At 39.6% G+C, this 141,803-nt stretch overlaps 13 protein-coding genes, 1 non-coding gene and 3 pseudogenes across 28 annotated transcripts; 13 read left to right on the forward strand and 4 right to left on the reverse strand.

The window, feature by feature from the left end:
• The first annotated feature begins 3,938 nt into the window (after positions 1-3,938).
• TRNAR-UCG (transfer RNA arginine (anticodon UCG)) lies at positions 3,939-4,012 on the forward strand. The gene has a single exon. It is a non-coding gene; the product is annotated as a tRNA-Arg (tRNA).
• A 4,340-nt stretch (positions 4,013-8,352) lies between these two features.
• LOC115694626 (cleavage and polyadenylation specificity factor subunit 3-I-like) lies at positions 8,353-15,203 on the forward strand. Of its 3 annotated transcripts, none has more exons than XM_056317408.1 (8): positions 8,353-8,845; positions 10,695-10,857; positions 11,041-11,245; positions 11,352-11,449; positions 11,801-11,846; positions 11,935-12,084; positions 12,898-14,538; positions 14,843-15,203. In XM_056317408.1, the coding sequence occupies exons 3-7, from the start codon at positions 11,096-11,098 to the stop codon at positions 14,536-14,538; spliced, it is 2,085 nt and encodes a 694-aa protein (XP_056173383.1). In that variant the 5' UTR covers positions 8,353-8,845; positions 10,695-10,857; positions 11,041-11,095; the 3' UTR covers positions 14,843-15,203. The 3 variants fall into 3 exon arrangements, with proteins under 3 accessions (XP_056173383.1, XP_056173386.1, XP_056173384.1); XM_056317411.1 differs by having other exon boundaries at positions 10,695-10,778; XM_056317409.1 differs by lacking the exon at positions 10,695-10,857.
• A 5,168-nt stretch (positions 15,204-20,371) lies between these two features.
• On the forward strand, positions 20,372-24,682 carry LOC115663472 (cleavage and polyadenylation specificity factor subunit 3-I-like). Of its 3 annotated transcripts, none has more exons than XM_056317412.1 (7): positions 20,858-20,874; positions 20,982-21,079; positions 21,155-21,298; positions 21,431-21,476; positions 21,566-21,715; positions 21,992-22,142; positions 22,573-24,682. In XM_056317412.1, the coding sequence occupies exons 5-7, from the start codon at positions 21,590-21,592 to the stop codon at positions 24,153-24,155; spliced, it is 1,860 nt and encodes a 619-aa protein (XP_056173387.1). In that variant the 5' UTR covers positions 20,858-20,874; positions 20,982-21,079; positions 21,155-21,298; positions 21,431-21,476; positions 21,566-21,589; the 3' UTR covers positions 24,156-24,682. The 3 variants fall into 3 exon arrangements, with proteins under 3 accessions (XP_030441332.1, XP_056173387.1, XP_056173388.1); XM_056317413.1 differs by having other exon boundaries at positions 21,155-21,242; XM_030585472.2 differs by lacking the exons at positions 21,155-21,298; positions 21,992-22,142 and adding an exon at positions 20,372-20,511 and having other exon boundaries at positions 20,670-20,874; positions 22,515-24,682.
• On the forward strand, positions 20,481-33,156 carry LOC115663506 (cleavage and polyadenylation specificity factor subunit 3-I). 6 transcript variants are annotated; one of them, XM_056317406.1, is made up of 6 exons: positions 20,481-20,511; positions 29,447-29,652; positions 29,758-29,855; positions 30,209-30,254; positions 30,342-30,491; positions 31,235-33,156. In XM_056317406.1, exons 2-6 carry the CDS (start codon positions 29,503-29,505, stop codon positions 32,873-32,875), a joined length of 2,085 nt encoding a protein of 694 aa, XP_056173381.1. In that variant the 5' UTR covers positions 20,481-20,511; positions 29,447-29,502; the 3' UTR covers positions 32,876-33,156. The 6 variants fall into 6 exon arrangements, with proteins under 6 accessions (XP_056173381.1, XP_056173379.1, XP_056173382.1 ...); XM_056317404.1 differs by lacking the exon at positions 20,481-20,511 and adding an exon at positions 28,977-29,062; XM_056317407.1 differs by lacking the exon at positions 20,481-20,511 and adding an exon at positions 29,044-29,062 and having other exon boundaries at positions 29,452-29,652.
• Positions 33,157-35,560: 2,404 nt separating this feature from the next.
• On the forward strand, positions 35,561-45,839 carry LOC115694625 (uncharacterized protein At4g06598-like). Of its 6 annotated transcripts, XM_056317001.1 has the most exons (7): positions 35,561-35,897; positions 36,038-36,129; positions 39,599-39,800; positions 42,178-42,919; positions 44,096-44,171; positions 44,324-44,450; positions 44,941-45,839. In XM_056317001.1, exons 4-7 carry the CDS (start codon positions 42,204-42,206, stop codon positions 45,150-45,152), a joined length of 1,131 nt encoding a protein of 376 aa, XP_056172976.1. In that variant the 5' UTR covers positions 35,561-35,897; positions 36,038-36,129; positions 39,599-39,800; positions 42,178-42,203; the 3' UTR covers positions 45,153-45,839. The 6 variants fall into 6 exon arrangements, with proteins under 6 accessions (XP_056172976.1, XP_056172974.1, XP_056172975.1 ...); XM_056316999.1 differs by lacking the exon at positions 36,038-36,129 and having other exon boundaries at positions 35,561-35,972; XM_056317000.1 differs by lacking the exon at positions 36,038-36,129.
• Positions 45,840-46,994: 1,155 nt separating this feature from the next.
• LOC115694627 (ubiquitin-like domain-containing CTD phosphatase) lies at positions 46,995-51,865 on the reverse strand. The gene is made up of 7 exons (XM_030621718.2): positions 51,551-51,865; positions 50,606-50,750; positions 49,762-49,876; positions 49,623-49,686; positions 48,846-49,011; positions 47,747-48,044; positions 46,995-47,507 (listed from the first exon to the last, which is right to left on the reverse strand). Exons 1-6 carry the CDS (start codon positions 51,838-51,840, stop codon positions 47,799-47,801), a joined length of 1,026 nt encoding a protein of 341 aa, XP_030477578.2. The 5' UTR covers positions 51,841-51,865; the 3' UTR covers positions 46,995-47,507; positions 47,747-47,798.
• A 4,851-nt stretch (positions 51,866-56,716) lies between these two features.
• LOC115694633 (ethylene-responsive transcription factor 13-like) lies at positions 56,717-57,614 on the forward strand. The gene has a single exon (XM_030621722.2). The coding sequence runs from the start codon at positions 56,776-56,778 to the stop codon at positions 57,544-57,546; it is 771 nt and encodes a 256-aa protein (XP_030477582.1). The 5' UTR covers positions 56,717-56,775; the 3' UTR covers positions 57,547-57,614.
• A 4,072-nt stretch (positions 57,615-61,686) lies between these two features.
• Positions 61,687-63,127, forward strand: LOC115694637 (ethylene-responsive transcription factor 13-like). The gene has a single exon (XM_030621725.2). It carries the CDS (start codon positions 61,929-61,931, stop codon positions 62,694-62,696), a length of 768 nt encoding a protein of 255 aa, XP_030477585.2. The 5' UTR covers positions 61,687-61,928; the 3' UTR covers positions 62,697-63,127.
• Positions 63,128-64,237: 1,110 nt separating this feature from the next.
• Positions 64,238-65,366, forward strand: LOC115694635 (ethylene-responsive transcription factor 2-like). Its single transcript, XM_030621723.2, has one exon. The coding sequence runs from the start codon at positions 64,442-64,444 to the stop codon at positions 65,297-65,299; it is 858 nt and encodes a 285-aa protein (XP_030477583.2). The 5' UTR covers positions 64,238-64,441; the 3' UTR covers positions 65,300-65,366.
• A 2,516-nt stretch (positions 65,367-67,882) lies between these two features.
• LOC115694636 (ethylene-responsive transcription factor 13-like) lies at positions 67,883-68,686 on the forward strand. The gene has a single exon (XM_030621724.2). It carries the CDS (start codon positions 67,883-67,885, stop codon positions 68,684-68,686), a length of 804 nt encoding a protein of 267 aa, XP_030477584.2.
• Positions 68,687-79,132: 10,446 nt separating this feature from the next.
• Positions 79,133-89,096, reverse strand: LOC115663725 (omega-amidase, chloroplastic-like; annotated as a pseudogene).
• Positions 89,097-89,179: 83 nt separating this feature from the next.
• LOC115663726 (ethylene-responsive transcription factor 13-like) lies at positions 89,180-93,304 on the forward strand. Its single transcript, XM_056317495.1, has 3 exons — positions 89,180-89,235; positions 89,345-89,429; positions 92,631-93,304. The coding sequence occupies exons 1-3, from the start codon at positions 89,180-89,182 to the stop codon at positions 93,258-93,260; spliced, it is 771 nt and encodes a 256-aa protein (XP_056173470.1). The 3' UTR covers positions 93,261-93,304.
• A 12,699-nt stretch (positions 93,305-106,003) lies between these two features.
• Positions 106,004-107,029, forward strand: LOC115694629 (ethylene-responsive transcription factor 13-like). Its single transcript, XM_030621719.2, has one exon. The coding sequence runs from the start codon at positions 106,111-106,113 to the stop codon at positions 106,957-106,959; it is 849 nt and encodes a 282-aa protein (XP_030477579.2). The 5' UTR covers positions 106,004-106,110; the 3' UTR covers positions 106,960-107,029.
• Positions 107,030-112,042: 5,013 nt separating this feature from the next.
• On the reverse strand, positions 112,043-112,977 carry LOC115694630 (ethylene-responsive transcription factor 13-like). Its single transcript, XM_030621720.2, has one exon. The coding sequence runs from the start codon at positions 112,947-112,949 to the stop codon at positions 112,236-112,238; it is 714 nt and encodes a 237-aa protein (XP_030477580.2). The 5' UTR covers positions 112,950-112,977; the 3' UTR covers positions 112,043-112,235.
• Positions 112,978-116,302: 3,325 nt separating this feature from the next.
• Positions 116,303-122,516, reverse strand: LOC115694631 (disease resistance protein RPV1-like; annotated as a pseudogene).
• A 4,338-nt stretch (positions 122,517-126,854) lies between these two features.
• On the forward strand, positions 126,855-127,753 carry LOC115694632 (ethylene-responsive transcription factor 13-like). Its single transcript, XM_056317015.1, has 2 exons — positions 126,855-127,188; positions 127,249-127,753. Exons 1-2 carry the CDS (start codon positions 126,855-126,857, stop codon positions 127,707-127,709), a joined length of 795 nt encoding a protein of 264 aa, XP_056172990.1. The 3' UTR covers positions 127,710-127,753.
• Positions 127,754-140,675: 12,922 nt separating this feature from the next.
• On the forward strand, positions 140,676-141,473 carry LOC115692999 (ethylene-responsive transcription factor 13-like; annotated as a pseudogene).
• The last annotated feature ends 330 nt before the right edge of the window (positions 141,474-141,803 follow it).

The raw sequence follows: 141,803 nt of genomic DNA on the forward strand, positions 1-141,803 counted from the left end.
ATATTGAATATTTCCCAATAGATCAGAGACCACATTAAATAAATTAAAAGTTTAGGGACAACAATGCACATTAGGCCAAAGTCCAATGATCATTTGTGTTATTTTCCCTTCCTTCTGCGAGGCGAGTTCCTTGATTGCCTATTGCGTATCGCTGCCTTCACAAAAACTATTGAGAGGCACGATGGAGCCCCATCATTGCTTTTGGACTTTTTGCTCGCCTTTCGAGCATGCCATTGGAAAAAGCTATTGACCGCAAAAACTATTGGAAGCTCAATACCTTCACTTAGAAATATTGCCAAGGAGATCCCAAATCCAAGCACCTCAACATATTTAGTTATGGGTCAATTAGAATATATTAGCTACCACCCCAATTCTCTAATGTAAGATTTTTCTAACACAACTCACATGTGCATCTCATCAATCTCCCCTTCACTTAGGTGTGAGTTCAATATAAGGTCTGTTCTACCTTAATTCACGTATGAATCTCTACTTTGTTGTGTGTGATGGTTGCAACAACAACAATGCCCACCTTCATCCCGAACTACCACTGAGACTGCAGTGCTATGCCATAACACTAGGCTACCTGAAAATCGTTGGTCACGAGATTTCTTTCTTGAGATATTCACCAACCAATACACATTGGGTTTCTTGAGATATTTACCAAACACCAATACACATTAGGAGCCTAGGGAGATCACCATGAGAGAGTCTAAGTCTGAGCCTATCAACATATATAGTTGGACCTAAAAAACTTAAGCCAGTGAGTTATAAACTAACAAGGATATATTTATTACTTGAACCACATCAATTCTCCGATGTTGGCCTTTTCTAACACAACTCACACGTGCATCTCGACAAATGTCTAACCTAACCTACAAATGACATATAGAAAAATAATTGACAAATAGTCATTATGCATAGCAAGAAGAAACTAGTAGATTTCTCCATGAGGTGCAACCGTGACAACAGATGACATAACTCAAGACCGAATCCTGTTATCACCGATTGTGAAAATAGTTGGCCAGGGACCAAAAAAAGGGAATCACTAACAAGGCCACTAAGGCTGCGCATGACAACTTGCCAAACAGTGTTTGATTCTGTTCTTTTGTTCCCAGAATCAGTTTGGGAACAGAAATGCGTTTGTTTAATTTTTTGATTCTGGGCACAATTTTGTCAAAAATTGTTCCCAGAATCAGTTTTGGAGCAGAATCAAGAATAAAAAAAAAGTAGCTTCTTGATTCTGGGAACAATTTTGAGAATCAATTTTTTTTTCTTCTTCCTTTTCTTGGTTTTTAATTTAGCTTCTAATGTCCGGCCCGAGGACCGCCCTCGCCGGATCTGACAAGAATAAAATATTTTAATAAAAAATATTATTAATAAAAAATATTTTACCGGCCATGGCCATAAAAAAGAAAAAATATATATTTTTAATAAAAAATATTATTAATAAAAAAAATATTTTACCATCCATGGCCGGTGACCAGGCCATGGCAAAAAAAGAAAAAATATATATTTTTAATAAAAATATTTTAATAAAAAATATTATTAATAAAAAAAATATTTTACCGGCCATGGCCAGCGATCAGGCCATGGCAAAAAAAAATGTATATTTATAATAAAAATATTTTAATAAAAAAATTATTAATAAAAAAAATATTTTACAGGCCATGGCCGGCGATCAGGCCATCGCAAAAAAAAAAGAAAAAAATATATTTTTAATAAAAATATTTTAATAAAAAATATTATTAATAAAAAAAATATTTTACCGGCCATGGCTGGCGACCAGGCCATGGCCCAAAAAAATAAAAATATATATTTTTAAAAAAAAATTATTAATAAAAAAAATATTTTACCTGCCATAGCCGGCGACCAGGCCATGGCCCAAAAAAATAAAAATGTATATTTTTAATAAAATATTTTAATAAAAAATATTATTAATAAAAAAAATATTTTACCGGCCATGGCCGGCAACCAGGCCATGGCCAAAAAAAATAAAAATATATATTTTTAATAAAAATATTTTAATAAAAAATATTATTAATAAAAAAATATTTTACGGTCATGGCCGACGACCAGGCCATGGCAAAAAAAATAAAAAATACTTTTAATAAAAATATTATTAATAAAAAATATTTTACCGGTCATGGCCGGAAAGGTGCTATGGCCAAGAAGGAGGAAAAGAAAAAAAGAAAGAAATATTAAAATATTTAAAAATATTATTAATAAAAAGAAATTTTGTGGCGTTACCAAACGCATTTCTGTTCTTTTTCTTTTCCAGGGATGGAATTTTGGGCCGTTAACAAACGCCTTAAAATGTTCAGAATCAATTCCGGACACAAAATCAAAAAGAATCATTTCTGAGCAGAATCTGTTCCCGGGCACAGAATCGTTGTCATGCGCAGCCTAATTTACCCCTACTTTAGTCAAACTCATTCTTTAAAAGAAATACCTGCCCTCAGAGAGGAACTACACCTGAGAATAATTATGATCTATGAATATGCATCAAAATATCTACGAAGGTTTCAGTAGATTTGGTCGGTAAACCTCGAGCCAAATATGCTTGAGATCAGTTGTCTCTGCAATCGCACTAGGCCATGCCATTGTGATGTGTTGATTATGACTCGAAGTTAATCCGGATTGATTTATAATCGGACCCATGATTTAATAGCAATCCGAGCACATATTAGGAAAGTCGGGATTGAACTCTTGCCAACAGGACTGTGGGTAATGCAAAAAGGAAAAGCTATTTCCCACAAGAGTTCTTTTCCTTATTGAAGATTAGTCTTGTGCGCATAGTGAGTGTGCTTAATATTTGTTTAAACTGGGGAGTGATGCCGAGAGCATTGAGAGCCGTCATTTAAGAGAATTGAGAGTATAATAAAACTCTTTTCTGTGATTGGTTCTTGTGGATGATGGATGTTGTCAAAATTTTTGCCACAATTGAACATGTCATGAAATGTTCAGTATCTTGTTATTTAAAATATACTGTCTTTGCCCACCCAATTAACGTCGAGGAAAATCGGAAAAGAAGCTAAGATTGAAGAGACCTCCATCTTCGCAAACTAAAATGAAGGCCAATGATCATCATACATATGTTCAACTCTCACATTTGAGAAAATCCTAGTACGTGTTATTGAGTATATCGTAATCCTTTATCGGCTTGTTCTAATCTTTTGTCAAAATGATGTTATGTTTCATCAAAAGCTTGGTAAGTCTTACCTTAACTGCATTTTTTGCATGGACTCTAGGAACCTGGGCTCGGTTACGTACTTTTATCGATGCTTGCAAACTACCCGCATTTTACATGTATCGAGTAGGGCTCCATCTATTATATGACAGAGGTGGCCTCTAAGTTGTTCTAAGTAAAAGACGCTGAGATTTGAATGTAAAATCCGTCATATATAGACACTTGTTCGCTAATCACTAACACAACTGTAGAGGATGCTATATGCGATAACACGTGTGTATTAGTAAAAAAGAAATTCAAGAACCAAACATAGATATATATTGCCTGAATATTCTAATATGAATAATTGGCTCTAGTTATATATCTCACGTGATAGGAGATGATTAGACAGGATTAGGTGAAAAGAGCGTACAAGCGTTCATATGGAGAAAAAAGAAACACATCACTTTAGAAAAGAAAGTTAGATGATTGTAAGACGAAAAAAATTTTAGAATCAATTTTTGAAAGTAAGAAATTCAAATAGATTTTCCAATACTTATTTTCATTATTTTTAAATTATTGCGAAATTGTCCTTTTTGTCATACCGTGTTACTATGATATACCTTGACAAAATACATGAGCATTTAATCCAATTTTCCAACAAAAATTTGAGATTAAAAGTGTAAATAGTTTTTATGTCTATATAGTGGAGACGGCCTTTATGCAGAGAACTTGGTTTTAATATGTTGAAATGGAATTGTAGGCACGCCATGACCGCATAGCGCAGTGGATTAGCGCGTCTGACTTCGGATCAGAAGGTCGTGGGTTCGACTCCCACTGTGGTCGCTTTTTGTCTGCTTCTTCTTTTGCCCCCTTTTATCTATTTCGTTACCATGCTGCTATTTAATTTATTTTTTTTTAATTTATCTATTTTACTTTTACAAATTTCCACACATCTATCAACAATTCGACATGGATTCTCCTTTTATTTAGCTGCAAAATCTGTAGTTAGAGAGTCATGAGAAAGACTTTTCCCTCCAAAACTACAGCACTACCCTAACTATTTGAATATCCATGTCAAATACTGATCTTCTATATTTGATTCAGAAAACTAACAAGGCTAAAGAGTGCTTCGACGCCAAGTAAAGAAAAAATTTTCGTTTTGAGAGCGCTCTCTCTTGTGTTACGCATAATAGGTGGATTGAAATGTAAATCTTCTTTTATTAGGTACGATTAAAAAGTGTCCTACGGGCATCAATTAATAAGATTCGTTCAGATTGCTTGGCATAAGTGTTATTGCGAGATAAACCCTTTTGGACTCTTCCCATGATAATTGGGTCCTCTTCCATATGGAGGGGAAACTGTTAAAAGCCTCTTGATGCTGGGCCCATATGAAGCACCTTCTTGGAGATGGGATAACTACTTATCTCTGGCATGAGGATTGGCATGTCTTAGGACCTCAGCTAAGAATGTTGACAAGCAGGGTGGTTTAAGATTCTGCTATGTCCTACCATTCAAAGGTTGCAGATGTCCTACCATTAAAGAGTGCTTCGACGCCAAGTAAAGACAAATTCTCATTTTGGAAGCACTCTTTTTTCTCACAATAGATGCATTGAAATGTAAATCTTCCTTTATTAGGTACGATTAACAAGTGTTGCATGGGCATCGATTAACAAGATTCGTTCGGATTGCTTGGCGTACGTGTTATTCCGAGATACACCCTTTTGGACTCTTCCTGTGATACTTAGTTCCTCTTCTATTCGGAGGAAATTTGTTAAAAGCTTCCTGATGCCGGCCTCATATGAAGCACCCTTCTTGGAGATGGGATAACTACTTATCTTTGGTATGAGAATTGGCGTATCTTAGGACCTCAGCTAAGAATGTTGACAAGCAGGGTGGTTTAAGATTCTGCTATGTCCTACCATTCAAAGGTTGCAGATGTCCTACCATTAAAGAGTGCTTCGACGCCAAGTAAAGACAAATTCTCATTTTGGAAGCACTCTTTTTTCTCACGATAGATGCATTGAAATGTAAATCTTCCTTTATTAGGTACGATTAACAAGTGTTGCATGGGCATCGATTAACAAGATTCGTTCGGATTGCTTGGCGTACGTGTTATTCCGAGATACACCCTTTTGGACTCTTCCTGTGATACTTAGTTCCTCTTCTATTCGGAGGAAATTTGTTAAAAGCTTCCTGATGCCGGCCTCATATGAAGCACCCTTCTTGGAGATGGGATAACTACTTATCTTTGGTATGAGAATTGGCATATCTTAGGACCTCAGCTAAGAATGTTGACAAGCAGGGTGGTTTAAGATTCTGCTATGTCCTACCATTCAAAGGTTGCAGATGTCCTACCATTAAAGAGTGCTTCGACGCCAAGTAAAGACAAATTCTCATTTTGGAAGCACTTTTTTTCTCACGATAGATGCATTGAAATGTAAATCTTCCTTTATTAGGTACGATTAACAAGTGTTGCATGGGCATCGATTAACATGATTCGTTCGGATTGCTTGGCGTACGTGTTATTCCGAGATACACCCTTTTGGACTCTTTCTGTGATACTTAGTTCCTCTTATATTCGGAGGAAATTTGTTAAAAGCTTCCTGATGCCGGCCTCATATGAAGCACCCTTCTTGGAGATGGGATAACTACTTATCTTTGGTATGAGAATTGGCGTATCTTAGGACCTCAGCTAAGAATGTTGACAAGCAGGGTGGTTTAAGATTCTGCTATGTCCTACCATTCAAAGGTTGCAGATGTCCTACCATTAAAGAGTGCTTCGACGCCAAGTAAAGACAAATTCTCATTTTGGAAGCACTCTTTTTTCTCACGATAGATGCATTGAAATGTAAATCTTCCTTTATTAGGTACGATTAACAAGTGTTGCATGGGCATCGATTAACAAGATTCGTTCGGATTGCTTGGCGTACGTGTTATTCCGAGATACACCTTTTTGGACTCTTCCTGTGATACTTAGTTCCTCTTCTATTTAGAGGAAATTTGTTAAAAGCTTCCTGATGCCGGCCTCATATGAAGCACCCTTCTTGGAGATGGGATAACTACTTATCTTTGGTATGAGAATTGGCGTATCTTAGGACCTCAGCTAAGAATGTTGACAAGCAGGGTGGTTTAAGATTCTGCTATGTCCTACCATTCAAAGGTTGTAGATGTCCTACCATTAAAGAGTGCTTCGACGCCAAGTAAAGACAAATTCTCATTTTGGAAGCACTCTTTTTTCTCACGATAGATGCATTGAAATATAAATCTTCCTTTATTAGGTACGATTAACAAGTGTTCCATGGGCATCGATTAACAAGATTCGTTCGGATTGCTTGGCGTACGTGTTATTCCGAGATACACCCTTTTGGACTCTTCCTGTGATACTTAGTTCCTCTTCTATTCGGAGGAAATTTGTTAAAAGTTTCCTAATGTGGGCCCATATGAAGCACCTTCTTTGAGACGAGATAACTACTTATCTCTGACATAACGATTGGCATGTCTGAGGACCTCAGCTAAGAATATTGACAAGTAGGGTGGTTTTAAGATTCTGCTATGTCTTCCCATTCAAAGGTTGCAGATGTTATTGAAGGCCAAAGTCGGCATTAGCATGTATGAGATTTTGTGATTCAATTGTCAACTGTTCTAAAAGTTTAAACTGTTAGATAAAAGCGTGATTTAATATTTAAATATTCTATCATTCCGCCCACAGTTAGTCTAGTCTTTTTTCTTTTTTACTTTGTACTAAGCGTGAACATATTTAATTGGAGAGGCAAATAGGAATTGGAAAGATTTGAACTCAGGACCTCATACTCTAATACCATGTGAGATTTTGTAAAACCACCACCAACTGTACTAAAATCTTGAACTATTAGATGAAGCAGTAATTTAATATTTAAATATTCTATCAACTTGCGGCTAGATCTGAGGATTTAGTTGAAATTCCAAGCTAATATTTGTGGTTCTCGGGTTCCTGATCCTTCCATATGCCTAATTGAGTTATTTAGAGGCCGACTACTTCAGTTATTTTCGCAGTTGGGAGTGCTAGGAATGAGCTGAGGCCTGTAAGGTTTGCGAGCTGCGGGGTACGAACGGAGTTGGTTCAATCCAACCATTCCAAAACATTGCTTCATTGCATGGTTAGCTATGCATGATAGGCTGGTTATTTCTCCTCTGTCCTGCTTTTGCCATTTTGCTGATGAAGATAGGAGCCATTTGTTCTATGCTTGTCCTGTTTAGTCCAGAGTCAGGACTGCCGTTCTGGAGCCGCATCTCATCCCTCCAATTCCTGATGGCTGGGATGATGAAGTTGCTCGGGCAGTTCCTGGTTTTAAGGGGATGCCATATCCAAAATTTGCCTTTTAAACTCACTTGGCTGGGAATGAATGTTGGCATATACAAAATTTGCCTTTTAAACTCACTTGGCTGGGAATGAATGCTGGCATGATCTCTTCTTGATCTGACAATGTGGATTGGATTGTGTAAAAGATAAAAGGGAAGTTCTCAGGGATAAAGATTCTTACTTGTGCTTATGTTCGGAGGAAAATAAACGTGGACACCCCCTAGAACACTTTACTCTAAATGGAACCTTCATTAGCTTTTGTGAGTCTTGAGCATGAAGCAGGATTTTGCTCTCCTGCTTTTGGTCCTTTACAACAACAACATCAACAATTCCTCTTTACAAAAGAAGTGACTATTTTTTATTTTTATTGTTAGTGAATAGCTAATTGCGAGCTCTCATCCACAACTTACCTTTTTTTTTTTTCACATTTACAGGTACCTCCCCTATCTATTTGTCCTCCTTTTTTTCTCCGTCTTTTTATGAAAGCGATGCGTGCAATGGTAAAAGAAAACCGCCCCCTCCATCTCGCGTATCATAAATTACGATTTTACTTCAGCCTTACAAGAGAATATTATTGTCGGCACCTGAATTTTAGTCGATACATCAAATGGGCATTTAGATAATGAAAATTTAATACAAAGAGAGAAAAAAAAAGTAAAAAAGAAAAGAAAAAGCTGGGCCAATCAATTCATATTGGCCCAATTCGCGCAACTCTGCCCCATCTATAAAATTAGCCCATGTCATTTTTTTAATGGGCTTTGGTACATGAAGCCCAAAGGAAGGGAAGGGAAGGCCCAGCCCAGTCTTTCTAGGTTACCCGTGAGCAAGAGGAGGACACAGCAGCAAAACGGGGTTGGCTCCATCTCTCCGATCATCTTCTTCAGAAACTTTCGCCTTAGAGCTTGGCCGCCGCCGTTAGCCTCCGCCGCTGACCACCGCGAATTCCGACTTCATTGCTCCTCAGTCGCCACCGTCCTTTCTCCCCCTTCGCCAACGTTCTTCTTCGTGAGAAATGCACGCCGTACACGACACGAGAGAGAGACAGAGAGAGATGAGGAAACTCGAGGGTGAACGCTTTGTGGGGAGTTGATTCTTGGAATCCGCTCGTCGTCCCCGAAGTCGCTAACCATCGTTCGCTGCTGCTGTGCTGACTAGCGATTCGGGAGGAGAACCTGGACTTGCTCTGTTCTGCTTTGCTCAGCGACCCAGGAATATCGAGGTGGGAAAATCGCGCTGGGGACACGCTCGATACCCGTGACTCCGATCACTGGAGATAAGCCAAACTCCCATCGTTGATCTAGTCGCCCATCGTAGCTCTGTTTCCACACATCGCCCAGGTAGCGCTGATGTCCTGACCTACTCTGTTTTGACAAAGGAGGGAACCTAGACGTCATTATCTCCGTTAGGATAGGAGTCGGTTTTACTCATGTATGCCTTCCTGATTCTGAATGTCTGTCTCACCATGCTCGGCACACTTGATGACTCGAACAAACGCACGTCACCTGTTCGATGAAATGTCTATGAGAATTCAGTGCCGGTTATTTTCGTTTCTGTCTAATCCGAAAGTACATTTTGACCTGGATTAAATGATGTTAATTGATTTTTAAGTCATTCGAGTATGAGTTTAGCCATTTCATCATGACCCAAGTATCCCTGCTTTTCTCTACTGGATGTTCTATGCCCCCACTGGCGTTAAATCCGTGATTGGTTGCGAGAACACGGCCGGAGTTGATGTCCGCGTCGTCGGCGACTCGGTGGAGGACGGTGCGGTAATTGTTGGTGGCATTTGGTGAAGCTGTCGCAGGTGGTGGTGTTGATTTTGCCTGTGGTTTGTCCTGGGAATGACTTGATGAATATGCGAATGGGGGGGTATTGAGTAGTCTAGGAACGATGGATCTTTGAGGAAAATATAAAAATATATAAAAAAAATGGGGAAGAATGATAACAAAATGGGCTTAATTTGTTTGGTAACATTTGGGCTTAATTCTAGCTATAGGGTTTGTGAGTGTTGGGCTTAAGTTGAAATTTTGGTAAGTTGGGCTTGGTTTAGGTTCAATGAGTTCGGGCTTAATTCAGTTTGGGATAATTAAAATTTAAAAATTTTAAAAAATCGAAAAATATTAATTTAAAAAATCAGGAAATGGCTAGAAATAAAATCCTGTTAATTCTTAGTAATAGATTTGTTTTAGTTTCAATTGGATAATATAACCTTGAGTTTAGGAGTATTTAGTGTTTACCTTGGATATAGCTTATGGTTTAGATAGATTAATCCTTTATTTGAATTAAGGTGATAAGGTTGCTATCTTGGAGCTTAATAACGAGGCCGAGTTATATTGTTTGCCCAACTTGTATCGTCCAACTTGTATCGGGTTATTATACTACACTTCACCATTTTATTCACTTTTCATTGCAATTATTGATTTGTTTGTTTGTTGTGATTGCTTTTTACGTAGTTTTTATGTTGTAATTCGTGGTTAGGTTACATTATAAGGCCGTAATAAATACAAAAACATTGTATGAACACTTAGCGGATGTGGACCTTAGGATTCATAATTTTTGTTATAAAGACTGCATGGACATCTTAATTGACAAATAATCAAATTTAGGTAACGAAAGGACACTAATTAGATAATTAGTGTAATCAAATCTCATACCTTACATTTTTTATTACGTAGGAAGTGAGGTATACTATCACACTTCGCTCACTTTCTAACAAATCCTAATAGGTTAATAGCGATTCATTATACAAAATTTTCATAGAGTTAATCGAAATTTAAATGAAAATCCCAATATCACATAAGGTAAGGACCATTGTTCTCTAATTTGGCATTACCAGTCCTTTCCTCGACACTGTGTTGGGAGGGTCGCGAAATTATATGTCAAGAATATATTAGATATTTTGAGGGTGGATACCAAATTCAAAAGTTGATTTTATGGATAGAGTATATAATGATAATAATAATAATAATAACAACGCCAAGCGCGAAAATGTTTGATGGCTCTAACAAAATTGATATTGGTAGGAAAAATATTTTGAAAAAATATATGAAAGAATAAGTGCACAAAATGGCGGAAGTTAATAAGAAATGGAAGTTTAATTAAAGTTATAGTGAGAAAATGGGTGATTATTTCTCAAATTTCTTAGGTAATAATTAATAATTATAGTTTCATTTGGCGGAGTTGTAGGCGGGCAAGCGGCTGGGGATTCTAGGGCTGTAGCTCAACTTTGCTCTCCCTCCCGCTCTGCATTCTGGCGGTCTCTGGAGTTCTGTGAGTGTCTCTTGTCTACACTCCAATCTGCTTCTCTCGGCGTTAGGTTTTCTTGTCATATGGTGGCGGAAATTTGAATGTGGGTGCTTGTTATTATTCGTTGATTCCTTCTCTTTTGTTCGTCTTCGTGTTGTGCATTCTTGGGTTTGGTTTTCTTTTTCGTCTCTTGGTCGTTCTTGGGTTCGATTTCGTGTGTTGGGTTCTTGCCTGTTGTTTGAAGCAGCTTCGAACGTGTTGCTTTTTTCTTCCCCTTTGTCCACAGGGCAGTACATTCCTGGTGAAGCTGAAGGGCCTGTTGCGAATACTTCTTGCCATATATGGCTTCCGCAGGACAGGCGCCGTCTCTGAAGAGGCGGGATCCGCCGGCCGGGAGAGTAGGCGACCAGCTGATCATTACTCCCCTCGGTGCGGGCAATGAAGTGGGTCGGTCCTGCGTCTACATGTCTTTCAAAGGGAAGACTGTGTTGGTACTGCTTCTTGCTTGGTTTTCATGAGTTCTTCGGTTTGGAGTTTTAGCCAACATGGGTTGGTGTCTCTCGTGATCTTTTCGTAATTGTTGTATGTCGATGACAGTTTGATTGTGGAATTCATCCTGCTTACTATGGAATGGCTGCTCTTCCGTACTTCGATGAGATTGACCCTTCGACAATTGACGTCCTTCTAATTACTCAGTACGTGTTGTCTGCCTTCTCTATTAGCATTAACTTAGCTTTGGTGAGGAGGTCCACTCCTCCCATTATGTGCAGTTGCCTTTCCTGGTGTTTGCTCTTAATTTGCTTCAACAATGGTTCTTTCTTCCTACGACTTGCCAAAGGAATTCGTCATTGCCCCTCAGTAGGATCCCATCCTAGTTCAATCCATTGGGCTGTTATCAAATTATCAGCACCAATGTCTGTAAAGTTTGGGATGGGCTTCTCACTAGCTTGCATTATTGCTGATTTATATTTCTACCCCTCACTTTGATATTTAGCTTCCACAGTAAAGGTCTCTGGTCTTTATCAGTCGATGTTGACTGCTTGCAGCTTCCACTTGGATCACGCAGCTTCCTTACCATACTTTTTGGAAAAGGTCAGCGGCTATATTAGAGTAAAAACATACTTTTAATTATTGAATTTTACTCTGATTCCGATAACCTGAATTGCTCTCATTTTTCCAGACTACATTTAAAGGACGTGTCTTCATGACTCATGCTACAAAGGCTATATACAAGCTGCTTTTGTCAGATTATGTAAAAGTGAGCAAGGTCTCAGTTGATGATATGCTTTATGATGAACAAGATATATTGCGTTCAATGGATAAGATTGAGGTATTTCCTTCATTCGTTGAGCCCATTCTTCATGCCACACAAATTTGCTTGCTAATGTTTGCCTTGGGGATTCCTCCTTGGTGACCAATTTGTTGAATTTTGCTGATTCTAGAAGGGATAATATATTTGATGAAGAAGCAGAATAATCTTGGTTTTCACACAGTCATGGATGGATTGCTTGTGTATACCATTTACATGTCAGAAGCATGTGCAGGCTTTAGCTATACCTCGGGCTCAGTAGGATTCAATTGTTTTTTTTTTTAGGTGAATTGAAGATTCCCTATATGCTTGAACCCACCATTACTCGTATGTTACCTTTCAACGAATAATTGTTCAGCATCAAGCTGATATGAGTTTTGTTTCTTTTAAGATGAAGCACAGGATCCTTCTTCTGTTGCAACTCAAGCTGTCTCCGGCCGCTTTTATTGACAATATAGTTTATTTATCCCCAGTTGTGGAATATGTATGAAACTGGATAAACTAGTGCTCTCAATGGATAAACTAGTTGTCTCAATAGTTATGTGTCATACAGTTGCTATATGTGTCGTACACTTGTAGTATCTATTCTACGGGATATTCGCCTAGGATTATGACTCGATGTTGTCTAGTCTACCAGACATTGGCGATTAACTTATCATGGATATGTTGGGTTGTGTTTCGTGTGACAATGTCTTCTGATGGAATGTTAATTATTCAATGTAAATGAACGGGCAATCATCTTACTTTTGCTGTTCTTTGAACTTCCTTGGATGCATATTGTCTTAACTAACGATCCCAATGCATGTAAATTACGTTAGCTATTTTTAATTGTAGGTAATTGATTTCCACCAAACAGTTGAAGTGAATGGGATTCGATTTTGGTGTTATACTGCTGGCCATGTTCTCGGTGCTGCAATGTTCATGGTCGATATTGCTAGTGTACGAGTCCTTTACACTGGTGATTATTCCCGTGAAGAAGATAGGCATCTCCGAGCTGCAGAGATTCCTCAGTTCTCACCTGATATCTGCATAATTGAGTCCACTTTTGGAGTGCAGCTTCATCAACCTCGTCATATTCGGGAGAAACGGTTCACTGATGTCATCCATTCTACTGTTTCTCAAGGAGGTAGAGTCCTTATCCCTGCATTTGCTCTTGGTCGTGCTCAAGAACTTCTGTTGATCCTTGACGAGTTCTGGTCCAACCACCCTGAGCTCCATAATATTCCTATATATTATGCTTCCCCCCTTGCAAAGAAGTGTATGGCTGTTTATCAAACATATATCAATTCCATGAATGAGAGGATCCGTAGCCAATTTGCAACAGCAAATCCTTTTGACTTCAAGCATATTTCGCCGCTAAAGAGTATTGAGAATTTTAATGACGTCGGGCCATCAGTTGTTATGGCTAGTCCCGGCGGGCTTCAAAGTGGGTTATCGCGTCAACTATTTGACATGTGGTGCTCTGACAAGAAAAATGCTTGTGTCATTCCTGGATATGTCGTGGAAGGGACTCTAGCAAAGACCATCATCAATGAACCGAAGGAAGTCACTCTGATGAATGGTCTCACTGCTCCTCTTAACATGCAAGTTCATTATATTTCCTTCGCTGCCCATGCTGATTTTGCTCAGACAAGCGCGTTTTTGGATGAGATAATGCCTCCAAACATCGTTCTTGTTCATGGAGAAGTAAATGAGATGGGAAGGCTCAAACAGAAGCTAGTTACTCAGTTTGCTGATCGCAACACCAAAATCATGATGCCAAAGAATTGTCAATCAGTTGAAATGTACTTCAATTCAATGAAAATGGCAAAAACTATTGGGAGGCTGGCTGAGAAGACCCCAGAAGTGGGTGAGACTGTTAGTGGCCTTCTGGTAAAGAAAGGCTTCACTTATCAAATAATGGCACCTGAAGATCTTCACGTTTTCTCTCAGTTGTCTACAGCAACTACTAATCAGAGGATCACAATTCCTTATACAGGTGCGTTTGGTGTAATAAGCCACCGGCTGAAGCAGATATATGAAAGTGTGGAATCTTCAGTAGATGAGGAATCTGGCATTCCCATGTTACGTGTGCATGATCGAGTAACAGTGAAGCAGGAATCTGATAAACATATTTCACTGCACTGGAATTCGGATCCTATAAGTGACATGGTTTCAGATTCCGTTGTTGCTCTTGTCTTGAACATAAGCCGTGAATTTCCCAAGGTCGTGGTTGAAACAGAGGCTATGAAAACTGAAGAAGAAAGTGAGAAAAAGGTAGAGAAGATCTTTCATGCACTTCTAGTTTCTCTCTTTGGGGATGTGAAATTTGGTGAGAATGGAAAGCTGGTGATAAATGTGGATGGGAATGTAGCGCATCTGGACAAGCAGAGTGGGGATGTGGAGAGTGAAAATGAAGGCCTTAAGGAAAGGGTAAGGACTGCATTTCAGCTAATCCAGAGTGCTGTAAAGCCAATATCCTTGCCAGGTTCTTAGGTATCTTTCATGTTTCTTGTAGCTTTCTTGTTTCAGGTCATTCTCTAACCATAGATTGTAGCATCAAGCTCATGGTATGTATATCCTCAACTCACAATCTAAGTTCAGCCCAAGTTTTAAGCATCTAAAGTTGGATCTCAGCTCTCAGAACAAGTTTCAACAGTTGCGCTTGGATTACTTATTTTTTTGTACTTTTACGTATTTAATTTTGGTGTCTGAAGGCTGGCTAGGCACGAGTGTCACCTTGCAGAAGAGACTTGCCATTTCTTTTCCTGAATGCAAATTTTCTAATTCATGCGAGCAGGTTTGTGAAGACAGCCTGTGTGCTACATGGGAAGGTGCATCCATGCGGTTATGCCGAGGCTTTGTGATGTCTAGCTTTCACGTACCAAGGAACGGCCAAATCACGAACTTTGTCATCATTGCTTTACTCGTGACGAGTTGATGGGGAATTGATGAGTAATTGGGTAAAAATTTTGTGCTTGGGTCATACTTAGCTGAGATGACAAGTGGGGCGATATGGTCCTTTTTACCCGAGTTTGGGTTTGTCTCACTAATCTGTACCCTTTTGATTACAATTCTGTCGGTTAAACCAAACGATGGTGTATCGGTATGTCCCAAATCCTCGGCATTTAAAAGAGTTTGGAAATTATGAGATCCCAAAAGTATGTTGTGGTCGAAATTAAAGTGCAGTCATCGGCTACTAACTTGTGTAGTTCCCTCCCATACTGAAACGACAAGTATACAACCCGAGCTTGGGGATCGCAAATGCTTTAGAAATCGATCTATTTGTTGAATGGACAATTATACCACCAGATCATGATCATCTTTTGTAGCATTTGCCAACATTTGACCAGAAAGTTTCGTGAATTAGGCCTTTGAAGATCATGACCAACTTGTACTAATGTCAATGATACAACACGATGATTAACGGGTGAGGCTTTTCTCTTACCTACGTTCTCCACTAATTTTCTTTCAACGTTCTTGTCACTGAACCCACAGCTCTCACTGCACAAACCAATGGTGGCGGGGCCGCTTTGGGACTATACTAGAAACCCAAACTCGACAAGTACCGTATACACCTTCGATGTCAAACCCAAAGGACAACTTTTGGAATGAAGTTCTAAAGACATCCTCCGTATATGAGAACCTTAAACACATGGGAATCGGCACGATTGGTGATTAGATTTCACTAGTAACTTAGCCCACGCTTTGCACAAACATGTGTATTTACATAATTTTGAATTGGCAACGAGTCAATAATATGAGATGTGATGTAAGAGTTAAGATGAAATTTGTTTAATGATTATATACAGTGTTCTGGAAGAATCTCATGCTTTACGGAGGCGTAAGATTAAGACTTTGCGAAAAGACTGTTTCCTAAGCACAAAGAATATGAATTGAAAAAATGATTATTAGCGTACAATGATAGAAGCTATACTAGAAATAAGTTTATTCAAAAAGTAGATAAAATCTTAATATATATTTTAATTCCTTTTTACAAGTTTAGACTCAATAAGAGATAAAATCTCGATATACTTTTGTTTAATCCGTCGGTCGCTTGATCTAGCCTATTCACTGTTGTAATGAAAAATATTGGTCTTCCAAGGTTGTCAGTACGCGATCTGACTTAGGATCGATGAAGGTGTCTACAAGGACTAGATCGTAACATCCTAAAAATTACACCAACAATGCAAAAATCTTGGATAGTCATATGGAATTTATTTGCTATGAACAATGTGTGTTGTTGAAACTCCAAAATAGCGTGAATTTAAATTTTATGCCATATTCATATTATATGTACCGGTAAATTTGACTTTTCTAGTACCTAAATATGAGGATACAAGAGATATCTGAATATACGTATTTCAAGGTTAAAGAATGTAAAAATAGCATCTATAGGACCGGTAGGATCATATTGATCCTATGTTCCTTTTTTTTTTAGTTTAGGATCGTGACCATGTAAAGATCCTTGCAAATTAAGATCTTACTATAGATCCGACTCATTTCTTAAGTTTTGAATGGTAGGATCCTACTTATGCAATTCCATCTTCTTGGCCTGGGAAGATATGACTCGGTTTCATTTTGCATGCATGACGGCGAGTATTGAAATGATTTTATCGATTGGTCATGTCGTATAGGCCCGAGTTGTACATATAATCGCTTCCATACATGATGTCATATTGGGGAAAGTTTTTTGCGGTTAGGATGACGGGAACGGCAGAGGGTGCAATATGTTTGTTTTTCCACTATAGCTTGGCCATTACCTTTGTAGGGGAATAGTCAGGAGGACTCCAGCATCACGAAGGTAAATTTTGGTGTATCGCGAACTAATTTCTATTCTTGAGGCCTTGTATTAGTCGGGGTTTCGTTACAGAGTCCTCTGGCTACAGGTTGTGAGGAAAAATGGGGAAGGCCTGATGCAATTTCTTATTGAAAGGTGGATTTTAGTGCATTAGCAGTGTTGGGGAATGGTCGCGTGCTCGATGCTTAGCGTGTAGATCTGTCAAAATGGGTCATAGGTTATATTTAATGGGCCAAGTTGTTATGTAGATTAATATATATTCACTAAATGGGTTTAGAATGGTAAAGCTCAAAATAATAAGGGTATTAAATAGATTCACGGCTTACTTAGACCCAACTCACTTTTATAACTCTTTTTTCACTCTTGCTCGCCCTCATCAGATCTCGCGCTTACTCACTCCTCGTTCTCATCTTAGTTTTGGTATGAGTTTTCCTAGATGCAGTTAGATATGGAAGTGTTTTAATAATATGGGTCTGGTAAATGCTAGATTTGAGTTGGGTTGGGTAAGCATCACTAGATTTGCTTTGTATGGAAATGGGTTAATTTGAGTCGGACTATTTTTAACCTAACCTAATCCACCCGCTTGACGGGTCTATTGGCGTGTAATGGCATGTGGCTTTGCTTTGCTTGTCCTGGCGTCGGCATGAGAATTGCATGAATTACCTGAGGGGCATTCATTCACAAAATTAGGATCACATAGTTCCCTGGAGCTGTTCGGTTCTGCCTAGTAATCATTCTCCCAATTTTTGCTCCCTCTTGTATTTTTTGTTCCAGACGCTGTACCAGAAGTTCCAGAAACCTTCTTGTGGCTTGGCAGGACTGGAGGACCTGTTTGCCAGCAAGATCAGAAGAAGTTTTCATTCCGTTTGCTTCAGAAAATGAATTCCATTTTTGAAGTGCTTGGGCTCTCATTTGATTGCTGAAAATAGCTTGTGATTAAAATTTGTTTAAACCTTTGCAGGAAGAGTTGGTAGTATGCGAATGCGGGTTCAATAGTCGTCGACGCCTAAATTTTACCCAAAGGTATTTCTCGCATTGCCGAAAAAAGGGAAAAAAACGCGAAAACCGGGATTTAGTTCCCTACCAAAATGTCTCTTTACTATGCATTGGAACCTTGCATTTCATGTTTAAGTGTTGGATAGTTTTTTGTTGTTTTTTCTGGTCGAAAGTGTTGGATAGTTATATTATATATTAGTTGTTCTATTTCTGGACAGAAAAGAGAATGGGTGGAGAGATACAACATGGTCACTAGGTGTTATATTAGTAATTTTTTTTTATCTCTCAATTAATTTAGTTCTATTTTAGCTAGTCATCCTTATTCTAAAATATTGGGAATTTGGAACCCAAGACTCGTTTTCCGCCAAAAAAAAGATAATTTACATTATAAATATATTTATGGAAAGAATCAATGAAAACAAATATATATTTTATAAGTTAAAGTGGTTGGTAAGAATAACGAGACTCCAATGCGCGCTGCGCGTAAATGTTTGATGGCTGTAACATCAATTTATATCGGTAAGAAAAGGAATAAGTATATCAGAAGTGCTAAAACGTCTTATCATGGGAGTACGATTAAGTTCTAAAACTTTCAAAAAGTGCAATCAAACCCTTAAATTTGTCGATTTGGTCTAACTAAGTCATTCCGTAAACTCTGTTAATTCATCTAACGAAAAATGATGAGGTGTCATTTTTTTAATTATTTTCTCTCTTATACATGATGATTACTTTAACTAAAGCATGAAGTATAATACCCAAACAACGTAGTTTTGGACCAAATCTTTAGTTTTACAATCTCAAATCTGGTCGTTTTGGACCAAATCTTAGTTTGATAATCTCAAATCTTACTTAAATTAGATTAAAAAAAGGAAAAGACTAACATTTATTAAAAACAAGAAACTATGCAAAAGAGAGCGAGAGAGAGATCTAGGCTTATTAAATTAGGGAATTTCGCGAGGTTTCCGAATGAGGGGATTAATGGGAGTGCTCCTTGCTCTCTTTTTCTTTCCCCTGTTTTTCTCTCATGTTGCATGCATAGCAAGCAGGATGCCAGGCCTATTTTGGTTAAGGCACATGAAGCATTACTTGGAGCTACTGATGTGAGGCCTTTCATGTTGAAGATGAAGGGCGAAATCGATCCCGTGGAAGGCCCGAAGCCGGCGTCGCCTCGTGTTCCGCCGCCGTCGATTGAACCGGGTGGCTCTAGCAAGCTCCTTTGTACAAGATAACACTCGACTTCTTGCAAGAAAAGTTGATCGGAGATGGAGGTCTGTTTGATATCTCTCAAATCCTAGGCTGGTGAGGGTTGCCGGACATTTCCGGTGATGGGCTGTGGTCGCGGCCCACCGGCGAGGGCCTTGTGACTTTTCTTTTTAGTTTGGGTTTTTTTTTTCCAATAAATTTTAGCCTTTTCATTTTTTAATCTAATTTACGTAAGATTTAGGGAAGAAGATCAACAAAAATGCCTCATAGGAGAGAGAATATAATGAAAAAAATGATAGGTTAGCATTTTAGGCAAAGTTAACAAAAAAACTTGATTGCATTGATTTGACAAGTTTTAGAATTTGATTGCACTTTTTTAAAGTTTTAAGACCTAATCACACTTTTACGGTAAGTTTTACGACTTTTGATGCACTTATTCCAAATTTAGAATATTGTTAATACCACACGAAAAACTCCGAACTAGTACACTTGTGACAAATTTACTATAAACTAATTTTTTGACCATAAAAAATCCCAAACTGGTACATATGTGACAAATTTATCTAAAACTAATTTTTTAACCACCAAAAACCCCAAACCAGTATACTCATGACAAATTTACCCTTCGTTAAATTGAATTATACCATAAATAACCACAAACGAGTAAATCTGTGACAAACAGAGGGGGTAAAACCCTAAATTAGTAAACTCGTCAACTGTTACGTGTCATCCACCTCAGCAATTTTACAATACAATTTAACGTAAACTAATAAAGGGTAAACTTATCACTAGTGTATCAGTTAAGGGTTTTTGATAGTTAAAAAATTAATTTTGAATAAATTTATTAACCGTGTACCAGTTTGGGGTTTTTGTAATATTAACCCTTTAGAATAATAAGTTCGCAAAATAGTGGAGGTTAAGTAGCAATGAAATTTCAACTGCCGGGGGTTGCTTAGTAACCACTCTTCTCAAGTGGGAAGGGATAGATGCGGAGTTCGATTCCTCACATTTTCAGAGGGTTGGGGTGGGGACGTTTAGTTCAAGTGTAGGTTTAACTCCTATGTTTTGTAAAGAGACAAAGCAGAAGTTTGAAAGTGAGATAAGAATTAGAGTGAGGCAGAAAAAAAAAACGTAGAAATGAAATTTCGATTAAGTTCTAATTTTTGGTAATATAGTCAATTGGCTGTAGCTTAATTTTCCTCTCTTTGACATTTGGCAGTCTCCGTAGCTCTGCAAGTCTCTCTCGTCTTCATTTCAATCTGCTTTTCGTTCTTGTTATGCCTGGAGAAAGGAAAAACAAGGACACGTTACTTGAATTTGGATCTTTCGATCTGATGCATGTAAACTCCAAGCTACTCGCTTGAGTTTAAAGCATCTGCACGAGCTTAACTGTCAACTTCGTTGCACCCCCTCCCCCCCAAAGTTCAGAAACTCGAGATGGGCAATTTCCTCCCAGTTGGGTTTTCTTGGTAGGTGGTGGCAGTGATTTGAATTTTGATGCATGTTATTTGTTAATGGTTTCTTTTTGTTCATCTTGAGGTTGTACATCTTCGGGTTTGACTTCGAGTGTTGTGTTCTTGCCTGTTGTTTGAGCAGCTTCGAACATGTTGTTTTTTTCCCCCCACAGGGCAGTACGTTTTTGGTGAATTTGAAGGGCCTGTTGCGAATATTTCTTGCCATATATGGCTTCCACAGGACAGGCGCCGTCTCTGAAGAGGCGGGATCCGCCGGCCGGGAGAGAAGACGACCAGCTGATCATTACTCCCCTCGGTGCTGGCAATGAAGTGGGTCGGTCCTGCGTCTACATGTCTTTCAAAGGGAAGACTGTGTTGGTACTGCTTCTTTCTTGGTTTTCATGAGTTCTTCGGTTTAGAGTTGTTAGCCAACATGGGTTGGTGTCTCTCGTGATCTTTTCGTAATTGTTGTATGTGGATGACAGTTCGATTGTGGAATTCATCCTGCTTACTCTGGCATGGCTGCTCTTCCGTACTTTGATGAGATTGACCCTTCGACAATTGACGTCCTCCTAATTACTCAGTACGTGTGATCTGCTTTCTTTATTAGCATCAACTTAGCTTTGGTGAGGAGGGCCACTCATTCCATTATGTGCAGTTGCCATTGCTGGTGTTTGCTCGTAATTTGCATGAAGAAAGGATCTTTCTTCCTATGACTTGCCAAAGGAATTCGCCATTGCCCCTCAGTAGGATCCCATTCTACTTGAATCCATTGGGCTGTTATCGAATTATCAGCACCGATGTCTGTAAAGTTTAGAATGGGCTTCTCACTAGCTTGCATTATCGCTGATTTATATTTCTACCCCTCACTTTGATATTTAGCTTCCACAGTAAAGGTCTCTAGTCTTTATAAGTCGATGTTGACTGCTTGCAGCTTCCACTTGGATCATGCAGCTTCCTTACCATACTTTTTTGAAAAGGTTTGCGGCTATATCTGAGTAAAAACATACTTTTAATTATTAAATTTTACTTTAAGACCGATAAACCTGACTTGCTCTCATATTTCCAGACTACATTTAAAGGTCGTGTCTTCATGACTCATGCTACGAAGGCTATATACAAGCTGCTTTTGTCAGATTATGTAAAAGTGAGCAAGGTCTCAGTTGAAGATATGCTGTTTGATGAACAAGATATATTGCGTTCGATGGATAAGATTGAGGTATTTCCTTCATTTGATGAGCCCATTCTTCATCCCACACAAATTTGCTTGCTAGTGTTTGCCTTGGGGATTACTCCTCGGTGACCAATTTGTTGAATCTTGCTGATTCTAGATGGGATGATATCATTGATGAAGAAGCATAATAATTTTGGTTTTCATACAGTCATGGATGGATTGCTTGTGTATACCATTTACATGTCAGAAGCATGTGCAGGCTTTAGCTATTCCTCCGGCTCAGTAATATGCAATTGTTTTTTATGCTTAGGTGAATTGCAGATTCTCCATATGCTTAGAACCCACCGTTCCCTGGATGTTACCTTTCAACGAATCAATGTTCAGCGTGGAGCTGATATGAGTTTCGTCTCTTTTAAGATAAAGCACAAGCTCCTTCTTCTGTTGCAACTCAAGCTGTCCCTGCCGCTTTTATGTACAAAATAGTTTATTTATTCCCAGTTGTGGCATCTGCATGAGAAGCTGGATGAACTAGTTATCTCAATACTTATGTGTCATACAGTTTGCTATATGTGTTGTATACTTATAGAATCTATTCTACGGGATTTTGTCTTAGAATGGTCACTCGATGTTGTCAGTGCTATGAGACATTGGCGATTAACTTATCATGGATATGTTGGGTCGTGTTTCGTGCAAAAACAATGTCTTCTGATGGAATGTTAATTATTCAATGTAAATGAACTGGCAATCATCTTACTTTTGCTGTTCTTTGAAGTTCCTTGCATGCGTAATGTCTATACTATTGATCCCAACGCATGTGAATCATGTTACCTATTTCTAATTGTAGGTAATTGATTTCCACCAAACAAGTGAAGTGAATGGTATTCGATTTTGGTGTTATACAGCTGGCCATGTTCTTGGTGCTGCAATGTTCATGGTCGATATTGCTGGTGTACGAGTCCTTTACACAGGTGATTATTCCCGTGAAGAAGATAGGCATCTCCGAGCTGCAGAGATTCCTCAGTTCTCACCTGATATCTGCATTATTGAGTCCACTTATGGAGTTCAGCTTCATCAACCTCGTCATATTCGGGAGAAACGGTTCACTGATGTCATCCATTCTACTGTTTCTCAAGGAGGTAGAGTCCTTATCCCTGCATATGCTCTTGGTCGTGCTCAAGAACTTCTGTTGATCCTTGACGAGTTCTGGTCCAACCACCCTGAGCTCCATAGTGTTCCTATATATTATGCTTCCCCTCTTGCAAAGAAGTGTATGGCTGTTTATCAAACATATATCAATTCCATGAATGAGAGGATCCGAAGCCAATTTGCATCATCAAATCCTTTTGACTTCAAGCATATTTCGCCACTAAAGAGTATTGAGAATTTTACTGACGTCGGTCCATCGGTCATTATGGCTAGTCCCGGCTCGCTTCAAAGTGGGTTATCGCGTCAACTATTTGACATGTGGTGCTCTGATAAGAAGAATGCTTGTGTTCTTCCTGGATATGTCGTGGAAGGGACTCTGGCAAAGACACTCATCAATGAACCAAAGGAAGTCACTCTGATGAATGGTCTCACTGCTCCTCTTAACATGCAAGTTCATTATATTTCCTTCTCTGCCCATGCTGATTTTGCTCAGACGAGCGCGTTTTTGGATGAGGTAATGCCTCCAAACATTGTTCTTGTTCATGGAGAAGCACATGAGATGGGAAGGCTCAAACAGAAGCTTGTGACTCAGTTTGCTGATCGCAACACCAAAATCATGATGCCAAAGAATTGTCAATCAGTTGAAATGTACTTCAATTCAGAGAAAATGGCAAAAACTATTGGGAGGCTGGCTGAGATGACCCCAGAAATGGGTGAGACTGCAAGTGGCCTTCTGGTAAAGAAAGGCTTCACTTATCAAATAATGGCACCTGAAGATCTTCATGTTTTCTCTCAGTTGTCCACATCAACTATTAATCAGAGGATCATGATTCCTTATGCAGGTGCTTTTGGTGTAATAAGCCACCGACTGAAGCAGATATATGAAAGTGTGGAATCTTCAGTAGACGATGAATCTGGCATGCCCATGTTACGTGTACATGATCGAGTAACAGTGAAGCAGGAATCTGATAAACATATTTCACTGCACTGGACATCGGATCCTATAAGTGACATGGTTTCAGATTCTGTTGTTGCTCTTGTCTTGAACATAAGCCGTGAGATTCCGAAGGTTGTGGTTGAAACAGAGGCCATGAAAACTGAAGAAGAAAGTGAGAAAAGGGTAGAGAAGATCATTCATGCACTTCTAGTTTCTCTCTTTGGTGATGTGAAGTTTGGTGAGAATGGGAAGTTGGTGATAAATGTGGATGGGAATGTAGCGCATCTGGACAAGCAGAGTGGGGAAGTGGAGAGTGAAAATGAAGGCCTTAAGGAAAGGGTAAGGACTGCATTTCGGCGAATCCAGAGTGCTGTAAAACCAATACCCCTGTCAGGTTCTTAGGTATCTTTCATGTTTCTTGTAGCTTTCTTGTTTCAGGTCATTTTCTAACTGTAGATTGAAGCATCTAGCTCATGGTATGTATATCCTCAACTCACAATCTAAGTTCAGCCCAAGTTTTAAGCATCTAAAGTTGGATCTCAGCTCTAAGAACAAGCATCAACAGTTGTGTTGGATTACTCAGTTTTTTGTGCTTTTACGTATTTAGTTTTGGTGTCTGAAGGCCGGCAAGGCTCGATTTTCACCTTGTGGAAAAAACTTGCCATTTCCTTTCCTAAATACAATTTTCCTAGTTCATGCGAGCAGCTTTGTGAAGACATCTGTGCTACATGAGAAGATGCATCCATGTGGTAATGCTGTGGCTTTGTGATGTCTAGTTTTCATGTACCAAGGAATGGCCAATTCGCGGACTGTTATTGTAACTCCTGTGACGAGTTGATGGGGAATTGATGAGTAGTTGAGTAAAAAGTTTGAGCTTGGTCATGCTTAGTTAAGATGTCAAGTGGGGCTATATGCTTCTTTTTACCTGAGTTCGGGTTTGTCTCGCTGATCTGTACCCTTCTGATTACAATTCTCTTAGTTAAACCAAACAATGGTTTATCAATATGTCCCAAATCCTCTGCTACATGTTGTATATTGCAAATGACAAGCCCTGTTAAATGAACAGCATCCCTTAACTAACACCAACTTGTGTACTTCCCTCCCATACTGAACGACAAGTATACAACTCGAGTATGGTGATCGCAAATGCTTTAGAAATCGATGTATTTGTATTTTGATGAATGGTCAATTATACCACCGGATCATGATCATCTTTTGTAACATTTGCCAACATTTGACCACATAGTTGCATGAATTTAGGCCTTTGAAGATCATGACCAACTTGTACTAATGTCAATGATATAACACAATGATCAACGAGTTGAGGCCTTTCTCTGACCTACGTTCTCCACTAGTTTTCTTTCATTGTTCATGTCACTGAACCCACACCTCTTACTGCACAAATCAATGGTAGCGGGGCGGGTTCCGGACTACTCGAGAAGTACCGAATACACATTCGACGTCAAACCCAAAGAACCACTATTTGAATAAGTTCTAAAGACATTCCCGTGAAGTACATGAGAACCTTAAACAACACAGGTACCGGCACGATTGGAGATTAGATTTCACTAGTTACTTAGTCCGCGCTTTGTGCAAGCATGTCTATTTGCATATCTCTGAATAGGCAATACGCTAATAATATGAGGTGTGATGTAAGAGCTAAGATGAGATTTGTTTAATGATTATGTACAGGTTTATGGAGGAACATCGTCCTTTATGGAGGTGTAAGATTAATATTTGGCGAAAAGACTGTTTCCTAAGCACACAGAACATGAACAAAAAAAATGATGTCTAGCGTACAACGAAAAAACTAATATCTGAAAGAAGTTTATTCAAAAAGTAGAAAATAAAGCTAAACAAAATGCTAATGCTCTATGATTTTAATTAAATTGTAATTTAATTATTATTTACTTAAACATAGTACTGTAAGTCCAATAAAAAATCAAATTTTTTGTAATATAAGTTGGGTAAATGACACAAATGGTCACTGAACTTTGACCCGATGTGAAATGTCATCCCTGAACTTCAAATTTGTTCAATGTGGTCCATGAACTTTAGCCAAATATGCAATGTGGCCCATGAACTTTTAATTTATTCAATAGGGTCTCTAGACATTTGGTACATATTCAATTTAATCTGTGAACTGTATAAAAATGTTTAATGTTGTCCCTAAACTTAAATTTAGTTTTAACTTTTTAAAAACTTCACCACAATGATATGCCACGTTGGATTTCTGGCATTTAAGTGAACGTTTTTAAAATTTCACATTTAAGGACGCGAATGATTATCATTCTGTTTCAAAAATTAATTTATGACATTTCTATTTCTATTTCGTGGACGAATTTCTCATCAAAGATAGGCGTTTGATAACGAAATAGAATTTCTCTCCTCGGAACAGAAGTTCGTTCGATAAAATATCCCTCTCACGATTTTTTCCATTCATCAACAGGCGTCGATAGGTGGGGGGGCGGCGGCCGGTGGCAGGCGAAGGGTGACGATCGGCGGAGGGCAACAACGGATGAGGGCGGTGGCGACGGCGGGCAGTGGGAGGTGAGGATGTGCGATGAGAAGAGTTTTTATTTATCTTTTTGTTCCAAAAATAGAGAAGTAGAAAAATTTTACTTCTCATTTATGCTCAAATACTATTTTTGGAATATAATTTTGTTCTAGAAATAGAAAAATAAAATTGCGTTACCAAACGGATTTCTATTCTAAATTTGTTCTTAGGAAAAGAAAAATAAAAAAATAGAGAAACATAATGGTTATCATGCGCGCCTTAAGTGATCGATTGAAAGTTATGGTACTCAAGTGAACACTTGACACTTAAGTGGACGGAAAAAAAAAGTTATATACTCAAGTGATCGAATGAAAAGTTATATAGCAACCAAGTGATCGGAAAAAAAAGTTATAGCATTTAAGTGATCGAAAAAAAAAGTTATGGCTCTCAAGTGTGCGTTGTGCTAAAATTATAACAATTGTGGTGTCCTTTTTCCCAAAAATAACTTACGATATAAATAAACTTATGAAAAAAAAACTGAAAACAGAAATATTTGATAAGTTGTAGTCATTGGTAATAATAACAAGACTCCGCTATGCGATATGTGTAAATGTTTGATGACTCCAACAAAAAATTAGATTGATGAGAGAAATGTTAGAAAAATATAAAGCGATAACTGCACCAAAATCCTAAAACACGACACGAGAGTGCGATTGAATCATAAAACTTTCAAAAAGTGCAATAAAGTCATTTTACTAACTCCGTCAATATATCTAACGGAAAATGTAGATGTGTCGTTTTTTTTATTAGTTTCTCTTTCCTACGTGGTGATCACTTTAGCTAAAGCATGAAGTGTAAAACCAAAGCGATCTCATTTTGGCCCAAATCCTAGTTTTTTTTTAATTTTACATCTTAATTAAATTAATCAAAAAAATGAAAAAGACTTATATTTATTAAAAAAAGGAACCAAAGCTATATAAAAAAAAAGCCACGGGACCTTGCCGGTGGGCCGCCGTTGCCGCCCGACGTTGGAAAGGGCCCACAGATGTCACTAGGGCCTCACCGACGTTCGGCGACCCTCGCTGGCCTCGGGCGAGGCATCGCGTTCTGACACGGTTCGGCATCTCTCCTTCTGCATACTATACTCGCTTCTTCGATTCCGGTCCCTCCAAAAGTCGGTAATGGCGGTTCGAGCGGGAAGAAGCGGAAACACGGGGCGAAGAATCCTCTCGTTCTCGACGGACTCCGAAAGAGTCGCCGCTCAGCGTCACCAGGCGAGTGTTCGTTCCACTTCGCATTTCGTTCCCACCAAGTAAAAAGCAAGATCTAGGCTTAACTGGTTTTTGTGGATTTTTTGGTGAAAATGATTCTCATGTCCTCAAAGTTCGACTCCTTGAGCTTGTGTCGTTTGTCGAATGTTGAATTTAGGAATTCATTAATGGGACTGCTGTTTGCTCTTTTGTGTTTTTTTCTCCCCCGTTTTTCTCTCTTGTTGCGTGCATAGCAGGAAGGAGGCGAGGCCTCTTTTGGTGAAGGCATGCGAAGCTTTGCTTGGAGGTACCGATTTGGGGTCTTTCGTGTTAAAGATGAAGGGTGAAAACCGAAAATCGGTGTTGCCTGGCGTTCCGCCGTCATTTGTTAAACTCGAGAGGCTTTTGGCAAGCTCATTTTTATGAAATAACATTAGAGATGATCGTTTCAAGGAAGGTCGGTTCCCACTCGGAATTCGAGAATCAATCCGGGCACGATCAGTTCTAGGGAATTGATCCTGCCCACCCTGGAATCGGACTGACCGATTCCGATGCGGTTCTGGAGTTGTCCCATGAACTGGTCGTCTTTATTTATTTTGAATGTTTTATTTTCTTTCTCAAAAGTTTCAAAAGATATTGAAAGTTATTTTAGTATATGATGAAATTACTAATTACATGGAAATTACTTGTAAAAGAAGATATTACTCCCACAAAAAATATGTACCTTTTGCCCTTACTAAATACAAAAATAATATAGTTTGGGTTAGTCTTGCTGATTTGATCCGGTTCCTCCCTAGGAATTGAAAACTAGACTAATTATTTCTTGTTCCAAAATTTTGGAATCGGGAACCGCCCAGAACTGGCCGGTCCAATTTTATTTTCGAGTTGGACCAAGACCGTTACACACCCCTAAATAACACTCAACTTGCAAGAAAAGCTGATTGGAGATGAAGGTCTGTTTCAGATCTTTCGGTCCTTGGGGTGGTCCGTGACGGTCACCATACAATGGCGAGGTCTTGACGACCTTCGCCAGCCATTTCTAGTGATGGGCTGCAGCAGCGGCAAATCGGTGAGGGCCCTGTGACTTTTTAAAAAAAATAAATTTTAGCATTTTTCATTTTTTTAATCTAATTTAAGTAAGATTTTAGGAACAAAAAAATAAAAATACCACGTAAAAGAGAGAGATTATGATGAAAAAAATGACACGTCAGTATTGTCCGTTAGTCAAATTGACGAAGTTACCGAAATAACTTGATTATATCAATTTGACAATTTTTAGGGATTGATCACCTCTTTTGAAAATTTTAAGACTCAACGCACTTTCGCGACAAATTTTATAACTTCCATGCGCGTATTCCAAATTTAGAATAATAAGTTCACAAAATAGTGGAACTTGAGTAGGAGTTGAAATTTCCATAAGTCATAGTTATTGGTAATATAGTCAATTTAATAAGAATAATTTCATTAAACGTTGGGGTAGTAGGCAAGCAAGCACTTAGGGCTTTAGCTCAACTGTGCTCGCTTGCTCTCTCTCTCTGCATTTTGACAATCTCTGTAATTCTGTAAGTCTCTCTCGCCTACATTTCAAGCTGCTTTTCGTTCTTGTTACGACTGGAGAAAAGGAACAAGAGGACCCATTACTTGAATTTTGATCTTTCGAACCGATGCATGTAAAACCCCATGTTACTCTTTTGAGTTTAAGCGTCTGCACGAGCTTAACTGTCATCTTCGTTTCCCCCCCACCCAAAGTTCTGAAATTTCGAGATGGGTAATTTCCTTCCAGTTGGGTTTTCTTGGTAGGTGGTGGCAGTGATATGAATTTTCATGCGTGTTATTTGTTTATGGGTTCTTGTTTGTTCATCTTGAGTTTGTACATTTTCGGGTTTGGCTTCGAGTGTTGTGTTCTTGCCTGTTGTTTGAGCAGTTCCTTCTTTTTTTCAACACAGGGCAGTTCGTTTTTGGTGAATTTGAAGGGCCTGTTGCGGATATTTTCTTGCCATATATGGCTTCGGTAGGACAGGCGCCGTCTCTGAAGAGGCGGGATCCGCCGGCCGGGAGAGAAGGCGACCAGCTGATCATTACTCCTCTCGGTGCTGGCAATGAAGTGGGTCGGTCCTGTGTATACATGTCTTTCAAAGGGAAGACTGTGTTGGTACTGCTTCTTCTTGGTTTGCATGAGTTTTCCGGTTTAGAGTTTTAGCCGACATGGGTTGGTGTCTCTCGTGATCTTTTCGTAATTGTTGTATGTGGATGACAGTTCGATTGTGGAATTCATCCTGCTTACTCTGGCATGGCTGCTCTTCCGTACTTCGATGAGATTGACCCTTCGACAATTGATGTCCTCCTAATTACTCAGTATGTGTTATCTGCCTTCTTTATTGTCCTTGACTTACCTTTTGTGAGGAGGGCCGCTCATTCCATTTTGTGCAGTTACCTTTTCTGGTGTTTGCTCATAATTTTCTTGAAGAAAGGATCTTTCTTCTTACGACCTGCCAAAGGAATTCATCCTTGCCCTTTAGTCTTGGATCCCTTTCTAGTTGGATTCATTGCGCTGTTATTTAATTATCAGCACCAATGCCCATAAAGTTTAGGATGGGCTTCTCGCTGGCTTGCATTATTGCTGATTTATACTTCTACGCCTCCCTCTCATATTTAGCTTCCACAGTAAAGGTCTCTGGTCTTTACAAGTCGATGTTGACTGCTCGCAGCTTCCACTTGGATCATGCAGCTTCCTTACCATACTTTTTGGAAAAGGTTTGCTGCTATATTAGAGTGAAAAGGTTCTTTAATTATTGAATCTTACTTTAATACCGATGACCCGACATGCTCTCATTTTTCCAGACTACATTTAAAGGTCGTGTCTTCATGACTCATGCTACGAAGGCTATATACAAGCTGCTTTTGTCAGATTATGTAAAAGTGAGCAAGGTCTCAGTTGAAGATATGCTTTTCGATGAACAGGATATATTCCGCTCAATGGATAAGATTGAGGTATTTCCTTCATTTGTTGAGCCCATTCTTCATGCTACACAAATTTGCTTGCTGATGTTTGCCTGGGGGAATGCTCCTTGGTGATCAACTTGTTGAATTATACTGTTTCTAGAAAGAATGATATCATTGGTGAAGAAGCAGAATAATTGTTGCAGGCTCAGTAGATTTCAATTGTTTTTTGTCTTTAGGTGCACTGCCGATTCTCCATATGCTTAGAACCCACCATTCCCCATATGTTACCTTTCAAAGAATCAAGTTCAGTATCGAGCTGATATAGGTTTTGTCTCCTTTAAGATCAAGCACAGAATCCTTCTTCTGTTGCAGCTATAGCCGTCTCTGCCGCTTTTATGTCCGATATAGTTTATTTATCCCCAGTTGTGGCATGTGTGTGAGAAGCTGGATAAACTAGTGATCTCGATTGATAAACCAGTTAACTCAGTACTTATGCGTCATGCAGTTTGCTATATGTGTTGTATACTTATAGTATCTATTCTAGAGATTTTGTCCTAGGATGATCACTTGATGTTTTCTGGTCTATTGGACATGGCAAATAATTTGTCATGGATATGTTGGGTTGTGTTTCATGTGAAAATAAGGTATTTTAATGGAATGTTAATTATTCGATGTAAATGAACTGGCGAAATTGTTACTTTTTGTGCTGTTCTATGAAGTTCCATGCATGCATTATTTCTATACTATTCATCCTAATGCATGTAAACCATGTTACCTACTTTTACCTGTAGGTAATTGATTTCCACCAAACTCTTGAGGTGAATGGGATTCGATTTTGGTGTTATACTGCTGGCCATGTTCTTGGTGCTGCAATGTTCATGGTCGATATTGCTGGGGTACGAGTCCTTTACACAGGTGATTATTCCCGTGAAGAAGATAGGCATCTCCGAGCTGCAGAGATTCCTCAGTTCTCACCTGATATCTGCATAATTGAGTCCACTTATGGAGTGCAGCTTCATCAACCTCGTCATATTCGGGAGAAACGCTTCACTGATGTCATCCATTCTACTATTTCTCAAGGAGGTAGAGTCCTTATCCCTGCATTTGCTCTTGGTCGTGCTCAAGAACTTCTGTTGATCCTTGACGAGTACTGGTCCAACCACCCTGAGCTCCATAATATTCCTATATACTATGCTTCCCCTCTTGCAAAGAAGTGTATGGCTGTTTATCAAACATATATCAATTCCATGAATGAGAGGATCCGTAGCCAATTTGCATCATCAAATCCTTTTGACTTCAAGCATATTTCACCGCTAAAGAGTATTGAGAATTTTAATGATGTCGGTCCATCAGTCGTTATGGCTAGTCCCAGCGGGCTTCAAAGTGGGTTATCGCGTCAACTATTTGACATGTGGTGCTCTGACAAGAAAAATGCTTGTGTTATTCCTGGATACGTCGTGGAAGGGACACTGGCAAAGACCATCATCAACGAACCAAAGGAAGTCACTCTGATGAATGGTCTCACTGCTCCTCTTAACATGCAAGTTCATTATATTTCGTTCTCTGCCCATGCTGATTTTGCTCAGACGAGCGCGTTTTTGGATGAGGTAATGCCTCCAAACATTGTTCTTGTTCATGGAGAAGCAAACGAGATGGGAAGGCTCAAACAGAAGCTTGTAACTCAGTTTGCTGATCGCAACACCAAAATCATCACGCCAAAGAATTGTCAATCAGTTGAAATGTACTTCAATTCAGAGAAAATGGCAAAAACTATTGGGAGACTGGCTGAGAAGACCCCAGAAGTGGGTGAGACCGTTAGTGGCCTTCTGGTAAAGAAAGGCTTCACTTATCAAATAATGGCACCTGAAGATCTTCACGTTTTCTCTCAGTTGTCCACAGCAAATATTAATCAGAGGATCACAATTCCCTTCACAGGTGCGTTTGGTGTGATAAGCCACCGGCTGAAACAGATATATGAGAGTGTGGAATCTTCACAAGATGAGGAATCTGGTATTCCCATGTTACGTCTGCATGATCGAGTAACAGTGAAGCAGGAATCTGATAAACATATTTCACTGCACTGGAATTCGGATCCTATAAGTGACATGGTTTCAGATTCCGTTGTTGCTCTTGTCTTGAACATAAGCCGTGAATTTCCCAAGGTTGTGGTTGAAACAGAGGCTATGAAAACTGAAGAAGAAAGTGAGAAAAAGGTAGAGAAGATCATTCATGCACTTCTAGTTTCTCTCTTTGGGGATGTGAAATTTGGTGAGAATGGAAAGCTGGTGATAAATGTGGATGGGAATGTAGCGCATCTGGACAAGCAGAGTGGGGATGTGGAGAGTGAAGATGAAGGCCTTAAGGAAAGAGTGAGGACTGCATTTCAGCGAATCCTGAGTGCTGTAAAACCAATACCCCTGTCAGCTTCTTAGGTAGCTTTCGTGTTTCATGTCATTTTCTAACTGTAGATTGTACCATCAACCTCATACTGCGAATATCCTCAACTCACAATCTAAGTTCAGCTCAAGTTTTAAGCATCTAATGGTGGATCTCAGCTCTCAGAACAAGTATTGACAGTGGCATTTGGATTACTTAGTTTTTGTACTTTCACGTATACTATTTTGGTGTTTGAAGGCTGGCAAGGCTTGATTGTCACCTTGCGGAAAAAACTTATCATTTCATTTCCTAAATATGATTTTGCTAGTTAATGTGAGCTGGCTTGTAAAGAACCAGACAGAGTCTGTGCTACCTTAGAAGATGTATCCATGTGGTAACGCTGTAGCTTTGTGATGTCTAGTTTTCGTTCACTTGGGAAGTGCCAAAACACGGACTTCGGCATTGTTACTCATGTGACATGTTCATGGGGAATTGATAAGTGGTTAAGTAAAAAGTTTGTGCTTGGATCATGCTTAGTTAAGATGTCAAGTAGGGCTATATGTTTCTTTTTGTCTGAGTTTGGGTTTGTCTCACTGATCTATACCCTTTTGATTACATTCCTCAGTTAAACCAAACAATGGTGTATCATTATGTCCCAAATCCTTAGCACATTTTACAGAGTTTGGACAAAATCTTTTAAGTATTTTATGGTCGAAATCAATGTGCAGTCCTCGGCTTTTTGTTGAATATTGGAAATAACCTGTCGCAATCCTTTTCGAAATCGATCTATTTGTTGAATGGATAGTCATACCACCAGACCATCTTTTGAATATCTGGCAGAATATATTCATCATATCACTGATAGGAACTCAGAGTTGAACTTCAATGAACTCCTTCAGTCTCATAGATGGATCTCTCTCTTTGATGATGTCCCAACCTCTTAATGAAGTAAATTTATGACGTCAAATTCCCCTTTCAAAGAGGATCCAAATCTCATCACCATATTGCCATCGCTTGCCCTTGTAGGCTTTCTTTTAGAAGGGTAGTGATTGTAGTTTGAACCTTGATTTCATTTCTGATGGGGGAAAACCATTGTTCAGAGGAAACACTATGATTATCTTACATTTATATCTCTAATAGAAATCAGGTTGTGATTGTTATTCTTAAGAGTTGACCCCAAAGTTTCATGAATTAGGCCTTTAAAAATAATCACCAACTTGTTCTAATGTTGATGATAAAACACAACGATTAATGGGTAAGGTTTTTTTTCTCACTATGTTCTCCAATAGTAATCAATGGTGGCAGGGCGGGTTTGGGACCGCTTGAAATCCAAACTCGACAAGTACCGAATGCAAATTTGATATCAAGTCCAAGGGACAACTTTTTGAATGAAGTTCTAAGGACATCCTAGTGAAGTACATGAGAACCTTAAACACACATAAACTGGCACGATTGGAGATTAGATTTTGCTAGTTACTTAACCCTCCTTTTGTGCAGGCATGTCTATTTGCATACTTCTGAATAGTCAGTAAGCCAATAATATGAGATTTTGATGCAAGAGAAGAGATGAGGCTGATCTTATGACTATATATGTGGTTTACTAAAAGAATATCATGCTTTATGGAGGCTTAAAGATTAATATGGCGAAAAAGACATTACAAAATAATATTTCCTAAGCACATAAAACATGAATCGAAAAAAAAAAAAAGATTTTTAGCGTACAGTGATTGAAGCAACATTTGAAATAAGTCTATTTGAAAACTAGAAACTAAAATTAGATAAAGTACAAATGCTCTATGTTTAAATAAGCTGTAATTTAATCTTAAACATTTTATTGTAAGTGTGAGATAGAAATCAATTTTTTTGTAATATTAAAGTAACAAGAGTTATTTATTCGGTTTAATTTCCTCATAGTTAAAAGAGATATATTATTAAATTGTGTTCTAAATTAGCTATAATTTTGAAATTCGTACATTTTTCAAACTAAGTGAATTTATTAGTTCACTGTAATTTTTTAATAAATCAAATTACTTGAATAAAGTGAATTATGCTCTAAGCAGAAAAAAGATATATCTGTCAACAACATATATCTTAAAGTGTAACCTATGCAATTGATCATATAAGCTATACTTAGATTATAGCGAAATGTATTTTTATCTATTTCGCTTGGATAAATATAATATTCAACTTTTATACAACTAATTTTAGGTAAAATAAAGTGATATTTATTCATGTAATAATATAAAATATATTCCATGCCGTAAATAGTAATGTTTTAACTAAATGAACTTTTTAACTAAGTAAGATCTCGTCACGTCGCAATCACAGATGTAAAGTGAAATGTCACGTGGCATACAGAGGAGGAAACAGTTCCGGCTCTAACTATACGTGTTTGCACATACACACATACATATATATATATATATGTATTGATTGAATTGGAATTGGCAAAGTGAACTTAATTGATACACAAAATTTGCCCGAGATATTACCTTATGCTTTATGAGAAAAGACTTACTTTTTAACCTTTTTCTTTCTTCAAGAACTACATAAGTTGTTCTTGACCACGTTAAACAAGTATTTCTTCGTCCTTGCCACTCCAGCCACTAACATCCCTATCTAGAACATTATCTACGCGAATCTCAATCTGTGTCGCCTCATGTCAGTACAAGAGCAAATACAAGGACATGTATATTACTACGCACGTACGATTCTACGGTACATTCTCCATACGCACCCCATGCGGTGATCAGATTTAACGTTGGACATGTGAAATGTAACGCAGCATGTCCGCGTAGCCAGAGTTTCCATGTACGAGCGGGCGCTGCATTTGGCATATTCTGATGCTTATACGAGGAAAGAAAGTTTAAGAAAGGAAAGCAGCTTCGTAGTTTCCAAACGTTCCACCCCAACCCAACCCAACCTTCGAGAAGAAGGAGAAGAAGGAGAAGAAGAAGAAGAAGAGAGAGAGAGAGGGAGAGAGAGATTAACCTCTTCAGATAAAAAGGGTGAATCCGGGACAGCAAGAGAACAGCGAATAGCATCTCATCATCACCCCATAGGGAGGGCGGAAAAAGGGTTGTCTCCGATTTTTCATTATCTCTTTCGACATTGTACTTTTCGAGATCTCTGAAAATCCTCTGACCATCGAGGGTACGCCTGTTTCACTCTTCATTGCAAGAAATTGATGTCTTTGTGTTCATTTCTTGTTTATTCAGTGATTTCTGGGTTCGAATCTGTCTTTGCATTCCTTCGATTCGTTTGCAAAAGCAGCAGCTTTGGTGATCCTATTGATTGGTTGGCTTTACAGGTTGCCTCTCTGTTCTGTTATTAGGAGCTGCTTTTTGTTTTGTCCACTGGGTTTTGAATTTTCATTCTTGAACTTGAGGGTGCCCATGAAGGTTTGAAGCTTTTCTTTTTGTTCTTGATTGAGTTGGTACGGTCTCTCTTATTCTGCATGGTCGAGTCAATTATGGGATTAATCTTCTTTGTGGATGATAGAGGATGGGCCAGTAAATTCATAAGCATGGTTATCAAGGAATTAAGGGCCGTGTGTCGATATTGAAGAGTCTCCGAGTGCTTTTGGTCGAGATGGTGCTTAATGCAAATTTGAATAGTGGGCATCGCAGTGAGAGTTTTTGATGAATTGCAACTTTTAGGCAAGATGTGAGAAAGAAGAAGAAAATGAAGAATTTGAGGAATTGAGTGAGATCAAGGAGGAGGGGAATGAGGGACGAAATACAGTGACAGAATTGGAAAGCTTCGTGTATTCTCATGTATGGATGATCTTGCCAACTGAAGATAGATTTGTTCTTCGATTATGACAATTATCTCCTGACTAGACAATTACAACAACTATCTCAACCCACAGATTAATAACAGTAAAGTTGTAATTTGCTTGTCAACTGCTTCCTTAAGTTCCTATATGACGTACGACTTGCAGCTCAGTATTCCTTGCTTGGTCTTCCTCAAGCTTCTTCTTGAGCTTTTCACTGGGCTTGCCTTCACTTCAACTTCCATCTGATACTTCCATTTCTTGAACATGCACAAGCTCTTCGGTTCTTGGTTTGTGAGATTAGTTCCAGTTCAGCGCCAAAACCCATCAGCGCTTGGTCCAGCCTATTCACTGTTGTAATAAAACATACAGGTCTTTCCAGATTTGTGATATATTATGTCACTGTTATGAGATACCATAATGTAACTATAGCATTGTTTATGCTGTAAATGTCGTTATAAGTTTGTAACAAGCCAAAAGTGATAGAAGACTGAAGTTGAAACTGCATAGAGAATGAGTTGGACATGTCCAGGACTAGGAACAAATAAAATCGTTTGGGTGGAAGGTCTCTGACTTAGCCAAAGTTATTAGGATTTAGGATCGATGAAGGTGTCTATAACGGCGACATCCTAGAATATGCCAGCAATGCAAAATCTTGGATTGTCATATGGAATTTACTAGTTATGAACATTGTGTGTCATTAAAACTCCAAAATAGCGTGAATTTAAAGTTTATGCCGTCTTTATACTATATGTACCAGGAAAATCGACTTTTTTAATACGTAAATATGAGGACATACTAAATATCACGATATACGTATTTCATGGTTAAAGTATGAAAAAATTGGATCAACGGGACCTGTAGGATTGTATCGATCCTATGATTTTCCTGAGCTTAGGATCAGGACCATGTAAAGATCTTAGCAAATTAAGATCCTACTTAATATCCCGGGCATTTCTTAAATTTCGAATCATAGAATCCTACTTATGCAATTCCATCTTCTTCACTTTGGAAGATATGGCTTGGTTTCATTTTGCATGCATGATGGCTAGTATTGAAATGGGGAAGGCCTGATGCAATTTTTTATTGAAAAAAGGCTTCTAGTGCACTAGCAGTGATGGGGAACGGTCGTGTGCTTGATGGTTGGCATGTAATGACATGTGGCTTTGCTTTGCTTGTACTGGTGTCGGCATGAAAATTGTGCACATTGCCTGATCGGGTTGGGTTGAGGGTCATTCATACACAATCAGGAACACAAAGTTCCCTTGAGCTGTTTGGAGATTCAATTCTGCCTAATAATCATCCTCCGATGTTTCCCTCTTGAACTTTCTATTCCAGACGCTATAGCGGAAGTTCCTGAAACCTTCTTGTGGTTTGGCAGGACTAGAGGACCTATGGAAGGATCATGTGGGTGTTTGCATCCACAATGTGTAGTTGAATTGTGGGTGATAGTTAGCTTTATATGTATGCTGATTGTAGATGATTGTTTGGATGATGTTGGAGCTGTTTTACTCAATGTGAAGGATGTTCATCTTTGAGAAGCTGTCCTTGATTCTTTAAAATTAAATGATCAGCTTCTAGTTTAGGACAATCTATCCTTTCTACTTTGGGTTAGTGTGTCAAAGTTTGGTGGAGGATCAAGTTTCACAGAAGTAGCACGAGACCGAGGAAGCAATTATTAAAGTTGATCCAAAGGGGGCAACTTGATGGATTTCTAACTGCTGGTGACTGAATAGCTAGCAAGATCAGAAGTATTCATTCTGGTGCTTCAGAAAATTAATTCAATTTGTGAAGTGCTTGGGCTCTCATTTGATAGCTGAAAATAGCTTGTAATTTTTGAGGATATAAAGCCAAGAGGGGCTTCTGGTAAAGTTGTTTAAACCCTTGCAGGAAGAGTCGGTAGTTTGCAAGGCTTCAATTATTGTCGACATCTATATTTTACCCAAAGGTCTTTCTTGCATGTAGAAAAGAAAAAGAAAACACGAGAGAAAACAAGAAAATTGGGATTTTTTGCTATGCATTGGATTCTTGCATGTCATGTTTAAGTATTGGTTAGATTACTGAGTATTCATGCATACAACTGAGCTCAGAGATATTTTAGTCATTTCATCTAATGCGTGACACGTTGGTATTGCTTTTTAGACTTAATCTCAAGTGGTGCATTTGAGTCATTTTGGATACCCATCAGGGGTTTGGGACGTATTTGTTGATTTCTGGGCAGAAAAAAGAATGGGTGGAGAAACAGAGCGTGGTCACTTGGTATTCTATTAGTTATTTTATTTCTCTTAATTAATTTGTTTCTCTTTAGCAAGTCATCTTTATTCTGAAAAATTGTGAATTTGGGTCTTGAGACCTATTTTCCCCCAAACAAGATAATTTACATTGTAAATAAATTTAGGAAAAGAATAATTGAAAAGAAATACCTTTTGTCCGCGACCGACATGGATGTGGTGCATGACTTGGTTGGTTCATTGGAGCGACTTGTAGTGTGTTTTCCACCTGTGCTTAAGTCACGGTTCATTTTGTCTATATAGATAATCATTTTTACGGTATATTGTCTGTTTTTATTTTAGATTCTTAGTAACTGTAAGAGTTGTCTAGATATATCTAGTGCTCTCTATAACCTGGGATTGGACATCCACCCCTTAAAACATTTCACATGGCGGCATCCCACCTTCTTTTTCATGGTGGCATCCATGAACACTTACCAATTCTCATTCGCCAAACTCACAAAAGGCGCACCTACGTCCAACCAATTAGTCAGACCAGCATCAACCATTTTCCAATTTTTTTCCCCTTTATCATCCCATCTACCTTCAATTCTAGTCCATTAACATCTTGTGAAAGTCACTGCGCCTGTTTGCTTTTCTATGCCACATCACGTCTTTGGGATTCATCATTGAGCTGTTGCTAGCATCCGGGAAGTCACAATTCATCGTTTCGCTGCATCAGTTCTTGTCGAGTTGTTGTTGCTGTAGTGACAGAGTTGCTTCTGCTGTGATAGAGTTGCTGCTGCTGTTTTGAGTGTGTCCACTTTAGCCTCGTTGCTGTGACGAGCCATTGTGCTGTTGCCCGGATTGTCAAGCCTGCGTCACTGTTGCCAGATCGTCCTGAGAATTGCCTTCCACAACGCTTTCATTGACTCACTCTAGCCCAGCTGTGGTCCATCATTAAAATTCAGAGCGTGTGGCTTTGTCCTATCAAAGGTTCAGTGGGAAGTATCAGATTTTAGCTTCAATTAGGTGAAATCAGTGCCTGGAATGTCAATTTTGGTTTAAGCAAATAATTTAGTTGAATGATTAGAGGCTCCAGAGTAGATCCATGCGTATCAGGATATGTAATTGCCAATTGCATCATGAAATTGCTTTCAAGAATGGACGTTGTCAATTGATGAAGATGCTAGAGCATTGGGTTTTCTTATTCGTTTAGACTTATTTCATGGCATAATTTTAGTTAGGTTAATACATTTACACCATATTTTGTTTCAAGTAAAAGATAATTTACGGCACAAGTAAATTCCTTCTTTGCATGTTTAGCTTTTTATAGTTTGTTATAATTTTCCATTAATAAGTGTCTTAGTGCACATTTAAGACATCTAGGTTGCATATTTACATGTCATGAAAATCGAATATAAAAAATCGTGTCTTTCATGTTAGTCATTTGAGATTGCATTTTCATAAAACTCATTCAGGATTGCATTTGCATTTAGTGTAAATTGCATTTTTGTATCATAATTTGATTTCCTCTACTGCACAGCACACTTTAGAAAAATTATTTTGCACTAGTTATAAAATTTTTAAAAATTAAGCATTCTTCCCTTACCAAGATTACACATACAATATTTTAGATTACATTGCATAAGATTTTATTTCTATTTTTTCCTCATTATAGGCAAGTAATTTATCTAGGATATATTCTTGCATAGCATGTTACATTTACATATTTTTCTTGCCCTTTGATTCTATAGTCTACTTTAGGGTAGATACATTAACATTTTTGGACTTCCCATTTACCACTCAAGGAGATCCTGTCCTGGGGTGCAATAATGAGGTTATTATAAATTGTTGCTCAAGGCGGCTTGAGTTGGTTTTCTTTTTATCTTGTTTTATAATTGCCCAAGATGGTTTAGGTTGCGATTTTACTACTTCATTTGCTATGATTTGTTGATTGCATATTGCGTTTAATTGCATGATCTTGTAGCCGCATATTAGGAAATAAAGTGATTGCATGAAGAGTTTTCTTTAAAAGAGAAAAGGTACCAATTATTCGGTGTTAGTGTAATCGAGTATAACCAAGTCCTTGAATCCAATTCTCTGGTTTGTAGAGGTAGAGTGATCTCTTGTGTTTTACCGGGCTCGTAGCCGGTCTAGTAATAGGTTAGTGGTGATTCTAAGGTAAGAAAAAATTAATAAGAAAAACCAAGTTTCAATTGGCAGGACTTGGAAGAGTTTGTGCGAAGCATAAGCGCCACCTTGCAAGTGGATTATTTGTGTCCATCTAGCAATCTGTTAGTTCTCATGGGGTTCACCTCGAGAGGGTTGCGACAATTATGAAAGGACTTCTTGAAAGTTAATTGAGTAAGTGAGATTATTCTGAGTTTTGCAGGCAAATATCTTTGTGGTTACAGGTTAGTGCTGAGTATTCTGGTATGGGACAAAGGGTTCCTTTTCGCAGCATGTGTTTAGTTCCGAGAGTAGTTTGGGATTGATCCCTTCTCCTCATGCTTTTAAGTGGTACCATTTGTGCATTCTACTCAAGTCGTTTATTGTTAGAGTGGATTGCTGTTTTGGGGTCAGCTGATTGTATTCGGTTCTTGTTATTTCAGCTGGTTTGGGTACTTGTGTGGGGGATGTTTCGTTAATCAGGTACAGCAATAATGCTGATGCTTATCAGATAAATGCTTGTAATTATCAAAAAGGGGTGTATAGCATTATATACGAGGCATTACAGTAGAGCGGTTTCATGCTGATGCTAAAACTAATTATTTGATGTTTAACATTGTTAATAGCTCTAATCAGAAAGAAAAGTTTATTTCTTTCTCCTTTTATTTATTTGATGTATATTTGTAGAAAATTAAACATGGCGATGAACATCCGAAGCCCATGTTTCCTGTATCCATAGGAATTTCCTCTCCTAATTTCTGTAAGATGTTTAATGCCGTTGAAAACTATACTTGATTTTGAATGCAGTTCTCATCTGCTTTTACCTAGGGCACGTAGAATTTGTTTGGGATATTCTTTTGAGGAACCTTGGCATCTAATTAACGATTGATTCATGGTTCACAAAAATAAAAATTGTAATTGAGACTTGCTTATCAACTTCAGAATAATGTCGGTAGGTTATTCATTTTCGGTTTGGGTCATTTGGAGGATTCATCGATCTGGTCCTACATTCTTGCAATCAGTAAGTATTAAGCTGGGCATGTCATCTGCAATTGTGCAGCCATAGTCATCATGTACCTTGTCAGTCCTACTTTTTTTTTTTTTGGTCGAACCTTGTCAGTTATTTAAAGAAGGGGCCTAAAGCATTGTGATATAAGTACTTTGATCCGTTTATTGATATCTATAAATTGTCCTTTCACAGGGATTCTTGACAAGATCAGATTTGTTATGTCTAATTCTGGACCACCAAGTACCAGAAATTTGGCATACTCTGGAAAGCATGTTTTCCTGCCTCCAAAAAGCCCATTTCCCGGCCTTTCTCCTTCATATGTTGATTATATTCCTAACCATCCAATTGGATCTAAATCAGTGCAAAGGCCCGGAGAGGGGTATAGTCACCACCAACGAACGTCATCTGAGAGTTTTCTCATGGAGGATCAACCCTCATGGCTTGATGATTTACTTGATGAGCCTGAAACTCCTGTACGTAGGGGAGGCCATAGACGCTCATCAAGCGACTCTTTTGCATACATAGATGTAGCTAACTTTTCTGACCTAGACTATGCAGCTCATGATGAGCACAAGCACAGAAACATGTTTTCAGTACCCTATTGGGGATCACAAGAAATGAATCGTCAAAGAGGTGGTCAGCATACATATTTTGGTGCTGAGCAAAACCACGCGAAGCAGAAGAATAGGGTGTGGGAGTCATCTCGCAATGTTGCAACTCCCCCTGGTGGCCCACCTTCGGCTGGAGATGATGTTGCTACTCAAAATTCTGCACCAATATGTGTATCCCAAGAAGTGGAGAAGGATCCCTCCATAGTAAATGGAATGCAAGACCAAGTTGAATCTGTAATTGATTTAAAGGCTTCCTCTGAAAGGAAAGATGCTTCTCGTGCAAAGCCATCTTCAACTGAGACAGATACTAAACGTGCAAAGCAGTATGTGCTCTGTGTCCCTTTCTCATTAATGTGTACACATGATTAGAGATTTTACATTGTGTGGGATATGCTACGGTGGTTTTGTTTTATAAAGCCCAATTTAAAGTTTTGGGACAGACAAGTGTCCTGACTAATTGAAAGAGAATCCAGAGGGTGTATTGTCGTCGAAGGGTTCAAGCAATTATACCACTAGATAGTCATTAATAAACTTGGCAACATCTTTATGCCAGTGCACAGTAAACAAGGAATGACTAATTGATTGCTAAAAATATTGTGTTTGGGTGTGGCCGGTTATAGGCCATAGTGAATTAAAATAATTTCTATTCTTTTATGCCGTGCACAGTAAACGGAATGATAATTATTACTAAAAATACTGCAATTTTGCAGATGCATGCTGTGGCCAGGTAATCATAGGCCATAGATATGACAATTAAATAATAATTTCTATTCTTTCATCCAGTGGATTCAAATGGTTGCTTTTGTTTTTCTAGCTGAAATTTCTCTCGTGTTAGGCACCTCTTTTATTCTTTAAGCATTCACCTGTTTTATTCTTTTCTGTTTTTGATAATCTGACATTACAATCTATTCATATTTGATGTTTCATGCCCAAACTTGGAGCCATGAGAATTATTCAAGACTAAGGACAACAATTGATTATAAAAGAAACTGGGGCCATTAGGATTTGATAATGGCCCTGATATGTGTAATTTTTTATAACATAATTGGACCTAGGAGAGAAAATGACTTGAGCTTGGTAGTGGACTTAAAAGGATCTGTATAATCTTGGGAATAGGTGGTTATTGGGTTTTACTTGGTGATTATTATTCAGAATAATCTGCGCATTATTTGAGACTTATTAGTGTCATATAAATAATTTTTTGTTTATGAACTTTGACATTATAATTATGTAAATATTCAGAAGTTCCAAAGTCCATGCTGTGATTGGTAAATCTTGTTTAGACTGCCATACCAGCTGTATTTCGATTGGCATATGCTAGGAAATCTAGGCAGTTCCATGTGGTATTGTTTTAGGTTGACTTTGTCTTCATATATGCTGCAATTGTCACTCAATGTCTGACCAGGTTTCTCAAGACTCAGATGTAGCAAAGAGAGTGGTAGTGATTTTTTAGGCGACTCGAGTTGGGGTCTAACTGGCAACTTTCATGACCACTGCAGGCAATTCGCACAGCGTTCACGGGTCCGGAAACTTCAGTACATATCTGAGTTGGAAAGAAATGTGCAAGCTTTGCAGGCAAGAATGACTGAAATGCTGATGTGCCTTATGATCTCATGAATTTTTTTTTTGGGGGTCATAGATCTCATGATTAAATTCGTGCTGAAAAGTTGCTCACATTCTATCTCTGATGAGTTTTATGTTTTAATCTTATGTGCTCCGGTATGCAGGTAGAAGGTTCTGAGGTTTCCGCGGAGATTGAATTTCTCAACCAGCAACACCTTATCTTGAACATGGAGAATAATGCCCTAAAAAAACGGTTGGAAAGTTTAGCTCAAGAGCAGTTGATTAAATACTGTAAGTTTCTCTCATCAAAGAAGACTGAACAACCTGAACTTTTTGGTTGTTGAAAATTTTCTTTTTATGTGGTTTCTGTTACTTCTGCTGTCAGAAAATCTTTACTTTGAAGTTGGAGGTGGCTTTTGATTTTTTATGACAACTCGAGTAAACTTTTCACTTGCATCAGTGCTTTGTGTTTATGTTGATTTGCTCGGTTCTTCTTATCTATTGCATGGGTATAGGAGCTTACCATTCCCTGTTTGCAACATAATGTATGTGAGAGTCTGGGCTAGGGATGCTGTGACAGCCTATGGCTTTATTTTGAGAGTGTCGTAAATGGATCACGAATAGTTGCCTATTGGTATTGTATGTAAAAACTGTTCTGAGGGTTAAATCACTTGGGTTTGCGATTTGCACCATGTCATGGTGAGTTATCTGTGATTTAAATGCTTGTTTTTCTTTTTTTTCAATTACGGTCCGAAGTGAACATTCTATTTGGAATGTGCAGTTGAGCATGAAGTTTTAGAGCGGGAAATAGGAAGATTGAGGGCTATGTACCAGCAACAGAAGAATCAACAGCAGCAGCAACAACCATCTTCTGGCAATCAACGCAGCAGCAGCAGCAGCAAAGGCCTTGATGCCCAGTTTGCTAACCTCTCGTTGAAACACAAGGATGCTACTTCCAGGCGTGACACTACGAGTGGCCCTCTTCGTACTTAGTTGCATGGCCTTGATGGCCAGTTTGCAAACCTCTCGTTGAAACACAAGGATGCTACTTCCAGGCATGACACTACGAGTGGCCCTCTTCGTACTTAGTTGCATGGCCTTGATGGCCAGTTTGCAAACCTCTCGTTGAAACACAAGGATGCTACTTCCAGGCATGACACTAAGAGTGGCCCTCTTCGTACTTAGTTGCATGCTGCAACACCTATGGGCGATGGTGCCATCTTTTGTTGGAGCCTCTGTCCCTTGTCTTTGCTCGTTTGCCTGTTTCATTTCTTCTCTGTCTTGCTCTTCCTTCGTCATAATTGATATCTGGTGCGCCTGGTTATCACTGCCGATAGTCACGTTACCGGCATGTGATTTACCTGAGGTGGGTCTCGCCCTTCTTGTGCGTTGCTGCTCACTTCTTAGAATCTATTTCCCAAATGGTTTTTAGCCACAGAGTAGTCCGACCACCCAATACTTGAGGCATTGGTAAAGTCTTTCATGTTTTTTCTAGCCTCTCCAGTGCTGGGCTGGGCATTAGTTTGGAATGCTTTGCGAGAAGAAGATTGCCATTTGAATGTATTAGTTGTTGTTATTGCCCAAACCGGTTCGGCTCTATTGTACAAAATCTGATGGTGCTTGATGAGCTTGTCTTTGATGATTTCTTAGTGATTGTTGAGAGAAACCATTGGAACTTTATGTAAGTTTGCGACGATGATGTGGCCAATGAATGCTTGAGGAGGCAACTAGTACATGCCGTAAACTTTTGCCACCACTTTCTCCGTCGATTGATATCAGGATGAACATGTTATAAACATTCCCACTAGCTAACGTGCTACCAAGTATGGGATTACTCCCTTTTCGTCTTTCAATTTTTTTTCCGGTAGTCCTCAAAAGCATCGCATGGTTCAACAGCTGTTTCTGAAGGAATTTCGTCAGACATGACATCTTAGCGAGAAGCAAACATTCTGGTGAAAATAGCTTGGTATAGCAACTTTCGAAGGTATATGGGATATCATTTCCTCTTATATCATAGCTAGGAAATTGCTTCAAGGTAATAAAAATAGCAAGTGCATCTTTTGTGATAAGTGAGCTTTGATCAAACTGCTTTCAATTACAATACATCAAGAACCAAAAAGGTTGAAACTGTGGTAAATGTTTCTGAAGCCAACCTAAGGGCCCATACACACCTGTGGGTGTGGGAAGCAAAATTAGCATTACACCCGACTTATTTAGCTCTCTACAAACGCTTTGCCAAAAGCAATTGCTTGATACCAGTGACTAACACGACTCCGACTGAGACAGTCGCTCTCGAACCACATCGCTTCCCGTCCACGACTACTTACCATGCAAAGTCCACCATTAGGAGTGCTTTAATTCGATCTATTTCCGAATAGCTGATGATATATACCGAATTTGGACATCCATTTCAAAAGCAATTCCTATTTTTATAAAGATGAACCGACTACTGAATTTAATGTTTAAAATCAAAGCAAATAAAGCAAAAGTAAGAACAACAAAGGTATCAACTTCCCAACGCAGACCCTCTATACTATCTGGCATCTACCTGCAGTTGAGGTAGGATTGAAAGCCGCATCAATGCTGATTATAGCTGTTCCTAACTTCCTACATACATGTTTCTACAGGGCAATCCATTGCAGAAAGATGCTTCGCTCGGAACGCCTCTCCAGCGTGCAGGGGCTACTATATGCACTTCAATTGCCGCTGCACTACACTGTCCCGTATTTCCTGTTGTAGCTTATCAGACATCTTGTTTATTTATAAAAATAAATGTTCTGGAGCAACACATTCTTATACAGTGGAGTGGAGTTCATAAGAAACAGGACAGAAGGATTATCTGAATGCCAGAATGAAACCGGTAAAAATAGTTTAAGGAAAAATAATGCACATATTCTACTTCATAGCCTCCATGAGGAACAGAAGGGCTAACTCTGAAGGCAAAAGGACTAGTAGAAATATGGTACAAGTATTTTGACTGAACACCCCCACATACACACAAAAGCACATGCGCATGTGTGCACGCGCTTTGACTTTATGTATAAGAATGGATTCATCAAGACCATCACCACCAAAATCAAGGGGTTTTCAACAGTAAGGTAGAATTGCAGTGCCATTTCGACACATAATTGACATCACTTCCAAGGGGCTGATTATATTGTCTAATATCCTCATACAAGCCAGCATTTGATACCCCAGAAATGTGATGGTTGACAACGACATCCAAAAAAATTGGCCAGCATTGACGTCCCAGAAATGAAAAGAGGTATTTTCTCAGAAAGAACATGCCAATCTATCAACAAAGCCGAAGTTTTGGAGGTGATGACATGAATCCCAAAGAGTCACGACCTGCAACACCATTGAAAGAGAAAACAAGATGAATACTCTCATTCATGTTCCACGGTCAACTAATTAAATAGGCAGTTGTCACTACTAGTTTAGCACATTCACAGCAAGAAATGTATTGAATTTGAGTCCGTATGACAACCAAGATTAGTATTTTTATTTCGGCAATTTACAATGAAGTATTGTCGTCTTTGGTACTCATAATTTAGTATTATGTATTTGAGAGAAAAAGGTGGCCATACCAGATAAGGCATAAATATGCATATTAGAAATGCAAGAGCTTGTGATTTGACTTCATGTCTGCCGGCGCCTTTTGGCATTGTCCTCATTGAAGAATTCCCAGTTTCTATGGTCAAGGGAACTAAAGTCATCAAGGTCCGCAATGGCAAGCAAGTACTGAGTAAGCTTGACAAGTTCTTGATCACTGTCTCTGCTTGAATGAGCCTTTCTGAATGGTCTGATAATCAACCCATTTTGAGGGTTCATAACAAAATTTCTTCGAAGGTCATCAAACATTATGGTATTCTTTGCACTGTAATACTGACAAGTCAAGAGACTGTTGTAAGGACTCTTTGCGAGAATGTAATAGTTCTGTATCTACTGACTTTTGAGATGATGTCTAATGTTTCTCATTTGTAAGATACAAAATTAGAGGTATGCGCAAAGTCAGTAACAATTATGATATTTAGAACCAAATAAAACTTCTATATATGTGAAAGTACAACACAACATAATGCCATAATAAAAGGTCATGGCAGAGGCATACTTTTCTTGAGTACATAATGCCAAATGCTAGGTGAATAGAGCACATAATGCCAAATGCTACCTGATTCATGGACAGATGCATGTGCCACGAAAGAGCACCTATATGAGACAAGGCAGAGAGGTCATCGCACTGATTTTCTAGGCTAAGAATTACGTTTATCGCATGGATACCGCCACATTGTCCCCATATGAAGTGAACTGATACCTATGTCATGACAGTCTCAACCATGAAGAAAACCAATTGATTCCCAGGAGTATGACGAAGTGCAGCACTTACATTCAAGAATCATTTGCATGTTAAGTTTAGAGTGAAAGAATCTCAAACAGATCGGTTTAAGCCACGAATTTGTTTTAGGCTATTATCAACAAATGTGTGCATAAAACGTTCATAGAACAAATTCTATTGTGTATGTTATTCTCGAGATAACCACATTTATGTTAGACGAATACACATGTGTGCCTATATATGTACATCCACATCTGGTAAAAACAAAAAACTCCTGCGAGAGGAGACGTATGAAGCAATTTCATTGGGTTACCAAGAACATCTGCCAATATAATATATAAAAGCTATACCTCTGGGAGTTGAGCCCATATTAGGCCAAGTGGCTTGCAATCAAAGATTCCATGTGAATCTGATTGTACTGTAATCATTGCCATGCGGTCTAAAAGTGCTGTAACTTTGTAATTAGGATTGTCAAGTACCCCTAGCTGTCCCATCTTCAGCTCAACCCACCTCATGCTACAGAAAGAAAATAGAAGTATTAGTCTATTAGAAACAAGGTATCCAACTGTTAGTTTCCTACTAAAAGTTTGCTATTCCATCTCATGATATTTCTGAAACGAATTTCTCATAGCACCTTTGGAGAAGGGGCATTTCAATTTGCATAACCTTAAAGATTACGAAAAATTACAAAGGAACCCCCAGTAGGTGGAGCTTGGACAAATTACACATCCTATACCTCTATGATGAAAAAACAGACCTGTCCCCACACAAAGATGCTTAGTTATCTCTTCATTTTTTTAGTATTTAAGGAAAATGCAGTCCGGTTGCCTCAGAAAGTGCTTGAAATGAGTGCAATTGGTTGTAAATTAAGTCTATATGCAACAGAACAGAATAAGTAGAGTGACAGAACCTGTGCTAGGGAGTGAAAGGTATAACTTTGCTTTTCAGAAACAGAGTAGAGATGCAATTTAACCAAAACAGAAGGGGTTCGCACAATTTACTCTAGATAATAAACCAGCAACACAGAAAAATAATCTTAAGACGTGGAAAGGACATTCAAAACGGAAAAGTCGTTCATACTTTTACCATGAAACCAAGATCAAATAAAGAAACAAGATTATCCATACCTGGTTGCAGACCATATAATGATATCGTACTCTGCGTAAGCAGCTGTGAGAAACTCATGAAGATCTGCATGTACGGGTTTACAGTTAGCTAGATAGCAAAGATCACAATTTGTAAGTGTGTAAAATGCAGACTACTCACAGGGTCTCATCAGTTGAAGAGGATTTTCTGCTGTGGACCGATGATCAAAAAGAGTATAATCAATATCCAAAACAAGCAGTTTCTTTCCTTGACGACAAGGGTTTCGAAGTTCGATCTGCATGATATGACAAATCAATTAATCAGCACACTTCTACCAAAAATATAAAATAAAATAATCAGCACACCAACAATGTGCAGCAGAAAGCTACTTTTTTTAGAGCAATTTGAATATCCATGTTACACTTTTGGTAACAATAAGCTGCCTTGCCATTGAGTTTCAACCCTAAAATTCAAAGGAATATAGAACGGTTATAAATCTATAGGTGAGTTATCCTCGCTCCTTTCAAAATGGAGATCAGAAGTATCATACATCAGTCTTCACATACAGAACCTCGTCTTTATAACACTGGCTCTGGATTTAACTCAGTAAACACACCACACATTTCTTGTATTAGTTCTCTTCAGAAAATAAGCGATGAATTTCAATTAACTAATATCATTTCCTCTCAGACAACAATTTAGACAAAAAATGATCCAATGATTATCCTAATAGTGTCTCGAAAACCATGTCTCATGTCTCTTCAAGGAAACTGTTTGTTCTTCCATCCGAAAAGATAACACAAGCTTAATCACCAGCTAAGGAATAAGGAGAGATAACTTAAACAACTTCTGTGAAACTGAAATGTTTATGCCTCAGACAAAAAAGGAAATGCATCGAAGAGATTCTTTCAGAGAAGAAGAAATCTCGACTCCATCATATGCCTAACGACAAATGACACTGACTCGCAACAGACAGGTCTTCTTACATAGTTCAAATATCATGGTTAAAAGGGGGAAAACTGACCTTGTACTGATCTACCCGTCTTCTCAGCTTCCGCTTATTGACTTCTTTATCTTTGATGTCAACAACATCATCTTGTCCAAGCTCAAAATCATCGATTATTTCAGGAGAGTCCACTTCATCCATGATAAGATCATCTTCAACAGTCCTGCAAACAGAAACAAATAGCCATCCAGCAGTGAGTCAAATGATAAAATCGAATTTGCTACATAAAGACCTGTCTATGTACTGTGAAACACATCATTTCTTTTTTCTATAATCTAATGAAACAATGTGATATTTGAACTGACATTCCAAATATCCATCATCAAAATTGTAGCTTAGGGGTCTAGCAAATCAAATTTACTACAGACAGGCTGGTCTTTGCTACATGATGCTTCTCCATGTACCGTGACAAGACAACACTATCCGATGAAACAGTTTGCTAGTGACAGTGAACTAAAACTCCAAATATTCATCAAACATAATCTTAGCTTAGGGGACCGGCCCGACATTATGATATAGAGTAGAAGAAAGTTGGCGGTAAACAGGGCAGGCCAAATGTAGGCGCACGTTAGGCAGTATAATTTGTTTCCATTGCTGAAGACAACAAAGAGACATTTCCCCAATCTAAGTTTCGGCGTCCTCCGCTACTTCAGCATTCATTCAAATTATCATTACTTCATGAACAAAGCAGTCTAATTCCTTGAGGCAAAAAAGGAAACCACCCTTCTGAAGCATACAGTTCATCTGACAGACACCACCACACCGATCCTGACCCAAAAAAGATTTCCTAAACTTGAAACTAAAGAAAAAACGAGGAAAGCCAACCACCCATCACCCCATATGGCACCAAGATTCCAAATCCAAGAAATTTTAGACAACAAGAATCCAAGACATACAGAGAATGATAAGAAAGTCTAAAGCTTCAGAGAGAGAGAGAGAGAGATGGAGAAAGAGAATAGCGACCCAATCATGGTCATCTTGAGGGAGGACTTAAGGGGGATCTGAGAGAGCAAGAGGGTATCATCGGCGAGCTTGGAGCCGACTTTAGGGTAGAGGAGCTTCTGCCGCTTGGGCAACACGTTGGTGAGCTCGCATATCCGCAGCTTCAGCTCGCCCACCGTGTCGTCGCCGCACACCCGGACTGTGTACTCCTTGCCGCTCCACTTCACCGTCAGCGTCAGCTCCTCCTCCGCCGCCGCCGACGCCGACGCCGCCGCAGCCACTGAAGAAGAAGAAGAAGAAGGCGACGCCATTCTCTCTCTCTCTCTCTCTCTGTCTCCTCGGAGGAGGACGATCGGGGGCATTCGTGGAGATGTAGAAGACGGATTTGGGTCGGACCCGCACGTGCGAAACCCGCAAGAGACGACCCGTCCGAAAACCCGACCCAACACACCCTATGTAATATAACCCGAACCCGGAGAATCCGAATCATCGGACTATCCGAATCCGGCCCAACTCGGAACCGAAAGAAGGAAGAATTTTGAATGGACCTAAAACCTGACGTGGCTCGAACCGATGCAAGCCCGAAATCTGTGCCGAAATTTTACAAATCGAAATGACTTGTGTGCTCATATGACTCGTAATTGATTTTGATTAATTTGAAATTGATCTAATTCATCGATTTGCTACCTTGACCGATACCGAAATCGAAATGAACTTGCATTTGAACTAACCCAACCTCGAGAGAACTTGGGACTAGTAATGATCCGAACCAAACCGCATTGAGGGACAGACAAAAAGAAACTGCTTAGCCTGAAAATATTCAAATCTAGCACGACCTACTCTTGAAATAGATCAAAATGAATTGTAAAGGTATAGAACGTGAAACCGAAATTAACCGAATCGAAATTGACGTGACCCATTTGCCACCTCTAGTCCCAAATCCAAATTCAATTAGGCATTCCAAAATCTACGACTTGCCACGTCAGATTTTGTTGAGAGACAAATTTAGGAAAAATGAACAAAAAACTGCAATATTGGGTATTTGATCTAAGGGATGAGAAATTCTTGTAGGCTAGTTTTTATACACCGGGTGCAATCATAGCCATTGATTTTTAATAGGCCACCACATGAGATTAACATGATTTGTATTGGATCATTCAGATCTCGGACAAGCTTTTCTTCTATCGAGCTTTATAACTCCCTCAAAATGCATATTCGCGGGAAGTTTTAGTACATGACTGCACCAATAATTTTAGTATCATTTTCGTATTTTACATTTGAACTTCAAAGCTTATGATCCTTCAAATTCATGGCATGAATTTAAAGTTGTGTCTACGTACTTGATGCACCAAAAGGTTGATATTAAGCCGCATAACTTATTTGAGCCTAATGATCAAATCCCCCCGTGTGGACAACGTGTGTAACGGAAAATGTGTGTGTCCTCGACTACAGCCTCGAGCGATTTATGGCCATAGAGTGAACTATCCGCATGTCCCCGATCTAGACCGGCATATTGACGGTTATTTGAATATAGAAGAACAAAATATAATACGATAAGATAGAATGAGATAGAAATAAAATAGTAAGGAGGGGACAAGTTCACTACAACCTTGAGCGATTTACGGCCATAGAGTGAACTATCCGCATGTCCCCGATCTAGACCGGCATATTGACGGTTATTTGAATATAGAAGAACAAAATATAATACGATAAGCTCCTTACCAAAAAAAAAATATAATACGATAAGATCCTTATCCCAAAAAAAATATAATACGATAAGATAGAATGCGATAGAAATAAAATAGTAAGGAGGGGACAAGTTACCTACTCTTAATGATCAAATTGATGACTACTGCAAGAGCGATTTTAACGCCGCTATGCGAACGAGTTGTCTACTCTTAATGATCTAATTGATGACTAATGTATGAGCGATTTCAACACCGCTATGCGAGTTGCTCGCACATTAGAGATCACAACATAGAGAGAGAGAGAGAGAGAGAGAGAGAGAGAGAGTAGGGACGGCCATGATGGTGACCTTGGCCACTGAAGTCTTGTCTACATTATCAATTAGCGGGTAGCTCGGATGAGCTCTTACCCATGGCGAAGACAGAATGGAGGAGAAGGGCAAGAAAGAGGAGGAAAATTGGTGAACATTCACTACCAAGGTGATCAACCGAGTGGTAAGGGCATCTATTTTTCACTAGGTTATAAATTTGATTCAATAGTAAGCGAACATATGAATGACTTGTGCAATATTATTTAGTTATGACGTACTTCATGTGGAGAGACTTTCTGACTGCTAGCATCTTAATGAAATTGTGACAACGAGCTTGCTAACCTCATACGTTTGAATTGCAGGTAGTGCGGAATAGTTACGACTCAAACCGAACACAATGTCAAATGCTAGCATCTTGAAAACGAACGTAAACGGCTCGAGGTTAGAAGGTTTCATTGGTGGATTCGGTCGCCGGCGTCCTCCACGACTCCAAGGGGACGATCGTCTCCTGGCTTCGCGAAGCCCGTCCGAGCCTCCTCGGGCACGGGTGCCGAAACCCGAGCTCTAAAAGAGGGTTTGTCGTGTTTGATTGGGGGCAGGAGAAGTGCTTCAACCGAACTCAAAAATTGATCTGAGGGTAAGAACTCCATGAGTGATAGCTTATCTGTTTGCACGTTGTATGGAAGATGCCTCACGGAGCCCATGGGCCCTCCAAAGCCTATTCGAGGAGTGCAAGATGCTGCGGGTCCAATTACAAAATGTCCTCGTTTTACATTGCCCTTGAGAAGCCAAACCAAGTTGCGGATTGGGACCAGGGAAATGAATTCGAGAAGACAGGGGGCTCGAAAAGAGGACTGATTTTACGGCCCCATATACCGGAACCAAGAAACGGATAGCTTCAGAAGTCATGGATGAATAAAGGCACATGTGGAAAGAGCACCTGATCAGGGAACGGATCAATGAGGAAGTAGCTAACGAGATTCTTTCTTTACTGGTCGCCGAGCTTCAGCGATGGCCAGCGATCGCCACAGGCATCAATCGGCGAGGGTTGCCCTCCTCGGGATCTCGTCCGAGGCTGGTGAGATCACCCCTCGCCAAATCCCAGTGAGGGTAATCTTTGCCTGAAACCGGCGAGGTCGCCCCTCACTAGATCTTGGTGAGGTCGAGTCTCGCCCTCGCTAGCCTTTGGTGAGGGTGAGCCTCATCCGAGGCCGGCAAGGTCACCTTTCGCTAGATACCGGCGAGGGTGACCTCGCTTGAGATCGGCGAGGGTGATCCTTGCCGGTCATCACCTTCGGTCGATCGCCGGTCATCATCGAGACTTGGCGACCGGTGAAGAAAGAACGAAACAAAAAAAAGAAAAGAAAAGGAAAGAAAAAGTAAAATATAAATATAAAAAAAAGTCAGAAAAATTAATAAAACTTTGCAAAAATTTTCCACGTCAGCACTGACCGTATCACGTAGGATGACCGGCGTTCACATCAGCGATTCCCTACCGAAACTGGCCAAATGGACTATATTAGCAAATTATCAAAATGTTTAGAACTCAGTTAGCCAAATTGAAATGTCTAGAACTGAATTGACGTAAATACAATAAGTTTAAATTTTTATTTTTTGCTAGTCTTCGTTTGTTAAGACCTAATTAAGAAAAAAGGTGCACACGCCATCCTCATCCGAGCTTAACAACCTCGCTGTCGGGGCGGGACCACGTGCCCCTCTCAACCCGCCGACCAGACGCGGCGATGAACTGGAATTCAGACGTAATCGAAGGCTCAGCAGATGGAAAGATGCGTGGAGTGCGCGTGCAGGGTCGTGTCCACACGCCCATGCTTTTCGCCACGCCCCGTCGACGCATGAAGCTTTAGTCAAACCCAAAGCGGAACGGGCCCACGAGGCAAACAGTTCAGACAGCTCCGAAGCATCGAACTATATTGTAATGTTTAAGAAGAGAGTGAGAAATTGCATTCCCATTGGACGAATTCCCTCGATTTGACCGTGACCTCGTTACATGCTAGGACTCCATTAATTGTAAGTTATTTTTTTTAATTTTTAGGAAAAGGGAATGAGCCCACGACATGGTTATTTTGAGAATTGTTTGAAACCGACCATATGTTGTCCACCTCGTCAGTCCATCTTATTATGTTTTGATCATTTTATTTCGCGTGAATCGCCTGTCATTTTACATTTTCTTTTTATAGATGCAAGATATGCGGAAGAGAGAAATACGGGATTTCTGTGTATTTCGATGTTGAGCAATGAAGAGTACATAGGTTTTATTAGTTGATTATCTGAAGCAACTTATCAATCGAGGATACGCATAATTAAAGGGAGATTTATGCCCAATTTTTGAGAAGTACGGAGAATCCAGACAGATACTCTAATTATCTCTTAACAGGGGAAAAATGCCCTAAAGAAATCTCTCTTAACATGAATGGCTATACTCCTTTGTCAAAGTGAAAAGCAAGCTCCATCTCCAACGCCCACATTAGTAAATTTGCCCTTTAATTTGGAGGAGCACACGCAGACAAATTGGTCAACCTCCTGCCTCAACCATTGACCGTGCCGATGTATTCGCTCCTCGTGCTACTCATTCAATTATTGTCTCCACGAATACACATGCTAATTTACGTTTTTGATATATATATATATTTCGCATTCGCAATTAAAAATGCAATAATATATGTATTCCTCATTCCTCCATGAATTCTTTGTTTGTTTTCTGTTTTGTTGGTTCCACGTTTTTTATCCTAGGCGACCGAAATTTCCCCTTTTGAATACATATGCGATTGGATTTATACGGCACCCACCGAGATATGAGAATCTTGCTGATGTATATTATTGTCCTATACGTACAAAACCCTTGGTATAATATAATCACTGTCACTATGATAATAGACAAAGAAAACATGCCCATACCTTTATATTATATACATTCTATCTAGATAAGGCAAAATCACATTTTTCTATGTGGACCGTCGATTAAATAAATGGGAAACCAACATTTAAAACACGTGTCTAGAACCTCACCGCCAATGCAGAGGCACCTTCTCAGCAATTGCAACGTGGGAGCCAATTATTTAAATAATAATAAATTGAATTATTGAGGATAATGATTTTTTAAAGCTAGCTCAACCTATATATATAATGTCTCCCACTTTGGTCATCTTCGCAACTATCCCACTCCAAGTCCTTCAATCATCAACAGTTCAAACCATACACAAGTCGATCACCACTTGATCGCCATTAGGAAATGCTTTCAGATATCATGAGTCCCTTTGAGACCCATCAGTGCGATCTCTTGAGATCGATCTGTGACCATCTTCTTCAGGATGATGATGATGTTGCTGAGAATGCTGCTGTTTTTGCACCGAGGAGTTCGAGCTTCAGCGATATTTTGCTGACGGAAAGTTGGAGCGAACTACCTCTGAAAGTCGACGACTCGGAGGACATGGTGGTGTACGGCGCACTGTGCGAGGCGCTCAGTTCTGGGTGGGTGATGCCTTCGGTTTCGAATCAAGAACTCGATTTTGAAGCGGCGACCGTTGATAATGACGCCATTGGTCGGGAGGTGCAGAGGAGACCGGAGGAGATGGTGGAGCGTGAGATGCGAGCGCCGGTCGAGAAGGCGCATTATAGAGGAGTGAGGAGGCGGCCGTGGGGGAAATACGCAGCGGAGATAAGAGACCCCAAGAAGAACGGCGCGAGGATTTGGCTCGGGACTTACGAGACGCCCGAGGACGCGGCGTTGGCCTATGACCGGGCCGCTTTCAAGATGAGAGGGTCAAAGGCCAAGCTCAACTTCCCTCACCTCATCGGTTCGGCGGAGTACGAGCCCGTCAGGGTCAGCCCAAAGCGTCGGTCCGCCGAGCCTAGCTCGCCGTCCAGTGATGGCGGGTCGACGGGGAGGAAGAGGAGAAAGAGAGAGGTCGATTCAGATGCTGAGGCGGAGTTTGGAACTACAATCCCTTTTCCCATTTTGGATATGGGCTTGTTAGGTGTGGACGAACAGTTTTTAATTTGATTGGACACACTGTCAAGACATTTACTTCATCAATGAAAAGTCAATCAGGCAATTTTGTGCTGTGCAAAGACTGTCGATTTTGTGTTGCGTCAGAAACCAGAACCGTTTCTAAATGTAGATCTACCAATATGAAAGGGAATAACAAAGTCAAAAGCTTTCTTAGTGCAATTACTCTTTCTTTTTCCGGAAAATAGCACGTTTTAAATTAAACATATAGAGAAATTTACAGAGTTTAGGTCTGGAGATAGAGTTCCCAGCTTTGTCAAGGTTCAAAGAAACATAGCATCCGGAGGGAGGTTCAAGCAGAATATAAGATGGTTCTTTCAGCATCCTTTCTCTCCGAGCAAGCTTATCCGCATCGGCTTTCCAGTAAGCATACCTGATTTTAAACACGTTTGAGAACTTCCAGGAGAGTCCTACAATCATTCATATACGAAGTGAAAACAATATTGATACACAAATTTGGTGGGAGTGTCGATACAGTTACCGGAGCATCCAGCTCCACCTCCAGATGAGTGGTGGAGGTCTTTAGCAAGTTTCAGACCATCTCCAACGGCCCAAAAGTTCAGCCGCAGAACTAGTGGTAGGGTCAATGTAGCGAGTAAAACCAGAAACCCGATTGCCATTTGCATCCCGGATTAAACCTCCCTGACCCGCAATACCGGGGTTACCAATAGCCAAGCCATCAATATTCAACTCGAAACAGTTCGAGGCCAGGGACGTCCATTGCACAAGGACAACTTCCCTCGCAGAATGGTGTTTCCTTTTCTGCAGAAACAGTATGGTGTTGCAGCAGCTCTCACAAGACAAAGTTCCTTCGAGTCACGACACTTGGCTTTGTCATCAAAGACTTTGTTATTGTGTCATAGCCAAAGTAACCAGAGAGCAAAGGGGAAAATGACATAGCCAAAGTAACCACAGAGCGAAGGGGAAAATGAGCTTCTCAGACTGTCCAGGTATCAGCCTAGAATAAAGATTTTTTTACCATCATTAGCAACATTCGTGACTCCCCCCTAAGGAGACCTCATCAGCAGCAAGGAAGGTGATGATTCAGTATGTATGCTTCGAAGTTGGTCTTTCATAAATTGGTACCATGTTTTCTTCTTTGGAATCGCATGCCTTGATGATTCAGTATATTTGCTTATGGAAAAGCAAAAGGTTAAGCGATGAGTTAACAGCATAAAGCACTCCAAACAAAATTCCCAATAAACACTAATTCTAAAGAGATTTTTAGGTATTTTCATGATACAATGTGCCCGTCTATGCAAACCGAGTTGGCATGCGATGATTGGCTTGAAGAGGCAGTGATCTCGTATTCCCGAACTTAAATATTTTTTAGATTCGACAGGCATTTTCGAGCACCTCTTGCTCTCGTAATTGCCTTTCATTAGTGGACTCTAAAGAAATAATGGAAACAACACAAGAATGTAAATGACAGGACAGAAAGAAAAAGAATGAATTTTTTTGGTAATTAAAACAAAAAAGAATGTTAAATTGTTGATAGTTTGGGTTCTCTATACTTTCTAGAAATTAAAAATACTATTTAGAATTTCAGAAATTACTTGGGCCCATTTGTTTTGCGAAAATTAGACATGACTAGAAAAGGAAAGTAATTCTTAGAAGAAGGATATAATTTTGGTTGGACTTTTAAAATGAGGTAGAACTCATTTTTGCACTCTTAATACTAAAAAACCATAAATATGCGTGTGATAGATAGACTCGACCTAGTGGTTGGACTTAGGACACAAGGGTCGGGCCCACGACCAAAGTTCGGTTCCAAGCACTTAGACCCTAGAACTTGGAAGCTGCATACAAAGATTTACAATAACTAGACATGGCGCCCAAGGACCATACTAGGGAAGGTGAACTTAGTATGTATCTAAAACTCTTCCCTCATACTCGAGACATCTAATTAAGGTCGAACTCCAACCCCGGTGCCCTAACTCGGAACCTCGAGGCTAGGACCTAGACTGCTTGGTCGCTCGTATATGAACCTATGCCCTTGATGCCGAAGCTAGAGCCTTGTGTACTTGATCTGGGATACCGACCTCATTGCCTATTCTGAAATGTGGGGGCAGGGACATCCCATGTCCAATCCTTTCGAGGTTGGACACTAAAGTTTGGAACTTGGCCTCAAGCTCATAGGTCCAGCCCTCGGGGTTTCGAGTTTGGCCAAGCAATGTCTGAATCGTAAGCATAAGGTCCAGTGTCCGAGTCTTAGCCTAAAGATCCCGAGTCAGACTCCAAGGTCCCAGTTGTGGCGTCAAAGTCTAGGTTCAAGCACTAGGGTGCCAAGTCCGCCCCTCGAGATCCTCAGCTAGGTCCTAGGGTCTTAGGTTCAAGCTTCGGACAATAGTATTCAAATATGTCTCAAGTTTAAATCTGTTGAAGAAACATGATCTAAATTAAAACGAGTAAGTCTGTTCGAATAAATAAAGTCCCAGCTGTGTCTTTGATCTTGTTTGTTCTTACATTAATTTTTCTACACGCGCTGCTCGAAGACGAAGAAATCAGCAAGCGGACGTGTTTGTCTTCTTCTATTGGCCGCTGAACATGAATGAAACGATGGGCGCACAAAAATGGACACTTTGGTTGTTCTTACATGCCTCATTAAATGAAGGGGTGCAGGAAGAAGACTTATATTTTGTCACACATGGGAGATCTGACATGTTACAGGCAATAGAAATTGAAGGAGACGAAGGAGCGTGGGGTTTGTTTTGTCTCCTTCTATTTGCACGTTAATTGAAAGAGCCCCGAGCAATGATCACGGGACTAGTATAAATGGAGCTCTTGGAAGTGAGAAACGGAGAGCTTTCCTAAATAGCTTCCATGTTTTCTTCTTTGAAATCGCATGCCTTGATTCAGTATTGTTTGCTTAGAGAAAAGTAGACAGTTAAGCGATGAGTTAACAGCATAAATCACTCCAAACAAAATTTCCCAATAAACACTTATTCTAGATAGATTTACTGAATTGGCCAAAAAAAAAATCTGAATTGGCACAATTACACTAAGTTTATGATTATTTTAGTAATTTTCCCACCAAGTTGACATGCGATGATTGACTTGAGTAGGCAGTGATCTCGTGCTCCCAATGTCTAGTATGGTCCTTGGGCGCTGTGTCTAGCCATTGCAAATCTTTGCAATGACTAGACGGAGCGCCTAAGGACCATACTAGGTATGGTGACCTTTGTATGCCTCTTAAGACTATTTCCTCAAACTCAAGACATCTAATTAAGTTCGAATTCCAACCCCAGTACCCAAACTTGGAACCTTGAGGCTCTAGACTCGAGGGCTCGTATTCGAACCTATGACCTTGATGTCGTACCTGGAACCTTGGGGTACTTGACTTGGGATACTGATCCCATTGCCTATTCTGCAATGTGGGGGCACGAACATCCCATGTCCAACCCTTTCTAGGTCGGACTCCAAAGTCTTGGAACTTGACCTAAGGCTCATAGGTCCAGCACTCAGGGTTTCGAGCTTGGCCGCGTGAGGTCCGAATCCTAAGCATAAGGTCTGGTGTCCGAGTCTTAACCTAAAGATCCCGTGTCAGATTCCGAGGGTCCCAATTGTGGCGTCAAAGTCTTGGTTCGAGCACTAGGGTGCTAGGTCCTCCCCTCGAGGTTCGGAGCTAGGTGCTAGAGTCCTACGTTCGAGCTTTGGACAACGAGGATAATAATGTTGGTGGGGAGGTCAAGTTGGGATGTGAAATATTGAATTTCAATCTTTAGGAAGCATAAATCCTTTTTCGTAATTAGATATATATATATATATATATTTCTCATTCGCATTTAAAAAAACAATAAATAAAAGATATATTCGTCATTCCTCCTTGAATTCTTTGTTTGTTTTCTGTTTTGTTGGTGCCACGTTCCATATTTTGTATCCCCACCGACCAAAATATTCATATTTTAATACATATGCGATTGAATTTATAAGGCAACTATCGAGATATGAGAATCTTTCTGACCAATATTATTGTCTATACTTACCAAAAGCCTTGGTATAATCCAGTCATTGCCACTATAATGATAGACAAAGAAAACGTGCCCATAACTTTAATTATATAAATTCGTATAGAGAAAAGGCAAAAGCACATTATTCTATATGGACCGTTGATTAAATAAATGGGAATTCAACACTTGAAACATGTGACTAGAATCTCCCCACCAATGCACAGGCAACTTCTCAGCAACTGCAACATGGGGAGCTAATAATGTAAAAAATAGATCGAATGATTGAAAATTATGATTTTTTAAAGCTAGCTCAATGTATTTATATATCTCCCACTTTGGTCATCCTCTCAACTGTTCCACTGTAGTCCTTCAATCATCAGCGATACAAACTATACACAAGTCAATAGCTGGTTGATCGCCTGTAGAATGCTTCCAGAAATCATGAGTCCCTTTGAGACCCATCAATTCGATGTCTTGAAATCAATTTGCGACCATCTTCTTCAGGATGATGATGTTGCTGAGAATGCTGCAGTTTTTGCAGCAAGGAGTTCGAGCTTCAGCGATCTTTTGCTGACGGAAAGCTGGAGCGAACTGCCTCTGAAAGTCGACGACTCAGAGGACATGGTTGTCTACGGCGCTCTGTGCGAGGCGCTCAGTTCTGGGTGGGGGATGCCTTCGGTTTCGAATCAAGAACTTGATTCCGAAGTGGCGACCATTGATAATGACACCATTGGTCTGGAGGTGCAGAAGAGACCGGAGGAGATGGTGGAGCTTGAGATGCGAGCATCGGTCAAGAAGGCGCATTATAGAGGAGTGAGGAGGCAGCCATGGGGAAAATATGCGGCGGAGATAAGAGACCTCAAGAAGAATGGCGTGAGGATTTGGCTTGGGACTTACGAGACGCCCGAGGATGTGGCGTTGGCCTATGACCGGGCTGCTTTCAAGATGAGAGGGTCCAAGGCCAAGCTCAACTTCCCTCACCTCATCGGCTCGGCCGAGTACGAGCCCGTTAGGGTCAGCCCCAAGCGTCGGTCCACCGAGCCTAGCTCACCGTCCAGTGATGACGGGTCAACCAGGACGAAGAGGAGAAGGAGAGAGGTCGATTCAGATGCTGAGGTGGAGTTTGGAACTTCAATCCCTTTTCCCATTTTGGATATGGGCTTGTTAGGTGTGGACGAACAGTTTTTATTTTGATTGTGCGCACTGTCCAGACATTTTCTTCATTCTGACCCAAAAAAAAAAACAGACATTTTCTTCATCAATGAAAAGTCAATCAGGCAATTTCGTGTTGTGCAAAGACTGTCAATTTGGTTTTGCCTATTCCATTTCCTTGAGAGTTTGGTCAGAAAAACCAAAACCGTTTCTAATTATGGATCTACCAATACAAAAGTGACTAACAAAGTCAAAGAATGCTTAGTGAAATTTCCCTTATATTCCGGGAAATAGCAGGCTCTAAATTAAACATAAAGAGCAATATACAGAGTCTAAGTCTTGAAATAGAGTTCCCAGCTTTGTCAAGGTTCGAAAGACACATAGCATCAGGAGGAGGTTCGAACAAAATACAAGATGGTTCTTTCAGCATCCTTTCTTTCTGAGCAAAGCTTATCCACACATCGGTTTCCTTCCCTGCAAGCGTGCCTGATTAACCCTCTAGAAATGTTCCAGGAAAGTCCTAAGATCATTCAAAAGGGAAACGGAAACAAGATTATTCTAAAAAAATTTGATAGGAGTGTCAATACAATTAGCGGAGCATCCACCTCCGTCTCCGAATGAGTGATGTGGAGGTCCTTAACAAGTTTCATACCATCTCCAATGGCCCAAAGTTTGGCCGCAGAACTAGTGGTATGGTCAATGAAGCGAGTAAAACCAGAAACCCAATTGCCATTTGCATCCCCGATTAAACCTCACTGACCCGCGATACCAGGGTAACCAATAGCCGAGCCATCGATCTTTGACTCGAACCAATTCGTGGCCGGGCGAGTCCATTGCATGAAGACAGTTTTCCTCGCAGGGTGGTGTTTCCTTTTCTGCATAAACAGCATGGTGTTGCAGCAGCTCTCACGAGACAAAGTTCCTTCCAAGTCATGAAACTTGGCCTTGTCTATGCTATCGCATCACGGCCAAAGTTACCAGAGAGCAAAGGGTAAAATGACCTTCTAAGTCCGGACAATGAGGATAATCATCATGGTGGGGGATGTCTAAGTTGGAATCCAAAACCTTGAATTTCAATCTTTGAGAAGCGTAAATCATTTTTCTTATGCGTAGCTATGTTATTGTTGACCATAAAAAAGATTTTCTGTTGATTTCTTTTATTTTCAAATGATGTCAAACAGTACAAAATTGGGAAATATTTTTCTACAAATGGTTTTTCACGAAATAAAAAAAAGAAAATGACTTTTTAAATATCATCTCGTGTACGTTGCTTGTAATTTTCCATTACCTGCGCTTCTTGTTTTCTTTTTTTCGTTTTTTCTGTCACATTATGCACGTTTCCACGCCACCAAAATTTCCTTTTTCCTCAAGCATCGCTAATTGGATCCATTAAGCACCTTCAGATCTGAAAACCATTGTCCTTCCCCAATAAAATATGAAGTAGCGTGCCCCATGCTTTACGGAATTCTAATTAATGAAATTATGTCACTTCGTGTCCCTTCATGATTAAGGAAGTCTAATTGAGCATTTGAAACGTGCTGAGAATCTCTCTGGCCATCACCAGATGCAACTTCTTGGAAGCTCCAAAGTGTCTTGAAACTTGGAGCTGAGAATTTGTAAATAAACTATTTAAATGATGATCCCCACAACGCAAGCTCAACCTCTATATATAGCTCCCACTTTGACGATCTTCTCAGCTATTCAGTCTTGCTTCAGAAACCAAAATCATCCCTTCAATCTTCCACAATCAGTGACCTCAAAGCTACAAATTCTAGCCAAAGACGATAATGCTTCAAGAGATCTTCAGTCCCTTTGAGACCGATCAATGCGATGTCTTGAGATCAATTTGTGAGCATCTTCTTGAAGATGGTGATGATGGTGTCAACGCAACGTTTTGTACACCAGCTCCTGCAAACGCGTACTCGAGGAGTTCAAGCTTCAGCAGTCTTTTGCTGACGGAGGGTTGGGGCGAACTGCCCCTCAAAGTCGACGACTCTGACGACATGTTGGTGTACGGCGCTTTGTGCGAAGCGCTCCATTCCGGGTGGACGATCCCTTCGTCTTCGGATCAAGAACTTGATTTGGGAGTGACAACCATTGATTGTAACAACATTGGTCTGGCTTTGAATCAAGAACTTGATTTGGAAATGATGACCATCGATTATAGCAGCGTTGGTACGGCAACGGAGGAGAAACCGGAGATGGTGGAGCATGAGGTACAAGTGCCGGTCGAGAAGACACATTATAGAGGAGTAAGGAGGCGGCCGTGGGGAAAATATGCAGCGGAGGTAAGGGACCCCAAGAAGAACGGGGTAAGGATTTGGCTCGGTACCTATGAGACACCCCAGGACGCAGCATTGGCCTATGACCGGGCAGCTTTTAAGATGAAGGGGTCCAGGGCCAAGCTCAACTTCCCTCACCTCATCGGCTCCACCGAGTACGAGCCCATCAGGGTCAGCCCCAAACGTCGGTCTGCCGAGCCTAGCTCACCGTCCACGTCCAGCGATGATGGCTCGATGACCGGGACGAAGAGGAGGAGAAAGAGAGAGGTCAATGTGGATGCTGAGGTGGATTTTGGAAGTCCAATCTCCCTTCCCATTCTAGACATGGGCTTGTTGAGTGTGGATGAACAATTTTTATTTTGATTGTGAAAACTGCAAACACCATATATTTGATCAATGAAAAGCCAGTCAGGCAATTATCGTGTAGAAACTATCAATTTAGTGTTTTTATTCCATTTCATTAGGGCTTGTGAGGAAAAACCAAAAACCTTACCTGTCCCCAACTCCCACTTAAATGCGCGTTCGTTGTACACATGAAAAGAGGAGAAAAAAATGCCTTCACGTTAGATCAATCAACAGTTACCTTTTTTTATTGGGAAAGTCACGTCAGTTCTAAATTTATTATATTAATATCAATCTAGTCTTAAAATTTATAAATCTAAACCTTTGCGCGAAATTTTAAAGTAACCCTTCCAATAAATTGCCATTGGAAATGCTAATATGACAGTTCACGTAAAATGTCTTTTATGTAAAGTTGTTAACGTCAGCGTGCCACGTAAAATGGCTGGCGACAACTGGACGCTATATCAATCATATATAGCAAAAATTGGCGGAAATGACTAGCGCAATTTGCTTTAGGATTATATCGGCAAAATTGGAAAGTTTAGGACTAAACAAATAATTGCATGATAAGTTTAAGAATTGGTAGTCATCTTCTTTTTATGTGATAATTACTATCAACATGAATAAGTTTATAGTTAGTAACTACGTAGAAAAATTTCAACACGTATATGTTCTCTTTTGGCCAAAAATTAGATGTTAAAAGTTTTTTCTTTTAAGGAAGCATACTTTAGAAACAATGAAGCATTCTCGCCTGGGCTTTCAAATGAGGTAGACATTTTTTTTTTCCAATCACTTGATTTTAGAAGACTTAAACATGTTTTTTGAACAATTTACAAGATTAAAGTGCACAACGTTAAGACCCTTAGACTTGGGACCCTGGTGCCCGAACTTGGAACTATAAAGGTCGAGCCTAGGACCTAGATTTGGGGCCTCGAGGCTTAGACCTGGATATGGGACCTAGGCGGCCAGAGTCGAACCTAGGACCTTGGCATCAGACTTACAACCTTGGAAACTTGACACAGGACATTGACCCTTACGAGATCCACATTCTTGGGGCTAGGATTCCATTCCCAACCCCATATCTCAAGTTGGGTGTCAAAATTCAGAACCTGGCAATAAGGTTTTAGGTCCCACATTTACGATTTGGGGTCCGACTGCTTCTGTCCAAATGCTAGGCCTAGGTCTCGAGTCTTGCCCGCTAGGTCCAAGGTGTAAGGGTCAAGGTCCTAGATCTGAACTTAGTTCCAATGTTCAAGTGATGAGGTTTGTTTGGATGTCAATTTGCGTCCAAACCTCTGGGCCGCGATTTAGACTCTCAAGGTCCTGGTTTTGATCCAAGAGTCCTGGAAGTAAGCACTCGAGTGTTAGGTCCATCACTCAAGGTTCGGGGCATGGATGTCGAGGTCGTGGTCTATAGTTTGGGCGCTAGGGTCTTAGGTCACATGTTTGGATGACAAGGGTACTCATGGCAGCGGTGGAGAGATCAAGTTAAAGTGTGAACATTGAAATTTATTGACTTTTAAGTAGCGAAAATCATTTTTGGAAATTTATGGATAGAAAAGTTTTTTGGTGATCTAAATAAGCTTTTCTGTTGACTTTTTTCCAAGTGATTCCAAAGAATGACAATGCAAAAAAAAAAATTAATTTATGATGTTCGATTTTTGGCAGGAAACAAACTAAATGAAGTTCTTCCTAAAAATATACTGTGTCACCATTATGGTAAATTGTAATAAAACATTGTAACTGCCTATAACTTTCGGTAGGTTACACCAACAAACCTGAAATAAAGTTGATGGTCATAAATTTAGAGATAAGTGCATCAAAAGTCCTATAATTTAAGTTTTAACATTCAATTATACTTTTCGAAAATTTTAAAACTCAAAGACGATCTAGTTGCTAAGGTCGCGACCTTTAAATTTTTTGTGCTCCAGGAGCACCAATTGCAAGTTTTAAAACTTAATTGTAACTTTTAAAAGTTGTAAAACTCAACTGTATTTTTGGACAAGTTTTAGAATACACTTATCCTTACTTTTTTCAGTAACTTTAAGACGGTTACTAGCCCCGATTAAAACTTAATAGCACATTAAAAAAAAATCCGTACATTTGAATGCAGAATAATACAGCTCTGTATCCTTCTTTTTTGGTCAAACGCGTATGTGATTTGACCAATAGGGCACCACACATCAGATCTAAAAACCTTAATTTACTCACAAGAAGCATGCAAACATCATTGTCCTTCCCCAATAAAATAAAACGGAGCGTGCCCCACGCTTGGCTTTTTCAATTGAGAACGGAAAATAAAAAAATATTAATTCATGTCTTTCGTGATTAAAAAATTCTTATCGAGCATTTGAAACATGTGTTGAGAATCTTGTTAGTCATCACTAAATGCACTTTCTCAGAAGCATGATCTAAAATAAATTGGAGCTAAGAATTAATTATTTATATGTTGCAATAATTACCAGTCAAGCTGTCAAGCTCAACCTATATATAGCTCCCACTTTGATGGTCTTTTCAACTATTCGCTCTTCAGAAGCCAAGTCACCCCTTCAAATCTTCCAAAACCAGTGACCACAAAGCTACAAATTCTAGCCAAAAACGAAAATGCTTCAAGAAATTTTTAGTCCCTTTGAGACCCATCAATCCGAAGTTTTGAAATCCATTTGTGAGTATCTTCTTGAAGACGATGATGATGATGATACTGTCAACGCAGCATCTCCTGCAGCAACTCATGCGGACATGTACTCGAGGAGTTTGAGCTTCAGCAATCTTTTACTAACGGAGAGTTGGAGGAGCCAACTGCCCCTAGAAGTCGACGACTCGGAGGATATGTTGGTGTATGGCGCTTTGCGTGACGTGCTCAACTCCGGGTGGACGATGCCTTCGGTTTCGAATCAAGAACTTGATTTGGAAGTGACGACCGTTGATTATAACAGCATTAGTCCGGCGACAGAGAAGAAACCGGAGACGGTGGAGCGTGAGGTACAAGCACCCGTCGAGAAGACACATTACAAAGGAGTGAGGAGACGGCCGTGGGGAAGTTATGCAGCGGAGATAAGGGACCCCAAGAAGAACGGGGCGAGGATTTGGCTCGGGACTTACGAGACGCCCGTGGATGCGGCATTGGCCTATGATCGGGCCGCTTTTAAGATGAGGGGGTCCAAGGCCAAGCTCAACTTCCCTCACCTCATCGGCTCGGCCGAGTACGAGCCTGTCAGGGTCAGCCGCAAGCGTCGGTCCGCTGAGCCTAGCTTGCCATCCGTGTCCAGCGACGACAGCTTGACGACGAGGGCGAAGAGGAGAAAGAGAGAGGTCAATGTGGATGCTGAGGTTGATTTTGGAAGTCCAATGCCCTTTCCCACATTGGATATGGGCTTCTTGAGAGTGGATGAACAATTTTTATTTTGATTGTGCAAATTGCAAAGGCATTTCCTTGAATATTGAAAAGTCAATCAGCAATTTATCTTGTAGAAACTATCAATTTCGTATTTTTATTCCATTTCCATAGAGTTTGTCAGAAAAAATTCACGCAGTATAAACCTGACTAATTGCGTAATAATATTACTAATGATAGATTAACCAACGGTAGAAATACCTTTTTTACATGACACTAGAGTTAAGATCTCAAGTTTGATTTTTTATATAACGTCCATTTTAGTCATTCATTTATGACTTTTATTTTAATCCAAGTCTTGAATTTTTACAGAAACTTCCATCCACACGTGCTAAGTTTGCTTGCTTCTGAGTTTCGTCATTCGTAAATTATTTAAAATTATTTATTGGTGTATGCCGTGATGATTAAGTATGTTTGCTCAAGCAAAGCAAAGGTTAAGCAACAAATTAAAAACATAAATAAAGCAAATTCCCCCCTAAAAATTGGTTTTAGAGAGATTTTTAGGTATTTTGAGAGTACAATGTACGTAGCCACGCATATCATGATGGCATACGGTGTTTGGCTCGGGTGGGCAATGCCTCGTGTTCCAAGACAGCCTAAAGATTGATGGCATACGGTATTTGCCATCGATCCATATCTTTCTGTTGCAGGCTTCCCGGTGCATTCCCAGTAGCCGAACCGGTGAAGAATTGCTTCGCCGGTCTCGTAGCAACAAACGCCGATGCACCAAGTTTTGCTGTAGTCTTGCTGCCCTCTTCGCCAGTCATGTGATTCTTGGTCGGCTGCCGTTCGTGAGTCCTCTGCCGTCGTTCCCAAGATCCACCGGTTCATCAAGTTGGAAACAAATATTCAAATTTAGCAAGTCTTCAATTCACACTAATCCCAAGAAAGCAAGAGTTGGATCAATCACACGAATTATTAAAAATTTGCAAAGAAAGATATAGGCGTGTAAATAATTATTATGTCCACGTAATTAATAATTGAAATGAGCAAATAAATTGTTACACCGGAGACAAAACATAGCCAAAATAAAAAAAACTAACTATATTAATTACAAAGACTAGTTTGGTTAAAATTGTTTACATTGAACATAACCCCTACACCCTAAAATTTGGATAATTCAAAGTAAAGTTACAACTCAAACTGTGTTTTTAAATTGAATTGAAGAATTTAAAATAGAGTCATTGCAGATACAAAAGTTGGATACCTAATCTCCAATAAGCTCAATCGGTAACTCTCGAATTACAGGGTTAAATTCACTCCTCGTAATTAAATAGTAATGGATTTTGTAATTTGAACTTTTATATTTATGGTAATAAATTTCATTCGTTTATAAGTTATGCAAAATTTTCAAGTCAACTATTGTTGTGGCAGGCAGTATGGCCAATTTTCTGAACGTGCCACTTCTATCACGTCGTCATCAAATCAACATTTAACTGAAAATTCTATATAAATATATTATTATAGAGTACTCCGTAAAAAGTCTTTTATGAGTGTCACTTAGGCTGCACATGACAATCATTTTGTACTCAGAATTAGATTCTGGACAGAAATGATTCTTTTTTATTCTGTGCCCGGAAACAATTTCTAAGCATTTAAAGGCGTTTGATAACTGTCCAAAATTTCTGTTCTTAGAATAAAAAAAGAACAAAAATGCGTTTGATAACTATATAAATTTTTTTTTTATTAATAATATTTTGAATTTTGAATTTTTCTTTTCTTTTTTTTTTCTTTCTTTCCTCTTCCTTTCTTGGCCATGGCCGGCCATAGGCCAGGGCCGGCGAGGGCGTCGCGGCCCTCGCCGCCGGCCTCGCCTTGGCTAGGCGAGGCTCGACCTCGTCGTCGCTAGGGTTAGCGGCGACGACGGTCAGCCTCGCCCAGCCAAGGCGAGCCGGCTCGCCATCGCCACCCGTGCGATGGACCCGGGTGGTGACGACGAGGTCGGCCTCACCTTGGCTAGGCGAGGCCGCGAGCCGCCCCTCGCCACCGGCGAGGGCCGCGACGCCTCGCCGGCCACGGCTTGTGGTGGCGGCCGACGACGGCGGGGCTGAATAACAACAACCAAAAAAAAGAAAAAAATCAAGAAGAATCAGTTCTGAAAAAATTATTCCAGAATCAAGAAGCTACTTTTTTTTTTATTCTTGATTCTGTTCCAAAACTGATTCTGGGCATAAAAAATTTAACAAACGGATTTCTATTCCCAAACTGATTCTGGGAACAAAAGAACAGAATCAGTTACTATTTGGCAAGTTGCCAAACAGGCCCTTAGACTTCTAATTTGCAAGATGTTGATAATTCTCCTTGCAAGGGGAACTATTCTTGTGCTTTCCACTCACTACAAAAAAACCGGGTTTTTCCGACGAAAATTTCCGACGAAAAAATTTTCGTTGGAAATTTGCAACGACATTTCCAACGAAAAATAAATTTGTCGGAAATTTACGACGAAAAATTCTTCGTCGGAAATTTGCGACGAAACAATTTTCGTCGGAAATTTCCGACGAAGCACTTTTCGTCGGAAATTTCCGACGAAATTTCCGACGAATCACTTTTCGTCGGAAATTTCCTACGAAATTTTCCGACGAAATATTTTTCGTCGCAAATCTCCGACGAAATTTTCTGACGAAATATTTTTCGTCGGAAATTTCCGACGATTTTATTTTTCGTGGGACATTTCGTTGCAAATTTCCAACGAAAATTTTTTCGTCGCAAATTTCCGACGAATTTTTGCGACAAAAAAATTTTCGTCGGAAATTTCCGACGAATTTTATTCGTGGCAAATTTGCAATACGAAAAATGATTTTTTTGATATCCGTCCCGACCCCTAATTTCTCTCTCGTCATCGATTCCTCTTATCCCTCGCTGTTTCTCTCTCCGTCTCTCTCTTTAATTTCTCTCGAATTACTTATCGGTGCACGCGCAAATCAATCTCGGTAAAGCTTTTTCGTCGGTAAGTGTCGTGGCTAATTTCATGAATAATTGGCGACGAAAACGGTTCGTCGCAAAATTATTCATCGCTGGATTTGTATTTGTTGGTGTTATTAAATTTTTTTTTTTCCTTTCCTCACTGGTTTGGCCGATCGCCGGCCATGGTGCGAGGTCCGGTGGCCTGGCCATGACCGTCGGTCGACCTCGCCGATGCACAGGTGGGCTAGCCTCGCATGGGCCTCGCCCGCCAAGCTCGCCGGCCATGGCGAGCTCGGCCCGGCCCGGCGAGGGCGGCCCTCGCCGGCACGGCGAGGGCCGATCTCGCCATGGCCGGTGAGCTCGAGCTCGAGCTCGCCCGGATGTGGGTGAGATTTGGGCCTCGCCGCCATGGCGAGCTCGAGCTCGGCGGCGGCTTGGCTTGCCCTCGTCGGCGACCGGCGAGGGCCGAGCTCGCTGGCGGCTTGGGCGGCCCTCGCCGGCGGCGAGGGCCGAGCTCGCCATGGCCGGCGAGCTCCGGCTCGCCCGCACCTCGGCGAGATCCGGGCGACCTCGAGCTCGCCGCGGCTTGGGCTGTCCTCGCGGCACGCGGCGAGGGCCGAGCTCGCCATGGCCGGCGAGCTCCGGCCGCCCGGACCTCGGCGAGATCCGGGCGACCTCGAGCTTGCTCGGCGGCTTGGCTAGCCCTCGCCCAAGACCGGCGAGGGCCGAGCTCGCCCGAGATCCGGGCGAGCCGGAGCTCACCCGCGGCTTAGGCGGCCCCCGCCTAAGATCGGGCGAGGGCCGAGCTCGCCATGGCCGGCGAGCTCGAGCTCGCCCAGATCCGGGCGAGTTACGGGCGAGCTCGGCCTCGCCGGTTCCGGCCAGGGCCAGCCTCGCCGCCGGCGAGCTTGAGGTCGCCCAGAACTTGCCTAGGCGAGCTCGCCGGTCGCCGGACCGGCGACCGGCCAAGAAGAAAGGACAAAAAAAAAACGAAAAAGAAAAAAAAAAGAGAAAAAAATAAAAGATAATTAAAAAATTAATTTTAAGTCATTTGTTTTTATTTTAGGTACGTGTCCATTTGAAGGTCTCGCAATCCAAGTGAACGTTGCAATTCTCATCAAATAGACCACTTTCTACTACAAAGGTTTCAGTCAAATACTTGGTAAGTTTTCTTGACATGGTAATTTTTTCATTTTTTTCAAGTTGAAAGTAATTGTTTCGTAAAAAAGAAAATTGTAATTGTTAGAATTTTATGGTTTTAATTAACAATATTAAACAATAGATATGATATTTTTAATATTGTACGAGAATTTTTTTATTTTTATACAGACACAATGCAAAAAGACAGGGGTTGGATGTATAATAAGAACTTATCTGGACGTCAAGGATTGACCGATGAGTTTCGAATCGGGGTGGAACTATTTTTGGACTTTGCTAGTAATAAATGTGAGTTCATGGATGGAAATAAGTTAAGGTGTCCATGTAGAAAGTGCAGTAATGGAAAATTTCAAGACATTGACATAGTTAGAGAACATCTTTGTAGATTTGGGTTTACTCCGAACTATTATAATTGGACTTACCATGGTGAACCATTTATATCTGATGACGGATATCGAAGAAGCGACCAATTGTTAGTTAGGGAAGAATGTAGCTATTATGACCAATTGAACCCATATCAGGGGATGGTGTTTGATGAAGCAGGCCATAATTTTTTTCCAGAATCGAATCATGCAAGTACTGGTTTAACTCCTACACTTGAACAAGTGGAAACTAGTCATGCATCACAATTGGAAGAGCGGGGAGTTACAGGGTTTTGATGAGAATGTGTGTGATGGAACTTTTCAATCTAATTGGTTATGGGAAGAGTTGAAATCGCGAGATGAACCTTTATGGGCGAGGTTGTGACAACCACACGAAGGTATCGTGTGAGCAAGATCGTTAAATATCAAGGCGAGCATAATGTGTACGGGATTGCTTCAACTCTTTTGTTGAAATAATGCGGGAAACAATGCCTCGTGATAACATCATGCCAAGTGACTTTTACGATATGAAAAAGCTAGTGGATAATTTAGGTCTTCCAGTTGTAAGGATTGATGTATGTAGTATGGGTTGTATGTTATATTGGAGAGATGATGAAAATGCAGAATCTTCCAAATTCTGCAGCCAATCTAGGTACAAGATTAACAGGAGGCAAGGTTGTAATCAGAAGCGTAGACCATGTAAACAAATGTTCTACTTGCCCTTAATCCCTAGGTTGCAAAGGCTTTATGCGTCTCAAGCCACTGCTGAACACATGACTTGGCATGCAAATCATGAAACAGAAGAGGGTCTAATGTATCATCCTTCAGATGCAGAGGCATGGAAACATTTTGATAGAACATATCCCGAGTTTGCGATAGAGCCTCGAAACATCAGGTTAGGTCTGTGTGCTGATGGTTTTGCCCCATTTGGGAAATCAGGAAAAAGTTATTCATGTTGACAGTTATCTTAACTCCGTACAATCTTCCACCCGGTATGTGCATGAAGACACCTTATATGTTTTTGACATTGATCGTGACTGGCCCGCAAAATCCGAAAAAGTTGATAGATGTTTATATGCAACCATTGATTGAAGAGTTACAACGGCTATGGGATGAAGGTGTCCCTACGTATGACGTTTCTACCGATCAAACATTTGTAATGAAGGTTGCTCTTTTTTGGACGATAAATGACTTTCCAGCTTATGGAATGTTATCTGGATGGAGTACAGCTGGGATCTTAGGATGTTCGATATGTATGGAGATATCGAAGTCATTCAGATTAAAGCACGGTAAGAAGGTCAGCTATTTTGACTGTCATAGGCAATTTTTGCCGCTAAAGCATACATTCAGAAGGAATAAAAAAGAGTTTATCAAGAATAGGATCGAAAGAACACATCCACCATTGAGGTTGATCGGTGATCAAATTTGGGAGCGAGTGCAGGAGTTTCCAACGGTTGTTGAAAACCCTCACGGCACAACTATTGGGTACGGAAGTACACATAAATGGACTAAGCGCAGTATATTTTGGGATCTACCATATTGGAAGGCCCATCTTATTCATCATAATCTTGACGTCATGCACATAGAGAAGAACGTTTTCGATAATGTCATAAATACTGTGATGGATGTCACTGGAAAAACAAAAGACAACTTGAACGCAAGAAAAGATATGAGGGATATTTGTGATCGGCCAACACTAGATGTGGATGCAAGCAGCAGGGGACCAAAACCAAAAGCAGTTTATATATTAGACAAGGAGCAGAGACGGGTCGTTTGTCAATGGTTGAAATTGGTGCGATTTCCTGATTGATATGCTTCGAATCTAGGGAGATGCGTTGATTTGAATGAATGCAAGTTGATAGGTCTGAAGAGTCATGATTGTCACGTATTTATGGAAAGACTAATTCCAATAGCCTTCAAGGAACTTTTACCAAACTTTGTTTGGAGCGCCATTACAGAGTTAAGTAATTTCCTGCACGATATTTGCTCAACAGCGTTAAAAGCATTACACATGGAGAAACTAGAGAGAGATATTCCAATTATTCTTTGCAACTTAGAAATGATATTTCCTCCATCGTTCTTTGATTCAATGGAGCATCTCTTAGTTCACTTGCCTTATGAGGCCAAAGTTGCAGGTCCCGTCTAATTTCGATGGATGTATCCATTTGAGAGGTAAGTTTTTTGTTAAATAAATTTGAAATTACTTCATTATATATTATGTTCCGATAAATTTTTTTGTATTGCAACTAGGTTCTTATATCATTTGAAGAAAAAAGTGAAGAATAAGGCATGTGTCGAAGCTTCAATTTGTAATGCATATATTGTGGAAGAAGTGACAACATTTGCATCATACTATTTTGAGCCGCACGTGCAGTGCAAGAGGCGAAGAGCAGGAAGAAATGATGAGGGCCCCATTGATCCTAATTGCAAATCATTCTCTATTTTCAATTATTTGGGTCGACCAAGCGGCGCAAGTAAGTTTCGGCACTTAACAGGTGAAGAAAAGCAGGCAGCCCATACATATATTTTACTGAACTGTTCAGAAGTTGAGCCATACTTCAAGTAAGTGTACATTTGTAAGTATATGTATTGTGTGTCAAACATTTGCTAATATATAAATGGTATTTGTTAATAGGATTTTCCAAAATTCAATGTTTGGACTACCACCAAATGAGTTTGACCGTTTGTACGAGGAACAATTTGCAACATAGTTCACAACATATGTAAGTTGTATGTGGACGAAATGCAAGTTATTCGAATTTTTTATACATCATATATTAAAATATATATTATTGACATTACGTATGTGACCTTAGGTTCACAGTAATCATGATCATGCGACAGAGCAAGGATTGCTATATCATCTGGCGTGGGGTCCAAAGTCCAGAGTACGAACTTGGCCAGCATATTTCATAAACGGGTACAATTTTCACACTCGAACATATGGAATGGGAAAAGCCACAATGAATAGTGGTGTGTGTGTTCAGTCATCCAATGGTGGCAGTTCGAAAGATGATTTTTATGGGTTGTTGGATGAAATCGTAGAGATAGAGTACCATGGACCATTAATTTTGCGGGTTGTGTTATTTAAGTGCATATGGTTCGACCCCGTCAAAGGAATGGATGTGCATACGAAGTTTAATTTGGTTGAAATAAATCACAAGAAAAGATATATGAAATATGAACCATTTGTCTTAGCACAACAAGCAATTCAAGTATATTATGCATCATATCCTAGTTTGAAACGTGACAAAGCCGATTGGTGGGCTGTATGTAAAATCAAAGCACGGAAAAAATCAAGGAACACTGGAAGGACACATCATATCAATAAGAGAAAGTTCGTCACACGATTGAAACTGATGAATATACCATTCCAACTTTACGAGATCCATGTGGAGCGATGATCGATGTGGATCCAACTGAAATTCGCGAATCAAATTTTGAAGTTGGTATAGAACTTGATTATGAGACAGATGATGAAGATGATGCGCATGAAGTAGATGAAGACGAAGACGAAGACGAAGCTGCAGATGAAAGTGAAGATGAAGATGAAGATGAAGATGAAGATGAAGAATATGATTTTTGATACTTTTCACTATTTATGTGCAATTATCATTATTATTGCGACATGTGTTTTTTTTTTTCTCATAAATTTTTGTTATTGTTGTTGTCGTCGTCGTTGTTATAATTAGAATTCATGACTAATTAGCCTTAGATTTTGCCACAGAATTAAAATAGTAGGGAAAAATATTAGAATTTTGCAACGAATTTGCATTTTGTTGGAAAAATTTCCAACGACTTTGCATTTCGTTGGAAAAATTTCCAACGAAATCCAAATTCGTTGGAAATGTTTCCAACGAATTTGCTTTTCGTTGGAAAAATTTCCAACGAATTTGGATTTGGTTGGAAACATTTCCAACGAATTTCCATTTCGTTGGAAAAATTTCCAACGAATTATAAATTCGTGGGAAAACGTTCCAACGAATTATAAATTCGTTGGAAAAATTCCCCACGAATTTACAATTCGTTGGAAATCTCCAAATAATTTTCCCACGAAAAAAATATATAAGCAAATATTTTGCCACGAATATGAAATTCGTGGGACAAACCGTAGGAAATTTCCAACGACGTTCAAAGTCATTGGAAATTTCCCACAAAATTGAAATTCGTGGGAAATTTCCCACGAATTTTCTCACGAATTTCAAATTTTCGGAAATTTCCCACTAACGTCAATTTCGTTGGAAATTTCGTGGGAAATTTCCAATGAATTAAAATTCGTTGGAAATTTGCCTCGAATTACATCGAAATAGTTTAAAATCGTACGAATTTCCAACGAATTACAAATTCGTTGGAAATTTTCCACCAATTTTCCCGCGAACGGGTACAATTTTTGGAAATTTCCCACTAATTTGAAATTCGTGGGAAATTTTGGTGGGAAATTTCCCACGAATTTCAATTTCGTTGGAAATTTCCAACGAATGTAGAATTCGTGGGAAATTTCCCACCAAAATTTCCCACGAATTTCAAACTAGTGGGAAATTTCCAAAAATTCGTGAAAATTTGCAACGAATTGAAAAAATTCGTGGGAAATTTCCCACGAATTTTACATTCGTTGGAAATTTTCCACGAATTTTACATTCGTTGGAAATTTCCCACGAATTTTCCAACGAATTTAAAATTCGTTGGAAATTTTGGACTTAGTCTATTTTCGCCGAGACTCCGCTTTTGTTGCAAGAACAATCTCGCCACGAATCTCCTCAGAGCTGTCCTCGTCGCCGTCATCCTCGCCATCGCCGCCTTCGTCGTCCACGTCGCCGTCAACTCCGGCGTCCTCGCCGTCGATTTCGCCCAGCCCGGTAGGTAACTCTAAACTATATATTGTTTGAATAAAATGGTGACGCGGCCGTGAGGGGGTGGCGGGGGTCGCGGCGGACTTGGCCGGGGGTCGCGGCGGGAGTTAGCTTGGTGGGGGGTGGCCGCCGAGATGGCCGGAGGCCGTGGGTCGCAGCCGAGGGGGGCCGAAGAGGGTTGTGCCGGCGAGCTGGCCGTGTGGGGGTCGCGGGCGGACCGGGTCGTGGGGGTCGCGGCGAGCTAGCCGTGGGCCGGGGGTCGCCGCGAGCCGACCGTGGGGGGTTCGGCCGGCCCGGTGGCCGTGTGGGGTATTCGCCTGCGAGCCGACCGTGAGGGGTTCGGGCCGGCCCGGTGGGCCGTGGGGGGTCGCCGGGTCGGTTGGCCGTGAGGGGTTCGCCGGGCCGGTGGCCGTGGGGGGTCGCCGGCCACGGTGGCCGTGAGGGGGTTCGCCGGCCGTGAGGGGTTCGCCGGCAAATTTGGCCGTGTGGGGAAGGGTCGCCCGGCCCAGTGGCCGTGGGGAGATCGCCGACCGCCTCGCCGGAGGGGGTCGCCGGCCGGTGGCCGTGCTGGGGCGATCGCCGGTGAGCTACGCCGGAGAGGTCGCCGGCCGGCTAGCCGGAGGGGGGGTGGCGAGCGACCTCGCCGGAGGGGGGGCTCGCGGCCATGATTCCGACAGGGTTGTCGTTTTTTTTAATGATTTTTGTGTTAACATATAAAATTTGGCAAAACGATGCTTATAGAGGGAACAAATTAATGTGTTGCATTTGTGGCAAATTTACTTGTTGAACGTAATATGTGATCTTTTTTTTAGGTCTGTACTAGAACTGTGCGAAATAACATATTTGGGGCATAAATTTGCATAAATGTGGCATCAGAGTTGATACTTGTTGTAATTCGTTCTGCACATTTAATATGCTTCATTTTATTTTTCGTGGAATCTGATGTGGTCTAAATTTTAATAGGTTGTTTCGACGTGGACCAAAGATTGCTATTTATCAGAGGCGATAGTCGGTTTGTTTCATTTTGTCGAGTTTATTTATTGCTCTATTAAACAAAATGGTAAGCAAAATGACTAATGTCATTGTCAGTCCCTAATATATGTTCATATTTTTAAATAAATTTGTCTAACCTTCCTACTTGTCAGTTTAAACGTGGAGGTCTCCTGCGTGGTTCGGGTTCGCAAAGAAGATTAGCCCCTTCCGCTGGCTCGTCCTCGTCCCCGACCCTATCCTCTTCCCCTGCCCTTTTATGTAACCCTCAACCACAACATGTTCATGGACAACACGAACACATTGGCCCATCCTTCGACCCTCAACAACATATTAGGGTAGAACCTCGGGACATGCGAACTGAATTTACTTCAGTTCCATCTCCGATTCGATCTCCTTCGGTTCCACTTTCTTATTCAGTGCAACACTCGAATGATGAAGAAGATACTCGATTCATTATATGCCCATGTGGAGATTCGTAAGTACTTCATTTTTTTACGTATATATAAATTATCGATGTAAATAAAATTGTTCATGTTGCGAATTATCTATATGCTTCATTGTCTCATTGTCCGTATTGTTATAACATGTTTTCAGATTCACGGATTCTACGCATGTTGTGAGGAACCGAATAAAATAGTCAATAAGCGTTGGATGGGCCAGCTTTATTACTTTTAGCGGGCGCTCATGAAGTAAAGACTTTGTGGTGGAATGAGTTTAAGGTTAGTGTTGTCTTTCTTCACAAACTAAGTTCGGTGTAGCATACTGATGGTCAATAATGAATTTTGTCACGAATTGTCTGGTACATTGTAATGGATATGTGACATGTGACCCTAGTGGATAATTTTCAGTTGTTTTTCTATTGATTGTAGCGTAAGTTCACGTGGGATGAAATGGAAGAGGATGAGGTTAAAAGAATTTTCAAGAAGAAAATCGGTGATCACATGCGATATGTGATAAATAGAGCGAAGAGAAGAAACGAAAAGCCGACCTTTTTTACAACTGACAATTGGACGGAAATTACAAGAACTTGGGAAACTGAGAAGTATAAGCTAAGGTGTGAACAGAACAAGAAGAATCGAGCTTCTAGTTCTAGTGAGCGAGTGCGTGTACGCCACATATCTTTGGGGGCTCTATTAGCATCGGGGAGCATAAAAGAAGAATGGTAAGTCTGTTTATACATGTTAGTGCATTTAATGTAATGATTAGTCATTTATGTTTATATTTTGTAGGTAGATGAATTGGGGACGGAACCCACTTTTACAGCTACATTTGAACGTACATTCCAAAAAAAAGATAAGACATGGACTGGCGCTCGAGCAAAAGCTATTAAGGTATGTAAGGTTATAGTTCGGACTTAAAGGAAACTAGAATGAAAATCATGAATGTTTTTAATATTTATGGTAATATATATGAATTTATTTTATTTCCATCTATAATGTTAATATAGGAAAAATATGATGAACTTTTAATGAGCACTGCTAGTGATGATGGTGGTGATGGTGGTGGTGATGGTGGTGATGGTGGTGGTGATGGTGGTGATGGTCGTGCCGTGTCTGAGCCATCGGTTGACAGTATGGCATTATGGGTGGAGGCAGCGGGTGGGATGAAAGGAGGAAAAATATTTGGGATGGGATCCTTATCAAGGATGTACAAATCGAAGGTTGGTGCAACTTCATCCTCCAATGCGGCATTTCAAGGAGGACACGACATGAGGAGCATATAACCCAAGAATTGAGCCAACCAAGCGAGCGGTTGCTTGTACATAAGGACGAAGAAATGAAGTATTTACTTGAACAGAAGGACGAACAAATAAGGGTGATGCAACAACAAATGCAAATTGTCATGCGACATCTCGACATCGATCGCAATGAGGTTCCTCCTCTACCTCATATTAATCCAATTGATGATGGGCATAATGCTGAGCCACAAAATGATGCGGCGATTGGTGATGGTGATGATGATGATGCTGATAATTTTATTGTTAGTCCTTTCTAGTTCATTCTCGAGTACCAAAGCTATCAATATTTTATGGTTGTTCCGCGTTCTTTCAATGTTTTGAATGTATTACCTGATGTTCATTAGTGCTTAGCTGCCTCTTCGTATTATGAGATTGAAAATCGAATATCATCATATGAGACTTTGCAACTTATGCATTGTAGAAATTAATATTGCTTTCTTACCAAAAAAAAATTAATATTGATAATAATTAGATTTAAAATCGAAATTGTCGCTAAACAAAATTCGTCGCAAACTTAGCGACGAATTTTGTCATTTAATAGCTTTCGTTGCAAATTACCAACGAAAATTGAATTTTTGATGGAAAAAATCGAATTTCCAACGATTTTGCAGCGAATAATTAGCGTCAAATTTTGCAACGTATTTTCCCACAAATGTTGTTTTCGTTGGAAATTACCAATGAAAATTGTAATTTTTGGATGAAAATTTATGGATTTCCACGATTTTTTGCAACTAATAAGGATGAATTTATATACTATTTTTCCAACGAATTTACCAACGAATTAAGTTTTCGTCGGAAATTACCAACGAGACTTGCTATTTTTTGTCAGAAAAATTTGCGATTTCCAACGAATTTTTTTTTCGTTGGAAATTAACAATGACAAAGTTTTGTCGGAAAAATCCGACATTTCCAACGAATTTTTTTTTCGTCGGAAATTAACAACGAAAATTGTAATTTATTGTGGGAAATATTCGGGATTTCCAACGAATTTTGTTTTTGTCGGAAATTACCAACGAAAATTGTTTGTCGGAAAAATTTGCGATTTAAAACGAATTTTTTTTTCGATGGAAATTAACAACGAAAATTATTTGTGGGAAAAATTCCCGATTTCCAACGAATTTTTTTTTCGTCGGAAATTACAAACGAAAATTGTTTGTCGGAAAAGTTCGCGATTTCCAACGAATTTTTTTTTCATTGGAAATTCAAAACGAAAATTGTAATTTCGTGTGGGAAATATTCGGAATTTCCAATGAATTTTTTTTTCGTCGGAAACTACCAACGAAGATTGTTTGTCGGAAAAATTCGGGATTTCCAACGATTTTTTTTTTCGTTGGAAATTAAAAACGAAAATTGTAATTTCTTATCGGAAATATTCGGGATTTCCAACGAATTGTTTTTTGGTCGGAAATTACCAACGAATTTTTTTTTCGTTGGAAATTATCAACGAAAATTGTTTGTCGGAAAAATTCGCGATTTCCAACGAATTTTTTTTCGTTGGAAATTAAAAACGAAAATTGTAATTTCTTATCGGAAATATTCGGGATTTCCAACGAATTTTTTTTTCGTCGGAAATTACCAACAAAAATTGTTTGTCGGAAAAATGCGGGATTTCCAACGAATTTTTTTTTTCGTTGGAAATTAAAAACGAAAATTGTAATTTCTTGTCGGAAATATTCGGGATTTCCAACGAATTTTTTTGTCGTTGGAAATTAAAAACGAAAATTGTAATTTCTTGTCGGAAATATGAGGGATTTCCAGCGAATTTTTTTTTCGTCGGAAATTACCAACGAAAATTTTTTGTCGGAAAAATTGGGGATTTCCAACGAATTTTTTTTTCGTGGGAAATTAACAACGAAAATTGTTTGTCGGAAATATTGGGGATTTCCAACGAATTTTTTTTTCGTCGGAAATTAGCAACGAAAATTGTTTGTCGGAAAAATTCGGGATTTCCAACGAATTTTTTTTCGTTGGAAATTAAAAACGAAAATTGTAATTTCTTGTCGAAAATATGAGGGATTTCCAACGAATTTTTTTTTCGTCGGAAATTACCAATGAAAATTTTTTGTCGGAAAAATTGGGGATTTCCAACGAAATTTTTTTTTGGTCGGAAATTAACAACGAAAATTGTTTGTTGGAAATATGCGGGATTTCCAACGAATTTTTTTTTTCGTTGGAAATTATCACCGAAAATTGTTTGTCGGAAAAATTCCCGATTTCCAACGAATTTTTTTTTCGTTGGAAATTAAATAGGAAAATTGTTTGTCGGAAAAATTCGGGATTTCCAACGAACTTGTTTTTCGTCGGAAATTACCAACGAGAATTGTATTTTTTTGTCGAAAAATTTCGCGGATTTCCGACAATTTTTGCAACGAATATTTTGCAACGAATTTTTCCAACGATTTTTAGCGACGAATTTTGCCACGAATTAATTTTCGTCGGAAATTATCAACGAAAATTCAAATTTTTTTTCGTCGTTAATTTCTTTGGAAATTACCAACAAATTTTGCCACGTTTTTTCCAACGAATAATTACCAACGAATTTTCCAACGAACTTTCCAACGAATTTTTCCCACGAATTTTTCCAACGAATTTTTCCAACGAAATTTTTCCACCGAAAAAATTTCGTTGCAAATTACCAACGAAAATTTAAATTTTTTGTCAGAAAAATTTGCGACGACTAATTACCAACGAATTTTTTTTCGTCGGAAATTTCGTTGGAAATTCGTTTTCCAACGAATTTTGCCGAATTTTTCGTTGGAAATTTCGTTGGAAAACTCTTGTTTTTTTGTAGTGACTCAATATTACAATAATACTATCGATTATGTATAAAATATCACTATTTCATATAATGACTATAATTAGGATTTTGTACTGTGTCCGAGCTTCTACGCTTTACATAATACAAGTCAAGAATTTCGCCTCTTTTTATCTTTAAAAAAAGGTAAATTCATATTAAAAGAGATGGAACTTAACTAATTATTTATGCTAAAATACAAATACCTATATTTCAGAAACGAAAAAAATTCATACGCATGAGGATGCTGCTAATTACCTAGTAATTAACGAGATAGTAATTATGCTAAGGAGTCTCAGCTTCTGGCAGGTGGATGAACATAGGTTATTCAGAGGTGAATTTTGAGCATTCTGGAGCCTCCATGTTAGCATCTGTTTTTTTAAAAAGGTTGATTTTCCTTCCGAGATTTAGTCTCCCATTTATCAAGCCACTTCATTGATTTTCCTTGAACGTTTTCTTACTCGCCCCTCCGCTCTTATGTCTGGCTGAGAATAGGAGTACTCCACTTTTATCTCCTTTCGATCAATCTAGAAGTTACCAAATATGTACTTTCTATTAAAAAAATTGACTAGCTGGCATTTCAAGTTCACGTGTCATGATTGGGTTTTGCTATTGCGTCATTAGAAAACACCATACTTTGTTAATTATGATATAAAACCTATGTATATTAAGTTTGTGTCAATTCGTATCACTTTTGGATTTGCCATATAATCATGTATAAACATGTTAATTCGTGTAGGAAGTTGCCAGCTCTTCCACTCGTTTTTTTCTATATAATTCTACTAGTTCTCTTGGGTGTCAAGGTTGTTTTTCCTGAGTGGATGGAATTTCATGATAAACGCAAATAGCATTACTCGAGTGATCAAAAAGAGAAATGCTACCCTCCTGTTCATATGACGGAAATGTTTGTCACATCATAAGGTAAATTATACACATCTCGGTATACACTTTTGGAGTCATTTTAAAAAAATAAGATATCATTAAAGTGACCTCAAAAGAAATTGTGAATATTGGACGGTTTTATCATCACCTAGCCCCTATTACGAAGTAGATAATCAGAAAGTAAACATAATCGCATTAAGAGAACCAAGAAAAAAAATGTGAAACTCCAATCATAAATGCATGCACGTGGAAGGGAAAGCAAAGAAATGAAGGAAAGAAAAAGAACACGAGGACAAAAAAATCACATAAGTTTGCATGGTAATCAACCTCTATATGCGAGTCCAAGAATGAGTTTTGATATAGCAATTCCTTAATCGAAATTCTTAGGGTTAATAATGCAAATAATCTCTGAATTTTGACCCAATGTGTAATGTGGCTCATAAGTTTTTAATTTATTCAATGTGGTTCCTGAACTTTGGCCAAATGTGCAATGTCATCTGTGAATTTTTAATGTGTTCAATGTGGTCCTTAGACTGTTGATACATGTTGAATTTAGTTGACTATATGAAAATGTTCAATACTGTTCTTCCATTGATTCATGTTTAAGAATAAGATTGACTATTTTCATATAGTATAAGAACTAAATTGAACATATAGAAAAAGTTCATAGATCACATTGAACAAATTAAAAGTTTAGGGAAGATATTACACATTGAATTAAAGTTTGGGAATTAGATTGAATAAATTAAAAGTTCAACGACAATAATATATATATAGGCCAAAGTTTATGGACCATTATGTCGTTTTCTCAAATTTTTATATTAAAGTCAGTGGATGGCAATAGCAAAAGGGTGAAACCATAGTCCACAAAATTTCATTTCATGTTTTCATTGAGGTAGAGATTTGGTAGGTAAGTGCTTAATTTTTATATCTTTTATTTTCATTTTTTGGTATTAGAGTTGATAGGTGATCTTTAAGACTAATTTTGTTTTTAAATATCTTTATCAAATTGGAAAATAGAATCTTACCATTGTTCTTATTGTCAATTTTCAAACTAAAATTAAAAGTTTGATTTCACATTTGACCATGCAACAAAAATTCTTCAACGATAATATATCGATGAATATTGCTGCAGACAAAATTACAAAGACTTGAAAGTGATGATTTGCTTTTATAAATGAATTTGAAAATGATAATTATTATTCGGCACTCTTAACGCTTGAGTCTTGCCTTAGAGCGATATAATATGGAAGATGCCTAGGTGACTGCACCAATACAATTCCCAAGGAAACCAGAAGACTTTTTTGTCCAATTATCTTGGGAGACGATTCCCATAAATGACAAAATTTTACTAAAAGTAAGTTTAAAATAAAACCTAGTATTGTTAATGACCAAAATTCAGATAATCACAAATATGAAAATGATGTCTTTTTACAAACAGTAGGCTAACTTGGGTTTCCCGTTTATCTTAACAAATAAAAAACCTAAGAAAAAAATCCAATATAAATATGTATATAATTTACATATTGGATGTTTATTGTATTTATTTATGGAATCTTAAATCTTGTTTATTTTTATTTCGGTCACTATCTAATTTTGCAGTCAATTATAGGGGTGAGCGGTTCCAGGTTCCGGTTCGGTTCCGCTTGGAATCTGGAACCTACCCTCAGGTACAGGTTCCTCATTTTTTGGAACCTGGAACCTACCCGTCAGAACGTGGAACCTGGAACCTACCCCGTCACAGGTTCCAGGGTCGGTTCCAGGTTCCAACATGTTCTTTTTTTTAATTTCGTTTTTAATTAAACAAAACGAAAATAAACGCGACAATGACTAGTTATTGAAAAACAATATTTTGCTTAGTAGAAAGGGGATATTATCTAACAACCTAGATCCATTTATGTAGAATAGAAAACACCAAGAGTTCAGCATCATATAACTTTATTATCAATGGATCAGTGCAAATATATTTAGTAGAATGATATTGTCGATAAAAGGCCAATTATCAACACCAATAGCAAACCTCATTAATCTAGGAAAGAAACTTAAAACAATATAATAGTAGAGGAGGCAAAAACTAGCTAATTAGGACTCAATATTGCAAAGAGATATCTTCTATACAAAAAGCAATAGAGGACATATCGCAATGTCGTAAAAGCATTTATACAGCTAAGCCCCCTTTGTGCAAGGCTTACTTTGCTGATGTTCGACTTAAAAATCATTGGAAGGGATAAAACGAAAATAAATCAAAGGAAAACAATCCAAAGGTCCACCACTTAAGACATACATGTTTATCGTCGAAATCTTCTTACTTTGAACCGCATAGATGGGCCGATGCAGCCCCAGACCAAGATGCGATCAACATTGTAGGAAATGCAAAATAGACGAAGAGGAAACGAAGCCTACCTCTTGCAGCATAAATCATTGCCAATTCCTGAAACCGAATATCATAACAGATGCCTATACCAATACGTCCAACGTCTGCATAGAGCCAAAAAGAAAAGAAAAGAAAAGAAAACAACTCAAACAACAGATAGACCAGAAGACTCAGGCAACTAAATGTTCCATACATAGTTACTTAAGGAAAGAAAAGTTACCTTGCGGTGCTTGGCTTTTAGCACTCCAATGGAACCAAAAACACAGCAAGCGTTGTACAATCGATCACCACATCTTTCAGGGATTGAACTGCCCACTATGGTAACCTTCAAGGCCTTAGCGAGCTTCAGATAACATAGCAGTTGAAGGAGATGAACCTCCATTAATGTCCTTAGCATAAACAGGGAAGCTATCATTTGAATAGGGACTGTTCCATATTTCCCGGCACAGAGTCAACAAAACCATGAGGCAAGCTGCGTGATTTTTCCCTCATTTTATAGAACGGCGCAGGCTGCAAATATGGCTGATTTTACTGGAAGCCAAAGCTTGCAGTATAAAAACATAGCAATTACATAAGCATCAATAAGAACTTAGCCACAGAAAGTCACCCAAAACTGATGAAACAGACACGTGCCCGCTCAAGATGCTTTTATCCATTCTTTCTTCTGGTGCACGCCTTCACAAAAGGGCATTTGATAAGGTATACAAAGTTCTTGTAAGCCATAAATTTCCCATTTTGCAATCAGGAGGCACATCCAAACTTTCCGCAACTACACGAAATGCTCAATGACCTTTTTCATTCAACATGGGCTACATTTGCCTAAACATCTGCTAAGTCTACCTAATACAGAGAGACTCACGGGCAAGAGAACAAGCTGAGCACCCTTGTCCGCGGCCTCTCGAATCGCGTCGCGAGCATGGGCAATGTTCCTCTCTTTATCCGCCGTCACCTAAAGTTGGCATAGCCCGATCTAAAACTGAAACCACAGCACCCAAAGAAAAGACGTCAAATTTCGAGGACGCATCGATGATCGAAGTCGAGGGGTTCGAGCCCATGCCTTGGCGAGGGGAGGAGTGGGTAGAGGGAGCGCGGGCGGAGCCCTCGCTTGCGCTGGCGTCAACTGATGCTTACTCTTGTCCTTGCTCGCTCCCTTCTTGCGCCTCCAGCCACAGGCCGCTCGATTGGTCACCAAAAAAACTCAGAATCGGAAATCCGCCGTGGATGAGCCGGACCGCAGTTGATGAAGACAGAGGAAGAGTCGAGGCGGACGCCGAACGGAGCGAGGAGAGGCGAGAGGGTCTCGTCGAGTCGTGGGTGTGGGGAGTGGGAGAGAGGGCGCAACGGAGGAGCAACCGAGAGAGAGAAATTTGTGAAGAAAAGTTAGGGTTTTTATTTTTTACTAGGAAGAGCGTCGGTTCCGGTTCCTGGTTCTCGGTTCCGGAACCGGGAACCGGAACCGGAACTGGCGGTTCCTAAAAAATTGGAACCGAGAACCGGAACCGCCCACCCTAGAACCGGGAACCGAACCTTACCCGCCGGTTCGGTTTTTCGGTTCCCGGTTCTACCTTGGAACCGTGCTCACCCCTAGTCAATTACCCCCACGGTTTTATTTATTTTAGTTACTATCTAAATTTTGCGGTTAATTACCCCCACGGTTTTGTTTTATAATGTCGGCTTTTTTTTTTTGATAAATATTTTGCACACATGCAAAAGCAATTATTTTCTACAGCAAATAAGTATCCGGTTACCTGTCATAAATAAAATAAAATTAACGGTTCAAGTTGCACTGTCACTTAGCAACAGTAACGAGACTCTTACGCAAACAAAGTCCATTATATATATATATATATTGGTCAAGGTTTTTTATATAGTTAAAGCCATTAATCACTTTCATCCAAAACCCTAGAAATCTTCTTCCTCTTTCCCATGGCATCTCCTCCTCCGCATTCCGACCCGAAAATAGTGGTCATGGGCTACCCCGCTCCTCATCCTCCTCCCAGGGGACATTGGCCGAGTGAACATGCATCCGACTTTTCTCACTGTCCCCACTCGCCTCAATTGCACACCCCTTTTTCCAATTTGTAGCCATGTTGTAGAATGTCTTACGAATGGATGCCGGACGCATCGGACATATAGATTCTCTGTATCACGTTGACTATCGTGTTGATCTGTTTTATAGTGTCACTGGTTTTCGCCATCTTCCTTTGCATCCTGATTACCCAATATTGAAAGTCGCTGGGCTGACTATGTCCAATCTCACAGTTACCGAATTTACCGAGGCTACTTAGATAACTGCCCTCTTGGTGGAGAAATCGGATATTCACAGAAACTTGTTCTTCCGTGAAGTCGAGTGCTTCCTCTATTACCATTGAGACACACGTAACCCTTGGCATTGGCATCAACGGAGCCATTTGTGCTGCAAGCTGCCGACAGGAATGTGATAAAGGCAAAGATGATGATGGAGAGGCTCGAGGAGGCGGTGGTTGAGGACATGGATCGAGAGCGGAGGTTAGGTTGGGCTTGACAATGCGGGGCACGTACGTGCTTGGGTCGTGGTGGAAAAAAGGGCTATGGTTGCATTGAAACTTACTAAGCTTGAGGGTTGCGAATTCTATAGGGGAGGGAGCTTAGTGACCAGGGATAATTTATTCACCAACAATAATCTTCCATCCAATAATCTTCCGTCGTGCTCTTATAATGATGTTATTTGAATCGATCCACACAACCCCATGCTTAGGAGCTGCTTTTGATAGTAAGGTTTATGAGCTCGCCTCGAGCTCTTTTTGGCCATAATGGTCCTTTTCTTTTCCATCCATTATTTAGTGATCCATGACTTTTTTTCGTGTCCATTTTATTATAGGATTCAATCAACGTCGTTATAGGAGCATAACGGATGATTATTAAATAGAGGATTATTGCGAAATTATTGCTAGTGACTATGCTTCCCTCCCTCTTAGAATTCGCGAAGGTAACCCTCAAGTTGTCTCAGTGAGCTTTAACACGGTTGTAGCCCTTCTTCCACCATGACCCAAGCACGTACTTGCCCCGCATTTTCAAGCCCAAACCGACAGACACTATCCCTATAGACCTTCGCTCTCAATCCATGTCCTCAACCATTACCACCTTGAGCCTCTCCGTTGTTATCTTCGCATTTATTACAGTCGTGTCCGCAGCTTGCAGCACGAATAACTTTGCTAACGCTAATGCAAAGGGTTGCGTTGACTCCCACTGGTAGTAGACGAAGCACTCGACCACACGGAACAACAAGTTTACGTAAATATCTGGTTTTTTTTTTTCATCAAGAGGGCTTTTAAGTAGCCCTGTTGGACTCACTGACCATGAGATTGAACACAATCAGCCTAGCGACTTTCAACATGGGGTAATAGGGCCCAATGAGGAGACAAAGGAATATGGCAAAAACTAATAGCACTATGAAACAGATCAACACGAGACGAAGAGTCCATGCATTCGGTGCGTCCGGAATCCATTTGTTGGACATTCTGCATCGTGGTTCTGGATTAAAAAGGGGTCGTGCGGCTAAGTCTGGTGGGGACGATGAGGAAAGTTGGACGCGTATTCACACGGCTGATGTCCCCTCGGCAAAGGCTAAGGAGCAGGAGCAGTCCATGATTGTTGTTTTCTAGTAAAAATGTGTAGGAGGAGATGACGTGAGAAAGAGGAAGAGGGCTTTCTAGGGTTTTGGATGAAAATGAAAATTGGCTTTAACTGTATAGAATACCTTAGGCCAAATAATGTATATTAGATATATAAAAAATGGACTTTGTTTGCATAACAATACTGTTGCTTTCGTTGAGCGACAGTGCAACTTGAACCATTTGTTTTATTTTATTTATGACTAGCAACCAGATACTTATTTGTTGTTGAAAATAATTTCTTTTGCATGTGTGCAATGTTTAAAGAAATAAACCCAACGACATTATTCAGAAAAAGAAACGTGGGATAATTAAATGCAAAATTTAGATGGTGAAATATTGATCTGAAATAAAATAAATAAAATTGAAGAGTCCATAAATAAAGAAAATTAAATATTCAATATGTAAATTATATACATATTTATATTGGAATTTTTTCAAAAAAAAAAAATTCGTTAAGACACGCAGGGAACTTACTTAGGTTTCATTTGTTTTGGGGAAAATGAGTGATTTGAAAAACATTTTCCAAAAAATAATCGCTTGTATCGCTTACAAAAATAAACAATTGGAAATTTTTTTCATCACCCACAAAAATAGTTGGGCATAAATTGTTGTTAATGATGAAAATATTTTCCGTTGACTAATTTTTCTAAATAATATAAGCAATCATTTTTCGGAAAATGTTTTCTAAATCACTCATTTTTCGTGAAACGAATGCACCCTTAAGTTAGCCTGATTTGTTGAAAAAGAAAGTTACTTATCTCTCTTGATATGGATTTTGATAATTAATAAAAAATAAAAATAAAAATACAATGTGATGTAGAAAGTAAAATGAATATAAATTATTTTATACTAAGGATTGCAATTTCTGATGCAACAAAAAAGCATGACTTGAATGTAATATGAATTATTGAGAAATTTGAACATAAATTGGATACACCATTATGATATAACACGACACGAATAGTCAATTCTAATCTAATAATACGAGAAGGTTAGCCACCGTATTTCATCCTTATAATTATCAAAATTTTAATTATTTTTTCTTTAGATTTTTTCCTTTTTTTTAATCATGGAATTACTGTGATTAACCCAATTGCTTTCCTGCAAACAAATTTAACCAAATAGTATATGTTTCTTCACATTGTATTTTAATTATTTATATTGAGAGTTTCAATTATTTATATACGTGGGTATATAAGAGTGAAATGAGAGTAGGAGGTGTTAGTCGTAAGAAGAACTCTCATTTATACATATTCATAGAGCTCTCTAGACAGGGAGGATTTGTGTAATTGTCGCAACCCTGTCGGGAAAAGGACGGGTTTAGAGGTAATTTCAAGTTGGAACCAACGATCCCCATTCAGCGGATCTCCATTCGGCATGAGTTCTCCTAAACCCTTACCTCACGTGATGTTGAGATATTCAATTTCGATTAACCCTAAGAGAATTTTATATAAAAAGTCACCACTAACGTATTGGGGTTGGCTAGAAACCAAGAGAGCTATGAGAATATACATCACTCTATACGCAACTAGAGATCAAAGATTAGGAACTTAATTACATTAGTTATCTAAATAATGCATTTTCTGTACCTAAACTTAATCATTTGTCAGTTAAGCGTCACATGTAGTTTTCTTATTCAATAATGAGTCCTAAAGTTATAGTCCGCTAAGTAACCATGCACCGTTTTTATATTTTTTATGATCCTAAAAAAGTAACCTAACCATTTGATTAAAACAGACAAATTGCAATTCAAGAAAAAAATATAATATAAAAGAATTACAATCAATTCACTCAAAGATAGTAATGAATGGACGAGTAAAGAACGAAGTGCAGTAAAGTAATCCGATAAGAGTCGGGCAAAGAAAATAACATGACATTATTATTAAGCCTTAGGGCCCCCACCCCCATTATTTTTTTTAAATTTTTATTAAAAACTTTTTTTTTTTTCATAAGAATTTTTTTTTCTAAACTAAATAAAAGTATAACATTACCCCTAAAACCCCTATATAAATAAATAAATAAAAACAAAATAATTTTAATATAATTATAAATAAAACTAAATATAAATTTTTTTTACTCTTTTTTTATTTTTTTTTTTTTTTTTTTTTTTTAATATTTTTAATTTTTTTTATTTTTTTTTTTTTTTTTTTATTTGTGTAGACCTTGGGCCTGGGCCTCGGAAATTGGCCAAATTCCTCTAAAATCTTAAATTAAAAAATTAAAATCCTAAAACCTAAACTATCTAAGACTGTTCAAGCCCAAAATTCATTGAACCTAAAAGTTGACAACTCAGAGGACACGTTGATGTACGACGCTTTGAGCGACGCGCTCAATTCCGGGTGGATGATACCTTCGGCTTCGAATCAAGAACTTGATTTTGAAGTGACGACCACTGATTACAACAGCATTGGTTGGGGGACGGCAGAGAAACTGGAGACGTTGGAGCCTGAGGTACAAGTGCTGGTTGAGAAGACGCAATATAGAGGGGTGAGGAGGCGACCGCGGGGAAAATACTCAGCGGTAACAAGGGACCCCAAGAAGAGCGGGCAAAGGATTCGGCTCGGGACATACGAGACGCCCAAGGACGCGGCATTGGCCTACGACCAGGCTGCTTTTAAGATTAGGGGGTCCAAGGCCAAGCTCAACTTCCCTCACCTCCTCGGCTCGGCTGAGCACGATCCTGTCCGGGTCAGACCCAAGCGTCGGTCCGCCAAGTCTAGCTCACCGTCCACCTCCAACGATGATGACTTGATGACGGGAATGAAGAGGAGAAAGAGAGAGGTCAACATGGATGCTGAGGTGGATTTTGGAAGTCCAATACCCTTTCCCATATTGGATGTCGGTTTGTCGAGTGGGGATGAACAGTTTTTATTTTGATTGTGCAAACTGCAAAGACATTGTCTTGATCAATGAAAAGTCAATCAGGCAATTTATCTTCTGGAAACTATCAGTTTAGTGTTTAAGCTTCAATGATCTTTCACCGACGGAGAAATCCCGCCTGCATTGTGACATGCAATCAATGTTACTGCTGAAGAAATCCTAGTCATGAAGTGTAGTCATAGAAATATAAAGAAAAGCTCAAGTTTTCACAGCCAATAAGGTCTTGATCCTAACTTAAGGAACAACAAAGATTCGTGAGAAAAATTAAAAAGGAGTTATTTTTTCTGAAGGGGAATAATACTGAAGACTCTTTGAGATCATTCCCAAGCCCTAACCACATTCATAAACCCTTTTTCATTAATTGATCTCTACTCTGGCTATAATTGAGTCAGCGTACATCACTCGCCCAATCAAGATGCGTCAATTTTCAGAAGCATTTTGCTGCAGAATTTGGAATTTCTTAACTTTAATGACCGTTTCCATGTTTCTCCTGTGCTTTGTGTGTGATGTAAACATAATAGCCATAAGAATTCACATACCAGTCTATATGATGAACATTCCATTTCCAAACAAATAATCTCTTCATGTGCTCACAAAGCGAACTTTGACCGAAACGCGAAAGGACTGAAGCAAATAAAGGCAATGACCTAAAAAAATAGGACAAAAGTTTCTGCAAACAGTCTAGTGAATGAACTGCTCGATCGCGACAATTACTGTGCAAACATCGGCAACCAACTCTAATGTCGTCCCTTCTCCTTCTAGTTTCATTCTCTTGCTCTCGATGCCTTGATAAATCTCAATCATGCATTGATCTATGGAAATGAGATCTCCATCAACAGTCGAGTTTTATCAAGATATCAGAAGAAACACCATGTAGGGTTTGGAATCCACGCCCATCATAATTGGCGGTGGATTACTCAGGAACCTTACATGGTCTATCAGCTATAGGTAAAGTCCAGACAGTCAAGATTCAAAATACAAATTAGTTGCTCTCAAACAATCTAAGATTTTAGAACACAATTCATCGGGTACTCAATTTGAATACTATATCAGAGTAAAGGACCTACGGTTGCATTTGGTATATCCTTTTGGCACATGATGATTCGCTCGCGTGGGCAAACGATCTCGTGTTTTGAGAGGACCTAAAGATCTCTCTTATTCCACAAAATTCTCTTGAAGCACATCTTCCGCTTGTAAATTCGTAATTTGCTTCAAGACATCAGATGACATATTCTTTATAATTTCAAACAAACTTAGTTTTAGTCAAGCATTGTTACCGTAAAAAGAAAAGTCGATATAAACTCAGGTGCTGGTTCAAAGCACGTACTTTCTTTATAAAGCACTGGTCAAAGAAGACTTTCATTTATTTGATTGGTTAAATGTGATAGATAGAAAAAAAAGAAGAAGCTGAAAATATCAAGAATTTGACAGAGCTGCTGGTTTCTAAATTTGTAAAATATATTTAAAATTGACCCAGAAAGAAAAGAGTGGAATTCCAAGACTAGAGTCGTTCGTAGCAGCCAGACAGAAAGTAAAAGTGGGTCAGATTATTTATCATGGAAAACATGTGTTTAAAATAATATATAAAAAATTAATTTTAAACAAATATCTAGCCTATGACTAAAATAATAGTAATAATAACAATATCTAGCCAACCATGAAATTTCTCCGAACTGTAGAAATAGCAAATTACCAAATAATCCTCTGTGGAGTAGTTTAATACCTTAATTCGACATAGTCCAAGCGACAGATGGTCAGCGACCTAGGGGCGAAGCTTAAGCAGTCCCCTGTTGACTTATTGAATGGAGAACACGATAACAAAAAGGAAAGCAGCCCTTGTGCTTCACAACACTATCCCAAAGTGCTATTAGGCGGTTTGATAGCGATAGCTATATGTAAGGTCGATGTATAAAACGCCTAACTTAAATTATGATGCCAAATTGAAGAGATCGATATAGTGTAACAGTTAGTATAATACTGTCAGAAGAGTTCTTGCAAGTTAACTTGCGATATGTAAGGTTAAAAAACATTAATAAGGATTTTCTGTAAAATCACAATAGATCTGTTAGATCTTTGATTTCGCACACCTCCGATTGAGCTCGCTTGTAAATAGTCATTAGGTGAAGTCTTAGTAGTCCGGGGGCGACTGGGGGGGCGGCCGCCCGCCGGGGAGAAAGGGGCGCCCAAAAGGAAAAAAAAAATTCAAAAAATATTAAAATACGAAATAGAAATATACAGAAAATTTTTTGAATAGACAATTTCAAATTAATTGGCACTAAAAAGGTTTAGGACTAAATTGGCACCAATGCAAAAGGTTTAGGACTGAATTGGCACCAAAAAAGGTTTAGGACTAAATTGGCACTAATGCAAAAGGTTTAGGACTTTTTTGGCACTTTTTCCGAGATAAGTTTAAGAGATTCTTATATCTCACTTAATTCTCCATGTCTCTCAAAATTGTGCATATGTCTAGGAGATTGACTATGTATTCTTTTGATTGTGCATATTCATATTTTCCTTTGATTGTCCACATCTTTGATTGTGCACATCTCTGATTGATCTCGCTTCCTTAAATAGTCATTAGGTGAAGTCTTATGTAGTCTTCATTATAATACGAACATAGAAATATACAGAAAATTTTTTTGAAAGAAAATTTCAATCATTTGTCATAATCAAACATGAGAGGAACATAGAAAACTCTCAAGCAAAGCAAATCCCAAAAGAGCTACAAAGCAAAACAAAACCTAGAAAACAAAAGAGTACAACTTGCAGCTATAAGCACACTCTTATCTAAAAAGACCAAATCTGTCATAGTATCAAAAAACAATCAAACGGCTGATCATCAGTACTGTTAGTGATGGGCACATGCCAAGATCCTTCTCTCCTGAAACAACGGCTTGCGGTGGGAACTTAGGTTTGGCATCCTCAACACCATCGCCCTGCGGAGACAACAATCCACCACAGATCAAACGCCTCTAAGAAACTCCCAAATTTAGATTTAGATTAAGAGAGAAAAGCTCCCAGATTTAGATTTACACTTAAATCGGGAGAGGAGAGCTTCCGCCGAATCTTAGAGAAGTCATAGAATCACATCCCGGGCATCCGATTGGCTAGTAACGATGTACTCACAAAATTTTCAAGTGCAAGTATATTTATTCACTATGACGAGCGAAGAAAGCAACAACAACAAGTGAAAGAAGACACCAAACAAGGCAAAAGAAAAGGCTCTCATAGATCGGGAGAGATAAAAAGGGGGAAAATTACCAAAATAGTCCTAAATATATTGCAATTGTGCCAATTTAGTCATAAACCTTTTTTATGCCAATTCAGTCCTAAATCTTTTGCATTTGTGCTAATTCAGTCCATCTGACAAATTTTGATCGGCCAGTGCTGACGTGGACGCTAGCTGGCCAACTGACATTGACATGGAAATTTTTTAATATTATTTTTACTTTTTTCGAATTTTTTATTGATTTATTCTTTTCTTTCCTTTTTCCTTTTCTTTTTCCCTTTCTTTTCTTTTTTCCCTTCTTTTTTTTTCCCTTCACTTGTGGGGGTTGGTAGGGTCAACCCCGCCGGCTGCTGCTAAGGGCGAGCCTCACCTGCCCCTGGCGAGGCTCGACCTCATGAGCGACGGCGAGGATGAGCCTCGCCAGATCTGGTGAGCATCGCCCTCGCCTAGCCATTGGCGAGGCCGACGCCATCGCCAACGACCATGGCCACTGGCATCGGCCTCGCCGTAGTTGGCTGGGCGAGGTCGACGCTCGCCCTCGATTGCAGTCGTTGGGGTTGGCCTTGTTGGCCCCCGGCGACCGGCCAGAGATTGAAGATGAAGTGAGGGGAAAAAATAAGAAAGGAAAAAAGAAAATAAAAGAAAATAAAAATATTAGAAATTAATAAAAAAATTCGAAAAAAATAAAAATAATATTAAAAGATTGCTACATCAGCGTCGGTCGGCCGAGCGGTGTCCATACCAATGTCGGCCGGCCAAAATTTTCTGGATGGACTGAATTGATACAAATGCAAATGGTTTATGACTGAATTAACACAACAAAAAAAAGGTTTAGGACTGAATTGATATAATAGGTTTAAGACTGTTTTGGTAATTTTTCCGATAAAAAGGAAATCGAGGCCTAGAATAGAAAAGCATAGCAAAGCAAGCTCTCAGCTTTAGAAATTTGAAGTTGAGAGTAGTGAAGTTTCTTTGAATGAGGGTTTTTTGGGAGAGAGAGAGAGTTGCCCACAAAGATATTATGGTTTTTTTTTTCAATAACTAAGGGACCACAACTAATATACAGAACTTACACGATTCTTTTTACCGCATGTTTCTTATTTAGATCAACGCAAAAAGACAAAAGGAGATAATTCAAAGGAATAATAAAAGGTAGGACCCCAAAAGATCAAACAAAGTCACCCCTCAGGAAAATTATATAAAAAAAATTCTAAAACCTATTGTAGTATGGCTAATTCGGTCCTAGGCTTTTCAATTTAATTAATTTAGTTCTAAACTTTTTGACGATTTTCCAATATAATTTTTTGACTAATTTTAACTACGAAATTGCTGATGTAATGATCTAGTTAACTATATCCGTGCCACATCACTCTTTTTTTTTTTTCCTTGTTGGTTTAAGCAGTCATGTTACAAATTTAAGGCTGCATCCCCGGATATGTCAGTTTTGTCCATTCATGAATTTGGTTTTATACTGCTTATGTGTAAAACCCCGCCAAATCCAAACCCCACACCCTTCTTGGGGTCTCTTATCTCCGCCGCGTATTTGCCCCACGGCCTTCCCCTCACTCCTCTATAGCGCCTCTCTTCCACCTTCTTCGCCGACCCCTTCTCCTGCGCCATATCATCGATGACGCCATGATCAACTGGCACTACCACCTTGAAACCAAGCTGTTGATAAGGGACTTACCCCGAGTAGAGTGCGTCTCGCGGTGCACTTGTACACAAATATGTCCTTGGAGTCAGTCGACTCTTTAGCAGCATGTCTTCTCTCCAACCGTCCGTCAGCAAAAATCCCTGTTATAATGTAATGCAAAAATGCTAACAAATATTACAATTAAATCAATGTAAAAACACCAGAAAAATAAAAGGAGGAATGGTAAAGAACACCAGAAATTCACGTTTTGTCTGAGTGTCGGTACCCATTTTACGGAAAGAGCCAACATCATATAATCCACGAATAATCAAAGTTATAATTGTTCACATGCTCGAGTGTTTTTTACATCAAAATTAAATCTAAATTCATATTATTTATAAATGAATAACTTAATTTAGATGTAAAGTTCACAGCAGAAGATCCACGTGTCCAAGCAGGTCGGCACGGCCAAGGAAAGATTACTCCAAAGCTCCTCTTCCTTTTTGTTCTCTGTCCATGCGGCTGTGGCCAGGGAAAATACCCTTCTTTTTTACTTTTATTTTCTTTCCTTTCTGGACACTTCCTAACCCCATAAGCAAAATCGATATTATAGGATTTTTGTGATCCCTTCTTTTTGTACGGTTAAAGGAGGTGGAGCTAGATTACTCTTTCTTGATCAAACCTTGAAGAATTATCTCCAACAAAAAACAACGCCCAAGAAAATCCAAATGTAATTTGGATGAATGGGCATGCCGGATTTTGAACAAACCAAAATCCTCTAAAGTATACACGGCTTAATCTTGGGACACAATTTCACAAAACTAGCAAAGCTCGAGCTCCGACGGTACACGTCATCGTCAATGTTGATGTCATCTTCAAGAAGATAATAGCGAATGGATTCGAGAATGTCGAAATGAAAATGGGGTCCTTCGGAAATATTAATGTCCGCAAGCATTTTGTTCCCCTTTCCTTATGTGTTGTTTTCTTAAGAGAGTGTTTGGTTGCAGTCGCAGACTTTCAGTGGGTGACCATGAATGGACGAAGCAAGAGAAGTACATAAAGGTTGAGGATGTGGATTAAAGCAAACATAAAATGTATTTTTCCTTAATTTATTACTTAATTTGGAGTTTCCAAGAAGCTTCAATCAGGTTCGAGACTGGAACACATGTTTCAAATGTTGATATTCTAGTTATTTAACATGTCATATTATCAGCTACAAGTCAATGTATTCTAATTATTATTATCCAATGCGAAATTAGAAAAAAAAAGTGATGGGTCACGTTCCTTTATTTTTTATTTTATTTTATTGAACAAGGACTATAAAATTACAGAATGCATGCATGCCTGTGTTATTATATCAAAGAGTTTAATATCAGACATCAAGATTCTCGTATCTGGTGGTGCCGTACGCTTCCAATCACTAATACATAATGTAAGGAAAATTTTGGTTAATATATAATCATGCAAAACATAAGGTGGAAAAAATATTAGAAGAAATGCATATTTCGGTAACGCAGATCTATACAATAATTTCTTTATACAATAACTTTTCCCAATGAACTCTGTAGAGTTTGGGCAAATATTACTTCTATTAATGAAACAATTTACAATATATATACATATGATTTAAGGCTAAAACAATACAATGATAATTATGCCCTTTAGTATAAACCTAATCTACCAATACTCTCCCTCAAGTTGGTGAATGTAAACATGTTAACAACTTGTTCTTGAAAGTGCAAAATAAATCACGTGTGACCAGTTTCGTGAACAAGTCCGCGAGTTGGGAATGACCGGGAATATGAAGAATGCGCAAAGTGCCATCTTGAATTTTTTCACGAGCCAAGTGACAGTCAATCTCGATGTGTTTGGTGTATTCGTGGAAGATGGGATTAGTGGTAGCGTTGACGTGAAAATCCGAGAGAAGCATGCGAAGCCATGTGATTTCGCAAGCGGCAGACGCCATAGCACAGTATTCAGCTTCTGCTGAGGAACGGGCAACAATAGTTTGTTTCTTGGAATGCCATGAGATGGGGCAAGAACCAAGAAACATGCAGTAGCCAGAAACAGATCGTCGGGATGTAGAATAAGGTGCCCAATCAAAATCTGTATAACCATTAAGTTGGAGAGTAGAATCAGATGGGAAAACCAAACCAGTGCCGAGATCATGCTTGAGATACTGCACAATGCGAAGTGCGGCGTTCCAATGGTCTTCGTTAGGAGAGTGCATAAATTGACTAAGATGTTGTACTGCAAAGAGTAAATCTGGACGAGTTACTGTAAGATATAATAATCTACCAATAATGATCGATATGAACCTGGATCCTTGAGAGTTGGGGAGGAATCCGAAAATTGTATATTGGGTTCCATCGGAGTATCAACAGGACATCCTCCAAGAAGACCAACGTCAGACAAAATATCAAGAGTGTATTTCCTTTGTGACAAGAAAATCCTAGACTTGGAATGAGAAACTTTAATGCCCAAGAAGTATTTGAGAGTACCCAAGTCCTTGATGTGAAATTGTGTGTCAAGGAATCGCTTGAGAAGTTGAATCATAACTTTATCATCACCCGTGATAACCAAATCATCAACATAAACAAGGACAATGGTCAAGAGAGAGCCACGAACCAATGTAAAAAGTGAATAGTCCGCCTTGGATTATTTAAAACCGACATTAAACAGTACATAAGAGAATTTAGCAAACCATTGCCTCGATGCCTATTTAAGGTCATAGAGTGATTTCTTAAGCCGATAGACTAAATTCTCCCCCTTCGTATGAAAACCCGGTGGAAACCTCATGTAGACCTCTTTGTCAATATCACCATGCAGAAAAGCGTTATTCACATCTAATTGGTAGAGAGGCCAATGACGAATTGAAGCAAGAGCTAATAAAGTGCGAACGGTTACCATTTTAGCAACATGCACAAAAGTGTCATGGTAATCAATCCTCTCTGTTTGAGTGTAACCCTTTGCAACGAGAGGAGCTTTGTAGTGCTCAATGGTGCCATCAGAATTATATTTGATTCGATGAACCCATTTACATCCAATGGGGTATTTGTCAGGAGGAAGAGGAATTCCCAAGTGTCATTCTATTCAAGGGCCCGTATCTCAGAAGACATCGCCTCCTGCCACTTGGGAGATTGACACGCAGCATCATAAGTTTCAAGTTCCTGCTTTAAGGATATGGCTAAAAAAACACGGTGAGTAGGTGAAAAATGCAAGTGCGATAAATAGTTGGATAATGGATAATGAGTACCTGATTCAGTTACCTGAGAGTCCGAAGAGGATTAATTGGAGACCATAATAGCGCAGTGGTAGTCTCGAAGATATCCGGGTGGACGGCATGGCCGAGATGGCCGAGGCACGGCTTCGGGTTCAATGGGTGATGGTACGGCCATGGGTGCAGGAGGCTGAGGAGGTGAGGTCGGTTTTGTAAGGTGACGGGGTTCAAATGTGATGTGGTTGGTGGCGCCAGTGTCAATAACCCATGTATCAGAATTAAATGAATTCGAAGATAAGCCAAGAACATTACCTAAGAGGTTAGCTTTTGGGATGTTTACCTCTTGCAGCAAGCGCATCAGTTGCTTATATTGATAATTTGTGAACGGAGGAGGTCCCGCATCGGAATTATGCTTGGACTTGTTGTCCGCGGGCCAGGAGGAGGTAGATGGCTGTCCACGGCGATGCTTGTGGTTGGGAGGGAAGCCATGAAGTCGAAAACACACATCCCGTGTATGTCTCGGGATGCCACAGTGGGCGCATCTTTCCCGGCCGCGAGACGTGTTCGTTCGTTTAGCTAGGTTGGCGGACGAAGCGAGAGCGCCAAGAGAGCCGGGCTGTCCGTGGGATGAGGAATCTGCGTATGGCCACGGAATATGGTTGCCGTGAGTGCTAAGCAAAGTGGTCTATGGTTGCCATGAGTGCTAAGCAAAGTGCTGGTCTGGTCGGACGGTGGGCGATCCAATTGGATGTGGCGGTGCGACTCATCTTGAAGAACTAGTGCATATGCACATGCAACACTGGGTAACTGATCCATTAGTAAAATCCGACTAATAACATTAGTGTATCTCAGATTGAGACCCATGAGAAATTGATACAATTGCCGATACTCTTGTTGTTTGGTGACGATTGAATGAGCTCAACAAGACCATTGTGGTAACGGATCCAAATTATTCAATTCATCTTAGCAACTTCGCAAGTTGTTGTAGTACTTGGTCACGACATTATCATGTTAAGTAAGGGTGCATATTTTTGCTCAAGATGAAAAACCCTAGGACCATTTGATGGCGAAAAACGTTCGTGGAGATCGGTCCAAACATCCGCAACTGACTATGTGTAGAGAAACGTTGGCACCAAATTTGGATGGATGGAATTAAGAATCCAAAATAGAATCATATTGTTAACACGAATCCATGATGCATAGGTAGGATCGGCTACGACTGGTTTTTTAATTTCTCCAGTAACAAACACCATCTTGTTCTTGGCGGAAAGGGCAATCTCCATGGCACAAGACCAATTGTTGTAATTATTACCCATAAGGACCATGCCGACGAGATTTGTTCTAAGAATCGTCTACCATGGCGACTTGCGGCGACCGATGAGGAGGAACGTCAGGACCAAGGGAGCAACGATGGCGACTTAGTGAGGACGCAGCAAATTGCAAGTAGGTTTGCGGCAAGCGAGGTGGATGCGCGACGATGGACAAGCTGACAGCGGGCGCGGTAACTAGTGAGGAGCGGCGGCGGCGGTGCGTAGAAGGACGGGAGCTAGAGATCAACACTGGTAAACAAGGTCTTGAGAATTTCGACGAGAAAGCAAAACCAGACCGCTGGATGAAAGCAGCGACGACACCAAGAAATCAAACCACGCCGGCGAATCAATCTGACCGAATCAGAGGAGGGCTAGATATTGCTTAAGGGACGTGAGAGACAAGCTTCGAGGATCACCGCTTTCATTCCATGTAGAGGTTGGGCAAACATTACTTCCATTAATGAAACAATTTACAATATATATACATAGGGTTTAGGGCTAAAACAATACAATGACAGTTATGCCCTTTAGTATAAACCTAATCTACCAATAAACTCTAACTTAAATCACGGTGAATTGTAATGATGTGATATTAAACGAGCAACAAAACCGTAATCAAAAGAAAACTTAAATCTCTGAACCTTTACAATATGATTTTTCTAAATCTGTCGTACCTTTTCTACGGTCCTCGATTGAATTATGTCCAAATAAAAAGTCTTGATTTTATTTTTGGTCAGAAAATAAAAAGTCTCCATTAAAAAGACAATTTCTTGGATCATTGTGAAGCGATAAGACGGCATGCGAAGTCTAAGCTCTAATAGCAGATGCTGGTTTATGCACATAACCCATCCAAATAATTATCTTTAAATTCTAGGTAACATAAACAAAAAAAAGTTCAAGTAAAGTGCAGTTGATGATAATGAACATGCTTGCATACCTTGTCCCTCGCGGCCTTGGCAGCCCTCGCCCACAGCCGGTGATGGGCTGGGCAAGGGCCAGGACCCTTGCTAGCGGCAGGGCCAACGAGGGTCGCCGGTGACCATCACAGACCACAATAAAAAAAAAAAAAATTTCGTAAAAATTGCTAAAAAATTATAAAATTTGTTCATTTCAACGTCGGTCGTGTCATGTAGGACGGCTAACGTCCATATCAAAGATTTCCAGCCAAAATTGATTTGATGAACTGAATTGGTACAAATGTTAAGATTAAATTGATGCAATCGAAAAGTTTAAGAATTTTTTGATACTTTCCCTTGCATTTTTCAAATGCATGTTTTTATGAGCATCGAAGAACCTTGCGGGTCAAATGTAGCCACGCCTTGCACACGAGGTTGATTTTTCACCTTCGAGACGTGTTGAGACTTGGGATAGATGGAGAGGGCCAAAGGCAAAGGAAGGTGTTCTTCGTGCGTGTCCTTGAAATAGGTTCCGACCATCTAGAAACGCGTTCTCTTGGACTTCAAGCGTCCTGATGGAGTCAAATGTGATCCATTACATGTCATTAGTTAAAGCTTTGTGAAAATACATATGTATGACTTTGGTTGGAATGTGACTTTTGTTTACCTAGCTATCCATTTTGTTACAATGGAAGTCGGACCTCCACACGAAAATGGCATTGCTATAACCAAACGATAGAGAAAAGAATTTCGGTCGAGATTTCAAAAGAATGAGTAGGTTAATGAAAGTCGCGATTTCATGAGGTGTCTTGGTCCTGATGTGAACAGTTTGTCTTTGATCAGACTAGGGAGGTGTACTTTATCTGATGCGTGAAACTGACTCGAGATATCACCTAACCGCTATGCCCAAAAGATAAAAGGAAAATCATTCGATAGTGAAAAATCATTAAAGGATTTACACCATCACTTATCATATCTCAATCAATGCTGAGATGTCGGATGAGATTATTATGATTTCTTGACGAATTATTAGGATATACGTCGGATGAAATCAATGAATCACCACATAACATGTGGATGGACTGATTTCATCATGCAAATTAGTATTCATGCCCTGCATTTACGTTTCCGAGGGTAACCGATTCGATCAAAAATTGAGGACAAAAAACCAGTCTATTCATTAGAATCCTTCATTTCCTCAATCAAGGTAAATCCATTGGCTATTGCTTTTATGGAAATTCTAACTAATTCACCTTAAATTCTTTTCTTCGCCCAAACCAATTGCCATAATCCCAAACATAGTTCGACGCTGATCGTGCAAATTCTTAAAAAAATTTGTAGTCTAATTCCTACACTACACTACCGAGCAATGGCTTATAACCTAATGCGATCCTCAAATTAGAACTTAGTATAAACCGAACCAAATCTATTTTGCTCCACGAACTCAATGAAGCTCGAGTGGCCATGCACACGAGCTCTAAATTTCATTTGCTCCACAAGCTCAATGAAACTCGGGCGACCATAGTTGAGCTGGACGAAGCTTAAATGGCCATGGCTGCTAGGTCGAAGAAGTTCCAGTTGCTGGCACGAGCTATGAAATCTCCTTTGCTCTGCGTAAACACAAGTCGAAGCCCAGACCCGACTCTGACTTTGATTCCCATGACTGCAACTCTTCCCGCGCCTCTCAACTACACTCTCGCCAATGCCGACACCAATAAGGAGGGAGTGAGGAAGAAGAAGGATAATTCAAACAAGGTTGTGATTTGGGAAAGTAATGACATCGTCTTAGGCATTGGTTCATACTTGAGTTAAAGATAACAGTCACGTAGGAGAGATAAAATAATGAAAACAGCCACATCAACAATGTTTAGTTAGGCAAATTGAGCAGGGTTAACGGAGTAACTTTATTGTACCAATTGGCAAGTTTTAAAACTTGAATGCACTTTTTGAAAGTTTTATGACTTAACTGTATTTTTCCGATTTAGGACTTCTGGTGTAACTATTCCTTTCTTTAAACAATTTTTTTCATACTTACCAACATTTATTAAAACTCACTAGCACAAAAAAAGAATTCTTATATTTGAATAGAGAACAATATAGTTCTGCAATTTCTTTTGAATCACAATATGTGATTGGATCTATACGGCACCCGCACATCAGATCTAAAAACCGTAATTTAGATGCAAAAGCACGCACAAATATCATTGTCCTACCCCAATTAAATAGAACAGTGTGCCCCATGCATTGGCTATGTAATTCAGTACGGATAACAAAAAATATATCAATTTATGTCTTTCGTGATTAAAGAAGTTCAATTGAGCATTTGAAAAATGTGTTGAGAATCTCATTAGTCATCAACAGATGCACTTTCTCAGAAGCTCCATCCGAAATCATTCCTTACATCTTCCGCCACTCAAGCGTGGTCAAGCTCAACCTATATATACAGCTCCCACTTTCATGGTCTTTTCAAATCGTCACTCTTGCTTCAGAAACCAATTCATCCCTTCAATCTTCCATATTCAGTGATCTCAAAGCTACAAATTCTAGCCGAAAACGAAAATGCTTCAAGAAATTTTCAGTCCCTTTGAGACCTATCAATGCGATGCTTTGAAATCCATCTGTGAGCGTCTTCTTGAAGATGATGATGATGGTGTCAACGCAACATTTTATGCACCAACTCCTGCAAACACGTACTCAAGGAGTTCAAGCTTCAGCAATCTCTTGCTGATGGACAGTTGGAGCGAGCTGCCCCTAAAAGTCAATGACTCGGAGGACATGTTGGTATACGGCGCTATGTGCGATGCGCTCAATTCTGGGTGGACGATGCCTTCGTCTTCGAATCAAGAACTTGATTTTGAAGTGACGACCATTGATAATATTGGTCTAGCCTCGAATCAAGGACTTGATTTCGAAGTGACGTCCATCAATTATAACAGCAATGGTTTGGCGACGGAGAAGAAACTGGAGACGGTGGAGCAGGAGGTACAAGTGTCGGTCGAGAAGACACATTTTAAAGGAGTGAGAAGGCGGCCATGGGGAAAATACGCGGCGGAGATAAGGGACCCCAAGAAGAACGGGGCAAGGATTTGGCTCGGGACTTACGAGACACCTGAGGATGCGGCATTGGCCTATGACCGAGCAGCTTTTAAGATGAGGGGGTCCAAGGCCAAGGTTAACTTTCCTCACCTCATCGGCGCGACTGAGTACGAGCCTGTCAGGGTCAGCCGCAAGCGTTGTTCTGCCGAGCCTAGCTCGCCATCCACATCCAGCGATGACGGCTTGGTGACGAGCACGAAGAGGAGAAAGAGAGATGTCAATGTGGGTGCTGAGGTGGATTTTGGAACTCAAAACCCCTTTCCCATATCGGATATTGGTTTTTGGAGTGGGGATGAACAATTTGTACTTTGATCATGCAAACTGCAAAGACATTGTTTTGATTAATGAGAAGTCAATCAGGCATTTTTTGTTGCAGAAACTATCAATTTAGTGTTTTGATTTCATTTCCTTCGGAGTTTGTCAGCAAAAACCAAAAAAAGGTACTCTTTCCCCAACTCCGCACTAATTTCCTCCACATGAAAAGAGGAGAAAAACACATTCACATCGTGGAGAAAGCGACTAACAAAAGTTTAAAAAGTTTGTATAATTACTTATCTGTTTACACAAAATTACGTACTCAACTTACATATGGCATTAGAGTAAAGATATCAAACTTGGTTCACCATATCATTCATTTTGTCATTCTTTTATGACTTCTTTAAATTTTTTGTTCAATTCTTACAAATACTTTCATCCACAAGCATTAATAAGTTTGCTTAATTGAGAGTTTAAGCAGCAAGGTTAAGCAACACATTCATGAATTAAATTAATTGTTTTTTTTACCTTGTTTTCTTTATGGCTCGATGATTTGTTTGCTTAAGTAAAGCAAAGGTTCGAGCAACGAGTCGCTCGCCCGGGGCGTCGCTGCGCCCCCCCGCTGATTACAAAAAAAATAACATGAATTGCTCAAATCAAATTTCTCAATAAGCATTGATTTTAGAGAGATTGTTAGGTTTTCATAGGACCATGTGTACGTAGCCACTTAAATCATGATGGCATGCGGTGATTGGTATGAGTAGGCAAAACTTTTTCCCGAGAAGTACCTCTTTTTTTATAATTGCCTTAAGACAATTTTATGGGCAATAATGAATATGCTGTTAAAGAATTTAAGAAGTATCTGCATTCTACCTTTTACATGAAAGATTTGGGACCTTTGAAATATTTTCTCAACATTGAGATTGCACGATCAGGTAAATGAATCTACCTCAGTCAATGCAAATTTGTCTTGGAGATTATATTAAAAATAGGGTTGTTAGGATGCAAACCAGTTGTCAATCCGATTGAGCATAATGTTAAGATAATGACTATTGAATATGATGCGGGATTATCACCTTTAGACAAGGATCCATCACTCAAAGATCCATCGAACTATCGAAGAGTCATTGGAAAACTCATCTATCTCATAATGACTAGACCTAACAAATGTATGCACGGCAAATTCTTAGTCAATTCATGCATGATCCAAAACAATCACATATGAATGCAGCGTTGAAAGTCATGAAATACTTGAAAGGATGTCGAGGACTGGGAATACTACTATCTTAGGATTGTAATATGGAGATGACGACTTATTATGATACAGACTATGCCACTTGTCCTATGAGTAGGAGATCTATTACTAGATTTTGTGTTAAGCTAGGAGAATCGTTTCTTTCATGGAAAACGAAGAAACAATTGTTTGCTTAATTGTCATTAGAGGAATTTGAATATCAAGCCATGGCTAAGATTGTTTGTGAAACAGTTTGAATGTGAGGTCTACTTTGCGATCTTTGGCATAAGGGTAAGAGGACCAACTACCTTGTTTTGTGACAATGATGCCGCTCCTAAACTTGCAGCAAATCTGATAGTCCATAAAAGAATGAAACATATAGAAGTTGATTGCCATAAGACTAGAGATAAAATTCCTGAAGGAGCACTCAAGACAAGAGAAATAAGAACTATAGAATAGCTTGCAGATGTCTTTACCAAGCTTCTATGTCAAAGGCAACACACATGTCTATTGAGCAAGCTTGGCCTCTTCGACATATATAAGTCACTAGCTTGACGGGGAGTGTTGGAGATACAACCGCCTCGCTTGGATTAATTGATTATTTCCATTTTCATCTCCTGATTGTTTTCACAATGAGGAGTGAAATTCTTACCATGCAGAGTGTCTATTAATAGTCAAAATCAACCAATTTTTCAAATTAGATTATTGTATAAATAGGAAAATTACTTTCTTTATTCATTATGTATATTTTTCCTTTTATTGTGAATGCAATTGAATTATAAATAGAGCCTACGTACAAGGTTTCCATAAGTAATATATAGATATAATTTCCCTATCTTCTACCTTTCCATCCTTTTCTGTTTTGTGTCACCTCAATTAAATTATGGCCAAACAGAAGGGAAAATGACACAAATGATCCTGGAACTTTGGCTCAATGTGCAATGTTGTCTTTAAACTTTTAATTTGTTCAATGTGATCCCTAAAATTTAGCCCAATGTGCAATGTCATCCATAAGCTTTTAATTTGTTCAATGTGGTCCTTGGATTTTTGGTACATGTTCAATTTAGTCCCTCAACTATATGAAAATGCTTAATGTTGTCCTTGAACTTGAATTAATTGAATGACAATATTGAACAATTTCTTATAATCCAAGGACAACATTGAACATGTACAAAAAATCTAGGGACCGCATTGAATAAATTAAAAGTTTGGGGATGACATTGCACATTGGGCTAATGTCCATGGATCACATTGAAAAAATTAAAAGTTCAGGGACAACATTACATATTAGGCAAAAGTTCAAGGACCATTTGTATCATTATCCCCCAAACATAAAGTCTTGATTAAATAAAGACAATTTCTTGGGTCATTTGTGAAGCGATAAGACGCATTCGAAGTCCAAGCCCCTATAGCAAATGATGGTTTATGCAAGTAACACGTCCAAATGATTATCTTATATTATAGGTTCCATAAAAAAAAGGAAAAAAAATTTAGTGCAATGGATGATAAGAACCAAACTGCACTCTTTCTACATGAACTTTTACAGCCTTGCAACTCTATTTTCGTCCATAAACTTGACTCAATAAGACTTCACACATATCTAAGTTTGAAATGAATTCGAAAAAAAACTGCATTTTGGGAAAATTAAATTGTTAAATCAACGAAAGTGGGGGTACGTTAGCGCATGGAATTGAAACATCGTGCACCATTTAATATATATCGTTACTTACATAGGTAGACAAGATTATTAGCTAAAGATACCAAAAATGTCTCTTAGGTATTGGTTTTCAAATTTAGAAATTATATGTAAAATCGAACCCAAAAAGAAAAGACTGGAATTGTATGGAGTGGGAGTAGTTTATAGGCAGACAAAGTAAACAAGACGGTCAAATTACCAATCGATAAATTGTTCCAAATTTTACATATTTAATGACTTGATTGACATCTACATTTTCGCTTTTGCTCAATCTTCTTACGAGATAAAATATAATTTCCTGGTGTTAGCCTAAAAGAAAGTAACACCTCGCATAGTTTCATTTCATTGAAAGGTAATTAGTGACACATGCAATCCGAAAACTACATTTTTTTCAAATACATGTGTTTCTTTATGAAATAATGTCGCAGGTCAAATGTAGCCCCGCATCGCACACGACATTGACTTTGTACCTTCAAGACGTGTGTGAGACTTAGGATAGATGAAGAGGACCAAAGCCAAAGGACGGTGTCTTAGTCACTTTGTGTGTGTCCTTGAACGAGGGACGATCGTCTAGAAACACATACAATTGGACTTCAAGTGTCTTGATGGAATTGAATAGGATCCATTACATGCCATCAGTTTAAAGCTTTGCGAGAATAGATACGTATGACTTTGGTTGCTATGGAACCACGGAAGCCATACCACCACACAAAATTATCGTTGCTATAACCAAACGACAAAGAAATGAATTTCCGTCAAGATTTCAAAAGAATGAGAAGGTTAATGGAAACCGTGATTTCACGAGGTGTCTTGGTCCTGATGTAGATGGCCTATCTTTGATCGGACTAGAAAGGTGGACTTTATCTGGTGCGTGAAAACCGAGGTCTCCATCAACGGTTGAGTTTTATGAAGATATCAAAAGAAACACCTTGGGAGATAGGGCATTCTAGAGAGATTTTTAGGTAAGTTCGTGATGCAATGCAGACCAAGTTGGCGCGTGGTGATTCACTCGAGTGGTTAGCGATCTCGTGTTTTTGGAAGCACCTAAAGATTCCTCCAGTCCGACCGAGAATTCTCTGGGAGCACTTCTTCCGCTAGTAAATTTGCAATTGCTTCAAGACACAAAATATTAATATCTTTATCAATTCAAACAAACTCGTTGCTAATCAAGCATTGTTACCATAAAAAGAAAGTCAATCCAAACTCAAGTATTGGTTCATCGCACTTAGTTTCTTATGAAGTACATAGACTTCCACCTATTTCATTGGTTACATGTGAAAGCTACTAGCTTTCCAAGAGGAAAGCTGTGCCCCACGTGTGTGCCCCACGTGTGGGTTTCTAAATTGGAAATTGTACTTTAAATTGACTGAAAAAGAAAAAAAAAAAGGGAATTCCAAGAGGAAAGTTGTTCATAGCAGCCAGACAGAAAGTAAAAAGTGGGTAAAATTATTTAGCATGGAAATCAGGTGCTTAATTCGTTTATCCGCCTAGTCCAAGGGACAGATGTTCAACGACCTAAGGGCCAAGCTTAAGCAGTACCCTGTTGGCCCATTGAATGGAGAATCATATCACAATAAGCAAAACAACCCTTCTTTTTCACACTATTTCTTTCGAATTGCTAGTAGGTGGTTTGATTTGATAGTATCCGTATCGTCGATGGATGTGTAAAACGCCTAACTTAAATTATGATGTCAAATTTCAAAGAATGATATAGTATAATTCTCATATATAATGTCGTGAGAAGAATGTTTACTAGTGAACTCGCCATGTATAATATTACCAAATGTTTATGTGATTTAGATTTGATAGGTTATAATGAAGCTCATATCTCGATTTGACGTATTCGTGATTTACTTTAAGTGCTTCCAACAAGAATTGAACACCGAATTTAAGTTTTCTCCCTCTTATCTGTCGAGAAGCCATTTCTCATCTTGCGCCGCCGCTTCCATTGCCGACGACTTTGCCATAGCCATATCCACAACGAATGCCACCACACCAGCTGCTAACCATCATTTCCCGACGATGTCTTGAAGCTTCCATTGAGATCTCGCCGGGATCTAATCATCACCGTCAACCTGCGACGGCCAGGTCTAGCCCTTCTTCGCCAAATCTCTCCTCCTCATCAACTAGCTATTCTTTTCCTCAAGAAGGAACTGAAGCATTATCACGATCATTGGAAAGTCGAGATGTTCTTCGAATATAAATTATATAATGGAAGAAGATGGTCCATGGTAGGGATTACATGTGGGATACTCGTTATAAAAAGAAAATCATAGACCATACCACTTTTGCTGAAAAACAAAAATAGACAGCCCGCATAATTAATGTGTCTGAAAAGCTAAAGTAAGGCTATATTGATTGTGGAAGCTGGAATGTCATATCATTCCATCAATCCATCTATAATCATACAAAGACTATTCCATCCACCGTCGATGTGCCCACGTCCAAAGTCGGAAATGTCGTATTGAAATCTGGCTCGGCATCGCTCTTTCGCCGTTTTGAAGTCCTAAGTGAGCCACCATCGCTCGATGTGGCCAAGGGCAAGCAAGGGTCGGCCAACTGCCGCCTGGGGTTGACTCCAATGGGCTCGTATTCAGCCGATCCGATGAGGTGAGGGAAGTTGAGCTTGGCCTTGCAACCCCGTATTTTAAAAGCAGCCCGGTCATAGGCCAATGCTGCATCCTCGGGCATCTCGTAGGTCCCGAGCCAAATCCGGGCTCCACTCTTCTTGGGGTCTCTTATCACTGCCGCGTATTTGCCCCAAGGCCTCCTCCTCACCCCTCTATAGCGCCTCTCTTCCACCTTCTTCACCGGCCCCGTCTCCTGTGCCATATCATCAATGACGCCATGATCAACTGTCACTGCCGCCTCGAAACCAAGTTGCTGATTAGAAGGGATCCGCCCCGAGTCGTGTGCATCTTGCAGCGCACCGTACACAATCATGTCCTTGGAGTCGTCGACCCTTAGCGGGAGGTCTTCACTCCAACTCTCCGTCAGCAAAAGACCAGCGTAGCTCGATCTCCGACGGTACATGTCATCGTCAAGAAGATGATAGCGAATGGACTCGAGAACATCCAAATGAAAAAAGGGTTCTTCGGAATCAATTTCCTCAAGCATTTTCCCTTCTTTTTCCTTTCATAGTTTTTTTTTTGTAGGGGCTGTTTGGTTGCAGACTTTCAGTTGGTGACTATGAAGGGACGAAGGAGGAGAAGTATATATGGGTTGAGGATATCGATTAGGGCAAAAATAAAGTATAATTTTTCGTTAATTTATTACTTCTTTTGGAGTTTCCAAGAAACTTCAATTTGTGGCGAGACTGGAACACGTGTTTTAAATATTGATTTTCTAGTTGCTTAATATGTAATAGCGGCGGCTATAAATTAATGTATTTTAATTCTTAATTATCCGACGCCAAATTTAAGAAAAAAGAGATAGTTCACGTTCCTTTATTTTTTTATTTTATTGAACAAGGACTATAATGTACAGAATGCCTGCATGCGTGCATTGTTATAATCGAGGAAAATATAAGGTGGAAGAAATGTTACAAGAAATGCATAGTTTCGCACTGTAAATCTATACAATAATTTCTTTATACAATAACGGGGGATAAGATCATAATGAAAAGTACATTAAATTTCTGAACCTTTACCATATGATTCTTTAAATGTGTAATACTTTTCAAAATCCTCAATTAACTTTTGGCCAAATTACGAGTCTTGATTAAGTGAAGACAATTTCTTAAATCATTGCGAAGCGATAAGACGCGTACGCAGTCTAAGCTCCAATAGCAAATGATGGTGTATGCACGTAATACATCCAAATAAAGAAAGTGGGGTAGGTTAGGGCATGCATTTGAAACCTAATGCACCATTTATTATATGTCGTCACCTATATAGGTAGACAACATTATTAACTAAAAATACCAAAAATGTGCCCCAGATGTTTTTAAATTTGGAGATTATATATAAAAATCGAACCCAAAAAGAAAAGAGTGGAATTATAGAGTAGTTTATAGGAAGACAAAGTGAAGAAGTGGATTAAATTACCAATCAATGAATTGATCCAAATCTATGTATCTAACGACCTAATTGACACCTCGATTTTCCCTTATGCTCAATCTTCTTACTAGATAAACACAATTTCTTGGGGTTAGCTGAAAACAAAGTAATACCTCATGATAAAAAGTTGAATTGAAAAGCTTAAACTGATAGGTGGAGAGCGACCACATGAATATTAAGACCATTTAAGATCAATTGTCAAGAAATGTAGGATAATATTTCAACACATTGCATGATTTCATTGCATTGAAAGGTAATCGGTGACACATGCGATTCACAAACTACATTTTGTCAGATACATGTTTTTGTTTGCATGCATGATTCTTGGATAATGTCGCAGGTCAAATGTGGCCACGCGTCGCACATGAGGGTGACTTGGTACCTTCGAGACATGTTTTAGACTTAGGATTAGATGGAGAGGACCAAAGCCAAAGGACGGTGTTCTTTTTGTGTGTCCTTGAACGAGGTTCCGACCATCTAGAAACACGTTCTCTTGGACTTCAAGCGTCTTGATGGAGTCATATATGATCCATTACATGCCATCCGTTTAAAGCTTTGTGAAAATAGATATGTATGACTTTGGTTGGTATGTGACTTTCGTTTACCTAGCTATCCATATGGAAGCCGGACCTCTACACGAAGTTATCGTTGATATAGCCAAACGACAAAAAAATGAATTTCTGTCAAGATTTCAAAAAAATGAGTAAATGAATGAAAATCGTGATTTCATGAGGTGCCTTGGTCCTAATGTGAAGGATAAGGAAGCGAGACCAACCCTTTCACACTGAGTTGCAATGTGGTTTTGAAGCTGGGGCAGGTTTTTATCTTTTAGGCCGAGATCCACTCTAGAAAGTATTTGTACCACTAGGTCGGGAACTGAACTAACCGAACACCTTGAGTTCAAATTGAAACGTCGACTGATAACAAACATGCTGATGATCTACACTCCAACACGTGAGCTGTGGATAAAAGAACGCAGCTGGTGTAACTTGGATTTGTAGTCCCAGTTCGGGTTTCAAACACAAAAGAACTCGGTATAAACCGACCCATATGTATGACGTGGATCTAATAAACAAAAACATTTATAAATGAAATGTTTCATTAAGAAAATGATGGTCATTCATGAGGTTAATTGGTTTTCTTCAGCAACTAATATGAACAATAAGGCTGATTTTCAAGGACATAAAGGACAACCTCTACCGTTAATTTTCAACGACATGTGCATTTTACATACGGATAATTGTAACAATTGTTGATGAGCACGTCAAGAAAAGAAACGAAGCTGAAACCAAAATACTTTCGAACTCAATATAGTTCATCTATTTTATAGCTAGAAAATTAGTCCGGAGATCATTGCCCACTCGTCTAAAATTTGAAATGTTCAATGTAGTGTGCTTTAATCGTAAGTGTTTTAACAGATAACAAGCGATGACTTTACTGGTTGAGAAGTTTACAGATCCAACCCATTTGGATTTTTGTACTTTTCATCTTGATGATGACCCAAGGAATATCAGGTGCAGTTTGACATTAGTACAGGTGACTCATTCTCAGAGGCCCAAACAATCATAATATCAGGGATAATTAGGCATTATTTCATAATAGCTCCCAAATTTGAAAATGTTACAAATCACTATCCCAAGCACTGATACCGTAGCACAATAGACCCTGCACTCTGAAAAATTATAGGTTGACTCTTAAACTTTGATTTTTGTTGCAATGGCTACTAGTCTGCATAAGTGTTATTGAGAATGGATTAAATTATTTTTCTTGTCTAACTTAGCTGAACTATTGTTAACTTCATTAGTCATACATCCTTTCTATTTTCTTATCTACATTCACCATGTAGTAGAGATTATTCTAGTCAAGAAAAATGAGCAAGTCCCATTTTAGGGAACGTTTAATTTGCTTTGCAGAGGAAAAAAAAAATAGCGACAAAAACAAAATCCAAAGCTCAAGAAGATAATATGTAACTTCTCAACGGTCCTGTCGTGACGTGGTCTAAGTTCGGGAAAGTAATTTACGAACTATTTTGTGCAATTCGGCTAATTTTCAACGACACAAAGCAATCATCTACGGTTAATTTTCAAAGACATGAGCGATTAATCTTGTTTAGTGCATGCGTATTGTTAGGTTATCGTAGTTGCTATGAAAATATTACCGACAGTCATTGAAATTCATGACTATACTAAAACTTGATACATATGCACCACATTGAGATGAAAACTAGAAATATAGGAAAGAGGGAAACATATTGAATTGAGAAGAGTAGGTCGACACAATTCTAAAATTGTTTGGGCCATAATGTAATCAACCCTCCTAACCATGACAAAAGACAACTCAACCATCTTATCAAAACTAACAATGTATTATTTATCACGATGAATGCCACCGACGGCAGAATTTTGAAGATTCTTACATATTTTGCACCAAGTCGGGATTGACATAGAGGTTAATTAGGTTGGAGGGAAGGGGAGGCAACTCTTTAAGAAGGTCACAAAGTAGCAAATCCAGAGTCTGAAGACTTGACATGAACTAGATTTCTGATGGAAGGCTGGATATACAAGTACCTCGAAGCCTTAGTTCTCTGAGACGACATAGTTTCGAAATACCACTCAGAATGGCTCCCTCCAAACTCCTACACCAGGAGGCATGTACTTCTTCCAGGTCTATCAACTCTCCAATGTAACGAGGAAATTCCCTTAAGAAACAAGAATCCATCGTTAGCACTTTCAATCTCTGCAAGTAGTCAGTTGAATCCAGCAATCTCGAAATACCTATACCCAAAATATCCAACTCTACTAATGAGAATCTCAAATTACAAATGGATTTCGGAAGCTTTCCTAGCCCATGATAATCCCTCAAAGACAAGCGTCGAAGTTCCACCAAGTATCCAATTGACTCGGGCAATTCAAGAATTTTCGCATCATCCAAGGCCAACGCTGAAAGAGCTTTAGTTCACAAACTGAACTAGGAACATGAACCAATGAGAAGCAATTAGTGGCACTAAGAATTTGCTGCTGAAATAGTTTGCCTATGGATGCAGGAAGTTGTCGTACGGAAGTGCCATCAATCAGGAGCTCTCTCAAAGCATTCATCCCATCCATTTCCGTTGGCAGGATGCTAAGTTCGGTGCAGAACTTCAAATTCAGGGTAACCAATAGCTTCAGATCATTAATTGAAGGATCTAAATGAACCAATCGAGAACGTTGCTCAAGAATCAGTATCTCCAAATTTGGCAAGAGGAGAAGCTGGGGGTAACTAATAAGTCCACACAACCTATAAGACGAGACTTTCAAACGTTCCATCTGCAAAACAAGGGAAAAAGTTCTGATGGAGTAGAACTCTAAATGTACTTAAGGGCCAACACAAACACAACAACAAATGAGCTATAGACCCACCTTAATTCTTTTCCAACCTCCCAAGATTCTGTAACCTTACTCCACGAAAGATCAAGAATAACTAGGTTCTCATTTTTCACTAAATTTATGCTGATTGCATCTCGAGGGCACCCTTGCCAATGAAGCCACTGAACATTCAATAATGCATCTGCAAATCGTCCACCGATATTTGCGTGACCCAAGCTGAGAAATGTCGTGTTCAGCAGGATCTCCAAGCCTGCCTCTTCAGTGTTAAGGTGGTCTGTTCCCTGTATGATGGACCACAATAGTCAAGTAGAGAAACATGACGAAGTATTCAGACAATTAAATAGTTACTATGGATGCCTAAAGGTAACTTTGTTCCACCCGACAAACCTTTTTACTCTTGTTCGTGTCCTGGGCTATGGCAGGAATGTACAATCCAAAATTGTTCTAGGATCATGGAAACCTTTGCGCATAATCTCCCTGGCAAGGCACCTTAGCATGCTGTGCATACCTATTTTATTTTCTTCCATTTGTGTTAGGGACATATGACGAAGGACCTCGATTTCATCATGAGGACAATCATAAATATCAAGATACATCTGCTTTTGGTTTTCATCTAATGCATCATAAATAATGCTCAGAATCTTCCGGTAATCTTCCTGAAATTGTTGTATGAGATCTTCAAATCTAATCCATTCTTCTAGTCCTTTATTGTGCAAAAAAGAACCAAAAACTTTGAGAAGTAGTGGAAGTCCCTTCACAACCTTCACTGTTTTGATTGCAATTTCAACATAAGAAATTCGTCGACACACTTTCCGATTGCACAGTCCCAGAAAAAGTTGAAAGCTAGATTATCATCCATCGGGTTAACATCGTAAGTATGAGCCAACCCTTGAGCAACAAAACCTTGAAGAATGCTTCTTTCTTTTGAGGTGACAATTATTCTACTTCCAGAACCAAACCAATCAAGCTTAGCTCCTACAAATTCCTTGAGGAGGGATGTAACAGCCCGAATTTCGATGTAATTCCGGGATCAATAAAATTGTCAATATTTTGTATTTCATTTTAGTAAGTCTCACCCAGAGCTGATCACTCAAGGGATACTAACCAATAGGGTATGGCTAATTAGAAAGCGGTACGTGGACCAAGGATCCGATCGCGAAGCGGACACCGATCACGAGAAATAATGAGAGAATATTATGAACCAATGTGGATCGATCTTAGAAAAGGTAACGGATTTGGTTTGGCCAAGGCCAACGATGTACAATCGGATTCGCAGGTGATTCTGCATGACCGAGAGTGCACGTGGCCAACCAGTCCTGAACTTAAACCGGACGATCGTGACCTCTAGGACTAGTGATAATTTCTCATTCTCTCAATGATCAGGACCGTCATGACTCGGATAACCCTGGGTCGATACGCGTAACCTCTAGACAGCCGCCCGTTAGTGAGAGACCCTGAAATTGGAAATCGAGCGAGTTTTGATCACGAAATTGGGCCGGATTTCGATGTCGATTTTCGATGGCTTAAGAGATTATTTTTGGGAATCTGACGTCATATTATGCTGGCCACACATATTTTGAGTTAGTACAGTTAAAAATTGAAATTTCGGTCCGGGGGTGAAAAATTACGATTTTGCCCCTCGGGACGCCAGCGTTGATTCTGAGGCCGTCTGAGGCTATTTTTCATGGCCGACGCCATTTTTGGGTGGCCACGCATACCAGGAGTCGTTATGGCCAAAAATTGGAATTTCGACAAAAATTGAGAAAATAATATTATTTTATCCCGAAACTTCGCAGTCGATTTTCGAGGGCTTAGAAAGTGAATTTCGCGAATCCGACACCATATTATGTTGGCCACGCACATATGGAACGCGTATGTGCGAAAATTGGAATTTCGCCCCGGGACCGGAAAAATGACAATTTTGCCCCTGGGCTATTTTCGGGTCCGAATTTTTGGGATATTTTTGGGATAATTACCAGAGGTTATCAGCTGCATTATTGGCACCAAAGACCTAATTGCCCCTCAATTATTTAAGCCTATCTCTTTAGAACCGTTAGATTATGGGCGTTTTGGTCATTTTTTCGCGGATCGGCGACACGTGGCACTTGTGGGCTGATATATTTGACCAACTTGGACTGCTTTCTCTCTCTCCTCACCCTCCCTCACGGCCAGACCACCCCCACCAGCAGATCATCCTCTCTTTCTCTCATTTTCTCTCTCTCGGTTTGCCTCGCCGGAGCTCGCTGCCAGCCGCCGGAGCGCCGTCGCCGGCCGCCGTGCCCCGCCGTCGACCACCACAGCCCCCAGCCTCGGCCTTGTCCCTGTCCGACCCATTTCTCTCTCTCTTTCCCTCTCTTTTTCTCTCTTTTTCTCTCCCGGGTTAGCATCGCCGCCGTGTCGGAGCCTCGCCGGAGCTTCGCCGGAGCTCCGATCGCTGTTCCGTCGCCACCCAGCTGTCCAGCCACGCTGTACGACACCGACCGTACCCCGTCCGTACAGTGTCCCCCCGTACGGACGTACTGTAGCGCCGTACGGTCGCTGTCCGTACGGCCGTCGCGCCGGCCACCGGCACCTCGCCGGCTACCGTTCCCAGCCTGTCCGTACAGCACCCCCCGTACAGTGGTACTGTTCACCGCGTCCGTACGGTCACTGTTCACGTCGTCCGTGCGCCGTCGCCGAGAATTCCGCCGCCGGTTTCACTTGTTCACCGGTGATCGGCCGCCGTTCCCGTCGTCGTGACCTTGGATTAGGTGAGTAAAATTCCTAAACCCGGATTAGAATTTGTTAGTGCATTTTACGATTTGGTTTAGGTATTATCGGTGCATTTTGGTGGCTTAGGTAATATCGGTGTATATTTTAGGTGGGATGAGGGTGATTGGTAGAAATTATTATTGGGAAAATTTAGTGGATTAATGAGAATTATTTGGGGAGATTAATTGGATTAAATGACCAATTTAGGAGTCCATTGAAAATTTACCGGGTATGTCCGGGTTGACTGGTTGTACGTAATTTGTGCTTAATTGTGATTGACTTCGTACTGCCATGTCACATGTCGTGTGGTTGAATTATGTGGAGTGCGATTGGCCAATGATTGGTTTGAAATTAATTGTTGATTTGTGATTCGCACGTTAGGCCACACGGTATTAATTGGGTCAATTGAGCATGTGTTGTGATATTGAGTGTTTGAATTATATTGACGCTCATGGTGCATTGCATTGCATAACATGGACACGCATTGTGTATGCCAAGAGTGAGGCATGTGATGAAATTGTGCGAGAATGCGTGCCTGTCATGAGCATGTGATCACCTAAAATACCCTGAAGCGTTTTACGCTGGGTTCAGATAATAATTGGTTGTGTGATCACCTAAGGACCTTTGGGTCATGACCTTCGGGTCGATACCGTCCTCATGCACTTTGAAGCAGGACGATGCCCGGTACGTCCAGAAGACGACCATCCTCATGCACTTTGAAGCAGGCTCTGGTTCGTAAGGAGATCAGTGTTGCGCCTCATGCACTTTGAAGCAGGCTAGAGACACTGGGCCAGATCGGTTGCTGCGCCTCATGCACTTTGAAGCAGGCTAGACGCACTGGGCCGTGAATGTTGTTGACTCGAGTCGTAATAAATAATAAATTGGGCGATTGCCAGTGTGCTAGTGTGGGCCAGTGGGCCGGGAAATATACGTGACATGTCGACGACATTTGCATGCATGAACATGCATGGATTGGCATGCGAGTGTGTGAGACTCGGTGCATGAGCATGTGATTGGCGTACGTGTGATAATGTGTGCCACGTACGTGTCGTGATTATTATATATTGAACTGCCTAACTTGTAGGGTCAGAGAATTATTTGATTGTCGTTGTATTGTGATTTAAATATTTATTTCCGGTCCGGAGATTGCATGCTAGCCTAGCCTAGGTTTAGGGGTTGAACTCACTGAGATTCGTCTCACGGTTGTGTAAACCGAAACTTTTCAGACCCCCAGCCGTAAAGATGCCTCCAAGGAGTTGCCAGATGATTCTACCGAGTCGTTCGACCCTGACTGGGAGCCCTAGAGCAGGCCGGTACCATGGGAAGCGAAGACCGTCTCTTTTTGAATAGCATTCATATCCTAGTTAGCCTAACCACCTGTGCCACCTACCCTTTTGATATAGTGGCAGTTAAATACTGATGTTGAGGTTTTTGGAGTTGTACAAATGGATAGTGTAAAAAGGCTTTCACTATAACAGTACAAGTGTATATTCTTGTTTGATGGCTGTTCTACCTTGGTCTCACGTGTGTTGTTTTGTACGGGTGTGTGTGTATATATATATATATATATATATATATATATATATTTATATACGTTGTTTCCGCATGTGACTTATCTCTGATTGGGCGTTGGGTCGGCGACGCATCCTGGGAGCGTTGCATCACAAACAACCGGAGATGGGATGCTCGCGCTTCGTGTGGTACGGGGCGTGACAAGGGACCCCTTTTCCACATCATTGAGAATAATGAGAACTTTCATATACCTAAATATTTCTTTTAGAAATCGTACTCCTTTGAAAGAAGAAGCAACCTCATACTCTTTTTTCAAAATATCGAAGATCAACTTGCGCAGACACCTTGATTATCAAAAAAAAAAAAAAAAAACTTGGTTTGAAGATTCCCCTTGTAAGTTGCGCGTGATTAATCAATACATTTCTTACCTTACCAAAAAATAAAAAACTTGGTTTGAAGATACTGAACACCACCAGGTTGCTGCGTCGTTTCTTCAATCTCAGCTAGGAAACTGCAAGCGTCAAAGCGAAGGGATATTTGGTCATATGCGAACTTGGCAAGAGCAGTCTTTCCGATGCCATCTCTCCCACGGATTCCAAAAATTCTTACGTCGTTTACTTCCAGTTCCAATAATTTCATTATTTCCGATATTTGACTGTCCTGAAGCTCCTATAAAGGTACTTAGGTTGAGGAGAATGATATAGTCAATAGAGAGGGGTTGAGAAGTGAAGAAATATACCGAGGTACTGAAAGTTCAGATGATATTGCCATTCTCTGAAACAGGTGCTTTGAATGTGCCTGCAAATCAATCATATGCCTTGCTGGTTGAGATGTTGTGACTAATGTTTAGTTGACAGAGCAGATAGGTTGTTGAAGATAACCTCCACTGAAGTTTTTCCAACACAATCATTCACTCCATGCATCCCATTTAAGCTAAAGAAACGATGATATACATGCTGTCTCAATTATGGAAAAATCTATCAAGTAAATCTGGCTTACTAAGCATTAAAGAGCCTAGTTTTTCTTTTTATGAGAAAAGAACTATATGCAAATGTATGAGATTAATCTACATGATGTGATTAGTTAAATATTAACCCTAAATAATGCACGATATATGACATGCATATTAATGAGATTAATTGGTTCAAAATAAAAATTTAATGAGATTAACTAAATTTAATGCAATCTATATGACATTTTTATTTGATTTTTGTTTAATTAATAAAAACTATAGACTATCCTAAGTATATATGTATGATTCTAAGCATGGGAGCCCTAAATCATGGATGCACTTAAGGTGTTAAACATGCAATTAACTTATGACGTGTGATTTGCATGACGATTAATAAACTTAAGTGACGCATTATGGAACTTGTTATATGTATAACTTGCCAATTTCAATTGATAACATGTTATTTAAGGCAATCAAATCAATCACTCATAACAATCACGCATAAGACTGTGTTGAAGGTCGAAGCCTTAACATGTCTTAAATAATAAGGACTAGTCAAAACATATTAAATAAACCCAAGGTTATATTATCTAATTACATGCAATAAAAAATTTATAATAAGAATAACCCACATAAAATTGCACCCCGCCTTGGCTTACCTCGAATAGGATTTACCTAGGGCGTCACAAGGACGCAATCCCCTGTTTCCTTCTTTAAAGACCGAGTATGCGATATTGTGAGAGCACCAAAAATTTTATTTCCTATTTTTAATATTTCTTTAAATTGCAATATTATCAGGCGAAATTGCTCTTCCACCTTGCCCCTAAATAAATCAATTTTCCAACTTGGCACCACATATGAATTTCGGCTTATTCAAAGGAATTATGGGCTTGGCCAAGCTCTTAACTCATGGGCTCGGTTCAATTTACTAAATATAATATCATTCAATTAAGTCAATTGGCCGCGGTCCAATAATTATTGAAATCCTCAAAATAATATATATGCAATTTACTAATATTTTTGCTTAGGGGTCGAGATTGATCTCTAATTTTTTATGCAATAAATAGCTAAATGATTCGTCAAAATTTAGGTCTCAACGTCAAGTCCCCGTATCCATGCTGTCTCTGATTTGCAGAAATAAGATGTTCTCCTGCATCTCATTCGAGTTACTAATCGATCCATAATAAATTAGTAGAGACTTCTAATTGAATTAAATTGCTTGATAATTTAGATTTGAAATATCTAGTCACCCATGAAATTTCTCCAAACTGCAAAAATAACAAATTACCAAATAATCCTCATTGGAGTAGTTTACTCCCTTATTCGCCATAGTCCAAGTGACGGATGGTCAACGACCAAAGGGCGAAGCTTAAGCAGTCCCCTGTCGACTTATTGAATGGAGAATCTGATAACCATAAGTAAAACAGCCCTTTTGCTTCTCAACATTATCCAAAGTTGCTTTTAGTATTAGGTGGGTTTGAACAAACCAAAATCCTCTAAAATTTTGTACACAGCTCAAACTTAATATGCGATTTAACAAAACCAGCGAAGATCGAGCTCCAACAGTACACGTCATCGTGAATGTTGATGTCATAATCAAGAAGATGATAGCAAATGGACTCGAGAATGTCGGAATTGAAAATGGGGTTCTTCGGAAATATTAATGTCCGCAAGCAATTTCTTCCCCTTTCCTTGTGTGTTGTTTTCTTAAGAGAGTGTTTGGTTGGAGTCGCAGACTTTCCGTGGGCGACCATGAACGGACTAAGCAAGAGAAGTACACATAGGTTGAGAATGTGGACTAAAGCAGACATAAAATGTACTCTTTTCTTAATCTTTTGGACCAGGAAGCTTCAATCAATTAAGGTTGAGACTGGAACACATGTTTCAAATGTTGATATTCTAGTTATTTGATATGTCATATTATCAGCTATAAATCAATGCATTCTAATTCTTATTATCCCAAGCAAAATTAGAAAAAAAAAAGTGATGGGTCACGTTCCTTTATGTTTTATTTTATTTTATTGAACAAGGACTATAAAATTACAGAATGCATGCATGCCTATGTTATTATATTAAAATTTAATATCAGACATCAAGATTCTCGGTATCTGGTGGTGCCGTACGCTTCCAATCACTAATGCATCATGTAAGGAAATTTTTGGTTAATATATAATCATGCAAAACATAAGGTGGAAAAAATATTAGAAGAAATACATATCTCGGTAACGTAGATCTATACAATAATTTCTTTATACAATAACTTTTCCCGATGAATTTTAACTAAAATCACGGTGAATTGTAATGATGCGACATTGAACGAACAACAAAACCGTAATCAAAAGAAAATTTAAATCTCTAAACCTTTACAATATGATTTTTCTAAATCTATCGTACCTTTGCTACGGTCCTCGATTGAACTATGGCCAAATAAAAAGTCTTGATTAATAAAGACAATTTCTTTGATCTTTATGAAGCGATAAGACGGCATGCGAAGTTTGAGCTCTAATAGCATATGCTAGTTTATGCACATAATCCATCCAAACAATTATCTTTAAATTCTGGGTAACATAAACAAAAAAGTTTCAAGTAAAGTGCAGTTGATGATAATGAACATGCTAGGTTTTGAGCAAGACCTTAAAAGGCTCCCAGGACAATGAAATGGATGACCATATGGTAGGATTATCCAGCCGAGTCTTTCGTCCCAACCCCTAGTGACAATAAAACGATAGGGGGTATTCCCGCACGGAGGGAAGATCCGTGAAGATAAAGCTGCTCCAGAGTTTGAAAAGACTTTAAACTAGAGGACCTGAGTAGGTCCTTAAAAGACTACATCTCCTAAGGTATCTCCCTTAGGTCTTAGTGGATGTAAAACTCCAAAGGGGATACTCCCTCCTCCTTGGGAGGAAAAACATCAGGGGGGAATAGGGGGGCTCTGAGTTGTCCAGCCGCCAGGATGTAAAACAAGGCGTGTATTCTTCCGGTCAACTCTGGGTTGTCCGATTGCCGGGACATAAAACAAGGCGTGTACTCTTCCGGTCAGCTCACTAGTAGAGTTGGTTAGAAGCGCCCCAAAGTTGCAATGAACCCTGGGGTTAAAAGGTAACTACTAACAACCCCAATGAGAGCATCTCCCGGTTTAAATTCTAGGTAACATAAAAACTGAGTAGGTTAATGAAAATAGTGACTACATGAGATGTCTTGATTGCAATGTGGATGGTCCATCTTTGACCGTACCGAGGAGGTGGAATTTATTAGATACATAAAAACTAACTCCAGATATCATCTGACTGCTACGCCCAAAAAATAAAACGAAAATCATTCGATAGTGAAAAACCATTAAAGGATTTACATTGTCACTCATCATATTTAGATCAATATTGAGATGTCGAATGAGATTCTTATAATTTCCTGACGAATGATCAGGTATATGTTGAATAAATTGAGATGATATTTTCTCCGGCTTCAAATTTAGTGCAACCAAATTGAAGCAAATGTCCGACCAAAAAAAAAATTTGAAGGAAATGAAATCAATGAATCACCTGCTCATTCTTTTGAGGCATCTGGATGGACTGATTCCATCATGCAAACTATGATTTTCTGAGGGTAACCGATTCGATAAATAATTGACAACAAAAAACCATTCTAATCAGGAATCACAATGCAAACTATGATTTTCTTTTCTTTTGTTTCTCGTTTTTTTTTTTGGCCAGAATGCAAACAACAATATTTGGTTGCCGTATAATAACATAGGAAAACTTCATTTCCTCAATCAAGGTAAATCCACTGGCATTTGCTCTTATGGAAATTGTAACTAATTTACCTTGAATTCTTTTCTTCCACCAAATCAATTACCTTAGTCCCGAACAAAGTTCAACGCTGATTGTGTTCATTCTTAAAAAAATATTTAAACGAAATTTTTTTTATACTTACCAATATTTATTAAAAACTTATTAGCACAAAAAAAAAGAATTCTTATATTTGAATGGAGAACAATATAGTTCTGCAATTTAGATACAAAAAGCATGCACAAATATCATTGTCCTACCCCAATTAAATACAACAGTGTGCCCCATGCTTTGGCTTTTTAATTCAGTACGGATAACAAAATATATATAAATTTACGTCTTTCGTGATTAAAAAAAGTCCAATTGAGCATTTGAAACATGTTTTTGAGAATCTCATTAGTCATCACCAGATGCACTTTCTCAGTAGCTCCATCCAAAACCATCCCTTCAATCTTCCACCGCTCAAGCAGTCAAGCTCAACATATATACCCACTTCCATGGTCTTTTCAACTCTACATTCTTACTTCAGAAACGAAATCATCCCCTCAATCTCCCACGTTCAGTGATCTCAAGCTATAAATTCTAGCCCAAAAACGAAAATGCTTCAGGAAATCAGCAGTCCCTTTGAGACCGATCGATTCAACGTTTTGAAATCCATTTGTGAGCATCATTTTGAAGATGATGATGATAGTGTCAGCGCAACATTTTATGCACCAACTCCTGCAAACGCGTACTCAAGGAGTTCAAGCTTCAGCAATATCTTACTGATAGAGAGTTGGAGCGAACTGCCCCTAAAAGTTGACGACTCGGCGGACATGTTGGTGTACGACGCTATGTGCGACGGGCTCAATTCTGGGTGGACAATGCCCTCGGTGTCGAATCAAGAACATGATTTTGAAGTGACGACCATTGATTATGACAGCATTGGTCTGGGTTCGAATCAAGGACTTGATTTCGGAGTAACGACCGCAGATTATAACAGCATTGGTTCAGCAATAGAGAAGAAATTGGAGATGGTGGAACAGGAGGTACAAGCGCTGGTCGAGAAGAAACATTACAAAGGAGTAAGGAGGCGACCGTGGGGAAAATACGCGGCGGAAATATGGGACCCCAAGAAGAACGGGACAAGGATTTGGCTCGGGACTTACGACACACCCGAGGACGCGGCATTGGCCTATAACCGGACAGCTTCTAAGATGAGGGGGTCCAAGGCCAAGGTCAACTTCCCTCACCTTGTCGGTGAGGCCGAGTACGAGCTTGTCAGGGTCAGCCGCAAGCGTTTGTCTGCTGAGCCTAGCTCGCCATCCACGTCCAGCGATGACGGTTTGGCGACGAGGACGAAGAGGAGAAAGAGGGAGGTGAATGTGGGTGCTGAGGTGGATTTTGGAACTCCACTCCCCTTTCCCATATTGGATATTGGTTTTTGGAGTGGGGATGAACAATTTGTACTTTGATTATGCAAACTGGAAAGACATTGTTTTGATCAATGAGAAGTTAATCAGGCAATTTATGTTGTAGAATGGAAACCATCAATTTAGTGTTTTGATTTCATTTCCATTTGAGTTTGTCAGGAATAACCAAAAAGCGGACAGTATCCCCAACGCCGCGCCAGTTTCCTACATATGAAATGAGGAGAAAAAACACTTTCACGTCGTCTAGAAAGTGACTAACAAAAGCAAAAAATGTTGGTAAAATTAGCATTTGGTTCCTTGTGAGTCTTGTGTGATCTATCAGCTACAATGTATCCAAGAACCGTTAAGATTGAAGATATAACTTTGTGTTATTCTCAAATAACTTTAGATCTTAGTACACAGAATTACGTACTCAACTTTCATGTGGGATTAGAGTAAAGATATCAGACTCGGTACGTCATAACGTTCTTTTGGTCATTCTTTTATGACTTCTTCATATTTGAAGTGTTGAATTCTTACAAACACTTTCATCCCCAATCGTTGAGTTTGCTTAATTCAGAGTTTTGTCATTACGTATATTAATTTTTTACATTTTCTTCTTAGGTTTTTGTATGCCTCGATGAGTTGTTTGCTCAAGCTAAGCAAAGGTTGAGCAACAAATTAACAACATGAATTGCTCAAAACAAATTTCCCAATAAGCATTGATTTTAGAGAGATTGTTAGGTAATTTCATACGACCATTTACCGAGCCGCCCAAATCATGTGTGCATGCGGTAGGCAGTTACCTCATGTTCAAAGAGAACCAAAAGACTTTCCCGAGAAAAACTTCTTGCTCTTATAATTGCTTTAAGACAAAACTTTATTGTCTCGTGTCAATTCAAACAAACGTCAAGGATTAATCAAGAATATATAATTTCTTCCAATTAAAAAGTGGATCCAAACCGTTGACATTTTATAAGTAGGAGTGGTCAACTTACATAAAAAAGGTAAAACCAATGGGGTTATATATATCATGTTCATTATGAAGACATAATCGTAAGAACAAAAGAATGTTAGATTGTGTAGTTTGAGTTTAGACTTATCAAGGAAACAATATTAGTTAGAATTTTAGAATATACTTGGCTCAATTTTTCTTGCAGAAATTAGATATTAATTTTTTTAAGCAAGCATTTTCAAAACCAATGAATCAATTTCGGCTGGACTTTTCAAATGAGGTAGACCTCCTTTTTATTTATTTATCATTTTGATACTTAAAGATCCTTAAACATGCTTTTTGAACAATATACCTGATTAAAGTGCACTACGACAAGATCCTTAGACATACGTACCCCGGTGCCTAGACTTGGGATATCAAAGGTCGGGCTTAAGACACGCATTCGAGGCCCCGAGGCTAGGAACTGATTATGGGAACCTAGGAATCTGGAGTCGAACCAAAGGTCTTGACGCCCAACTTGCGACCTTAGAGACTTGACGAAGGACAGTGACCCCTTATGAGATCCACATTATTGGAGATTGAGTTGGGTGTCAAAATCCAGAACCTTGCCACAGCGTCATAGGTCCCCCACTTATTAGGATTCCGGGTTCGATCACCGTGGTCCAAGTCTTGGGCTATCCGACCAAAACAATAAAAAGTCTTGGGCCTAGGTCTGGAGGCTTGCCCCCTACGTCTCAACGTGTGGGGGTCGTGGTCCTAGGTCGACACTTAGTTCTCGTGTCCAAGTGTTGAGGTCTTGTGTTCGGGCACCAAGGTTTGTATCCTAGCTTGTAGGCTGTGATTCGAACTCTCGGAGGTCCTAATTTTGGTCCCAGAGTCTTGGATCTGACCACTAGGGTGCTAGGTGTACTGCTCCAGGTTTAGGATTTCCGGTTTGGGCGCCAGGTTCTTAGGTCTTGGGTTCAGATGATGGGCATACTGATGGCAACAGTGGAGAGATCTAATTAGAATTTGAAAATTTGAATTTGAATTTTAAGAAGCGTAAATCACTTTTTTAAAATTTATGGATATATATATAATTTTTGTCAATCATAAAAATGTTTTTTCTTGAATCTTTTTCAAGTGATTCCGAAGGATGATATGGAGAATAATTATTTGTTGACGTCCAATTTTTCGCGTGAAACAAACCAAAATTGTAAACTATAACAAAAAGGTGGCAACTGCGTGAAAGTGTTGGTAGGTTACACCAACAATTTATCATGGATAAAGTTGCCGGTCTTTGACCAAGTTGCCGGTCATTTTCTTTTATCAAATATTTTTCTAACACTGACTCACACTTAATATAAATTTACTAGCAAAAAAGATCTGTATATTACAAAACAATCCATGCAATTTTCTTTATATCACTTGCGTATGTGATTGAATCTGTACTGCACCCCCATATCAGATCTAAAAACCTTAAAAATAAACACAATAGCATGCACCGACATTTGTTGTCCTTGCCCAATTTACAAAACGGAAATTGTCCCATGCTCTGGCTTTTTAGTTCAGAACGGGTAATGAAAAAGTATAACAATTTATGTCTCTCGTGATTAGAAAAGTCGTAATTGAGCATTTGAAACATGTGTTGAGCATCTTATGATTCATATCACCAAAAATTTTGGTCCAAAATGGACTTTCTCAGAAGCTCCATCCAAAATGCATTGGAGCTAAGAATTAATTTTAGCCAGAAACGGAAAGGATTGTGATTGAAATTTTTGACTTTCACAAATTTTGGAGGGATTGTGCATAAACCAGCCCTCCTCAAAGAGATTTCATTATAGGGCTAGTTTTGATGTGCTTCTACATGCCCTCAAAATATAAATTTTTTTCATGAACTTGCAATTTATTGAAAGGAACGAATTACGTTATTGAAAACAGGAAATCGAAATCCGAGAAAGTAGGAAAGGCTACTTTACAGAGGAGTATGCGAAAAATTAAATATGCACCTATCCTGGGCAATTCGAACTCATCCTATCTTCCAGTTCCTCGTCAATGGCAAAGATAGTATCACCGGTTTTTTGGACATTTTTATCACCTTCAGCTTTGCTGCTCGGATTGACATTTGGGGGCTTTACCCCCGTTCAATGCATCTTCTAGTCTCGCAAGGAACTTATCCATGCGATGTGACAGGTCTTCCAGTCTCTTGCCCAGCTCGTCCATTTGACGTCGAAGGTGTGCCATCTCGGCTCTCTTGCCTTCGGGCACCAACATCCTGATCCTTTCTTCCTTGAGTGTCATTTTACTTTGAACAAAAAGACGAAAATGAGTGTAATTATAAAGAACAAGGGAATTGGGAGCTTCAGTGATACTCTCTATGAATGAAAACAAAGCAACCGGCTTATCTTCGGATCAAACAAGAATGCAGTCCTTCGCTGGGATTTCATTATAAGAGAAAGTATCTTGATGAAAAAGTATTCCGTGCCAATCAAAACAAATGCTGCCTTGTTTTGAAAATATTTGTACTTGTTTTTTGGTCGAAAAAATATTTGTGCTTGATCATGGAGGTAGAATGACACAAACACATGTGCATGTATATTTACATGTGAGGTTTAACACCTAAAGGTGGGATATTTAATAATCAAGACAGTAAATAAATTACTCAAAAGATTAAAGAACCTCAAATGCATGGGCAAGCAGGAATGGATGTGCATTCAACAGTCATTGAGACGGGGATTCTGCAAGTTTAGACTTAGGAAACAAACATGTGATGACGAATGCATTTTATTAATGAGAATGTTGATGAATATGACTAATGCATGACCTAAGCTATTTAGAGATAACTAAGATGTAATGTCAATTCATTCTTTATATGTTTTCTTGTTTATGAGATGAGCTCGCTAATTGCAATATGGACACGACTCAAATAATGCTATGATTATATGCACTAATCTAACACGCATTGATGAACTAACATAAAGTCCCAAATGTCTTGCGTGCTATGCTATAATGAATTAACTATATGCAACGATATGGGATCAATTCCTAAAGCTAACGACATGATATGCCATAGATGCCACGACATAAGATAGAATTAATTATGGACTAATCCTATGATGTAAGTTCTATGAAATGCTATTTTTTGTATTATTTTTTATATTTCCAAAAACGGCAAATTATACTTAGGATCCTTTATATGACCTTTTGATATTTATTAAAAGAATATCGACTTGATGATGCAATGCTGACTCTTTTCATATTTGTCTTTTTAATGATATGCAATATGAATGATGCATGAAATGCAATGACGTTACTCCAATCTTCACCACATAATTATCAAGAATGTGATTTTCTAGATGACGTGCATTACGTGATATGAGACTAAATTAACTCTAAGTCCACATGCAATCTATATGAAAGCCAAGTAACATTTTTTTTATTTTTTCTCTTTTGTTTTCGACTAGTAAAAACCATGAACTACTCTAAATCTACATGCACTCTAAGACCAAAATGCATTGCCCTAGATAACAAATTATGAACGTGCCCCAAACTCTAGACATGCAATGACAATGCATCGAAATACATGTTATGATTAGAATTAGTCACATCATTGATTGGAGTTCGACCTTAATGTAAAGGTCCAAAAGGAAAGGATCAAATCGTGATAGCCTAAGGTTCTATTAACTAATAACATGCATCTAAAGACCATATACTAAAATGAATTTAGACAAACCTCGGCTTACCTTGAGCAAGGATTAACCTAAGACAATCAAAGCGAGGTAAGGTGCGGCCTCTTCTGGTGGGCACCGGCAAGAGAGTGTGGCTGGCGAAGCTATGGCAGCGGTTGTTCAATGCCGGGATTTGCAAAAGGGGCTCGCTGGGCAACTAGCGGCTCTTGAACGTAATGGCGAGGACGGATGTTTGCTGGAAACGCCACAGACAATCACCAATGGCGTTAAATGACCACAGGTGCCGAGCTGCTTCGCCGAGAAACCTGAAAGCTTGCAAGGAGGTCTAGCAGATCTGCTGGGATCACTGGCCGCGGCTGGATTAGCTGGACTTCTTGGCCGAGCTGCTGTGCTTGATAGTGAGGCTCGTCAGCGAGCTGACGGCGTGTCGGTCGCTGCGCCTGGAAGTCGCGGCTGAGCAAGGCGGAGCCGCCACGGAGCTGGCGTCGGCGTTGCTGGGCGCGGTAGTAAGGAGCCTAGACGAGTTGGAATTGCTGGACGGAGTGGAACACCTTGAAAGACACGAGGGGACGTGCGAGAGAGTCTTGCCGTGGATGGTGTGTTCGAGATGTGAACAATGGACGTGTGTCTCTCTCGCTCAAGTGTGCGTCGATGATTGGTGCGTATGTCTTCTCTTCTTCAAGACCGAATGCTCTGTGGATGCCCTCGAATTCACCAGTTTATTATTGTTTTTTTCAGAAGACACTCACGGCACATCCACTTTCTGCTCAATTGAATAGCTCGCGTTTCTTTTTCGAGCGAATGAAGATGTATGTTGCTGAAGAAGAAAGATGATAGCGTCGGAGGATAGCAGGACCTCAAGTGGAGGGCCGCCAAGCAGGGACGCCCGATTGATGAGGCCGCGGGTGCGACAGTCAATGGAGGACTCGCGGTGGATGAGATGAACGACCACGTCAGGGCAACGTCGAGGATCGAGAGGAGGATATGGTGGCGGCTTGTCTTGGCTTAGGGACTGGTGGTGGCGGGCGGCGGAGTGTGGAGGAGAGCAACAGCGGATGAAGATGACTGCTCTTTGAAATGATGCCAGTGGAACCTCCTTGGGGTTGTGCCGAATATAACCACAACTTTCCATTCAAACCTCCCTTAACAACCATGAGATATTATCGCATTTGCATGAAAATCTCCCTAACAGCCCGGATATCGCATTTGCTCAAATCCATTGGCTCAAGCCCCTAATTGCCTCGTTCTCTTCTCAACCACTCACCGAAATCCAAGCCTTCATCCCATCTCCAAAATCTCTTCCATTTGGCCAGCCCATTATCAGATCCCCACCGAATTGATCTCTTTAGCATTACCAAGTTCCACTGTTTTTCCTTTCAAACTCTGGATATTCTCGATTTGCCGATCGCAATTGCCTTTCTTTCCTTTCGAATTATTGACCGAGATTAAGAGCACGTGAACGGCCAGATATCTATGGGAGATGATCCTACACACGCTTGTCTGTGCATCGGTCCATGGTAGCATCGTAGGGAAGTCATGCGATGACTTAAAGTAAAATAAAAATGCAAATATGAATAATGCAAGTGATACTTTTATTTTTTTTAGGGGTTGGGTCGACTCATAATTTTCTTATGCAATATGAATGGCTAAATGGGTTGCCAAAATTCAGGTGCCGATAATTTCACAACCTGATTGACACATGGATGTTCCCTTTTGCTCAATCTTCTTGCTAGGTAAATATAATTTCTTGGGGTTAGCCGAGAACAGAGTAAAACTTCCCATGATTTCATTTCATTGAAAGGTAATCAGTAACGCATGCGATTGACAAACTACATTTTTTGTCAGTTACCTTTTTTGTATGCATGCAAGATTCCCGGATAATGTCACAGGTCAAATGTACCTTCGAGACGTGCGTGAGACTTAGGATTAGGTGGAGAGGACCAAAGCCAAAGGAAGGTGTTTTTGGTGCGTCTTTGAACGAGGTCCGACCATCCAGAAACACAGACCATTGGACTTCAAGTGTCTTGATGGAGTCAAATATAAACCATTGCATGCCATCAGTTTAAAGCTTTGTGAAAATAGATATGTGTGACTTTGGTTGGTATGTGACTTTTGTTTTACCTAGCTATCCATATGGAAACCGGATCCACACGAAACTATTGTTGCTATTAGCCACACGACAAATAAATGAATTTCCGTCGAGATTTCAAAAGAATGAGTTAGTTAATGAAAATCGTGACTTTATGAGGTTCCTTGGTCGGAATGTGGACAGTCTAACTTTGACCATACCTTGACCACACCAGTGAGGTGGACTTGGACTTTATCTGGTGCATGCAAGTTGACCTAAGATATCACCTAACTGTTACGCCCAAAGAATAAAAAGGAAAATCATTAGATAGTGAGAAATCATCAAAGGATTTACGCCATCACTTATCATGTCTCAATCGGTACTTATATATTGAATGAGATTCTCATAATTTTTTGAACAATTATCAGGATATATGTTGGATGACCCGAGATGATGTTTTCTCCAACATCAAATTTGGTGCAGCCCAATTGGACTCAATAATTCAACACATAACTTTAACCATGCCCCTGCATGTACGTTTCTGAGGGTAATTAGAGATTCAGGACAAAAAACCAGCCAAATCATGAATTACTTGAAATTTTTGTTTTACTTTTTGTGGCCAGAGTGCAAAATGCAATATTTGGTTGACGGACAACTACATAGGAAAAATTCGTTTCCTAAATCATGGTAAATCCACTGGCATATGCTATTATGGAAATTATGACTATTTTACCTTAAATTCTATTCTTCCTTCAGACTAATTACCTTAACCCAAACAAAGTTTGACGCTGATTGTGTTCATTTTAAAAAAATTCGTGTCCTAATTCCTAGACTGAACTACCAAGCAATGGCTCATAACCTAATGCGGTCCTGGGATTAAACAAGATTCGAGTTAGGTATTTTGACCCAAAGTGTCTTGTGTGGTCCACCGTGCTAATTGGTCAATCTAATCATCTTATTCACCGATCGGAAGCACTGAGATCCTCTGTTCTTACATTTCCAATCAATGAATCACTCTTTTATCTCTTCATTGCTTGATTTGCTTTCTACATGTATTTGCGTGTATCACTGAAAGCAGTGCGCAAAGTAAATTCGGAAAGAGGAAGCGAGACCAACCCTTTCATGCTGTGATGCAGTGTGGTTTTTAAGCTTGGACAAGTTTTTATCCTTTAGGTCGAGATTCACTCAAATAACCACTAGGCTGAAAATTGATCCATCCTGAAATCGAACACTCCTAATTCAAATTGAAACATTGACCGAAAACAAATGCAGTGATGATCGACACTCAAACACGTGAGCTGCGGATAAAATAACGGAGCTAGTGTTAACTTGGATGTGCAGTCCCAGTTCGGGTTTTGAAATACAAGGGAAAATTACCAAAAAAATCTTAAACCTTTTGCAATTGTGCCAATTCAGTCTTAAACCTTTTTTTTTGCCATTTCAGTCCTAAACTTTTACAATTGTGCCAATTCACCCATGGCCGGTGAGCTGGACCTCGCCATGGCTGGCAGTGAGGTCAACCTTGCCCATGGCCGGCGAGGTCACCTCGCCCTGGCGAGCTCCTCCCTGGCCGGACCGGCAAGAGGGAAGAAGGAAAAAAAAAAGGAAAAAAAAAATTAAAATAATGCCACGTAGGCCGGCGGGCGCGGCAGCGTCCACGTCCACGTGGCCGGCCAAAAGTGGCCTAATGGACTGAATTGACACAATTGTAAAAGGTTTAGGACTGAAATGGCCCAAAAAAAAAAGGTTTAGGACTGAATTGGCACAATTGCAAAAGGTTTAGGACTTTTTTGGTAATTTTCCCGAAATACAAAAGAACTCGGTATAAGTATGAACCGACCCATATGTATGACGTGGATCTAATAAACAAAACATTTATAAATGAAATGTTCGATTAAGAAAATGATGGTCATTCGTGAGGTTGATTGCTTTTCTTCAGCAACTAATATTTACAATACGGCTAATTTTCAACGACATAAAGCTTAATCTCTACACGACATGAGCATTTCCATACGGATGATTGAAACAATTGTTGATGAGCAGCTCAAGAAAAGATATTAAGTTGAAACCGAAATACTTTCGAACTCAATATAGTTCATCTATTTTATAGCTAGAAGATTTATAGTCATCACCAACTCATTTAAAATTTGAATTGTTCGATATATGTGTGGTTTAAAGTTAAGTGTTTTGATAAATAACTGGAGATGACTTTATCGTTTGAGAAGACCCATTTGGATTTTTGTACTTTTCATCTTGATGATGACCCGAGGAGTCATAAGTACAATCCGACATTTGTACAGGTGCATCATTTCGAGAGTCCCAAACAATCGTAATATCAGGGATGATTAGGCATTATTTAACAATAGCTCCCAAATTATAAAATTTCACAAATTATTTCCCTGAAATCTGATACTGTTGCACAATTGACCCTAAACCCTGAAAAGTTGCCGGTCAACTCTTTAAGTGTTAATGCCTAATTTTTCTAGTCTACATAATCGTTGAGTGTTATTTTAGTGTGGATTAAATTATTTTTCTTGACAAACTTAGCTGAATTATTGTCAACTTCATTGGTCATACATCCTTTCTATCTTCTTAACTTCATGCACCATGTAGTAGAGATTATTCTAGTCAAGAAAATGGGCAAGTCCCCGTTTTGGGGAATGTTTAATTTGCTATGCAGAGGAAAAAAAGTAGTAACAAAACAAATACCAAAGCTCAAGAGGATGATATGTAACTTCTCAAAATTTGGTGCCATTATGTAACGTTGTCAAAGTTCGGGAAAGTGATTTACGACTGACATGTACTATACGGCTAATTTCCAATGACACAAAGCATTCCTCTACGGTTAACTTTCAATGACATGAGTATTTTCTCTTATTCAGTGCATGTGTTTTGTTAGATTATCGTAGTTGCTATGAAAATATTACCAATAGTCATTGAAATCCATGACTATGCTAAATCGATACATATACACCAGAGATGAAAAATAGAAATATAAGAAAGAGGGAAACATATTCGACTGAGAAGAGTTTGGTCGACACAACTCTAAAATTGCCATGGGTGTAATGTAATCATCAACCCTACTAAACACAACAAATGACAACACTCAATCATCTGATCCAAACTAACACTGCATTATTTATCACAATACATGCCACCAACGGCTGAATCTTGAAGATTCTAACATTTTTTGCTTCAAGTCAGGATTGACAGATAGGTTACTTACGTTATGGGGAAGGGTAGGCAACTCTTTGAGATTGTCGCAGTGTACCAAATCCAGAGTCTGAAGACTTTGCACGAGCTGGATGATTGATGGAAGGCTTGATAGACGTGTACCCCGAAGCCTCAATTCTCTCAGACAACATAGTTTCACAATATCACTAGGAATGACTCACTCCAAACTCCTGCACCAGGAGGCTGTACTTCTTTCAGGTTTCTCAACTCTCCAATGCAACGAGGAAATTCTCTTATGAAACAAGAATCCATTTTCAACACTTTCAGGTTCCATAGGTTTTTAATTGAATCCGGTAATCTCGAAATACCTGTACCCGAAATATCGGGAAAAGTGCCATAAAAGTCCCAAACCTTTTGCATTAGTGTCAATTTAGTCCTAAACCTTTTTTTGATGCCAATTCAGTCCTAAACCTTTTGTATTAGTGCCAATTTAGTCCTAAACCTTTTTTTGGTGCCAATTCAATCCTAAACCTTTTAAATTAGTGCAAATTCAGTCCTAAACCTTTTATTTTTGTGCCAATTTAGTCCTTCCGGCCAATTTTGACCGGAATTTGCCGGCGTGGGCCTTGCCGGCCGACGACCGTCACCGACGCGACGTGGCGGCGGACAAATTAAATAATATTTTAATATTTTTGAATTTTCATTTTTTCCTTTTTTTCTTTTTTTCCACTTTTTTTTTGGGTTTCTCCTTCCTCTCGCCGGCCACTGGGGAGGCCGGCCTCGCCCGGCGAGGCCGAGCCTCACCTTGGTTGGGCGAGGCTCGACCTCGCCAGATCCGGCAAGGTCGGGCCTCCCCTGACCATGGCGAGGCTCGAGCCCTCGCCGAAGGCCGCGGCGAGAGCGAGCCTCGCCGGGAGGCCGCGGCGAGAGTGAGCCTCGCTATGGTTGGGGAGTCCCGACCTCGCTCGGATCCGGCGAGGCTCGGGCCTCGTCTGCGGCTGGGCGAGGCCCGACCTCGCCAGATCCGACGAGGTTGGGCCTCGCCCGACCATGGCGAGGTTTGCCCTCGCCGCAGGTCGGGCCTCGCCCAACCATGGCGAGGTCGAGCTTGCCAGCCTACGGCGGCCTGACGGCCGGCCGGCCAGGAAGGAGAAACCCAAAAAAAAGTGGAAAAAAAAAAGAAAAAGGAAAAAATAAAAATTCAAAAAATATTAAAATATTATTTAATTTGTCCACGTGCGCCACGTCATTGCACCCGTGACTCGGTCAGCGGCCAGCAAGCGTCCACGTCGGCAATTCTGGTCAAAATTAGCAAGGACTAAATTGGCAAAAAAATAAAGGTTTAGGACTGAATTTGCACCAATTTAAAAGGTTTAGGACTAAATTGGCACAAAAAAGGTTTAGGACTAAATTGGCACCAATGCAAAAGGTTTAGACGAATTGACACCAAAAAGATTTAGACTAAATTGGCACTAAAAAAGTTTAGGACTTAAATTGGCACTTTTCCAAATATCCAACTCTACTAATGAGAAACTCAATTTGCCTGTGGATTCCGGAAGCTTTCCTAGCCCACGACAATCCCTCAAAGACAAGCATCTGAGTTCCGTCAAGTATTCAATTGACTCGGGTAGTACAAGAATTTTTGTGTTATCCAAGGCTAGCATTGAAATAGTTTTAAGTTCACAAATTGAACCAGGAACACGAACCAATGAGAAGCAATTAGCGGCATTAAGAATTTGCAATCGAACCAATCTGCCTATTGATGCAGGAAGTTCTCGTACGGAAGTGCCATCAATCATGAGCTCTTTCAAAGCATTCATCTAGTCCATTTCCGCTAGCAACATGCTAAGTTCGGAGCAGAACTTCAAATTTAGGGTGACCAAGAGCTTCATATCATTAACTGAAGGATCTAAATGAACCAATCGAAAACATCGCTCAAGAATCAGTATCTCCAAATTTGGGCAACAGGAAAAGCTGGGAGTAACTTGGTAAGTCCTTGCAACCTGTAAGATTCAAAACTTTCAAACGCTCCATCTGCAAAACAAGGGAAAAAGGTCAGATGGCTTAGAACTCTCAATGTAATTAAGGGCCAACACAAACACAACAACAAGTGAGCTATAAACCGACCTTAATTCTTTTCCAACATCCCTAGGATTCTGTAACCTTACTGCACGAAAGATCAAGAATAACTAGTTTCTCATTTTTCTCTAAATGAATGCTGATCATATCTCGAGAGCACCCTTGCCAATGAAGCCGCTGAACGTTCAATAAGGCATCTGCAAATTGTCCATCAATATTGGCGCGACCCAAGCTAAGAAATGACATGTTCGTCAGGATCTCAAAGCCTGCCTCTTCAGTGTTCAGGTGATCTGTTCCTTGTATGATGGACCATAAAAGTCAAGTAGAGAAACATGTGGAAGTATTCAGACAATTAAATAATTACTATGCATTCCTAAACTCCAATGAGGTAAAGAAAATGGTTCATCCTTGAAAAAAAATCAAAAAACAAATTGAGGCCTAAATGCTACTTTTCGAAAGTTTTAAAATTCAACTATATTTTTTGATGAGTTTTAGAATACACTCATCCTTATTTTTTTCAATTACTTTTTGACGGTTACCAACCCTGATTGAAACTTAATAGCACATTTTAAAAATCCGTACATTGAATGCAGAGTAATACAGCCCTGCATTTTTCTCTTTATCAAACGCGTTTGTGATTTGACCAATCCGGCACCACACATCAGATCTAAAAAACTTAATTTATATACAAAAGCATGCAAACATCGTTGTCCTTCCCCAATAAAATAAAACGGAGCGTGCCCCATGCTTTAGTATTTTAATTCAAAACGGATAGTAAAAAATATATCAATTTATGTCTTTCGTGATTAAAAAAGTCTAATTGAGCATACGAAACATGTGTTGAGAATCTTATTAGTCATCACCAAATGCACTTTCGCAGAAGCTTGATCTAAAATAAATAGCAGCTAAGAATTAATTATTTATATGTTGCAATAATTACCAGTCAAGCAGTCAAGCTCAACCTATATATATAGCTCCCACTTTGATGGTCTTTTCCAACCATTCACTCTTCAGAAACCAAATCATCCCTTCAAATCTTCCAAAATCAGTGACTACAAAGCTACAGATTCCTGCCAAAAACGAAAATGCTTCAAGAAATTATCAGTCCCTTTGAGACCGATCAATCCGAAGTTCTGAAATCCATTTGTCAGTATCTTCTTGAAGATGATGATGATAGTATCAACGCAACATCTTCTGCAGCAACTCATGTGGACATGTAACTCGAGGAGTTTGAGCGTCAGCAGTCTTTTACTAATGGAGAGTTGGAGCCAACTGCCCCTAGAAGTCGACGACTCGGAGGACATTTTGTTGTATATGGCGCTTTGCGTGACATGCTCAACTTCGGGTGGATGATGCCTTTGGCTTCGAATCAAGAACTTGATTTGGAAGTGACAACCATTGATTACAACAGCATTAGTCCGGCGACGGAGAAGAAACCGGAGATGGTGGAGCGTGAGGTACAAGCGCTGGTTGAGAAGACACATTACAAAGGAGTGAGGAGACGACCGTGGGGAAGTTATGCAGCGGAGATAAGGGACCCCAAGAAGAACGGGGCGAGGATTTGGCTCGGGACTTATGAGACACCTGAGGATGCGGCATTGACCTATGATCGGGCTGCTTTTAAGATGAGGGGGTCCAAGGCCAAGCTCAACTTCCCTCACCTCACCGGTTCGGCCGAGTACTAGCCTGTCAGGGTCAGCCGCAAGCGTCGGTTCGCCGAGCCTAGCTCGCCATCTGCGTCCAGCGATGACAGCTTGACGATGAGGGCGAAGAGGAGAAAGAGAGAGATGAATGTGGATGCTGAGGTTGATTTTGGAAGTCCAATGCCCTTTCCCACATTGGATATGGGCTTGTGGAGAGTGGATGAACAATTTTTATTTTGATTGTGCAAATTGCAAAGGCAATTTCTTGATCATTGAAAAGTCAATCAGCAATTTATCTTGTAGAAACTATCAATTTCGTATTTTTATTCCATTTCCATAGAGTTTGTCAGAAGAAAACAGAGACCCATTTGATCCCCAACTCCCTCGTAAATGGGCACTCGTCTCGTACACATGAAGAGAGTAAAAAAAAACACCTTCATGTTGTATAAACCTTACGAATTACGTAATAATATTACTAATGATAGACTAACCAACGGTAGAAATACCTTTTTTACATGACACTAGAGTTAAGATCTCGAGTTTAATTTTTTTAACGTCCATTTCAGTCAT

Source organism: Syzygium oleosum, unplaced genomic scaffold (genome assembly GCF_021117445.2).
Source record: "Syzygium oleosum isolate NSW1041296 unplaced genomic scaffold, Sole_v2.1 Sole_v2.13, whole genome shotgun sequence".
In the NCBI taxonomy this organism is placed as follows: Eukaryota; Viridiplantae; Streptophyta; class Magnoliopsida; order Myrtales; family Myrtaceae; genus Syzygium; species Syzygium oleosum.

Bases quoted from the DNA above. Each gene is read 5' to 3' on its own strand.
- LOC115694627 (XM_030621718.2), bottom strand. From the start codon at position 51,840: ATGGCGTCGCCTTCTTCTTCTTCTTCTTCAGTGGCTGCGGCGGCGTCG. The intron at 49,877-50,605 runs GTCAGTTTTCCC...CATATCATGCAG, and splicing joins GACGGGTAGATCAGTACAAG to ATCGAACTTCGAAACCCTTG. The intron at 49,012-49,622 runs GTATGGATAATC...TTCTTTCTGTAG, and splicing joins ATTATATGGTCTGCAACCAG to CATGAGGTGGGTTGAGCTGA.
- LOC115694636 (XM_030621724.2), top strand. From the start codon at position 67,883: ATGCTTCAAGAAATTTTTAGTCCCTTTGAGACCCATCAATCCGAAGTT.
- LOC115694632 (XM_056317015.1), top strand. From the start codon at position 126,855: ATGCTTCAGGAAATCAGCAGTCCCTTTGAGACCGATCGATTCAACGTT. The intron at 127,189-127,248 runs GTTCGAATCAAG...GCATTGGTTCAG, and splicing joins TTATGACAGCATTGGTCTGG to CAATAGAGAAGAAATTGGAG.
- LOC115663506 (XM_056317406.1), top strand. From the start codon at position 29,503: ATGGCTTCGGTAGGACAGGCGCCGTCTCTGAAGAGGCGGGATCCGCCG. The intron at 29,653-29,757 runs GTACTGCTTCTT...TGTGGATGACAG, and splicing joins TCAAAGGGAAGACTGTGTTG to TTCGATTGTGGAATTCATCC. The intron at 29,856-30,208 runs GTATGTGTTATC...GACTGCTCGCAG, and splicing joins GATGTCCTCCTAATTACTCA to CTTCCACTTGGATCATGCAG.
- LOC115694629 (XM_030621719.2), top strand. From the start codon at position 106,111: ATGCTTCAAGAAATTTTCAGTCCCTTTGAGACCTATCAATGCGATGCT.
- LOC115694626 (XM_056317408.1), top strand. From the start codon at position 11,096: ATGGCTTCCGCAGGACAGGCGCCGTCTCTGAAGAGGCGGGATCCGCCG. The intron at 11,246-11,351 runs GTACTGCTTCTT...TGTCGATGACAG, and splicing joins TCAAAGGGAAGACTGTGTTG to TTTGATTGTGGAATTCATCC. The intron at 11,450-11,800 runs GTACGTGTTGTC...GACTGCTTGCAG, and splicing joins GACGTCCTTCTAATTACTCA to CTTCCACTTGGATCACGCAG.
- LOC115694633 (XM_030621722.2), top strand. From the start codon at position 56,776: ATGCTTTCAGATATCATGAGTCCCTTTGAGACCCATCAGTGCGATCTC.
- LOC115694630 (XM_030621720.2), bottom strand. From the start codon at position 112,949: ATGCTTGAGGAAATTGATTCCGAAGAACCCTTTTTTCATTTGGATGTT.
- LOC115694635 (XM_030621723.2), top strand. From the start codon at position 64,442: ATGCTTCAAGAGATCTTCAGTCCCTTTGAGACCGATCAATGCGATGTC.
- LOC115663726 (XM_056317495.1), top strand. From the start codon at position 89,180: ATGATGATGGAGAGGCTCGAGGAGGCGGTGGTTGAGGACATGGATCGA. The intron at 89,236-89,344 runs GTTAGGTTGGGC...CGAATTCTATAG, and splicing joins GACATGGATCGAGAGCGGAG to GGGAGGGAGCTTAGTGACCA. The intron at 89,430-92,630 runs GTTATTTGAATC...AAACTATCTAAG, and splicing joins CGTCGTGCTCTTATAATGAT to ACTGTTCAAGCCCAAAATTC.
- LOC115694625 (XM_030621714.2), top strand. From the start codon at position 41,697: ATGTTTCCTGTATCCATAGGAATTTCCTCTCCTAATTTCT. The intron at 41,737-42,177 runs GTAAGATGTTTA...GTCCTTTCACAG, and splicing joins AATTTCCTCTCCTAATTTCT to GGATTCTTGACAAGATCAGA. The intron at 42,920-44,095 runs GTATGTGCTCTG...TGACCACTGCAG, and splicing joins GATACTAAACGTGCAAAGCA to GCAATTCGCACAGCGTTCAC.
- LOC115694637 (XM_030621725.2), top strand. From the start codon at position 61,929: ATGCTTCCAGAAATCATGAGTCCCTTTGAGACCCATCAATTCGATGTC.
- LOC115663472 (XM_030585472.2), top strand. From the start codon at position 20,725: ATGGCTTCCACAGGACAGGCGCCGTCTCTGAAGAGGCGGGATCCGCCG. The intron at 20,875-20,981 runs GTACTGCTTCTT...TGTGGATGACAG, and splicing joins TCAAAGGGAAGACTGTGTTG to TTCGATTGTGGAATTCATCC. The intron at 21,477-21,565 runs GTTTGCGGCTAT...TCATATTTCCAG, and splicing joins TACCATACTTTTTTGAAAAG to ACTACATTTAAAGGTCGTGT.